This window comes from Falco biarmicus, chromosome W (assembly GCF_023638135.1).
Source record: "Falco biarmicus isolate bFalBia1 chromosome W, bFalBia1.pri, whole genome shotgun sequence".
NCBI lineage: Eukaryota > Metazoa > Chordata > Aves > Falconiformes > Falconidae > Falco > Falco biarmicus.
This window is the reverse complement of record NC_079310.1, coordinates 9,956,651-10,093,783: the sequence shown is the minus strand read 5'-3', so window position 1 is coordinate 10,093,783 and position 137,133 is coordinate 9,956,651. Positions and strand designations below refer to the sequence as shown.

Genomic DNA, 137,133 nt, shown 5'->3' with positions numbered 1-137,133 from the left:
GGAAAACCAGAATTGTATTGTGTGATTCTCCATTATCTAGTAGCTGGGATGTTTATTCTTGCTTAACGTTGGTGGATCTGTCAGAGTGCTAGAGTTATTTTGTTCCCTAGACAAGAAATGACTGAGAAAAAGAAACCTAGCAAAAATGAGAAAACTGAGAGAACATTGCTGTCCTAAAAAGGGAAAGGAAGGATGGCAGGACAGATGTCTCAGCACTATCAAAACTAGCCAGCTGCAACAAGGCTTTCACCATCACATACCAGGTTAACTCCAATAAGTAGTTCCCACACCTCGCCCTGGAACAGCCACCAAACCCCCACAAGGTTTCAAAAGCTCATCTACTGTCCGTGCTGTTTCTTCAGCCTCTTCAGGCCAGTCCTGAAGTAGAGAGCCTGGACGAGGGCCAAGATAAACCTGCCTCAGTCATCCAGGTGGCCCCTCCTTTTCCCTGTGAGCAGTCAGTTAGTGCTTGGTTTACTGATGCTTCTGCCAAAAGAGAAGGAAATGTGTGGAAATACCAAGCAGTAGCGCTCCATACCTCTTCCGATGAGCAAATTATAACAGAGGGAGAGGGTAGTGCACAAGTTGGTGAATTAATTGCAGTATGGAGCTTTTTTCAACATGAAGCACAAACTACTTCTCCTGTTTACATTTATACTGATTCTTATGCTGTGTTTAAGGGATGCACCGAATGGCTTCCTTTCTGGGAGCAAAATGAATGGCAGGTTAATAGGATTCCAGTGTGGCAAAAGGAAAAATGGCAAGACATCTTAAGTATTGCTAGCCGAGGGAACTTTGCTGTAGGTTGGGTAGCTTCCCATCAGATAGATGGGGGGTCAGCGGGAGAATGGAATAACTGGGCTGATGAGTTAGCAAGGCTAGCTCCTGTACGGGAGGGCCAGATTTCAGAAGACTGGGAACGCCTGTTAGAATGGTTGCATGTAAAATGAAAACACACAGGAGCTAAAGATCTGTACCATGAAGCCCTTGCCCGAGGCTGGCCCATCACCAGAGAAATGTGTAAAACCTGTATATCAGCCTGTGAACAATGTCGAGGACGACTTGAAAGGCACCCTTTAGAGGATGACCCTTTGCATTTGAGGGAGGGCAAAGGCTTGTGGGATGCCTGGCAGGTGGATTATATTGTCCCCTTTAAGAGATCGGGAGGAAAACATTTTGTGCTGGTGGGAGTGGAAATAACATCAGGACTTGTCCAAGCAGAAGCCTTTAACAGGGCTACGGGGGAGAACACTGTGAAAGCGCTGCATGAATGGTTTGGAACTTTTCCAAAGCCACGAGAAATACAATCTGATAATGGTTCCCACTTTACCGCCAGAATTGCACAGGATTGGGCATGAAGTGAAGGGATTAAATGGGTTTTTCAAACCCCATATTATCCGCAAGCTAATGGAATTGTAGAAAGGACCAATGGTCTCTTAAAACGACTTTTGAAACCTCATGAGGGAAATTGGGATGTCTGCTTGTGGGAAGCTGTTAAAGGTGTAAATGATAGATGGGGGGTAAACGGATGCCCCAAAATAACTGCTTTTTGCCCAACAGCTCCTTCCTTGACTCCCTCATTAAAGGGACCAAATGATTTAAAGAACCCAGCTCACTTCCCAGGACAACCCATTCTGGTGGCACTTCCTACTGTGGGAAACGTACCACTGGTACTGAAAACCCCACTGAATGCATGTGCTTGGGAAGCCTCTGATGCCCTGGGAAAGGAACATATGATAAATACCCGCTGGATAATCCCATCATTTTAACTCTTTTTGCCTCAGGGAGGCAAGCTCTGTTGTTTTATTTTTACAGGAGAACTCCGAGGGACACTGAGAACATGAGCTATAAATAGATGAAAATTCATAGCCCTAAATTTTTAAATGATAATAGTAAAATTGGACTGGTACTACTTTTTTGTATTTTCCCACTTACGCATAACCAAAAGGGTGCTGAATGGCCTTGGTCTAAAGCTATTGTCGGGTATACCAGTTTTACTGGGCAGTATCCCAAGAATCTCTTTCCAAATTTGGCCACTGTAGTACTGCATGATGATAAGGCCTATTCCCCACTTGAATGGGAGTGGGATAGGAAAGATTGGATCAGAACCTTGACTGGAATAATTGGAGAAAAGATTAAGGTAGGATGCAGAAAAGTGGAAGGACTTCTCTATGAAAAGGCCTCTTTAATTACCGTCTCTGGGAATCTTTTGGATCCAAATTTAACAACCAGAATTCACCCCAGTATTTCAGCAAAACTTTGTCATACTGCTGAGTGGGAATGTGATAAGCAAGAATCCCTTATTGTTACCGAAATCTCGGAATGAAGAACTTATCGACGCCAATGTGATGTAGATAAGCAGACACTTCTTTATTAACGGCCGGGTGCATGAGTGAGTCCTCTCACGATCAACGCACACCAAGTTTCAAAATCATACACCATATATAAAACTTATTCATGCATATTCATTAAGTATTCATGCATGATCATGCTATTTCCCCAAAATCATTAACATATTCTCCTCCCATATCCAATTCTGCACAGTAAAGGTTAGAAAGGTCTAGAAATGGGTCTGGGGTACGATTTGGGTAGGTGGTATATGAGTCGGTGATCGCGATCTCCCCCTGACGGAATTACCTTTTACTAAAGTTCACAATTTCTTGGCAGGTAACTACAAGCTGTTCCAGTCGACTCTTCCCAGTTCCCATTAATCCTATATTCTGACATTTCAATACACTTTCTACATACGGAAGACTAGTTAACTACAAAAAAACCTTTCAAACCCTAAATTTATTACCTAAGTTTTAACACTGATTCTAGCCCATTCTTCTGGCCTTGGTACGGGACTATACAAAGGATTTCATAACAGCTTTTACATATCATTTGTTTCAGCATATTTTGGTGGTGGACTATGTCTTGATGGAATAGTTGGTACTTCTCTCATACGATTGACTGAAATTCTATTGGTAAACTGTTTCTTCAAACATGCATATACTAGCATGATCATCAAAAAGACAATTAATAACAGAAACAAAGTTTTGATTATGGATTGTATCCAAGAGCTCAAATTCCATCCCAGTTTGTTAAAAATTTTCCCCAGCCAATCTTCTGACATATCTTCTTGAATTGATTCTGTATCTTTTCTCAATTTCACCTAATAGGTCCAGATCATGTTCCACATCTTGAGAGACATTTGGAATGTGAATGCAACTGTGGTCCATTCTATCCTTAAGATATCCACATACTCCATGTTCTTTAAGTAGGAGCATATCTAATGCCTTACTATTTTGTAAAGTCATCCTGGAAGTCGCCTGTAATGTATGTTCAATTCCTTAAACCTCTTTTTGGTGACATTTGTTATTTTTTTACTTGACCTGTTAACTGATAAAGCCATTCTCTATTTCTATATGATGCTATAGGATTCAAAAGTGATTCAAGTGCCCAGCCAATTTTCACTCCTGTTGAGGGTTCATTCCAAGTATCATCATTTGTCTCAGATCTCTTTGTTTCAATTTTAAATTCTCTAGGGATCCTCTAAATGGTGATTTCTTCCAAATTGGACACAATGTTGGCATGCCTAAAGTAATTTGTTTCACCTTACCATCTAATGGTAAATGTGTTGTCCAGGTTCCATTACTCAATGCCCAAATTAAATGTCATGGACTTTGAATAGTAGATTTTCTGCAACTAAACAGAATTCCTTTCCCGAGTGTAAAAGTACTGGTTAAATTGAGAGTATTCTTAAGACCTCGACAGAAGCAACCATATTTCAAAACAGCAGCCAAAAGAAGAATTCTTTGAATTATTAAGTCTGCATTGCTGCAGTCATACACTTTTTCACATTTCCACCATGGTACTATTTTATTTTCCTTTTCTCTCAATAAAGTTGTTTTATCGTTAACTAAGGGTAACACTGCAAAAACTTTTCCATCCCAGGTGAAACACCAAGGAGTTCTGGCCATGTACTGAAATTGGGAAAATATGGACGTAGACCATATAGAGTCCCATTGCTCTACTAATTGTGTACCTTGGCCAGTTTTGTTACACTTCCATTCCATGATATTTTTGCTTACATTGGTTTTAAGTTGTTCATCATAGGAACACCATCCCACAGTCTTAAATCTTCCTATTTTGGTAAAAACATAATTTAACAATTTTTCACAATCCGCCAGACGACCTGGAGATTTCCACTGTTTTCTAATGATTTTCACTTGTTCATACCATTGAGTCACTGGCCTTTGTTCACAATAGGTGGTTTCATTTTTATGTTCCAGATTGTTCAAATTCATAGTTAAAATTCCCCATGGAATAGGTTCACCTACTGCCCTCGGTATTGGCAAACAAACAGTGATCTGCATGACATTTTGTAAATTGGCAAATCCTTTAATCAATCCTACCATCAAATTTTCCTCAGCCATTTGTTTGGGAATGTCAATCACTTGTTCTGTTTCTACTTGTCTTTTGTTCCTGTCCACCAAGTCAGCCCATGATCCCACCAACACTACTGACCAAAATAAAATCCAATGTGAGAAATTAGACATGTTTCGGTGTCAATTTTAAAGTCTCTGGGTCACGATTGACAATCTTCCAAGGAGTAGGTGTTTTCTTCACTCGAGTATAATGTATCCAAACATCTGATTCTGCAATCTTGATAGCTATAAAAGTGGTTAACAGTATCTGGAAAGGTCTTCTCCAACGTTCCTATAAATGTTCGGAGGTCCAAGTCTTCACATAGACATAGTCTCCCAGTTGGAAATCATGCTCTGAATTCTCCCAGGGGTAAAGGTCTATTCCAAATTACTGCACTCCGAATTGCAGCCAAAGTTTTCCCTAGAGAAAGCAAATAGTTATACACATCTTGTTTTCCTTTTACATGTATGTTTAGATTTGGTTCTGGAGACTCATATGTTTTTCCATATAATAATTCATAAGGACTGGCTGAGGTTCTGCTCTTTGGCTGTACCCTGATTCATAATAATGCCAATGGAAGTGCCTGAGGCCACTTTAGACTGGTTTCTTGACAAATTTTACTTACTTGTCTTTTCAAAGTTTGATTCATCCTTTCCACTTTCCCACTAGACTGTGGTCTCCAAGAGGCATGTAAATCCCAATTAATACCCAATACTTTGCTAACACTTTGGACTACTTCAGCAACAAAGTGTGGACCTCTGTCAGAAGAAATTCCAATAGGTACTCCAAATCTCGGAATTATTTCTTCTAATAACCACTTCACTTCTTCTTTTGCTTGTGTGGTGCGACAGGGAAGGGCTTCTGGCCATCCTGTAAAAGTATCAACCCCTACCAGGATGTACTGATACCCATTTTGTCTAGGTAACTCTGAAAAATCTACTTGCTAATAATCTCCAGGTTCTGTACCAGATTTTAACCTACCCATTTGAACCTTTTCCTTAATTACTGGGTTATTTTTCAAACATACTTCACACTTTGCAGTTACCATTTTAGCTATTCCCAACATATTAACTGATATTACTTGTTTTTGTAAATAAGTTACTAAAGCTTCTGCTCCCCAGTGACATTCCTGATGTTTTGAATTATCTCTCTCACCAAAAGAGGTGGAATTACTACTTGTCCATTAGGAGTTATCCACCACCCAGCTAGGTTTTTCTTAGCATTTAATAACTGACCCAATTTGTCATCTTCTTCTGAATATTTGGTTTTTCCCCGGGAAGGGTTACTGTTTTAAAAAAGAATTATTGCCATCTGTAATGCTTGTTTCTTTGCTACCTTTCTTGCCATTTTATCAGCCAAATTATTTCCAGCTATTATTTTTGTATTCCCAATTTGATGTGCCTTACAGTGCATGATTGCTACTTGATCTGGCTTTTTAACTGCTTGCAATAATTGTATCACTGGATGTGACTTCTCCTATTTAACCCCAGTCACATCTCACCAGGTCTTGAAATCTAATTATACACTGATTCACAAATTGCAGCCTGTACCCATTGGGATGAATCTCACCTTGGTAAAACGGCTGTTACAGCATCAAGACTTGATCAAGATTCTGGAAAAGGTTAGAGAAAATGGACAGAAAACCTTGATAACTGTCCATCACAATGTGGAAGAAATACACCGTGTCTTGAGAAGAGTGAGAAAAGATGCAGAACGTGGATGGTGGCACACACTTTTCGGATGGTCACCGACTGCTACTGGCATCTTGAACAAGTTGTGTCACCCTATTGTTGTCCTTTTGATATTGGTCTTGATTGGTCTTGTTTTGTCAATGATATTGTATGTCTTAAATTGGAGAATGGTAAAGCAATTGACATATCTGACATCTGTAATCAATGCACATAACTTGCTGAATATCCCCTCCAATGTGGACATCCCTAAATCTACTGACACAAGGAAAATTGTATAAAACCTAAACAGATTTCTGTTTAGTCATTTTTATGAATACCATTTGATTATTGTAAATTGTTTGAGATAAAGATGATTATTTCCCCCTTCTTTTCCTGTCTGTCATTTTCCTTTCCCCTTTTACTTTCCCTATCCTCTTTTACCCCTCTTAGAGGATTATATCGCTGCCACGTGGTCCTGATAACAATGTTGAGCCACGGGGTGGTATGAGAGTTGGTCTAAAGAGAACAATATTGTCTCAACATTGCCAACAGAGACCTGGAGATGGAATGTGGTCCTCATGGACACCAAGACACAAAGACTCTGGGAAAGAGGACTGCACGGTACGAGGAGTACTATGCCGCTCCCTGCCACCTGGGATTGAAAGGAACAACTACAATAAGGCCGCATAACAGCTGTCCAGAAGATGGATCACAACCGTGGTCATAACAACGAACCATAAACAATACAAAACCATGCCTCCTGGTCTGAAGCTACCCGCCTCTAAGGCAAACCACGCCTCGGGCACTTTTCTTTGGACATGCATGATAACCTGGCTCGAGAAGGTGGAGACTGGCAACAATCCATGGACCAGAGGAGGATCAAGGTGTGTTGCTTGGCATAAAAAGATGTCTTCTTAGCAACTGAACTTTGGAGATCTTCCCCACCAAGGATCGCGACGATCGGAAGGACCGGCGGGACGCTGCCTGGACCTGGGACCATAGGGACGCCTTGGACCCGTGGTGGTAGCTATAATCCTCTTTCCTTTTCTTTTTACTTTACCTTTTATTCACTTTCTGTCTTTCTACCTATTGCACGCTGCTTTACGGGCAAACAATAAAATTGTGCTGTTTAATTGAAGCATAACCCCTTGGCGTGGTCGCCTTGATTTTTGCGCTTTGAGATCATAGTTAACAAACCATCACGAGTCCACTGAGTGGACCGTGACAATTGGTAGCTAGAAAGGTGGTGATAACACACCAGTGTTTTGGCTACTGCTGAACATCGCTCCCACAGCATCAAGGCTGTCTCTCCATCCTTCCCCCCACCTCACCAGCAGGCTGGGGGTTGGCAAGACCTTGGGAGGGGACATAGCCAGGACAGCTGCCCCAAAGTGACCAATGGGATATTCCATACCATATGATGTCTTCTCAGCAATAAAAGCTAAGAGAAAGGAGGAGGAGGGGGTGCATTTGTCATTAAGACTTTTGTTTTCCAAAGTACTGAGGCCCTACTTCCCAGAAAGTGGCTGGACATCACCTGCTGATGGGAAGTAGAGAATAAATATTTTTTGTTTTCCTTTGTTTCCACGCATGCAACTTTTGCTATTGCTTCATTAAACTGCCTTTAGCTTGACCCACAAGGTTTTATTCATCTTATTTTCTCCCCTCCTATTCTGCTGAGAAGGGGAGTGATAGAGGAGCTTGGTGGGCACCTGGCATCCAGCCAAGGTCAATCCACCACAAAGCTAAAACAAACTAAATATACAACATTAAGGATATAGTTTCACTGTGCAGGTTGAAGGTCAGGAATGATAAAAGGTGGTATGTTAAATAAATGGACAGGGAAAAGGTGTGAAGCAGGCCATCAACATGTAAACCAAGACTGGTGGCAGTTGCAGACATAATAATAAACAATTTCATCATCTGTCCAGGTACTGGTTTTAACAGAAAATTTTTCATAAACCTTTCCCATCATTTTCATATTGTTCTTGGTTGGCCAGCCAAGTTTCAATAGAACACTGGATCCTGTTGGATTCCTGTTTCATAAAGCCACTGGTTGCCTACCAGCAAAAATTTATTATGCAGGAATGACAAAATTTACAAAAAGTAGGGTAGAGACACAAGGCTGAGACCCCTTCTGTCTTTACAGTGAGTGAAGGCAACAGCAGCAAAGGAGTTTTGAAAACTCCTCTTCTTGTTTTTCAGGAGCAGTGCTAGTGACTACATTAACCAGAGAAGCAACTGCTGAAGGTCTGTATGTAGGTTATCTCCCAGATAGCAGTGCGGGAGGAAATCAAAATAAAAGAAATACTGTGAGAAGTTAGAGACTGGGTGACTTGAGAAAGATAAAAAAATCCTGGTGAAGAAGAACTATAGAAAGAAAATGTACTAGAAAAAAAAGAGAAGGGTTATAAAAGAGAGAAAAAAACATAGTGGAGACATCAGGTAGATCCAAGATATAGAAGCTGTGGAACTGGGAATAAAAAGGACTCAGAGAAAAGAAAGAAAGAAAAGGAGGACTGTCAGTTTTCTCCTCTTCCTTTTAACTTTGTTCTTTCTTAGAATAAATTTTCTTTGTTGCTCCTTGGTTTCAATTATTATAAAATGCTATATCCTAAAGCACCAACTTCTTAATAGTGAGGTGTAAACCCAGGTGAGATGCAGAGCATACCTGGTGAAGCTGTCTTGGCCCTGAAGAAGCAGCCAGGGTGTCACTGTGCAGTGCTCCTGGGACTAGTGTGCTGGGGAGTCAGGTCAGAGCTGGCTGCAATGCTGATGCGGGGTCTTGCCTGCCTGGTGAGCCCGGTTGGGTGAGAGTCCTGCCAGCACCAGCACCAGCACCAGCACCAGCGCCAGCACCAGCACCAGCAGCACAGCTGTCAGGGCAAGGGAGAGGTGGTGACAGGTCTGGGAGGCTGAGCACAGTGATTTGTGGAATACCACTAATTTTTCAGAGTTTTTTAAGCTAAAAAGACTTTGGGAAAGGCTGCATAGAATTTTCAGAGGTTATTATTGGTTTGTGCGATAGCTGGAGGTCTCAAACACAAAGAATGCACTGTCTGTTGGGTCTGGAGTGATTACCAAGTCCTTTAAAAAGAGATCAGGAAGGGGGTCTGGATACAAAGGAGATCCAAGGACACACCTGTATGCGCCCCAGAATGTTCTGATAAAAATACACATTGCAGTATTCTGCCCACATTACAGAATTATTTTTCTTTCTCACAGCTCTGTTCAAAGAGATGACAATGCTCCTCATGTAGGGAATGAAAAAACACCAAATTCTATTTGTAATCAGGTTGGCTAGATTTATACTAATTTTGACACAGCTGTGATTTCTGTGTGCCCTCTTATACTCTATTGTTAAGAAGAAATACAATTACTGATGCATTAGCATACACGGTCCCAAAGTGCTCAGCCATGATGACATAAAAATAGAGAAACTGATTACTTACATTCCAGCAAGTCATATTTGTAAATAGCTCAATACTAAAAGCCGAAACGATGACATGACAAATGTAAATTGCACAAAGTATAACAACTATATTATGAAACATCTCAGTATTACAAATGAGATTAGGTTGCTTTTCTCCTGTTTTTAATCTTTTTGTTATGCTTACAGATTTAAAAAAAGTTGCATGTGTTTTACAATTACAGCTTAAAATATATAACAACATCCAAGTTATATTCAGGTCTAGATAGCCAGGAAAGATGTATAGTAAATATAAAGCTATGACATCATCCCTAACTAACTCTGGCGTCATCAAAAGCACTGGCAACATTCCCACATTTTATATGGTGCTAGGATTTCACTTATTGCCCAGTGGAGAGCAAAAGGCACCAACTTAATTAATAAGGGAATATCCAATTAGATATAATCATGAGCTCAAATATTTAGTAAAATGCTTATGCTTAACTTCAACAAATTATTCCAGAGGAACTCTAGGTGATTACAGTACTGCTGTGACAGCTACCTTTGAAAAATCTAATAGCTTCTCTTGAGCAAGGCATCATCAGTATAATTGAAAAAGCATCACACTTCTCTCCAATAAAAATGGCTATTGAACACAGCAAATTTGAAGCTGATTTCAAAACAGAAAATAGAATGATGAACATGTTAGGCATGAGAGAAAAAATATATTCTCTCTCCCCCCAAAAGAAAGAATGAGTAATTGGACTTGTGTTTACTTACATCAGGGGTCCTCAAACTTTTTAACCAAGGGGCCGGCGCACGAATGAAGTGGCTGGAAGTCATCTGCGGCTGCTTGGTTTCCCCCCCCAACCCCCGGCGGGGTGTGTGTGTGTGTGTTCTGTAAATACCAGGGGCTGGGTTGAGGACCCTGGGGGGCTGTATCTGGCCCGTGGGCCGTAGTTTGAGGACCCCTGACTTACATATTGCAAATTTATCAAAGGACAAATGCCCCTGGAAAGTGTTCCAGTACGGACTGTAAACATTTTTGGTATGGAAACATGTTTGTTTAGAAAGACATTAATTGACCTTTCCTGGACAAAATATCCCCCTGAACTTCTTTAAGAAGTGTAAATAGAGATAAGCTTGAAAAATCCTCACAGTTCAAAACTTAATTAATTTACAGCATTTGAGGCACTGAGTTTGGCTGAATTGCAGCAGAGCTCTTGCTTTGGCACATATTTCTTCATTATCCCCAGAGGCATTCTGACTGCTGGCCAGAATCATCCTGGAGATTTTTAAAGGCATTTATTGCACAACCTTTCTTACACTCTCTGTTGAAGTTTGAAAGCAATAATAATTTCACTGCTTGGGACCAAATTGTGTCTGATCTTATTGCAGATGTAAAAGGAGGAATGGAGACTACATGATGTCTTATTCCTTTTGTGTATCTTTGGGCGTGGAAAATTGTTAGTTCTCACCTCCATCTCAAAGGTGGAGGAGTGGGGAGGATGTGGTAGCTGTGGTCCTCTCCCTTCTATATCTGCAAGCCTGGGCATTGGGAAGGATACATCTAGAAAGGCACACAGAGGCTCTCAGAGAGGTACTTTGTGCTGCACCAGGCACACTTCCCTTGGAGATGTGGGAGCTGAGAAAAGGAATATGCCCCGTAAAGGATGGAAGTCAGTTGTTCATTTCTTTCAATTTTAACAGCACTGTCTTATTAGATAATGTTTTCAATCACAAAGAGAAAGTCTATACTCTGAATCTATTTCTGTACAATGCCTGTGGCGCTCTTTCATTGGCCTACAATAAAAAGCTCCCATCGTCTTCATCCAGTGCTATTTTCTAGTGTTGGTTGTTGAAAGGAAAAACAAACAGCCACAGTGGGCAGAATTTTATAGTTCTGGAACATATTTTTTTAATAAAAAAATAACACAAGCAAGAAAAGCTTAGACATGGAAATGTCTAGTTTCACTTCTTTCAAGGCTGTGAAACCCTATTTCTCTTCTCCAAGTTCTTAACAGATAGTCTACAGTCTCAAGAGGTTCTACATGGAGAAATTCTTCACGTCCCCCCATGCCCTGTCATATTCAGATTGTGTGTTAGTTTATATATTGAATATGACTTTGGAGCTTATTACTAATTTTGCAGACCTCAGAGTTTATATCAATTTCCTGGCATTACTGCAAACTCTTTTTCCCACAGCCTTTTGAATTAACAGACTTCTGCCAACACTCAAACTTTCTTGCAGCCTGTTTTGTACAGTTCAACATTAAATTTTTAAACACAACAGTTTGTTTTTTGATGTTTTACATTGCTCCCTATATGTCTATGACCAATTATCATGACCACATGGATCATCGGTGGTTTCAGTTTGGAAATCGTTTCCCTCAGCTAGTAGCAGAGCTTGAGAGCCAACATGCCTATTCTGTAAGAAATGTTGCTTATCAGTGAACATAGTTTTTTTCCAACTGTATTGGGTTTTGGTGGTGGTGGTGGCACAGCAGCTGGGAGAGAGGAGTGAGAATATGTGAGAGAAACAACTCTGCAGACACCAAGGTCGGGGAAGAAGGAGGGGGAGGAGGTGCTCCAGGTGCTGGAGCAGAGATTCCCCTGCAGGCCATGGTGAAGACCATGGTGAGGCAGGCTGTGCCCCTGCAGCCCATGGAGGTCCATGGTGGAGCAGATACCCACCTGCAGCCCAGGGAGGGCCCCACAGTGGAACAGGTGGATGTGCCCTGAAGGAAGCTGTGACCCTGTGGAGACCCCATGCCGGAGCAGGTTTGCTGGCAGAACTTGTGATCCTGTGGGGGACCCACACTGGAGCAGTCTGTTTCTGAGGGGCTGCACCCTGTGGAAGGGACCCATGCTGGAGCAGGGGAAGAGTGTGAGGAGGAAGGAGCAGCAGAGACAACATGTGATGAACTGACTGTAACCCCCATTCCCCGTCCCCCTGCGCCACTTGGGGGGAGGAGGGAGAGAATTCAGGAGTGAATTTGAGCCTGGGAAGAAGGGAGGGGTGGGGGGAAGGTGTTTTTAAGATTTATTCATATTTCTCATTATCCTACTGTGTTTTGACCATCAATAAATTAAATCAGTTTTCCCAAGCTGAGTCTGTTTTGCCCATGATGGTAATTGGTAAGTGATCTCCCTGTTCTTATCTCAAACCACAAGCTTTTTATTGTATGATCTTCCCCTCATCCTGTTGAGGAGGGAGAACGATAGAGCAGTTTGGTGGGAACCTGGCAGCCAGCCAAAGTCAACCTACCACACCAACTCTGCACAAAGAGAAGAGCATTCTTTCTGCCTGTCATCTTTAAATAACATTTATATTGATTAAAAATTTTCACTTCCCTTGCAATTAAAAAAGAAATAATTTTGGAAGTCTCTTCCTGCAAAAGAAAGTTACACATTACTTTCTGATTATTTTACTGCCCAATTGGAAAATAATTTCTTTTTGTTTCTTTAAGAGCTATGCTATTGATTTCTTTATAGATATAATTCTTCAAGATTGATTTACTATGTTTGTCACTGTGCTATATCCCTTCTGAAAAATTAAAAGAATGACATATAAATTAGAAAAAAAATATTTTATGAACCAGAAAATTTGTTTAGGTCAATTTAATATTTGTTTTGTTCATTCCTTTGGTATGCTGAATTTTAGAACCGATGGACAGATCATTTGCTATCAATGGAAGTTCTAGGTGAGAAAAGTAATTTCTGAATGCATAATAGAATATAATTCCATATAAACTTCAGAAATTGCTTTATTTCAACATGGAGATCTGTCATCATTTAATCCCAGCTGGCAACTAAGCACCACACAGCCACTCACTCCCTCTCCCCGTGTCAGGATGGGGGAGAGAATTGGAAAAGTGAGAAAAATTGTATGTTGAGATAAAGACAGTTTAATAGGGAAAGCAAAAGCTGCACATGCAAGCAAAGCAAACCAAGGAATTTATTCACTGCTGCCCATTGGCAGGCAGGTGTTCTGTTCAGCCATCTCCAGGAAAGCAGGACTCAACATGTGTAACAGTTACTGAAAAAGACAAATGCCATCACTCCAAATGTCCCTCTTTTCCTCCTTTTTCCCCAGGTTTGTATGCTGAGCATGACATTTTATGTATGGAATATCCTTTTGGCTAGTTTAGGTCACCTGTCCTGGCTGTGCCCCCTCCTAATTCCTTGTGCCCCTCCAGCCTTCCTGCTGGCAGGGCCTGAGAAACTGAAAACTCCTTGACTTAGTATAAACATTACTTAGCAACAACTAAAAACATCAGTGTGTTATCAATATTATTCTCATGCTAAATCCAAAACACAGCACTGTACCAGCTACTAGGAAGAAAATGAACTCTCTCTCAGCAGAAACCAGGACAAGATATTTTTTTTTTCAAATCATGCTATATGGCATACACATAATGGCTGGGGTTGGAAGGGACCTCTGGAGGTCATCTGGTCCAACTCCCCTGCTCAATCAGGACCACCTAGAGCTGGATGCCCAGGACCACGTCCAGACATCTTTTGAAGATCTCCAGGGATGGGGACTCCACCACCTCTCTGGGAAATCTGTTCCAGTGCTCAGTCACTCTCAATGTAAAAATAGTGTTTCCTGATGTTCAGGAGGATCCTCCTGCGTTTCAGTTTGTGCCCATTGCCTCTGGTCCTGTCACTGGGCACCACAGAAAAAAGCCTGGCTCGGTCTTCTTCGCACTCTCCCTTCATGTTTTTATATACATTAATGAGAACCCCCCGAGCCTTCTCTTCTCTAGGCTGAACAGTCTCAGCTCTCTCAGCCTTTCCTCATAGGTGAGATGCTCCAGTCTCTTCATCATCTTGGTGGCCCTTCTCTGGACTGTTTCTACTATGTCTATGTCTCTCTCATACTGGAGAGCACAGAACTGGCCACAGTACTCCAGATGTAGCCTCACCAGTGCTGGACAGAGGGGAAGGAACACCTCCCTTTACCTGTTGGCAGCACTCCTCCTAATGCAGCCCAGGATACCATTATCTTCTTTTGCTGAAAGGGCACATTGCTGGCTCTACATGACCAATTGCTTTCTTGCATTATTTTTATTATTGATCTGTTTGTAGAAAAATAACTTTTTTTCAACATTTAAGATATTCCTTTTGCTGTTCCTGTGATTTTTTTCAGTGACAATGTGATGGGAATAATTATTTTTTTTTAAAATAATTACCTTTCTAAAATCAACCATAACAGGATTTACTTCATTATTTAACCTGAAGTACATAATTTAATATAATTTCCAAATAATATTCCACCTCTAGTGCATCAGTTTTGTAGTTCAGCACAACTAGTAATTTCCCAGAATAGAATCCATAAATGAATGACCATTGACATGCACATTGTAATGTTGCCTTAATGCTCATACAGTGTTTTGGAAATCTGTGCCATGGTAAAACATGTTACGTCACCCATGTAAGGGGGTCAAAGAAAACAGAAATGGAACTCATGGAGTAGTATGCTCTTGGGTGTTCATATGGGTAGTGGATTTTTAAGGGCTCAGTCTTGAATATTCTCACTCCTGTGGGTGATTTTTACAAATGCAAGTTGTTCTTTTAGTTGCAATTCTATCAATTAGGACTGCCTGTGGCAGTCGGATTAGAAATTGGCACAGAAAGTGAAGAGATTGCATGACCATAGTAGACCAAGAGGAGCATCAGTTCTCTGTGCTTTTCATCCATCACCCTCTATGGTGAAGTTGCAAGAAGGGAGGAGTGCAGGAGTGAAATCATGGACTCAACAACATATCAATATGATCCTAGTTGAAGACACTTTACCTAAGTTTCTGCAAGCTTATATACAATTTTCATATTTGTACACATGTCACATCTTAATTCTATTGGTTACATACACTGTTCACACGCTGCTACACAGATACTAAAAAGGTTAAAAGCATACAAGTGGTTAGTCGCATCTTTAAAATTGTTGACATTCCTGCGGTCATCAGCTCCCAACTCAGCTCCTGTTTTTCTGCCTGCTTAACTACTAAAGATCCTGTTTTCTTTATTCTCGGTGTCTTTCTCACAACCTTGCGGCCTTGCTGAGCAGGCAAAGCTTTTAATCATATCAAGCTGCTAAAGCAAGAGCAACTTTTGATAGGCCACGTGTCCCTTTTCTTCCAAATACATTGCCACAGAGGAGAGGTTACAAAGGAAGGATGGCCACCAAAATCTGTCTGGGGTTTTAATAAATGTTTCTAAGGCAGGCAGGCAATATAAGGTGAGATGGTGCAGATCAAGTAGAATAATGCTACAGTAAGAGAAGATGAAGACGGTCCCAGTAATGTCTGATGACTCATGTTTGTTAACCTAAAGCTGCATTCATTTTGCAGGTGGGGAACCTCAAGTAATAGGGATTCTACTTGATGCCCATTTAATTGGACCTTTAATGCATTAGAGACTACCTGTTTTGGGAGCCTTATTTGAGTGGATTAGAGCAAGATATTCTGAGCTGCTGATCACTTCTATCTCCTGTTTGTTTCAAGCTTGTCTAAATGAAGAATTTTGAAAATAGATGCCTTGGTGACTTGGCAGCATCACTCAGGAAGTCTTTGGGAGAGCTACCAACCTCACTTAAATCTATCGGTTCTGAGCCCTGCACTTTATAACCACAAAATTTAGGACTTCTCATTCTTATCTGTCACCAGTGTTCAGCCTTTGTCTTTTCTTGTTCCAGTGCTGTCCATTATTTAATAAACACCTTGCAGATGCTATTTGTGTTTACATTTTTGTTCTTCCCTCTCATCACTGAGAGCAGTAAGAGCCATAACACTTGCATGCCATTATTCCTTCAATGAAGGCAGTTGATGTACATTCTTCCCCCACATAAAGAGCAGTTTAATGAGATTTGAGTGCTGTTTTTGGTAAGAGGCCAGTGGATGATTAGTGAACTAGCAGTATACTGACCTCTTCCTCTAACCTCCTTTTCACTACATGTTGACATGTGTAAAGCTTAGACCCAAATATTTAATGATGTTTCCATGGTTCTGCACCCAAATTTTCACTCACAAGTATCTTTATGCATACAGCAGGCTTACCAAATGTTATTTGATTTCCACAGTTCATCACTGAAACTGAATATGTAGACATAGATGCACAGCTGTGTACAGGTCCTATGCCTCACCTTGTAGAACAGGGCTCATCAAACTTTTTAAACAGGGGGCCGGTTCACTGTTCCTCAGACACTTTCGGGGCCGGATTATAGTTTGGAAAAAAATGAACGAATTCCTATGCACACTGCACATATCTTATTTGTAGTAGTGCACAAAAACCAGGAAAAAGAATGCAATATTTAAAATGAAGAACAATTGTAATCAACAAAAACAAATAATATTTCAATGTGAACTATGGGCCTGCTTTTGGCTAATGAGATGGTCATTGTTAGGTTCCATATTTGTCACTGCCAGTCGTAGCAAGTGATGCAAGTGTTCATCAGTTAGTCTGGATCTGATTGGAGATTTCAGATGTTTCATTTGGGAAAAAGTCTGCTCACAGACATAGGTGCTGCCAAAGATGGTTGCAATTTGGAGTGCATGGTTCCTGAGATTATGATATGTCTCTGAGGGGAGAGATGCATAGAAATTAGTAAGGCTGCTTGATTTGAATGCATCTTTCAGCGAGTCACAAGTCTTTAGTTCGGCCAATTCCATTTGGTAAATTGGATCAACAGTTTCAATGTCAACAGAAAATGGGTTCCGGAAAAAGCTGTATGTCCTGTTCATGGAGACAAAGCTCTTTAAATCTAATTTGAAACTCCTTTTGCAACATTTCTAGTACATCCATACATGTTTTGTTCGGGAATGCAACTGCTGGTTTTTCTGCAGACAGGTTTTGAGTTGTGGGGAGATGGCAGAAGTTTTCCTCCTTTACTTGATTAATGAGCAGGTCTAATTTGACTTGAAATGCTTTCACATGTGAATATGTATCACAGATGAGCTTCCCCTTTCCTTGAAACTGGACGTTGAAATTGTTGAGTAGCTCTGTTACATCTGTCAGAAACGCAATGTGCCATTTCCTTTCTGCATCTTTGAGCTCTGGTACTTCTTTGCTTTTAGAAAGCACAAAATCATAAACCTGTGGAAGTCAGTCGTAAAATCGTTTTAAAACTGTCCCTCGACTCAGCCAACGGACTTCTGTGTGGTACAGAATATCTTCATAGGCAACATTTAGCTCAGACAGAAATTCCTGACACTGTCTGTGGTTTAGTGCACGAGCTCTAATGAAGTTAACACAAGAAACCACAATTTTCATGACAGAGTCCAGCTTCAGTGATTTACAACACAGGGCTTGTTGGTGGATGATGCGGTGTATGGCTATTGGATGTGAATGGTTGTGTTTGTCCATCTCTTTGTTAATGTGTGCAACCACTCCTTTCACGGACCCCACCATGCTAGGAGCACCATCAGTTGTCACACTGAATAGTTTAACCCAGTCCATCTCCAAATCGTTCATAGTTTGGCAAACTTTCTCATAGATATCCTCTCCTGTAGTTGTTCCTTTGATGCTTTTCAGTGCAGCAAGCTCCTCTATGACTTCAAAAGAATCATTTGTCCACTAATGAAAATTAGAAGTTGTGCAGAATCACGAACATCATTGCTTTCGTTGAGTGCCAATGAGAAATAGCAAAGGGGTTTTTTTTCAGGAGTTTTGCAACTGCCGATTCAAATTTTCCCCCATTTCTTCAATCCTTCGTGTAATTGTAGGTCCTGAAAGGCTCACTGTACTAAATAAATCCGCTTTCTCTGGACACATCTCTTTGGCCGCAGAAAGAAGGCATTCTTTAACAAATTCTCCCTCTGTGAATGCTCTGCCAGTGCGCGCTATGAGCTTGGCAACTTGATAGCTTGCTCGAAGTGATGATATATTGAGCTGCTTTTGCTTCACAGAAGTATTTTGCTGAGTTGCCAATCCATGTTTCAGTCTTAATATTTTATCTTTTCTCACTTGTCCAACCAAAGAATCATATTTATGTTGAGTTTCGTAGTGTCGACACAAATTGTATTCCTTGAACACAGACACTGAATTCTGGCATATCAGACAAACAGCTCCTTCTTTGTACTCCATGAAAAAATAATCAGAAGTCCATTTTTCTTGGAATACCCCGCACTCGGAGTCAATTGTTCTTTTTTTTGACATGATGGTGCGTGCGCTTCCCACTGGTGCTGGCTTGCTTGTCCTGCCTGGGAGCTGGAGGGAGGGAGAGACCCCTCCACCGCCCCCCCCTCAGCCCTGCCGTGCAGTCCGGACAGGGTGGCCAGAAGGGATGCATGGATGAAGTGGCAGGCAGTCATCTGCGGCTGCTTGGTTTCCCCCACCAACCCCCAGCGGGGGGTGGGGGGGTGGGGGTTGGGGTGGCAGGGGGGTTCTGTAAATACCGGGGGCCGGATTGAGGACCTTGGGGGGGGGCATAGTTTGAGGACTCCTGAGTAAGATCTTAAATACAGAGTTATTCTGGTGGGTTTGTAATGCAGTGGCATTCAGGGTTTGCATTGAGCAAATACAGAAAGTTAATAAGGTACCTATTAATGCATCAGTATTAAAAATTATTCTGAGCTTCCAACTGGTTAGATAGGACTGAAATTGTTTACTTTTTGCATTTGCAGTTATCTTATTTTTAATAAAAGTGGATCTGGCTTCCTCAAACCTATTTTGCTAGTTATTAGGTCTTAATTGCATTTCTAATGCACAAAGTGTTTAAAAAAAGTGTTTGTATAGCCTCGTATTTGTTATTAACTACTTCAAACAGTTTATTGAACTGTTGTGATTAGACTTGTACTTGACTATATTTTAAAAAAACCCAAACATTTCCTACTATTTGGTGGTTTTATCCTTTTATTTTTCAAACATAAAAGCCATGCTCTGTAAATAGTCCTTTTAAAGTTTGCTGTATTTTGGTATATTCAACTTAGTTCTGCCCGTACTTTTTACAGACCTTCCTGTAATTGCACTTATGTTAAACTGATCTGCATTTTGATGAACTTTTTCAGGTTACAGCTTACTGCAGTCTTAGGAACAGTCATTTTATAGGTGTCTGACTTTTTGTTTGTTTGGGTTTTTTTTCCCTGATGCTTGGAAGAAGTAAAGCAAATCTTAGTGCACTTAATGCTTCACAGAAGTGGGCCTACTACTGTGGCTACTGTGAGGTTCCTCCATCCACCTGTGGCTTCTTCCACTTAAGTTGGCAGATCCCTGCCTGCTGTCTCCTCCTTGCTCCCATCTCTTTTGATGAGCAATACAGCTGTTCATGTACTCACAGTGATCTAGATTACTGATCTTTATTTTTATTTGCTAGCTTTATTTTTCAGTTGTGTAATTTCCCTGATTTGGTATGCCTTACAAACCTGTACAAACATTTTTGCAGAACAAAAAGGACAGAAATGGTTGGAGTGGTGTCTGACCAAATCCTCAGGCTTCTTTCACTGCAGATGTAGAGCTGCTGTTGTGAAAAGTCCAGGATTCTGCTTCCCACCCCTCTTTCCCTTCCAACATGAACATGCATGTGATTTTCCTGAGGGCGTGCTTCTGTGTCTTTAGTAGCGGCAGCGTTATGCATCTGAAGCTTTTGGAAGGCAGGAGAATGGATAGTTTGACAGGAAAACTCTTATTGTAGCAGTGAGTGTTGTTACACTATGCCTTGCCTCACCTTCCTTTCATTTATTGTTGCTTTTCTCCTGTTTGGTGGAAGTTCACCATGGTGCCACAGGTGATAAGCCTGCTGAGTTTATTAATCAGTTTTTAGGGCACTGTTTCAGTTTTAATGGTGAGATATACCTTACTGAAAAGGGTTGTTAAGCATTGGAACAGGCTGCCCAGGGGAGTGGTGGAGTCACCATCCCTGGAGGTATTTAAAAAAATGCATAGATTTGGTGCTTAGGGACATGGTTTAGTGGTGGGCTTGGCAGTCCTGAGTTAATGGTTGGACTTGTTCTCAAAGGTCTTTTCCAACCTAAATGATTCTATGATTCTAAGTTTTAAAACTAAAGAATAAACAAAGGGGAGTTAATGATTTATACAAATTTTACAAAAAACAGCTATCAATGAAGTATGAAGAACTGGGGAGGTGGAATATGCAGTGATCCCAAAGTATGAATTTTAGTTCATGGGAAATGAAGGAATGCAGTATGAAGCATGTGTAAAATGGGAAGTGAAAGAATACAAGACCTGTAGAAATCTAGAAAATAAATGGCTTTAAAAATATGTAATAGAAGAGTTGTCATTCAAAGGGTAATAGTGGCTGCTGAGGTGATTTTAGGTTTTGCATATAAGGGATTGAAGGGATCTAATAGCAACTGGTAAAAAGCTGAAGCATTAGAAATCATTCACTTAATGAAACTTGATCAGTTATTAAAATGCATAGGTTCTATACTTTGTTCTGTAATTGGTTTAGCATGTTGTTTCATAGTTCTTTATTATTAATCTCTAGAGGGAAAGGAACAACGGCTTTGATGTCCTCTATCACAACATGAAACATGGGCATTTGTCAACAAAAGACTTAACAGACTTTACAAGAGAAAGGTAAGTATTCATCCTTACTAATCCTGGCTCTTAAATGAAACCCAGAAATAGTATATTAAAGTTTGTGTTACAGTAAAATGCAAAATACATAAAAATCAACAAGCATTTTAAAATATACCTCATATTCTACAAGAACGTTTAGGCTCACCCCAATTACCTAGAACTGAATACTGACTCTTAAGCATTAATAACAAGATTCTAATTTTTAGGTTTGAATTAAAAAAACAAGAGTAAAAAGCTAGAAATGTCACATTAGATGTCTACCAGTTTATTTAAATTAATTTCAATTTTTTGTTATGTTTGGAAGAAAAGCAATAACTTAAGTAGCAAAAATTACCAGTTTTTCAAAGCTTTTGGCCATAGATGTAGATTTAGGGTATCAGCAAGTTCTAGTATGATCTTAAATTATACTTTTAGATTACAATGTTGAGAAACTAGGTTGGTTAAAGAAAAGGGAATTATAAGTATGGACAAGAAAATAATATGCAGAAAATAACCTGGGTTGTTGTTTATGGGATGGACGGTGTTGTCCCAGAACTGAAATCTACAAATGTGACAACTTCCTAAACAGGTGTTCCGAAGAGGGTCCCCCGTGGAGAGTCGACCAAGTCACGACAATCACACCAATATGGCTACATGCCGTGCTCCCTTTATTAAACAAACAGGTCATATTTATAACAAACCGACCGCTCACACGACTTTACACACAGGTGACTGGATAAAAGTTTCTGGTCACGTGGGCGTCCCTGTCGCTGATTGGTGAGCATGCTGCAGGCGCCTGATCAGAGTGTGCCGATGAGAGTGTTGATTTCGTGGTTCCCAGGACTTGCTCTGCACCTGGCTTCTTGTTTGGGCATAGCTTGTTTTCTTTCTCCCACTGCTTGTTCCCAGGACAATTTAAAGCTGCACTGCAGCTTCAACTAACAGGCCTGGGTTGTCCAACCCAGACAATGGTAACATATGTCCTCGGTCCTTTAAAAATCCCTCTACATATCCCCCTTTATCTTTTTGGACAACCCATGTGTGTTTCACAATAGATGTTAAACGTTTCTTCACACAAGAAAACAAACAGCTAAAACCTAAAAACATTACAACAATGAATATAACAAAGCATATTCCTTCCATCAATAACGTCTTTAACCAACCTGTTATCCCCAATCCTCTCAACCATTCATCAAAGGGATTATCATCAGCAAGAATATGCTTCATGTTTCCCTGCAGTTGTGACAACTTCTTGTGCATCGATATGGAATGATCGGAAAGGTTCATACAACACATCCCTTCAAAATCCTCACAACTGTGTCCATGTGCTAATAGAAAAAATCTATTGCAGCTCTCTTTTGTAACATAGCATGCCTAACACTATGTACATCAAGCAATAACAAACTTAAAATCTGTGATGTAAGATTAAATTATTTCTCTCCCCAGCCCGCTAACCTTCGTATATTCTTAGCATTTAATGCTGCCATTGCCCCGTGATAAATATGGAGGCTAGGACATTTGCTGTTACGGAATGTAGATTGACTCGGTCATTACATATTTCATCAAAGGTGCACAGTGCCCTCCGTGATCTGTGACACTGTTGAGTCATTTTCAATAAGTCTTTCATATGTGGAGCAAACAAAGTCAAACGCCCTAAATAACATGGTCCACCGACAGGGTACAAAGGAATCCCTGGCCACGCTCTGTCCCCACATATCAAAAAGACTCCCGGTGGACACTGATACATCTATATGGAAACCCCCGGTTTTCAATTCACCCCAAATAGGTGAACCGGTTAGATTTTGAAACCCTGTATAAAACCCCCATTCACCTTGATGTGTTAGCCATAACTGCCACGGGTCACCAAACCAAATTACTCCAATGCCATTCACAGCTTGAAGTGGTGATGACATGTGGGTACAGTCTGCCATACCAGTTGCAGTAACATTAACATATTCAACAGGTACAATGCTAGCCAATAGGTCTAACTCCTGCCAAGGTAAATGATGTGGCTGATTTAAATTCTCAATAACCGTCTTCTGCCACTCTGCATTACGCATAGAAGGCCAAACATATTGCCCATTGGGACTCATAAATGTACCATTCTGATTGGAAGTCAGACCCACTGTTTTAACATTCCAAAAACCATCAAAAATTGTTTCATTCTCTTGCAGGGGAATACCAATTAAACAAATTCTAAAAGGGGTTGTCTGCTTGTTGCAGACAAACAAAAGTCTGTTACTCCCGTGATATTTGCCCATGTCACCCATATGTTTGTCCTAGGCAAGATGTCAAAAATATTTTGGCCAATGGGAAAAAAATTCATCAAGACCGTAAACCAAGTCCACCACTCAAACATGTTTACTCTTGCAATTTCCACAATTTTTTCTCTCTCTCTTTTTTTTTTTTTTTTTTTTTTTACATTCCACCCCACAAATCTGTGCTTTCACAGATTCTGATGATGTATACTGTCTCCAATCAGCATGGTATTACACTAGTCGTATGCTTTCTCTTGCTTCATGCCCGGTTACTAATCAAACACATACACTCTTTACACCATTTACATTTAAGCTTTGGCTTACAGAACCGTTTTACCCCACATAGCATACATTGGCATAATACCCGCGGGTTACATCCCTTACAACATAGACAGTTTATTCTGTCTGCTCGCTCTGAGTCTTCTCTTCCGTCTTCTGATCTTGACATACAGGTCGCACAAACTTGCTAGGGACCCATATAGGTCCTTTATCTGTGGAGATACAAAAATAGCCTCTACCAATAAAGAACACCGGATTAGGTCCTTCCCATACACCTGAAGCCATATTTTTATACAGAACATTCAAACCAGGAACTGTAATTGTTTGGTTCCCTTGCGCTGTTTGGTGATGTATAACAACAGGTGGTCCCTCTCTATCCTCCGTAAGGGAAAGATAGTTTAAGGTAAACAACACCTTAGTCAACCCTTTAGTTACATCTATGTCCTGCGATACTTTCTGTCTCTGAAGATAATCCTTCAGGGTACGGTTTGCCCTTTCAACAACTGCTTGCCCCGTTGGGGAGTGAGGAATCCCTTTAACGTTTTTAATTCCCCAAGTTGTCATAGACCGAGCGACTCGTTGATTACTATACGCTGGACCATTGTCTGTTTTTATTTCTACAGGTACTCCCATGACAGCAAAACAAGACATTAAGCATCTCTCCACATGTAATGCCTTTTCACCGGTTTGTGCAGTGGCCCATATAAAATGAGAATAGGTGTCAATTGTGACATGCACATACTTAAGCTTCCCAAAGTCAGGTACATGTGTTACATCCATTTGCCAAACCTGAAGTACCTTCAGACCTTTTGGGTTAGTGCCCACCCCTAAACCAGGTCCATGATGACTACATTGAGGACAGGAGCGGACAATACCCTTTGCATCTGCTATAGGTATTTGATACTGTTAATGTAAAGACTTTACATTCTGATGAAACGTCTCATGGCTGTTACGAGCTTCTTCAAACTTATTTGTTGGAGGAGTTATTGCCAGACAGCTGACTGCTTCACCAGCTCTAGCATTACCTTCGCCAAAACCAATGGTCCACTGATGACTTCTAATATGCAATAATACAAAATTCATGTTTTCTCTATCGAAGAGTACTATGCAGTCGTATAAGCATTTCACCAAGATGTTGGTTCTTTGTCTCTCTCAACAAGGCATCTTCAATGTGCTGTACTACACCAACTACGTACAATGAGTCTGATACTATGTTTACAGGTGTATTGTTCCAGCTTCCCAATGCCCAACACACTGCTTTCAGTTCTAAGGTTTGAAGGTTGTCCCGTGGTTCACCGGTGATCACGTGTTTCTGCCACTGATTATCGGATTGCCAAACACACGCAGCCTTCTTTTTCTTTTGCCCTGCATCTGTAAACACCGTTGGCCCGTCAACTGGTCTTTTTGAGTATAACGGTCTCGCAATCCACTGATAATGTTCTAACATCTTCCAGAGAGGTCCTTTCGGCCAGTTGTTGTGTACAACACCTGTATAGCCCATCAAGGCTTCCTGTATGGCTGTTGAATGTCTCAGAAGACATTCATAATCATCACCACGGACTGGAATACTGATATCTGCCGGTTCAGTCCCATCAATTTCAACAGTCCTGTCTCTTCCTTTTCTCACCAAGGCCGCTATTGCTTCAGATCAACTTAAAATACGATGTCTGGGTTGCAATGGCAAAAACAACCACTCTAAAATGATTGCCGTATTTTCCCCCTTTTTCTTTTGCCGTTGCAAAATAAGGGCAAAAGGTGAAGTGGCAACATCACAAACCAAAAAAGATAACAGATGATTTGCCATTCGGCGACCACACCAGCCAGTCTGAATCTTGCGGGACACAACTTCCAGGGCAGCCCACTGTTCTGGTGAATAAGTTAGAGGACTGTTGGCTTCGGTGCCATGCAACCAGTATCGGAACGGTTGTAAATCATCATTAGTGAGGCTCTTTGTGTGTCATCAAGGTGTAAGGGAATCGTGAAAAAGACAGAACAGTCTTACAAGTCCATCACAACAATTTGACAAATCTGAAGGATCATCATAAAAGGTGGAAGAGCAGGTTGCAACACTCCCATCGCTAAAATCTGATCGTTAACCTTCCATAAATCATGTCCCAGTTATGTGCATCAAGATTATTAATCAGTACTGGACAAGCTAATGAGCTGGTCACCTGCCAATCACCCTCCAAAACAGCATCACGAATAACACCAGACCAACGCTGTAGAATTGGATCTTTTCTTGAGTTCAGCATTGGAGGGGTAGTTGGGCTAACTGGAGGAACTGCAGGTATTTAAGTAATAGGCAGGTTCATTTCAACTCACTTTTCCATTTTTCTTAATTTACCTATTACCTCCTGTAAGGATTTCTCTGTATTGTTATCACAAAGTTTCTCCCCACCTTCTTCCTTAAATTCATCCGATGATGTTTCAGGAAGAGGAGGATATGACATCAGACGTTGCTTTTGCCCCGCCCTGACGTGATCTACGAGCTGTAGCCACCCTCCGTTTTGGTTTTGCTCCACCCACAGCTCCGATTGGTGCAGCAGGACTCGCTGCCCCGCCCTCCTGGGGAGGCTCAGCCGCCTTTTCCGGGTTCGGCTCAGTTACCGCAGGCTCCCGAGGAGTAATTTCCGGTTTGTCCGCTGTCTTATCGAAAAGCTCCTGCGCTATTGAACACGCAGGGGCGGACATACCCTTCATAGGACGAGTATGCCCAACTCCGAAAAGTGTAGCCAAGAGAGAAGGCTTAGGTGAATCACCCTTCTGCTCTATTGGCTTTTCTACCACATTTCTCCCCAACGCTTCTATGGCCGCTGCCGCTACATTTTTTTTCGCCTTCATAGTTTCCAGAGTGTTAACTATTGACCGCCACGTAGCTCCTAACACTTTAGCTTCTTTTCCTTCTTTGCCTCCCTCGACCGTAGTATCCCAAAGGCAATTTCCCACTTCTCTCCATTCCGCAATACTAAACAATAACGCAGTCTTGGGGATCTTATTCCTTTTTTCATGCCCAGCAAACTAAGGCCTCCACTTCTGTCTCTTTAAGGCCCCCCCCCTCTTAAGGAGGATGCTAGTTAACAGTTTAATTGCCGCGTCTAATTCCATCGCGGTCTTCTCAGAGCTCTCCCCTCTCACACACAGAAAGGGTATCAGCGGAGAAGCCCCGCCGCACTCGTTGCAGCCTTCCGTAGTGCCCCCCCCCCCCCCCGAGGAAATCAGCGGGGAGCCCCGCCGCGATTTACTCTCCGCGGTTTTACCACTGGCGGGGGTGCGATCTGCAGCTCTACACCGAACTCCGGACTCCGCTTTTCGCCTTCCAGGCTACCTCCAGCTCCGATCTCCAGCTCCCTAATCAGATAGCTTCCCTTCGGGTCCGATGCACGGGGACTTTAGCATTTAAGCGAACAGCATTTAAGCTAAACCGCGTTTAAGTGAAGAAATGGGTCCCTGTTTAGGTACCAGATGAGGAGGGTCCCCCTTGGAGAATCGACCAAGTCACGACAATCACACCAATATGGCTACATGCCGTGCTCCCTTTATTAAACAAACAGGTCATATTTATAACTTAAACCGACCGCTCACACGACTTTACACACAGGTGATTGGATAAAAGTCTCTGGGCCACATGGGTGTCCCTGTCGCTGATTGGTGGGCATGCTGCAGGTGCCTGATCAGAGTGTGCCGATGAGAGTGTTGATTTCGTGGTTCCCAGGACTTGCTCTGCACCTGGCTTCTTGTTTGGGCATAGCTTGTTTTCTTTCTCCCACCGCTTGTTCCCAGGACAATTTAAAGCTGCACTGCAGCTTCAACTAACAGGCCTGGGTTGTCCAACCCAGACAATGGTAACATATGTCTTCGGTCCTTTAAAAATCCCTCTACAGTGTTCTTTATAAAAGAAGACTGCTGCTGCTACTTTGAACATAAGAATTTCCATTCTGGATGAACTTAGTGATATGTCTGCTTCAGAAATTTGTCTTATTTGATTACTGACGTCATATAATGTATCGGAAAGATACTTGTAAGAAGCTAATTGAGGACCTGTTTCAGGGAAAGTTTCTTGCAGTAAAAGCTGTCTAAAAAACCCAGCCTTTGTTTTTTGGAATTTTTTTTATCAGAATTTCAGGTTTGGCCTGAAATAGATCTCAACAACGAATTTTTTTAATAATTTACACAAATTTCATTATGGATCTGGCAGGTTCTCAGTAATACTGACATTTACAGAGTTTCAAAATGAGTTGAAGTGGAGAAAATGACACAAATCTTTCTAATAAGTGAAACAGGTGAATTCCAGAGCCCATGTGTGATGGGCAGTCTTCTGTTGGAAGGACTGCACAAAGCAATGAATGTTGTGTTTCAAGAATCCCTTATTCCAGAAGACATATTATGAAGTCAGACAGAGTTCCAGATTTAGTGGATGGATATCACACTGTTGATGTTTAGTATGAAATGTTTAGGGCTTCACAAGCTGCTAAAAAACTATTTTTTTAAAAATTTCAAAACTGCTTAACTGCTTTTAATATTGACTTATAAAAATTTGCATTCTTGTGAGTGCCTGGATCTTTCCTTTGAAACCTGCTTTAATTCTTAGAATCAGTCTTTTTTTTTATAGTAGTAAGTCATAGAATTAAGTGGTACTTCACCTGGACACACATTTAATTTTATTAGTTTTACATATGTTGTGTTTTGATTTATCGCCATACTTAGATAAGAAGCAGAGTGAGTGAGCAAGCTTCTGATCTTCTCTATGTTGTGTTCTTTGGGCATACTCCGTTTTATTCATACTGATGATCCTAAGGTGTGAATGGGTAAAAATAATTTGATGCTATATCTGTCTTGGATTCTTTTCTTTATTATGGTGACATAAATAAAACTTGACAGTTCATTCTACACAAAATTACTGGTAAAAATAATGTGGTGGTCTAGTTTTTTTCACTCTGTCAGCTCCCTCAAATGAGATTTTAAATGCGGTGTGCCTTTGCAATCAATAAATAAAATACTTGGACCTTTATCCACATTAAAAGTGTTTTAGCTGAAGTTTCTCCTAATTAATGTAGTGATTTGGCAAGGAGGCAGCAATAATTTTTTCCCCCAAGTAAACAAGCTTAAGTAATATTTAAGACTAAAGATTAATGACCATCTAGGAACACATGAGGATCCATGTGGGCACTTTATCCTCAATGAGAGATCAAGAAATGTAGTTTCTCTTCTTGTGAATAGACCAGGGCGTACCAAAGAGATGTGTAGCCATCTTATCTACAGCATTTTGGTAAATTATATGAAAAATTTCAGTTCTAGTTAACATACTGAGATTCACTAGAATCTTAGCACTGCATTTTAATTTATTTGACAAGGCTTCAGTATACTTCCTTGAGAACAACTTGCTCTGAGATTGGAAAATATCTGTCAGTGATGTAGACCAGCAGCAATAAGTTCAGTCTTTTCCAGTGATCTTTTCCCTGTCAGATATTAAACCTGGTATCCTATCTGTTCCATTGTGTTTTCTTTAGCTCTGCTTTATTGATCCATCTTGGTATGTCAGGCTGCCATTTAAAAAAAAAAAAAAAGTTGAATGCCAAATAGATGCTTCTTTTCAAGTCAAGGGTGCATCTCTAATCAATCAGTCTAAGCTAGTAGTAGTTTGTGGCATATAGTTTGTAATGTCAAAGACATAGATGGACTTTAAATATTTGGTGTCCTCACTTTAGTAAAAATGTTTGAGTGTGTCAGTCTATTTCCCATGAAATAAATACGGTTCAGTAGCACACATTTTTCTCATGTGAATCAAATTCTTGATCTCAAAAGAAATTGTATTGGGCAGTACTTCAACAGTATTTTACAACAGTCTGATTGTCTTGACCATATCCTATTTTGCATCTTTATTGCAAATAAATTAAGATGTTGCACACAATTATTTGTTCCCTTCCTGTAGTCTGAATATTATTTTGTAGTGCTCTTTTTTTTGCTAGAAATATGTAAATGGATGAGCAAGATTCATTGAGTCTCCTAGGTCTAGTGTTTTTATGCCCTATTTACACCTGATTTTCTCAGCAGTTTCCTATGAAAACTAAACTTACGTATATTTACAATTTCTTCACATCTGCTGTTCCATTCCTTCTGAATGTATTGGCCAGTTTTATTCAGATGTGGAGATATAGGAGAGTGAAAACTGAAAATTGCTGGCTAGGTAGAGGAGGCACATCTGAGTTGGTGATATTACTTACAAGAAGTTAGAGTACTTTACTGTCAAACAGTACATACAGTTGACAGCTAATCAGACAGTATTGCTGGAGTCTCCAGACTAGCCAGAATATTTGCTTTTTTATGGGAGTGGCATAAAAAGAGAAAAGATGGTTGAGTGTGGATGTACAGACTGCTTAGGGCACAAAGGACATGTCTGTATGAAGTCAGTCTCCATTAGTTGTGCTGTTCAGAATAGTGTTTTGGTCATGTACAGCTTTATCAGGGAAGAGTGTTGTTCCCTTTTCTCCAGCCTTAGAAACAGTAATAATTAAAAAAGAAAATTTGTCTAGGACATGGAAAAATGTTGGTTTTATTATAGTCAGCTTAAGCATTTTAATGAAAATCTTTCTTTCAAAATTTCTGTAAGAACCTTCTGAAATTTCAAAGTTTCCTCTGAAAAAATGAAACTGAATATCCCTAGAAGGAGCCAGAAGGTTTCCCCTTTGACTGTGTTCAATTAGTCAATACCAATTAAACTTTCAACTGTGGTGTTTCACTTTTTTATTTTTGAGTATTTGTTAATGGTCAAGTACTAAAAGAACTGAGGCTGTTGGATCTATGGTTCTTTATTGCCTTTTGTCCAGATATTCTGCTACTGTGAATGGGAAAGACTTGTTCAGTCAGTAGCTGTTACTTTCTGGGAGGTTCAGATAAATCTCCTGAAAGAGTGAATTTTGTGACAGGCAATCTGTTTGATATTAGTAAATCTTGGGTGTGAGACAGGATATCTATTTGCTGAAAGATAGGTATATTAGTTCTATTCTTGATAAAGCATGTAGAAGTTATGTTTTTTAATTATGGTTTTGTGTGTTTTGTCTTTAAATACTAGGAAGATTTTTTGTAGGTGAACTGTCTTGTGTTGGCGTGCATTTTAACACCTAAAATCTTTACATGTAAAACCACTGTGGTCAGCTAGGAACTGAATAGGTATTGTTGGCTTTTCTCCAGAAGTCTTTCAAACACTTTTCTGCACTGGTTGTCTGTAAGTGTCATAAAAAAGAAACTCCTTGATCAGAAGAAACTGGCAATGCACACATTACTGTTTCAGTTTAAATATTTAACAGATTCTAATCAAAGACAGATTTTTAAATCAGTGAAAATTAATTTACTCAGGTGTTCATAGTGTGCTACAGTACATCAGAATGCTCTGTGAAGTCAGTTGATAAAACAAATATAGATATACATGCACAACTGATCACCAACAGCATATTTCAGTTGTTGGTGTTCATAACTATTGTATGTTGATATGTAGTAACTTGGAGAATTCCAGTTTTGTGGAGATTGCTCATCTAAGTATTTTGTAAATTGCTGCAGGGAGAGGTGTGGGTTTTGGTCAGAAATCTTGTGTTTAAAAAAAAAAAAAAAGCATTGACCTCTCAAATCTAGAAAACTTTGATAAAAGCTACTGATAATTAATCAAAATACATTGTTCATCATGGTAATTAAAAAAAAAATAATCAGTGTCTCTTCTCTGTGTCTGTATGTATGTGCTTGTTGCTGGGCAGTGAGCAAGAATTCCAAACCTTGAGTCTTAAACTTTTTCAGATCATCAGGAATACTTGTATATGGGGAAGGAGGAGAAAATTTTGAATTTATTTATTTCATGATGAATAACTAGTTGCTTGTAGGTGAGATTTAAAATGTAATTGAATTACTGCATTTTACAACTTAATCCCCTTCTCCAAATGTATTGTCTGGATTGTTATTTTGAAGTTCAGTAGGTTTAAATACATGTTCCTCTGTCAAAGTTCCAGGTGACTGCTACTACTTTATTTCATATTTTCATAAGAAAATGCTTTTTGCTTGGAACGTGTTGCTGTAAAGGAGGAATAAAAACATCTGCCTCAGCAATAAGTGGTTATAGTAATAGTAACTTAAGAGAACAGTGAATTTGTTATCTCCCTTTTTCCCTCTTCTGCCCCTGAATAAAGGCATTACAAAGAAGAAAAGAAATTGCTTCAAGCTTTTGGATTTTCAAGAAAGATAATTACATTATTTTCTCAAATCCAGGATGTTTCTAAATCTAAGTTGATGCTACATATTGAGTATTGATTTAGGGTGGAAAATTAGTGTGTATCTTAACCTTAATAATAGGAGGGTGAGGAAGACTGATGAGGGAAGGACTTCCAGGGGAGTCACTGCCATGATATTTTGTGTGTGACTGCTGTTCCATGCCAATTGCCCCAGCATGGGTTCTAAGGAGGAAATCTGTGTGGACCCTTGGATTTTGATTCTCCAAAAGACAAATAAATATGTGGGTTTGAATGCAGGAAAACATAACAAAACTTTATGTAGGTAAGAATTTATCCAAAAGAAATCAGAATGTATTGAGGGAAACTTTTAAAAATATAATTACAAGCAGTAGAACACATTTCATTATACATGATTTAACTGTGTTTTCCAAACTCAAACATCACTATGCAAATGTTACCGAAATCTCGGAATAAAGAATTTATCAACACCAATGTGATGCAGATAAGCAGACACTTCTTTATTAACGGCCGGGTGTGCAAGTGAGTCCTCTCACGATCAACGCACACCAAGCTTCAAAATCATACACCATATATAGAACTTATTCATACATATTCATTAAGTATTCTTGCATAAACATAGTATTTCCCGAAAATCATTAACATACTCTTCTCCCATATCCGATTCTGTGCAGTAAAGGTTAGAAAGGTCTAGAAATGGGTGTGGGGTACTATTTGGGTAGGTGGTACATTGGTCGGTGGTCGTGATACCCCCTGCCAGAATTACCTTTTACCTACATTCACTGTTTCTTGGCAGGTAACTATGATTTGCTTCATTCAACTCTCCCCAGTTCCCATTAATTCTACATTCTGACATCTCAATACATTCTCCTAGGCTACACGTAAACACTGTATCCAATCATGCATTCAATCGTGAAACTGTTATCTAAGTTCTAAACATTCCTACTAGGTGATTCTGACCCTTGGTATGGGCTGTACAGAGGATTTCATAGTAGCTGTCGGTTGCTATGCAAACACAAATTCCACTAAAATATTTCTTATAACTCTATATTCCTAATCAAATGTGGTTAATTAATTCTAACTAATAGCAGATATGTAACACAAAGAACTTTTTTTTTTTTAAAAAAAATATTACTAGACAGGACCCCACTTTAATGTGAACAAATGTGATTCCTCAGTAAGCAATCACTTTGGGTTTTTTTAATGTTTTAATTGCAAATATATTTGATCTCTGTTATTTAGACAGGTGTGTGATTGTGTCATTAAAGAATGTTAAAGGCAGAGGGGAACAGCAGAGAGTATAGGAAGGAATAGTCTTTTGCAAGTCTTGAGCCCTTATGTTTTATTTGTTTCTATTCCCTGCAACATTCTGTCACAGCATTATTAGATTGTTTTTTTAATATACTTCTGTGTTTTTGCATATAGTTTTTGAGGGGCCATTAAAACAGAGATATTTTCTGTTAAAGTAAAAAGTCCTGTGCTTTGTGCTTTTAGAATGCATATTCATTTGTCTTCAAATATCTTCAAAATTTTGATTACACTTTTGATTGCTTTCTTTGACAGGGCTATGATAGAAGAGACTTATTCAAGGTCAATGACAAAACTAGCCAAATCAGCTAGTAATTACACACAACTTGGGTAAGTGTGAATGAGAGAATTAACTGCATACATGTTAAGAATCAAGTTAGATTCTGAGTATTTTATTGATGATGTTGAAGGTAGCATAACTTTGCCACTTTATAAAAATGATTGATAGTTCTTCAGTTACCATGCAGCTATAACAAAAACAAGATAGTTGTCATGGTTTAACTCCAGCCAGCAACCAAGCACCACGCAGCTGCTGGCTTGCTCCCCCCACCCAGAGGGATGGGGAGGAGTATCAGAAAGGAATGTAAACCTCGAGGGTTGAGATAAGAACAGTTTAATAGGTAAAGCAAAAGCCATGCATGCAAGCAAAGCAAAGGAAAGGAAGGGATTCATTCACTACTTCCCATGGGCAGGCAGGTGTTCAGCCATCCCCAGGAAAACAGGGCTCCATCACGTGTAACGGTTACTCGGGAAGACAAACACCATAATGCCAAATATCCCCCCCTTCCTTCTTCTTCCCCCAGTTTATATACTCAGCATGACGTCATATGGTATGGAATACCTCTTTGGCTAGTTTGGGTCACCTGTCCTGGCTGTGTCCCCTCCCAATTTCCTGTGCTGCTCCAGCCCTCTCACTGGCAGGGCCCAAGGAACTGAAAAGTCCTTGACTTAGTATAAACATTACCCAGCAACAACTAAAACCATCAGTGCCTTATCAACATTGTTTTTACACCAAATCCAAAACACAGCAACTGCACCAGCTACTAATAAGAAAATTAACTCTATCTCAGCCGAAACCAGGACAATAGTACAGTTCTTTATTCACAGTTTTAAGAAAACACACCAACAAAGCATCCAACCCCCCCAAACCAACAGCAAAACCTCTGTGTTTAAGGTTGAGTTCTTTTCAGACACAATAAAGAATGTGACTTTATATTTTGTGCTCCCAAGCCTATGATAATTATTTTGAAGAGAGAGCATATGGCCTGCAAATGTGGCAGTGAATTTTTTATTTTTACTTTCTCAAGTGTTATCTCTGTCTTCTGACATGTTAAGAATGAGACTTCAATAGATTTATTCCATAGTTTATTTAAAACTTTATACATGGGATATATTTTAAAAAATTGAATTAGTAATGGATGGTGTTTTCATTAGAAACATTATGCCAACAACTCAGATTTCTTAGATGGGCTAAAGGTTATTTTTATTTGTAGTAATTACAGCTGGTAATATGGAGAGCTTTCATCAGCGGATAATTTGTTACCAGTTGCTGCTCTTCAAAGGTTATGTATCTGCATGTTAGTTTGAACATCAGTGTTCAAGGGGTATGCATGGTATTGATTTTTCAGCAGCATTGACCTGGAAACTGAGGTGGGAGTGTATTTTTAATATAGCTGGAGAAATCCTTTCAGTATAGAAATCTGAATCTGAGGAATGACTTGTCTCCCACTTTACCATATGGTTAATCTTGTGACTGTAATGATGTAAGACAACTGAAAACTTAACTAGCCAGGTAATTTATGGTTTCTTTTCACTATTCAAGTATGCACATAAAAATACTTGTACACATTAATTTTTTTTAACTGCTCTTGCATCATCTTTAGGAATATCTTTTGTCATTATTATGTGTTGATGATGGAGAAGAATAATTTTGCTGCATTTTACTCATTAGAGTCAATACAAGTAAAACATAAACCACAGAAAAGTTAGGTAGGATTCCAAGTATACTTGAAATGTTTAATAAGAACATAATTTATAGCAGTTGTTGAGGTTTTTGTTTGCTTCAGTTTTAGGAATGGAGCTGAAATTCTGTAAGCATGTCAGTTATACTTCAGCACTATTTAAAAAAAAATGTAGTCAACTGAAAGGAAAAACTACAGGTGAGCATTATTTTTTATTTTTATTTTCCCCTCAATCTAGGACATTTGCACCAGTTTGGGATGTTTTCAAAACCTTGACAGAAAAACTAGCAAACTGTCACTTGGATCTTGTGCAGAGATTACAAGAGCTAATAAAAGAAGTTCACAAGTATGGAGATGAACAAATCAAAACTTATAAAAAGGTTATTAACTTTTTTCTTATGTGAGACCAATGATTTGTTAATGTTAAAAGTAAAATGGTTTCGTTTTGACAACTATGTGATATTTGGCAGACTAAAGAAGATGTTTCAGGAACATTGGAAGCAGTGCAAAATATTCAAAGTATCACTCAGGCCTTACAGAAATCAAAGGAAAACTATAATGCAAAGTGTGCCGAACAAGAACGTCTGAAAAAGGAAGGAGCAAAACACAGAGAAGTTGATAAGGTAGTTCTATGACATCTTACAGATCAACAGCACAGTGCATTTAACACATTCGCCTTGCATTAGTAAGTGAAATGCTCAAAAAGGGCTGAAAGTATTGTGGCTATTTGATAACGTGCATGATACTTTGTCTAGTTATGTTTTGTTTATACCTCTTTATCTGGTCTAACTGCACAGCACTTCTAATTCTTTATTATGTAATTACCTGCATCATGATAATTTTGTTCAGTGGCTTTTACAGAAGTTGCATATAATCATTTCAGCTTCTATTATGGTTTTGGATGAATTTTCTTAAGTAAATATGCAAACACTCAAAGCCTTTGTAATTGAATTGAGGAGTAGGAAGTTTTGTATTGTCCCCTCAAGTGAGACAAAGTAGCTAATTATAGGAGTATTTGCAGTCTATTCCATTGAGATAAAAAGCAATTAACATTACTTTCAATGCTAATTCCAATAACATGGACCAAAATCCCAAGGAATGAGTAATTTGATGTTGCATTTAGTACTGTCCTTGGGTCATGGGGGAGTTTGATCCATTCACAGACTCTACAGATGGCACATTGGCAGGGACCTCTGGTCCTTGCTCAGGAAGGATCACCTAGAGCCAGTTGCCCTGGACTGTGACCAGATGGCTTTTGAAGATCTTCAGGGGTAGAGATTCCACAATCTCTCTGGACAGCCTGTTCTAGTGCTTGGTCACCCTCACAGTAAAAATGTTTCCTGATGTTCAGAGGGAACCTCCTGCGTCTGAGTCTGTTGCTTCTGGTTGTGTCACCAGGCACAACTGGAAAGAGCCTGGCTCAGTCTTCTTTGCAACATCCCTTCAGGTATTTACATGCATTGACAAGTGTTGCAGAATGGCTGTGTGATCATGGCCATGACTCCCTTAAAGATCTTTGTGAAACAAAGTTAGCGTAAGTTAGCTGAAGCAGGCCTTGCAGCTATGCTGAGGCATGCTGATAAGGAAGCTGAGAAAAACACTGACCTTGTGCCTAATGTTGTAAATAACTTAGAGGAATTCGCGTAGACAAGAGAGGAAAAAAAAATATGTAGCTAGCTATCCGCAGAAACCGCAAGTAGGAGGACGTATGAAAATGTAACCCTTTAGAGCTTAGCCAATCAGCAGATGACTAGTAGGCATAATTAACTGGAACTGTATATAAGACATAATCGCGCCGTAATAAATCGAAGCTTGCTTTATCACTCACATTGAGTTGGCTGCTTGCTTTCCCTCGCTCGTCAAAGTGGCGCCCGAACAAGGGACCCCTAACCTTGTTCTTCACCGGACAGCGAGGACGGAGAAGCACTGGTAGCAGCGACCAGAGAGCAGAAGATCGGCTGATGCTGGCATCGTACCCGATCCGTGCTTGAGCCCAGGATAATTCAAGAAGGGGTTCGCCGTCCGTGAGCTGCTACCCAAGGGAAAAGGCTGCAACAAAGAGGACTTTAACGAGTGCACAATGGAAAAAGAGGTAGCGCTAGCACTTTTACAATGCTTTTTAGAAAAGCGGGGAGTAGGCCCTTTAAAAGATCTGTCCGGATTAATTACTATGGGTAAAGCAAAAGGATATTTTGCAGATCCTGAGCATATGTTTGAAGTAGAAGAATGGCGTAATTATGGGGATTGTTTATGGGATTTAGTAATAGATGATGATAAGGCAGCAAAAGAATTGATGAAATCATGGCATGAAGTAACTAATTGTATAAAAAGATATCAAGCAGAAAAGCGCCTTGCTGCAGCAGTAACAAGCCGACTTGCAAGCGCAGATCCTAATGCAGGAAAAATTATGCCATGTGAAAATTACATTCCAATACCCCCTTTATCACAAACAGTGCCCTCTGTACCACCTATAGAGCCCACTGCACCACCTCCAGACCCTTCGTGTCCTCTGCCACCCCCTCCGGCAAAGTAGCCTCGGGGGGGCCAGAGGGTGGGGACACATCTGACGAAAGTGCTGCTGAGGAAGAAAATAGCAGTGGGCAGTCAATACAAAATTCAAAAAAAAAAAAAAAAAAAAAAGAACAAAAAATACAGTAAACAAACTGGTGTGTTCTACGTGCATTAATTGGCAAAAAATAGCACAAGAAGCAGCTGCTCAGGGAATATTTGATATTGCTGAGCAAGTCAACCCCCCACAAGCTTTCCCTGTAACGTATCAGATAAATGCCGCTAACCAAAGACAGGGAACCTGGGAGGCTTTGATTGGAAAATATTGTCAGTTACATAGTACAGTGAATGAGTCAGGCCTCCACAGTGAGCCCATCAGATATACCTAACTTTATGAAAGGGCCGTTATTGTGCCAGTGTATTCTGGAGAATAGTAACAGTTACACCAAAGGCATTTTAGTAACCCTGCCCTTAGATTCTTCTGTAGAAACAATGCTAGAGCGAATGAGTTGGGTGCCAGTAGGTCAGCAAGCCTTGCTAGTGGAAGCAATCCAAGCAGTAGGGAGAGATTTAGTGCAAGCCCAAAGTCAGGCTTTTGCAGCGCTTGCGCCTCTGCGCCCCCCTGGGGCTACCGCGCCCCCAAAGCCAGCGACCACCACACACCGAGACTTCCCCTGCTATCGATGCGGGAAGCCAGGACATACCCATGACCGATGTCGACAACGTCAAGTGTGGTGCCAAAATTGTCAGCGAGGGACCCACAGCACCAACGTCTGTCGGCAGACGGGAAACGAGAAACCGAGCGCGAGGAGCCGCAGTGCGTCGACCCCAATCGCGACTCCTGTCACCTTCACGACACCCCCTCCAGGAGACATGACCAACTCTTATCGGCAGACACCGTGTTACAACCCGCCACCCGAAGGAGCCTCGGCCTGGACCTGGCAACAGCAGTAGATACAACATTAATTGACAACCGACCACAAAAAATCGCAACTCGTGTCCGAGGACCTCTGATAATTAATGGACAAAGTTATGGTGCTCTATTATTAGGGCGGTCTTCTGGTAGTTTGAAAGGGCTGTTGTAAAGTGTGTTGCTTATAGTAATAATTGTTATCATTGCACTCGTATGTTTAAGCTGTGCTCTCTCTTGTATTCAAAAATTACTCGAGCATGTAACTGCACAAGTTTTGCTTGCGCAAAGAGAAAAAGGGGGAAATGTTGCAGAATGGCTGTGTGATCATGGCCATGACTCCCTTAAAGATCTTTGTGAAACAAAGTTAGCGTAAGTTAGCTGAAGCAGGCCTTGCAGCTATGCTGAGGCATGCTGATAAGGAAGCTGAGAAAAACACTGACCTTGTGCCTAATGTTGTAAATAACTTAGAGGAATTCGCGTAGACAAGAGAGGAAAAAAAATATGTAGCTAGCTATCCGCAGAAACCGCAAGTAGGAGGACGTATGAAAATGTAACCCTTTAGAGCTTAGCCAATCAGCAGATGACTAGTAGGCATAATTAACTGGAACTGTATATAAGACATAATCGCGCCGTAATAAATCGAAGCTTGCTTTATCACTCACATTGAGTCGGCTGCTTGCTTTCCCTCGCTCGTCGCAGACAAGATCTCCCCTAAGCCTTTAATTCAGGCTGAACAGTCCCAGCATTCTCAGCCTTTCCTCCTAGGATAGATGCTCCAGTCCCTTCGTCTTTGTGGCCTGTTGCTGGACACTCTCTAGTATGTTCGTACATTAATAGCAAGGGGAGGTCCAAGGAAAACATTGGACCAATACTTGTTGAAGATGGTCATCTGACTAATAGGGATGAAGAAAGAGCAGAGGCATTCAGTGGTTTTTTTGACTCTGTCTTTAATATTGATAGGGAGATAGGCAGCCCAAGGTACGAGTTGGAGGACCATGAGTGTGGGAACAGTGACTTTCCATTTGTGGACACTGAAATTGTAAAGGATTGGCTGTATCAGCTGAACGTTCACAAGTCCATGGGGCCTGATGGGAGTCAGGAGCTGAAGGATACTGAGGGAGCTAGCAGATGTTATAGTAAGACCCCTCTTGATCATCTACCAAAGGTCTTGGGAGTCTGAGGAGGTCCCCACTGACTGGAAGCCAGCCAACGTTATTCCAATCTACAAGAAGGGCGTGCAGGAAGACCCAGGAAACTACAGACCTGTTAGTCTAACCTCTGTACCTGGAGAAATTATGGAAAATGTTATAATGGGTGCTATTGAAAAGCATTTAAAGAACAATGCAATCATCAGGCACAGTCAACATGGGTTCACAAAGGGAAAGTCCTGTTTAGCTAATTTGATATCCTTCTACAATCAGGTCACCTGCCTGGTGGATGAGGTTTTGCTGGATTTAGTAAGGCTTTTGATACTGTCCCTCACAGCATCCTTCTGGACAAGTTGTCCAACTGTGGGATGAGCAGGTACATGCTGTGCTGGGTGGAAAACTGGCCAAACAGCAGGGCTCAAAGGGTTGTAGTGAATGGGGCTACACCTGGCTGGTGACAGGTTACCAGCAGAGTTCCTCAGGGCTCAATTCTAGGGCCAGTCCTGTTCAATATACTTCTCAATGATTTGGATGCAGGAGTTGAATGCACCTTTAGTAAATTTGCTGATGATACCAAACTGGGAGGTGCTATTGACTCATGGGATGAGAGGCCTTGCAGAGAGATCTAGATAGATTTGAGCATTGGGCAATCAATAATGGCATGAAATGTAACAAGAACAAATGCTGGATTCTGCACCTGTGACAGAGTAATGCTGGGCACAAGTCTAAATTGGGAGAGGAGTGGCTGGAGAGCAGCCCTGCACAAAGGGATCTGGGGTGCTGGTTGGCAGCAGGCTCAAAGTAGTAGAGAAAAGAGGTTATGTTTCCTTGTCTCTACTGATGTTGTCTCTTTTTAGATCTTGATAACTGAAATGGAAATAGGCAGAGATATCTGTGTAGGGTTCTTGTTAGAATGGCCTTAGTGCCTGTTGTACTGCTGGCTTGGTGGAGCAGATAAAAGTTGGTTATTATCTTGTCACTGATGACAAAAGTGATCCTGTTGACTGTGTTCTGATTGTTTTATCATTAATATAAATTTAGCTTTTTTCCTAGCTTCTGCCTGGACAGTCAGTGTTGGGTTCTAGACACGAATTGGAAATGTGTGGGATGGCAGATGTTTTCCTGCAAGTTTATTAAAAATACAGTTTTTCTGAATTCTTGTAAATAGATTGAAATTTTTCAGTACGAAAAGTTGACTTGATGGAAGGCTTGCTTTTAAGATGTAACTTTGCAGTCCCTTGTCTAGTTGGAAAGAAAAAAATGTTCAGTTTGACTAATGTTTAGATGGAGAAGGGAGAAAGAAAAATGGCCTTTAGCCTGTACTGCTTTACTGTTTTATGCATCTTTCCTAGGTAATTTTTGTTTGAACAATTAGGACATAGTTTAATGCTTAGCTAATGCTTCAAAAATGTTTCCAGTAGGAGCCGGCAACTGTGACTTGTCACATCTCTTCAGTCATGTTTTTATTCAAATTTACATTTGTAATTTCAGAAACATAGTGACAAATATTATGTTAATTTAATTTTCCTTTGGCAGAGAATAGGTTTATTACTTCTAGCATAACATGAAAAAGTTTTTTTTTATCAAAATCTGAATAGTTGCTTTATCAGAAAGCAGGGGATTTGCATCAATATGTTAAGAACCAAATATTTGGCGAAATACTTTATTGAAAAATTTGAGGAGGTATCTGAGAGCTTACAGCTTTCATTGCAGCTGAAAGTTAGTGTAATTTCCTGTGTTTCTCTGATATGTTAACTTCTCTATAATGACTTCACAAAAAACCCCTGTTGATTGATATTTATTCTTTCAGTTACTGTAAAACTTGCTAAATAGAGTTCTAACAATTACTGCACCTGAGAATAGACATATAGTGTTTTCAGAAGAGATTACTAGTTAATCATACAGTGTTAGTGTGCTTTATCATTTTGTCTTGCTCAGGAGTTTTTTGTAGATGTTTCAGCATGTAACAGTTCTGCTCATGGTTAAACATGATTACAAGAGACAACGTTTTGTTTGTGTCAAAATCCCATGTGTATGGGGTTTAATTACATAATGCTTTACAAAAAGACTCATTTTTTATGTCTTTTAACTTGGTGTTTCCTTCCTTTTCAATAATTGTTTGCTTTGCAATAAGATGATTCCAAACTTAATTCTTTTTAAACAATTCTTTTTAAAACCAGGTGTTAGTCGAGTACCTTTTACTTTTGGTAAATGGTGTTTGGGAATCAAGATAGGACTGTGTTTTTCTTGGGAACTCCCCTATGTGAATGTGCAAGAGTGAGAATAGTGAAGTGAAATTCAGAGCAAGTAGCTGATGGGTTTGATACATCCTGTCATGCCATCCTTAATGCCTGAAGGATCCATATTCTTAATACAGTGAAGTATTTTTCAGGCTCTGTTATGCTGGGTTTAGAGGACTACATGAGCAAGATCTGCTTAAGCTTTTTCTGTAACTGGAAAAATGGAACTATAGCTTTGGTTCTTCTTCCTTTGAAGTCCTGGTTGATGTTTCCCCCAGGTGGACAAGTGCTAACACTATACTGTTACTCATGATTTTCAGTTATTTTTCTCTTGGAAATCATAGAATATAACTATTTTTCCAGAGGGCATCTTTATATTAATTCATCTGAAAGTTGTAAAGCTGACCACTATCTATTAGTTGCTGCAAGTGAGAAATAGTTGCTGTTTTTACTGTGGGACAGATGACATTCTTTTGAAAGAGGGGAGGAAAGCTATTTGGAACTAGAAAAAATAGTAAATATACAACTGTCTTTACTGATGTCATTAATTCAGAAATCTCAATGGGATAAAGTAGGCAGGTTGAACACAAGCTAGAAAAAAGCTGAATTTCAAGGCAGGTCACTTATTTTAATTGTCTTTTAACTTGGAAATAGAATCAGTTTTGAAAAACTTAATCTCATGTTTGTCATGCTGTAAACTTTGAAAATAATTTTTTCATTACCAAAACAAATCGCCTAATTCAGTTTTTTTTTTGTCCATGTAATATTAGGATTATCCTTTATTTCTTTTTGTCTTTTAAGAATATTAAGCTCGCAAAGAATGTTTTGGTTTATTAGCAACAATTAATGAAACAAATCAATAAATTATAAAGCCAAAAAGGACTATTATAAACAACTGAGCTGCATTAATCTTGCCATCAGTATGTTCTGCATTAACTTCACTTTTAGATATCTCTTAATCTTAATTTCCATTGATGTGCCACCTCTAATTTTGAATGTCTTTTCCTTTATATTTCTTCCTTCACTTCTAACAGAACTGTGCCACCTTGTGGTTTTTACCATTAACTCTTTCAGAATTTCACTAACTCATCTTTGCTCTGTATTCTAACTCTGCTTTCTTCCTGCTTTCTCTTGCAGGTCTAAATATTTGACGTGAGCTAATTAGTAAACTTCAGCAATACAATTTTTGAAATATTTATTTCAAAACAAGTATAATTTAGTCATTGCTGATAAGGGGAAGGGATTTAAATGAGGTAATTGCTTTCTTACCTTTTTCTGTGGTCTATGTATAGCTTTAAATAGAAATATTTAATGGCTTGAATCAGAGTTGTTTGGTGGTGAAATTTTGTTATGACAATTCACTGTTTTGATAGGCCGCTGAATATTTTTATAGGTCATCCTAGGGTTTCTTTTATTAGTGACTTTAAAAGCCTTGGATCAGATTGGATGTGTGACATTTAACACTTTTTTTGTATTAATTATAGGCAGCAGTGAAATTGAAAAAAGCTACAGATACCTATAAACTATATGTGGAGAAATATGCTGTGGTTAAATCTGTTTTTGAACAGAAAATGACAGAAACTGCACAGGTAAGTGTTATATTAACAGTTAACTTTAAAATAAGTGAATATGTTCTATTTTACCTCTGTGAAGATATCTGAAATCAAAGCTTTTGAAAAATTGGTTCAAGATAGAATGATCTCCATTGAAAATTGATATGAATGGTAATGTCAGATGTAGTATGTTTGAAGGGCAAACGTTGGCTATGTATGTTGTGATGTCAGTGTCCTTGAATGACACAGTTGAACACTAGTACTCTAGAAAGACTTTTAGAAGAAATTTTTAGGAAGAAAACAAGACGAACTTTTGGAAGTATTGTAGATGCATTGTGATCATGTGGGAAATACTATGAATTGCTGGTGAGCCAGAATTCATTCATAGGAGGTTTAAAACTGGGATCCATCTTCTTTTATTATCATTTTGGCAAAACACTTCAGTAATAGCTTGTTAAATTCTTTACAGGGTTTATTTTAGGTTGTCAAAAGCCCCTACATATATTAAAATTTTTGGGTTTTTTTAAGCTGTTTTAATCTGTATTTCAGAGGATATCAAGTTATCTGTATGATTTCATATTCTGCTGCTTGTTATGTTTTAAAGTTTCTTTTTCAAATTTGTTGACAGCAGACTTCTTTCTGCTCTCAGTTCTCAAAAAGCAAACCTTACTGTTTCTGCTTTTAGTAGTAATATTTAGTTGAGGACTAGTTGCCATATGTATTTGTATATGTTTCTTGGTTTAATAAAGCTTTTACAAGATAAAAATATTTTTTTTAGTTGAAGATTCTTTGTTCTCTTTGTTAGTTTCAAAGATTAGTTTTTAGGCATAGATGGAATTATTAGAGAGATTCAGTCATACATTCCACATAGAAGTGGAAAAGTGTTAGGGTTTTCCTTAACTCCTTGGAAATTACGATTTTGCTGTATGGGGATTATGTAGGCTGACATGTAAAAAGCTGCCCTGTCCTAAACTATAAACTGCTTTCCTACTTTAAAAACTTCATTAGAACTTTATCTACTTCATCTCTGGATAGATACTCAACACAGCTGTTACAGAAAGGGTATCAAATACATCATGTACCAGAAGTCTTCCCTCCCACCAACACCTCCAGTTCAGGCACTTGTGACAAAGTGCTCAAGCATGTTACTGCAAAATTCTGCCTTTGTGACTGTTACATTAAGAGTCTTAACATCCTTTCATTGAAGAATGTGCGGTAAGCATCTTTTTGTGCAGTATCCTAACTAGGTTCTGGTTGGAAGAGTTGTACTCCCTATGCTTTTCTTTTCAGTTTGGGTTAAATTTGGTTAAGTACATTATTTTTTTCTAATTTTAAAAATATATGTGACTCAAACTTTTTTATTGTGTAGTGTAAGACAGTGATGATTGCTGTTATTCAGTGGTATAAAAAAAGCTTTATTTAAAAAAAAATCGCCAAGAAAATTAATGGGTACCATGGTCTGGGTTATAAGGGCTGCTGTACTTCTCTGCTATGTGAAGCTGTGTTTTAAATTGGTATTGTCAAAACTAGAAGTTGTCCTCTTTCCATGCGTCTTCCTTTGTCAAGTGTTTGTGCAAGGTATTACCTTGTAGAATTAATTCAACTAAAACTAATGTATTAAGTCTGGCTTTAACCCAGAAGAGACATGAGGTATGGTTTGTTGAGAGATCACACAAGCATTTGTGTTGGCGCAAAGGAAGATGTAATGTGGTACTAAGGGTAGAGACTTGAATCTTTAAGATGGCTTAATCCAGGCCATGTGGCACACTTACTTGAATGTATGTCCACCTTAACATTTATGTCTGTTGCCTTAGCGTTTTGTCTAACTTAAAATATTTATGTATCAGTTACCTCTAGGCAGTTTGATTGGGATTAGCATTGGCATGTGTGATTCCAATCACTTGAGAATTTTGGGACTAGGCAACATTTTTAAATTTAAATGTATCTGTCCTGTTTCTGGCTTGGATAGAGTTAATTTTCTTCCTAGTAGCTGGTGCAGTGCTGTGTTTTGGATTTGGTGTGAGAACAATGTTGATAGCACACTGATGTTTTTAGTTGTTGCTGGGTGATGTTTATACTAAATCAAGGACTTTCCAGTTTCTTGGGCCCTGCCAGTGAGAGGGCTGGAGGGGCATGGGAAATTGGGAGGGGGCACAGCCAGGACAGGTGACCCAAACTGGCCAAAGGGATAATCCAGACCGTAGAATGTCATGCTCCGTATATAAATGGGGGGCAGGGCAGGGCAATTGCTGCTCAGGGACTGGCTGGGCATCAGTCAGTGGGTGGTGAGCAATTGTATTGTACATCACTTGGTTTTTTGAGGTTGGGGTTTTTTTCCCCTTGAGTTTTAATTCCCTCTTTGTTATCTCCCTTTAATTACTATTATTATTATGTTTTACTTCAATTATTAAACTGTTCTTATATCAATCTGCTTGTTTTACCTTTTTTTTGGTTCTCCTTCCCATCCCTCGTGGGGGTGGGGGGTGATGAGCAAGCAGCTGCATGGTACTTGGTTTAACCCCAGTCAGCAACTATGACAGTATCTTAAAACAATTCCTAGAAATGAGCATAATATAATATTAACAAAAGAATCTTTACCATTGAAGTGTAACATTGCTCCTGGAGAGCTTCCACAAATAAGGTGGAAGCAAATTGACATGTGAACACATACTCCTGTTACTCAATATAGTAACTTTTTGCAGTGTTCCTGTTAATGTCACTATTGTAGTTGTTCAGTAAGTGTTCCAGTAATTCCATTATTATGTGGTATGGATAAATTGTAGTGCAGCCTGACTCTTGCCGCAGACCCTGCCTTTGATACAAAGAAATCAAGTAATACCAGAAAAACACTGAACTCTTCCACATATTTGTTTCAACCTGTATACAAGCGTGGCTCTTCTGGATCTATCTAGAATAACTGAAGAAGTTCCTGCCCTGTTTGTTATTTACTTTGCTCTGGAAGTTACTGAACCCCTACTGAAATAGATCCTGTGAATGCTTCTGATCCACTTAAGAGCAAGTTGTCAGGTTGCTTTAAATCTTTAGTTTTACAAAAGCTGTCTGCTGTTTATTCCTTACCTTACAAGAGACTGTGTTTATAGCAGTTGACTTAATGCTCTCTGAAACAACATTACGAAAAAAAAATAACAAATATTACTTTAATAAACTGACCTTGCTAAAACTATACTGCAAACTTTTCTCCAACAAGCAAGAAAGCTGTGAGTAATGAAAAGGAGTTCTTGTTTAGAACTCACAGAAGATAAACATGAAGAGTAATTGAAATGGACTTTATTGTCAGTGAATTAGTGAAGGAAAACATAGGGGCTTTCAGCAAGCAAATTAGCTGGGCTTTTCATAATGTCTTAAAAATTCATTTGAACAATTCACTACCACAAAAGAATGAAAAAAGGTAACAGCTTATTTTGTATCTAGAGACAGAATATGAAGATGCTTTTTGTTCAACTTTGTGTTATTAGGTAGGCATTAGGTATTTAAGCTGAGATGTAGAGAGAGGAAAAAAAAATCATCTTTTTACTATACCAGGTGTTATGACTGGGAAAATGTGACCATACTTTTTGGGCTATTTTTGTTTTGCAATACAAAACTGATACAAAGTTATCTCTCTCTACAAACCACACTTGTGTAAATAACCTTGGTTCCTTAACTGCAACAACTCTTTTACTCAAAATTTAAATTTTCACTTAATGGACACCCTGAAACTCTTAATATCTTCCATAGCTATCCATATTGGAAATGAAAATTGTAATTCTGCCAGTATAAGTCCTATCAGTGTAATTTGTTTGACATATAATGGTGTAGCTGCATCTACAGTTTGATTGGGGGGGGCTACTTTAGAGATGATGCAGTAGGAAAAATAACACTTGTGAATATGTGGAAGTCCACTTCTGATTCAGTCACACCTTATATTATCATCATTTGGAGTACATTTCACTTGAAATATACTAATTCTGGGAAAAAATAAACGAACAGCCTTAATATTCTCAGCTGTTTCAGTGCAAAAACAGTTGGCTTGGCTTAAATCTGTCTTAGGCTGTTCAGATAAAATTTTTCTCAGGATGTGAACACCTTGAATTGCTGTGACTTTATTCTAGGTAATCATGTAATAATGCCCTCACTTAACTGTCCTCTTAGTTAAACTCCACCAGTCCTGTTGCATAAATTTTACATATTTTTCCATTTTTGTCATTTATTGTCTTACCTGCAATTATCAAGTGATGTGGCTTGTGATATGTGATTTTGAGAGGTTGGATTTAAAAACATTATCTTCCAAATCTTCAATTGCAAATCGTGTTTTGGGTGGTTTTTTTCTGCAATAAACATGGAAGGGTTTTTTGTGATTAAAGATGTAGGAAAATATAATTCACTTTGTTGTGTAGATATTGGATTTGGCGGAAATTCTTCATGTTGAAAGATTTTTGAGTGAGACTATAGTTGTATTATACAATTGCTATGCACTTGTTAAGAAAAGACATCTCATTTACCAGTTATTCCACCTTCTTGGAAGCTTTTTTTATAATCACATAGCACTGTTATTGGAACGGATTAAATAGCTGAAAGTGCCAAGTTATTTGAAAGTCAGTCCTGTCTTAACGAGAAGTGCAGTTGACTGGATAACTTTGCTGTTGAGCAGTCTGCATATAAGTAAAGTTCAAGAATGAGTAATAATTCTTCACATTTTAAAACTTACAGGAAAATGTACATATCTATAGAAAGGAATAATACTTATTTAAACTGTGTATACAGAGTTAGATAGATAAAGATTCTGTTGATGATTTTCCGTTTTTATTGTAGCTTAAAATGCTAAGAATTGACTTGCATTTATTGGGTCATTAATATTACAGATTCATTTCAGTATGTATTTTCAAAATGGACTGATCTTTCAAACGTGAAAGTAAACAATTTGGTTGATGATTATATCTACGATATGAATGATGTGGTTGTATTATAGTACCTAGATAGCTTTAGTCTGATCTTTGTGTTATGTACTGTACAAGGTCAAGGTGGCTTTACTTCTAAGACTGAATCTTAAGTATAAAACAACAAGAAATAAGGAAACAAGAGAAGGGGGTTGCTGTCCACTGACATAAGGCAAAAAATAATTTAAAAAAATCTCTGAATGGCCAACTGTTTTGATATGCATTATAGAGAAGAGTTTAAAGGAGAATGTTTTGCGGAGTTTTATGGGGAGCTCAAACCAAACACAAAGGAAGTGGCATTGGCATAAGCTCAAAAGTTGACTTTGAGTTTAGGTAAAAATTAGGTAGTGAAAACAGGCTGGTAGAAGAACTTGTTGTGTACAGGTGTTGATACCCTGATAGTGATTGAGAGCAGGTATTATAGAGATGGACCATAGACTGCTTTGAAAGCAAATTAATATAGTTTCTGTAATCAGGTAGTCAGTAAAAGAAGTAATGTCATAGAATAGGCTACAGAGGATGACCATCTCCCCTGTAATTAAGAGGAAGGCTGCTTGAGAACAAAATCATTTAATCTGCTTGATTGATTGGCTAGAGAGGCATACAAGTATGGCAAAAGAAAGATTGACAGTTTAGAAGTTGAGATATTTGACTTGTCTGTATGGAGTTGTACTTGTTTGTGAATCAGAGTACCAGGAGGTGTGAAATGTGGAGAGATGGTCTTCAAAGAACCCTGGAAAAAATTGGAGAGAGGATTAAGTGGTGCTCCAAAGTTTGGACAGTTACAGAAGTCAGAAGAGAACTAGGACAGAGCAGTTGTAACCACAGATTTCAAGATTATTATGGTTGACTATTGGGAGGGTGGGGATAGTTTTACTTCTGATCTTTGGCTAGAAAGGGGTCATTAGAGATGTTGGAAAGGGTTTTAAAATGGATAATGGGTGTCAGGTGGAAGCCTGGGTAAGATGGAACAGGAGCACAAATTCCAGACTGCAAAGCTTTTATACAGTGAGTTTAAAGATAAAACAAATTAATCTCATTTAAAGAAGCAAAGGATATAGATTTAACTGAAGAAAGAGAAAGCATGTGTATATTGTGAGCAGGAAGAGAGGGTGATAAGGAGGAGGTGCAAAACAGATCCAGAAATAGGATTTCTGGGGTTAGATGAAACAGAGACTCTTCAGTTATGGAAAATTTATTTTTTAAAAAACATCCTCAAACCCTATTTTCTTTTGGTAGAAATAGGTCAGGCTTGTTAGAAAAAAACAAACCAAACCAAAACCCAAAAACCCCACCATCAAGACAGATGAAGGTTTAAAGAGTAAGTAAAAAAAGTTGGATAATGGTTCTAAAAAGGTAAAGTACATTATTTATAACTGTGAATTATGCACCTTCCTTTCTTAAAAATTGTAATTACCATGATCAAGATCTGAAAAAAAATATTGCTTTTCTGCTTAGTATATTTAATTATTAAAATTTAAGATTTAGTGTTTCAAGAATTATTTTGATTATGAATAATTGCTTGTGTTGGTTTACAGAAATTTCAAGACATTGAAGAAACACACCTTCTTCATATGAAAAAGATTATAGAATCATTGTCAAATACCATAAATAAATTAATTTATAAATAGGAGAGGTAACTTTTATATTATTATTTGGATCATGCTACATATTTTCTTAACTATTAAATGAAGCATTTCTTACTGTTTGTGGTAATTAAAGATCACATCTTTCAAATAATGATAACTTTAAACCCATGTGAGTAGGAGGAGATAAACAGAAATGATCCACAGAATTCAAAAGATATTCAAGCAGATGTGGGTTTTTTTTGCCACAGGTTTCAAACATTATGTGAGTACTGCACTTGTTTGAGATGTTTGAAGGAGATTTGAACATCTAATTAATTGCTGATTTGGTCTTTTGTGATGTCTCTATATGTGTATTCTCTTTTGTTATTCAAGCCTCTGAAAATTTTTTTATTAAATGGATCATCCTCTAATTTTTTTCATTGTATTAGAAATCTTTTTAATATTTAAATTCTACATAAGCTGAATTCTTTACTGCTTCCTTCCTGGTTTATTTATAAGTTCAGTATCACAAATTTTACAGAATAAGGCTGAATAATCGTTAAATTTTTTGTTAACCAAAACCAAAATATTTTGACAGTTCGGAGAATTGTTAGTGTATTTCAAAGCTCTGTTCCCTAGATATTAATTAGCATGTTTCACACATTCCAGGATACTTGTGCTTTTCTTTAACTAAAACTTGAAATTATATCAGTCTGAAAAGCTTCCAAATTTTTGATACACTAGTTTTTGAGCAAAAGACCTTCAGTAAGTCTTGAAAGAAGCTTTTATAGTATCTTTTCTTTAGATGCTAGTTGGTTTAATAACCCTTACAAGTAGTCCTTAATTTTTTATGTTCTAAAATGTAATTTTATTTATATACACTTCATTTGAGTCACTGTTTTTCTCCAGTTTTGAGGTTTTCTGCTAACGAATGGTGGTAAACAAGGGTCATGCTATTTGTTTCTAAAGTGTATACATACTGCCTTGTTGGAAAAAACTTATTAACAATATGTGGTTGTTCCTTTGTCAGACCAAAAAATATTACAATAGTGTTTTTACACAAGCATTTGGGAACTATGATAATACAGTGGTAACAGTTCACACCCTTAACCTGGTGCTGGCTTAAAAGACTCTTCCTGATATTATAGTGGGATATGTTACTGAAAAATTCAGAAAATTATGGATTACAAAAAGTAGTTTAGATGGAAGAAATAGAAGTAAATCCTAGACCCATCATCAAGCTGTATTCTTTCATTCCTCATTTGCATCTATCGTACACACACTTGCTAATACTGAAGCAAAAAGATTTCCTTGGTGAAACGCCTATTGATTTTTTTGGAAGCACTGTATTATATTTTAGAGGCAAGTATTTTGAACCTTAACTAGAGAAAAACACTTTTTAAAGCTAATAACATTATTTCAATTACTGGTTTTAAAAATTCCTTTTGTGTGGTGTGATTGTGGTATTTTTGTGTTTGGGTTTTTTTTTTGAAGGTGCATGAAGAGTTTATTAATAACATGACAAATACTACAGTTGAGAGTGTAATACAGAAATTTGCTGAGTCAAAAGGAACTGGCAAGGAAAGACCTGATAAGAGATTAAAAATAACAGAGTAGGAAATGTTAATTTTAAAACTGTATATTTCCCCTCCTGATAAAAGGTCAAACCCTATTTGTTAATGTGTTATAGAGGTAATGTACTTAAAATTTCAAATTCTCAGAATCCATTAGCTTTGATATTAAATTATTCATAGAAATTTAACAACACAGTTTATTATGTAAGTGTAGTATTTGTGGTCGCAAAGCATAGAATTTTATAGCTCTGAGTCCCTCTATGTAGACCTTTGAGGAAGCTCTTAAACTACACTCCTTCTTGGTTACATCAGTGAAATTCATCAAGAAACTGAAGTTCCTTGTAAAAACTTACCGCTGCTATGTGCTTCTGTGTAAATTATATTTCCAAAGTTTATTTAATATAATTATGGATATATTCAGAACAAATGTCTATAAAGCTGCTTACAGAACTGTTGGAATAGTTGCATCAGTTTATTTGATAGCTTACAAAATTATCCATTTTAATAGATTAAAGGAAGCAATCTACATATAATAAGCAGCAGATTGAATAGTATTTTCTGCAAGTACTGCTTGTTGGGTATGGTATATAAGACTTACCTGGACTGGCATAAAAAGACAGACTGACAGTACTGTGTATCTAACATTATAGGAAAAATATAGAGTTCACTTTATTTGGGCTTGAGTACATGGTCACTAGGGGTGTGAGTACAGAAATTCAGTAGTACTGTTTTTCTCTGAGAATTAGGAGTCCTGGCTAGCATCTCTGCTACAGAAGCACAAAGGTGGGGTTTTTTTTCAGATCAAGGATGTACATAGTAGAGTAGATCTTGATAATTTATATTAAATTGCTAAATATGGTTACTAGGTGTCTTACAATGCCTCTGTGAGGTGTTTTTAACATAATGTTGTTTCATATTCTCTTTGTGATCCGCTAATGCTGATACCAGAGTGGGCTGAGATAAGATTGTATATGGAACAATTTTCAAATGTTTCCTGTTGTCATGGTTTAACCACAGCCAGCAACCAAGCACCACGCAGCCGCTTGCTCACTCCCCCTCACCCAGAGGGATGGGGAGGAGAATCTGAAAGCAATGTAAAACTCAAGGGTTGAGATAAGAACTATTTAATAGGTAAAGCAAAAGCCACGCATGCAAGCAAAGCAAAAAAGGAATTCATTCACTACTTCCCATGGGCAGGCAGGTGTTCGGCCATCCCCAGGAAAGCAGGGCTCCATCATGCATAATGGTTACTCGGGAAAACAAATGCCATAATGCAGGAGCGGTCTGGAAACTAGGACCATGCGTGGCAATCAGTTAGCTGAGGGGAATGTACTCGAGCTTGTCTAGACAACAATTAACATGATGAGACATGTTTACAGAGCACAGGGGAGTGGGAGACGGATGGCGCCAAGGATGGCGCCAAGGAAAGGTAACACCTTGCTGTTAATTGCTGGTAGTTAACCACCAATCAGGGATTGCCTAGTATGCAATGCTTAGCTTCAAGAACCAATCTGTTTAAAACGCACAGCTTCTGAAAGTGTATAAAAACGCGTGCTTCTGAACAATAAATTGACATTTGCTTGCATCAAGCTGCGTCCCGTCTCTTCATTCGCCGCACCATAATGCCAAATGTCCCCACCTTCCTCCTCCTTCCCCCAGTTTATATACTCAGCATGACATCCCATGGTATGGAATACCTCTTTGGCTAGTTTGGGTCACCTGTCCTGGCTGTGTCCACTCCCAATTTTCCCATGCCCCTCCAAGCACTCTTGTTGGCATGGCCCAAGGAACTGAAAAGTCCTTGACTTAGTATAAGCATCACCCAGCAATAACTAAATCCGTCAGTGCCTTATCAACATTGTTCTCACACCAAATCCCAAACACAGCGCTGCACCAGCTACTAAGAAGAAAATTTACCCTATCCCAGCTGAAACCAGGACACCTGCATATTCTACAATTTTTCAATAAAGAGTAAAAAAGGAAAAGTATCAACTTAGGGGTTCAAGTTCAGTTGATCTGAAGTTGGGTAAAGGCATGTGAAAATTAAGTGTTCAGACTTCTTTGATTAGCTGTTGCTGAGATGTCATGGCTAGGGATCTCCATCTTGCATTCAGGATCCTGATTCCCTGGGTTACAAAGACCCTCGCTAATATATCCTAGAGTAGTGTGCACTTCAGGTCATCTACATTATTAGTGTGGGGTTTTTTGCTAGACAACATAGTATTCATAAGAAAAATAACACTTTTTAATTTAGTGGGAGAAGTTATATACACTGTGTATTTATTTGCTGCTTTACAGCGTTCTTCAAATATCATTTGCGTTCTCTGGGGTCAAATAAATGCTTTTGCAATACTAAATTTCATTTATTCAATCCTACAACTATTTTAACAGCAAAATATTTTAAGGAAAGTTTGTGGTCTTAGTATGGAAGTATATGCATCTTGAATTTTATTTTACAGAGTGAAATTACTGTATTGATATCAACTTTTGTAAAGCAGTCATGGTGCAGAGAAGCAGACAAATTGAGCAGCAAAAGAATACAAATTCACAAGAAGTGTCGAAGATAGGAGATTAGAAACAGACTGTTAGTGATGTTAATTATGGTTACTTCTTCTATTATATTCATTTTATTAACTTTAAATCATATACCTTTGACAATTACAAAGATTTGGAAGGCCAAGTGAAATGTCAGTCTTCTAAGAATGAAATGGAAACATCCCGTGTGGGAGGGGAAAAAATACTTTTCTGCAATTGAAAACTGTTCTTGATAGAAATGTATTTTAACTAAGGGAGCAAATGTGAGAAGTCTGTGGTATGAATTTAGTAAATGGAGTGGAGAAGGAAATGGCTTCTTGGATAAATCTAAGTATTCAGCATATAAAAATTATAATGACTTAGTGTACAAGACTGTCATGGTTTAACCTTGGCTGGTAATTAAGTACCATGCAGCTGCTTGCTCACTCCCCCCTCACCCAGAGAGATGGGGAGGAGAGTTGGAAAAGAATGTAAAACTCAAGGGTTGAGATAAGAAAAAATTAATAAATGAAATAGAATAAAAATGAACGAACAATAATAACAGTGATGATAATAACAGAATGAAAAGTGGAAGGGAAAGAATAAAATCCAGAGAGAAAGGAAGAAAGGAACACATGGTGCACAATGCAACTGCTCACCACCTGCCCCACCAATGCCCAGCCAGTCCCCCAGAAACTATATGCCCACCCCGGCCACCCCCCCAGGTAGATATACCAGGCACGAATGCCCATGGTATGGAATACCTTTTTGGCTGGTTCAGGTCAGCTGACCTGGCTGTATCCCCTCCCAGCTCCTTGTGCCCCTCCAGCCTTTTTGCTAGCAAGGCCTGAAGAACTGCAAAGTTTCACATCAAAGCCAAAACACAGCACCACACTAGCCCCTAAGAAGGTAATTAACTCCATCCCAGCTGAAACCAGGACAAAGACAAATGTAGAATGAATGTTGTGCAGCTGCCACTGTTGCTTAAGATTCCAGTCCTAAATCTATTTGAAGAAAATACTTTAAAAATCTCCAGGACCATATAGGCCTTCTTCCTCTCATATAATTCGTGGGCTAATCTATTGAATTAGTTGGTGGGTTGCATTCTGGAATATTGAATTCTGAGAACAAAATAAACTAATAATAATGCATAACAAAGTATTTTAGATTATTTCAGTATATTCTAGCTATAGTTATAGTACTTCATAGTGGAGTTTACTTTTATTTAATCTGTAAAAATAAGAACAAATCTGAAAGGAAGTACTGAGAAAGGCTGTCTTATTGCATAAATTATAAGTAATTTACTGTAAAGGTTTCTAGATATAGGTTATTAATCTCTCATCTACATGTCTGCAAATTCTTTGTATCTGTGATGTCATTTATACCAGATTGTACGGGCTCCCTCTGGTGGCTAATTTGTCATCTGAAGTCTTAATATACAGGGGCTTCTCGAGTTTAACACACTGTTTTTGTAGTACAAATAATATGTCTTTCAATCAGTAATGCTTTGTGAGTTTAACTTCATTTATTGACTTCCTTACAATGGCTTTTTTAACTGTTACCTAAATAACTTTAGTCAGCTTTAGCACTTAATTCTTAGTGAATTTACTTTATTTTGAATGTTTAGTATTAATACAATATTTGAAGAAGCTTTATTCATTATTTTTTTCTATTCAGCATAAAAAAAATAGCCACATTCAGTTGCAAATCTTTTAATTTTAACTGGGGGGAAAATCACTTAAATGTAAAACACTGAAAAACAGAAAGAGAGGTGGCATGGCATACAATAACCAGTCAGGCTTCAGGTCAGAATTTAATTTGTTCTCTGAACTGTTTTCTAAAGCTTACATGTTCCTGTTACTAGGTTTAATAGCAGGTGTAATACCATCAATTGGAAGATGCTTCTGTCACTCATGGTCCTGCAGTGTTGATCAAAACTATTGTTGTCCACTTCTGATGAATCAATTTTCTGTTTCTGATAGGCTTCTGCTCCATGTTCCCTGGAAAATTCATTTATAGCATGGCAGAAAAGGTCTACTTTTTACCCAAAGTATATGTTAAATCAGTAGTGGAGATGATATGTATTCCAGTTCAGTGACATATCAATGACTTCTAGCTTTATTTACTTAATCTAATAATAATCTATAAACAAATATTGGTTTGTTCCAGTATGAAAAGTTGATGCCACATGAAATAGAAACTGCTAGGAAGTATGAGCTCATGTTCTTCTAAGATCTTATGTCTGAAATTGGCAGGATAATATATAATATGTTTAAAGATATTTGTGAATGTCTATATAGTTGTAGTTGGTCATGAATGATTTTCCATTTTTAGCTACTGAATTACCGTGCCCTCTTCTTGTATGTGGGAAACTGTGTTTGTCCCTGTATTAGGTTTTTTCCACTACACAGTTTACCCAGAAAAGGTACCTTTGAAGGCCAAATGAGAAGACTCAGCTGCATTTTCAAAAAAATCAGGAGCAAAAGTAAAATTTAATTATTTATTTTCATTAACTTGTTCTGGTGTTATTGTTAGTGGTTGTTGGTAATGCTGTGCCATTATTCAGTGTGAAAGGGGTGTTGGGTCATCTTTTAACTATAATAAATATTTCTTCATTGCTTTTGCACTAGCTTGATCCATCTTTCACAATTGGAATCAGCCAGAATGTGATTTACACTGCAACCCTGTATTCTTAACCACACAAGTAGGCAGAGAAAATCTGGCAAAGAGGAGTAGTCACATGCAAATTGTCCAAGTGTATCAGTAAAAGCATCTAGACTTTGGGCTGTGAAAAACACAAGCCCATAAAAATGCTTCTTGTATTCACTATCCATCCAATAAACTTGAACTTTATGGAGGGGCTAGAAGTTTGCATTTGTTAAAATATCATAAAATTAGTCAAGCAGGACCTGCCCTTCATAAACCCATGCTGGCTGGGCCTGATCCCCCGGTTGCCCTGCACATGCTGCATGATGGCACTCAGGGTGATCTGCTCCATAACCTTTCCTGGCACTGTGGTCAGGCTGACAGGCCTGTAGTTCCCTGGATCCTCCTCCTGGCCCTTCTTGTAGATGGGCGTCACACTGGCTAACCTCCAGTCTTCTGGGACCTCTCCAGTTTGCCAGGACTGCTGATAAATGATGGAGAACAGCTTGGCGAGCTCCTCCACCAGCTCCCTCGGTGCCCTCAGGTGTATCCCATCCGGCCCCATAGACTTGTGTGTTTCTAAGTGGGGCAGCAGGTCACTGACAGTTTCCTCCTGGACCGTGGGGACTTCATTCCGTTCCTCATCCCTGTCTTCCAGTTTGGGGGCTGAGTACCCAGAGGGAAGCTGGTCTTTCTATTACAGACTGAGGCAATGAAAGCATTAAGTCCCTCAGCCTATTTATTCCTCATCCTTTGCAACAGCGTTCCCTGACACATCTAATAAAGGATGATTATCCTTGGCCCTCCTTTTGTCATTAACGTATTTGTAAAAACATTTTTTGTTATCTTTTATGGCAGTGGTCAGCTTGAGCTCTAGCTAGGCTTTTGCCTCTCTAATCTTCTCCCTGCATAACCCTGTAACATCCTTATAGTCCTCCATTTAGGTATGGCATTCCTAGTAAAAGCAATGTGGCATTTTCACAGGCTGCAAAATTGTTAATAAACAATTGTTTGCCATCCAAATAGTAATCAGAACTGTTTAATCTGAATTCTATACAAGGTCATTAATGCTGCCAGCATTGCCTGAATCCTTGATGCTTTATGGTTCTGATAACATATGGTTCGATGTGGCTGGCTGTTGGTGGCAACAGGGAGTTAATGCAAAGTTCAGTCTAAATTTGACATGCCATCAGGTCTTTTCTAATTGTTTTTATATGCATTTTAGTCCTAAATGCCTATGGGGCACTGCTTATGCATTGGGTTTGTTTTGGGTTCCCCCCCCCAAAGCAAATGCAAGAGCACTGATGCAAGCTGCACCACTACTAGGAAGCTAGTGCAAAGTAACTAGCATACTGTAAATGCACAGTTGTGCTCACTCCATGTTAATATTCCTTTTTACATTAGCGTGTTGTGTTAAACTACATGTTTTCTATCTAATGAAGAAACATGCAAGATTAACAAGATCAAGTAGATGAAAAAGGGTTTAAGGACACCTGCATTCCTCCAAGAAATTTTAGCAACAAGTTAGTTCTTCCCCAGAGATTGAGATGCAAAGCAAGGGCCACGGAATACTGAAACTTGCTTTGATTAAAGCTACTAGTTTTTTTTTTAATGCACTTGAATAATAAACTCTGCTTTGAGAGAAAGACTTAAGATAGTGCTGCATATGGCTCTTTTTTTTTTCCTCCATGGGTTGGTTAGATAACATAATTTGTCATAGCACTATCAAAACTAGCCAGCTGCAACAAGGCTTTTACTATCCCATACCAGATTAACTTCAATAGGTAGCTCCCACACCTTGCCCCAGCACAGCCACCAACCCCCCACAAGGTTTCAACAGTTCATCTACTGTCCACACTGTTTCTTCAGCCTCTTCAGGCCAGTCCACCCTGCTGCTTGCCTCCACTGCATCCAGAATCTTTCTTCTCCATACTCTTCTTCCAGCCAGCCTCCCCTCATACAGGCCTTTCTCTTCTCTCAGGGCCTCTCCTACATTCAAAGACTCCAAGTCCCTCTTCATCCAGCTTCATGTGGTCCTTAGAGCTATTTAACTACTTAGCAGGAACCAGCCACAGCTGCACATCATCCACATCAGCCAACTCACCACCCCTGAATCCAGCCCACAGCTGTATATTATCAATGTTAATTAACCTGCCTTCATTCCTTTACAATTTGTCTACAATAATTCATAGAATTGATATAAATGCTTTTCTAGGAAGCTAAACAGCAACAAAATAGATGGCAATAAACAATAAAAATGGTTAATACTTTTTTTTTTAACAGCTCTGCATATCTTAGAGTTCCTTTTCTACAAAGAAGTATAACAAAGCAAGCGTTTATGTTCTTATAAATTATTTTCTTTATATTTTCTGTAAATATTATGAATATTTTAATGTGGTCAACACTTGTGACTAGATGCATAAATAGCCAGAAGTGTTTCAGTTTCTCAAAGCCTGTGCCCATACATAATTCTACACAGATGGTTGACCAAGGAATGAGTTTAGTTCAATACTGACAGTGCCCAAGAGATTCAGTAAAGTATCCTTTGTAAAAGAAGGCAGTCCATTGCTATATTTCAGAAGATAATGGGAGAAATTAAGTGTGGATATTTTTGAGGATTTTTATAAAAAGCTGGGCTTGAGGCAAATCTTTAAGGGTGCTGTGCTGTTACAGCTCTGTTTTCAAAGAGGAGATGTAAGCTCAAGATCTGTACCAACAAATATGTCTTGGTTCCTGTCCTAGATATATATTTGATTTTGCCTGCAAAAGTTGAGTTCCTTCAAAGACAAGAAACCTGCCAAAGCTGGTGTAGGCTTTAGGAAGTTTCATTTACCAGCATAGATTTAAAAAAAATAAAAAATTACATATACCTAATTTGAAAACTTGTTTTAATTTACAAGTTATTTATTTTTAATTGTCTGGAAAATTAGAACTGTACAGGTTTTGCTCTAAAAGTCTCTTAATCCAAGTGGAAAACTGATAGTATTGCATTGCCAATATTAGCTGAATATACCAACCAACTAGGAATTTAACATTATTTGGCAGGCAGGACTACTGTTTTGCTGATTGACTGGATACCAAGCAAAAATGGACTCCAAATCAAATATAAGAATAAATGCAGTTTATTATATTACACTATAATAAATAAAAAAATATCATGCAATATGATAAAAGGAAACAGTACTAGTTATTATGCACAATATGATAAAAGAGCAATAGGAGCAAAGCATCAAATTATTACTGCAAAGCATTACAGAGACTAAGAAAAGGATACATCACCAATTACCACCTTAACATCATCCAGGCCCACCCTTTGGCTGGGAAGCCCCGTTGCAGCCAGTGCCAGGAGTCTCTCGGTAACTGGGAAAATTCTTATGTGGTGCATCCACCCGTAGGTGAGGCTTCTGGCCCAGTCCCGAAGCCTGCCCACCTTTATACTTGGTGAAAAACAAAAATAGTTTACACAGCGTATGCAAACTATTAAGTTTAGGCTAAGTGCAGGCGTGCACTATCTCATGATTCATAAGGTTCACACATGCCAGGGTCATTGGCCAGACACCCGAGCATGTTGGGGTTACTGTCATGACACAGCTGCACACAATATTGATTGTCTGGATGGTCCTGCTCATATCTTGCTTGTTCAGGGGGCTCAGGACAAAGACCACCTGCTCATTAAAGTTGTCCTTGAGCTCCCTGAGCTCCCTGTCCAAGTTAAGCAATCCCTAATTAAAGACAAAGGCTTTTTCATAAGCAGTAATCAATTAATTAAATTTTCACCACAGCTACAGATGTGATTCTCTGAGGAAGCCAGTTAAGCTTTTCCTTTTAGTGTGATTGTATTTTAAGCAGTAGCAAGAAAAATTCATATTGAATACAAAAGTTATTTTTGCTGTAGCATCTTCATTGAATATATAGTGTTGGAAAGGAAGTTCTTGACATGTATGTATACATACACACACACAAATCCACACCTGAACTTGAAAGCTTGGTGATCTTTTCCTAGTGTGTGAAAAAATGTTCGGACTCATATTTGAGAAAGAAGAGCTGTCATGAATGAGTGGTTTAGGTTGCTTAAAGAATCACCATCAAAGGTATGAACAAAATAGTTTTAATAGGAATTTGTGGGAGTGCAACTTCACAAAGTTTGATGGCAAGGTTCATTCTATTGCTTATTGCATGCATGAAACACACAAAGGAAAAATCAAGTTAAAATCAAGCTAGAATGATTTACATGGAGACCAAAGATGCAGAGGGGTAAGGGAGACCCTCCTGTTGAGTTGCAAGGTTTAGAGTGGGCGCCCTTGCTTTCTAAACTCCTGATGGAGCTTAGGTGTGGCTAGTCTCAGACTTGGTCAATGGTTTATGTCTAAATGTTGTCTAAGATTTATTCACAGTTTTAAGGTGGATCACAAGATCTTGGAAGCACTTCAATTACAACAGTGATTTAACTACAGATCAAAAATGGTAACACATACTATACTTGCTATGAGGTCCCTAAATCAATTCACACACACATGCACATAGACACAAAGAAATAGATGTATAGATATATATATAAATGTACAAAGGTATACCTTTTAAAAGTTCCCCTTGAGTTCAGTGAAATATGTCGAATGCCTTTGCATTTCTCAACGGGCGAAGCTTTGAGCCTTGAGGAGCAGGGTTATCAACCCAGGCCCCATCATCAGCTTTTGACAATGGTTTTCATAACTTTGTAAACTTGGGAGTTCGCAACCTCTGAGTGGTGTCCCGCTCAGAGGGAGATGCTGGTCACAGCCCCCTGCAATCCAGGAGAGCAAAAAGGGTCTCGCTTAGGACCACTGTTTGTAATGTTGCGAGATTATTTACTTTAGTAATCTGTAAATTTTCATCCCGGCCTAACCTGAGCCAGTAATTTTTCAAAATTCCAAGAACAAGGGTACCGTTCCACTCAGGCTACAATTTGAGTTGGGACTGTTCCAGGGCTGTCAGGGGATGACTGATTATCCCCCCTCTCATTCCCTACCTTGGCCAGGCAACAGGAGTTCCTGGTAAGACAGTGCCGTTCCCCACATCAGCCATGCAAGAGTTTCTGGTACAGTCAAGGGGCACTTAACTGCCCAACTCATTACACAAATGCCAAGGCCTAATGGGGATTCCTGAGGTCATAGAGCAACCCAGAGAAGGGGGCAAAGTGCACCACCACGAGAGCCCATCCAATTCACAGAATGAATTGGATGAACATCCACTTCCCCTGAAGTACTCTGAGAAATCAAAAGCGGTCTGTGATGTCTAGCAAGAATTTTTTTAAAATTACAATCCCAAACTCAACTGCATTCAACTGTTCAACAAAAGGAGATAACAGCAAAAAAGAAAATAGTGTATGTTGTTGATGTGTAAAAAAAAATATCAATAAAAGGTCACATCAACATAATATTTAAGAATGCTTTTGCCATGCCTTCTGGGAACATACAGTTGTTACAGTTTTTTTGGACTTTGTTATGATTCTGCAGTATATTGGTATGATTTCTTCCACAGAGCTAGCTAAAACACTAAAGTAAGAGTATAAATATATTCAGCAGCAAGTGAGAGATGGGGCAAAAATGGAAAAATAATAAAAAAAACCCTTTAGAGATTTGTAGATGCAACAGGGCAAAAGCTGGGTTTTGTGTGATTTTTGGACTCAAATGAAGTACTGTCAGGTTCTCTTGAATTTTCCTGCTTACAAAAGAAACAGTTGCAGCCTGAGGCAAATAATCTTTCTGGGCTGTGGGAGCAAAGAAATATTCATTTCAATAACTTAAGTAGTAAAAAGATATTAATTAAATGATAGTCATCAGAAAATGCAGTAGTATGTAGGATGGGTACTACTATGATAATAAAATTGTGGATGAATAGCTTTTAAACATCTGAGAATAGAAATAACGTCCTGAGACATGTTTTATGCTAATACAATAAATAAGACCTATAGTTTACTTTTATAAAATGGCATAACCTTATATGGAATTAATATTGAGGGGAAAGGGGTTTTGGTTAGGTTTTTTTATTTGTTGGAGGCATATTTTATTTTAAGACAGAAAACATTCTTTGGACAGAATAAATGTTAACTAAATGGCCTTCTCAAACATGAAATTGTCACAGGAAGCATACATAGCAAAATTGGAAGGAAGAAGTGTATTTTTTTTCTTCTTTCAGAAGATAAAGCATAAAAAATGAAACTTTCTGAAGTCTGAAAATATTTGGAAACCTGTTTATAAACATCTGTACTGTAGTTCATTTTTAGTAGACTGCAATGTTAGAGAAGAGCAATGGCTTGAATATTGTAACAAGCTTATTGAGGAAAAGTGTGGTTTTAAACTAGGGAAAGCAAAACAGAAAACTAAAGTTTGACTTAAAAACAGACTCAAAACCTTCTATCTTGTTGCATATTCTGCTTTTCTAATAAAATTGAAATACATCCTAACCTGCATATATAGTATTCTTACATTGATCCCTAAGTTGTGCTGCACAGGGTCCCATTTCTAATTAACTCATAATTTCATTGGCCATAATACTGTAGTGTGGTAGTACTTTATACCAGGGCAAACTACTATTGGACAACTTCTGCACTGAATTGACTGTCTGGGTCAACTGGGTCTGTATGTCATACTCTTTCTTGAACAAGAATATTTACTTCAGCATTTGAAAATGAATTCTCACTTGACTTACATTGGACTTGGTGTGTCCATAATAGTTCTCAGGAACTGCAGGATCTTGTCTGCTTTTTCTTCAATGTGTTTTTATTGTTGTCTTAGTTGTCATAGATCACCTGGATGGCCTTCTGCGTCAGATATTCCGTTTTAAATGATGGATATCAATTTGTATGCATTTTGACAATGGAAGGTACAGTGGAGTACCCCTTGACCTGTTGCCTAAATAGTATGGGTGCAGGAAAAGAGGAAAATGTCAAAGCACTAGCTAATTGAGCTAGCTACACAGACATTTTCCATCTTGTTTAGCTATCAATCTAACTTCATATGTGTGAAATTGTTCAATATTAGCAAAAAGCCTAAAATGGAAAATTCTTGATGCTTTCTTACAGGTATGTGTTTAACACATACACTTGCCTATCTGGCAATTGGCTTAAATGATTCTTAGACTTGCATTCTTTGTACCTAAGCCCAAGTTTAACCATAACAATAAAATTTCAAATTCCTATCTTTTATTAATAGAGCCTGTAATTTAAATGCTTTCTGTGTAATGTTGAAATGGATTTGTTTTGAAGAATTTGTCTCTATTGGTTGCCCTTTTTGAGGGAAGGAGGGGTTTCTACAAAAACAGTATAAGAAATACTGTTACTAGCATTAAACTTCTTCCTAAGCCTTGGGAGTTTAATTCACAGAGTGCCTCTCTGTTTTACTGTCATAGCTGATATAAACCAAAGGATGGTGTAGTTCTATATCATTTTTGATAGTGTGGTTCAGAAAGATCAAACAGGAGTGGAAAATTGGGGTCGTCACCTATGTTTGACCTTTTTGCAACTATTGACTTGGATACTGGCACATTTACCTGATGTTGCTTAGATGTTTTTAATGTCAAATACTAGGATCAAAAAATTAATATTATGCATATTTTGTGTCTTAAATGGTGAGACATTTTTCAGGGTCAAACTTATACTGCCTTGGACTCCAAGTAGCTGTGTGATGTCACTGAAGATGACCTGCTCTATAACTTTCCCCAGCACCGAGGTCAGACTGACAGTCCTATAGTTCCCCAGATCCTCCTTCTGGCCCTTCTTGCAGATGGGTATCACATTTGCCCCAGTTAACCAGGACTGCTGATATATGATGGAAAGTGGCTTGGTGAGCTCTTCCGCCAGCTCCTTTAGTACCCTCAGGTGGATCCCATTTGACCCCAGAGACTTGTGTGTCTGAGTCACTAACCATGTCCCCTTGGATTATGGGGTCTTCATTCTGCTCCCCATCCCTGTCTGTAGCAGCTCAGGGGGCTGGGTACCCAGAGAACAACTAGTTTTACTATTAAAGAGTGAGGCAAAGAAGGCATTAAGTACCTCAGCCTTTTCCTCATCCTTTGTCACTATGTTTCCCCCTGCATGCAATAAAGGGTGGAGATTCTTCTTCATTCTCCTTTAGTTGTTAATGTATTTATAGAAACATTTTTTATTTTCTTTTACGGCAGTAGCCAGGTTAAGTTCTAGTTGGGCTTTGGCCCTTCTAATTTTTTCCCTGCATAACCTCATGACATTGACATTCTTGTAGTAGTCCTCCTGAGTTGCCTGCCCCTTCTTCCAAAGGTCATAAACTCTCTTCCCCTCCCCAGTTCCAGGCAAAGCTCTCTGTTCAGCCAGGTCGGTCATCTTCCTTGCCAGCTTGTCTTTTGGCACATGTGGATGGCAAGAATTGAAAATTCTATCATTTCATGATATTTGTGCCCAAGATGGCCTCCAACTATCGCATCACCCACCAATCCTTCCCTGTTTGCAAACAAGAGGTCTAGCACGGCTCCTTCCCTTGTTGGCTCCCTCACCAGCTGTGGCAGGAAGGTCTCTTCCACACACTCCAGGAACCTCCTAGACTGTTTCCCCTCTGCTGTATTGTATTTCCAGCAGTCATCTGGTAAGTTGAAGTCCCCCATGAGAACAAGGGCTAGCAATCATGAGACTTCTCCCAGCTGCTTATAGAATATTTCATCTGTGTCTTCATCCTGGTTGGGTGGTCTGTAACAGACTCCCACCATGATATCTGCCTTGTTGGCCTTTCCCCTGATTCTTACCCATAAACACTGAACCCTTTCATCATCATCATCAAGCTCTAGGCAGTAAAAACACTCCCTCGCATACAGGGCTACCCCACTGCCTCTCCTTTCTTGCCCATCCCTTCTGAAGAGTTTGTAGCTATCCACTGCAGCACTGCAGTTGTGTGTCATCCCACTAGGTTTCTGTGATGGCCACTATATCATAGTTTTCCTGCTGCACAACAGCTTCCAGCTCCTCCTGTTTGTTGCCCATGCTGCAGGCATTGGTGTAGATGCACTTCAGTTGGGCTATTCATCCTGTCACCTTTTTGGGGGGGAGAAGCCCTAATTCCTATGTGACTGTTCTCAGGTGCTTCTGTGGTTTCTAACTCATCAACAACCCTTGTGTCTTTGCTGCCGCGTGGATCTCCATCCCCTACCCCCACTGATATGGCAGACTGAAGGACCTCACTGGCACACTGTCCCTCAAACACTGGCATGCCATGCCCAGGCTTATCTCTAGTGGGCCTGGCTTTATCCCTTTCTCCCTTCAAATGTAGTTTAAAGCTCTTTTGATGAGCCCTGCTAACTCCTGCGCAAAGATCCTTTTCCCTCTTTGAGACAGGCGTACCCCATCTGTTGCCAGCAGGCCTGGTGGTGTGTAGACCGACCCATGATCAAAAAACCCAAAATTCTGCCGGTGACACCAGGCTCGGAGCCAGGTATTGATCTGCTGGCTCTTTCTGTTTCTTCCCTCATCATTCCCTGCAACTGGAAGGACAGAGTAGAATACTACCTGTGCTCCTGATCCTTTAACCAGTCGTTCCAAGGCCCTGAAGTCTCTCTTGATTGCCCTTGAACTTCTTATTGCAACTTTATTCTCCTACATGAAAAAGCAATAATGGATAATAATCCTTGGGCCGTACCAGGGTAGAAAGTTTTCTTGTCACATCTTTAACCCAGGCCCCAGGGAAACAGCATACTTCCCTAAGAAGTGGGTCTGGTCAGTATGTTGGACCTCTGTTCCCCTCAGGAGAGTCTCCTATTACAGTGACCCATCTTTTTTTTCTTTATGGAAGCATTTTTTCTTGCAACAATTTGTTGTAAGAGAATGCTGTTTTCATGGTTGATATTTATCTTTCTTGTAGTAAAGCAGCTAGTAGATGCAAGGGAAGGAGAGAGAGTGTGTGGGGAGAAGGGATTTTTCTATTAACACTAATAAGGTATTAGGTATCATTAAGAAGGAAGAGTATTTAAAATTTCCAAGTTAACTTCATAGTGAAAAGTAGAACCTTCTTACTGAATTTTTTTGTGCAGCTTCCATCTCATTACTATCTATGCCAATTCTTCAGTAACTGAGTTTTTCAGATTGTGTTTTAGTCTTCCCTATGAGAAAAGAATACATTGTTGCCAGAGCAAGATAAATTTTGGGGGGATAAGTCGGCTTCTGTTAAATGAAATTAAAAATACTAATCTGATCATCATATCTGTTTATGTTTCAGCTAAGCGTGAGTGTTTGTCTCTTATCAAGCTGTAAAAAAAACACCCTCAAAGACAAGTGTTAGGCAAGTGTAATGGACAAAATACAGAAACTTTGAGTTGTTAACAAAAATCTTTGCTTTCTGCTTGTGGTAGAAGTGATGGTTAAAGATACTGATCTGAAATAAGGATGAGTTTTACTTGAGCCTTGAATTTTTATATATTTTATTCATTAGTGTAAAAGTCTTAAAAAGTCTGGGGATCAGTCATAATAGCTGGGAAGGGTAAAGAAAAAGATGCTATTCTGAAAAAGCTTAAGTTTTGTTTTTCTCTTAAAATATGTTTAAATCTCTGTTGTTTACAGGTTTTTCCTTCTGTTTTTATTTTGGGGATGAGTATGTTTACTTTGGTTTTTGTTTTTCTCCTGGCCAAATGGGAATATGTGTGGAAGTAAGAAACTGGAGTAGCTGAATCCTTAGCAAACTGATGAAAAATGTATTGTCTGAAGTGTAGTGCTGAACAAGTAATTGATTTGTTCTTCAGCTTCTATGTTTTATGGTATTTTTCTTAGTTTTTAGAGTTTAAATACTTAAAATGTTGATTAAATCAGTGTGAGGATGTTGAGATCTACAGTTCCCTGAATCAGGTTTTCTGGTGGGTTTTTTTTAATTATTTTGTAAGACACCCAGTTTTGCTGACTTGTGGAGAACACTGACTTTATTTTACTGTGAATTTAATGGAGAGCAAAGAAGAAGGGATTGGAAGAGCAGCTTATAATATCCATCTATTTACAATGTGTAGTAGTAGAATGGGAGCGCTGTTAGGAATTTGTATTTCATCTTGTCATATTGAATAATTAGACTTGCATTTGAAGTTATTTAATAATTGAAACTTAAAAGTGCATTTAAGACTGCCATTTGAGATTAGCCTTTTGATATTCTGTTCTCAAGAGCTTCATTTGGAAGCCAAACAATTACATTATACAGAAATGAGATATTGATGGGTTCTATTTCCAGATTCTCATCCTGCTGTTGGTTTTACAAGCACCCAGGGTTTTTTTAATGGCAGGGAAAGTTTTGCAGACTCAGTCTTAATTACAGTAATATAAATCATTACCTTGAGCACACCTTTAAAAAAATATCATTAGATCTCTGCAAATTTTCAAAGAAAATATTTGGTACATTTTATCTAATGACTAAAATAAAGTTGTTTAACATCAGTGAGTATCAAGTTACATTGTGAGATTCTCAATTGTCTTTCTATTTGACATAAGCATAATTTTTTTCATTTGCAGTTTGAGAAATGCTATCAAAATGTAGTGTTTATACTGAATGAAACATATTTACACTGCAAGATTTAAATATACATTTTGAGGGTTACATTACAAATAGAACCATTTGAGGTACTTAATTTGTATTTGATTCATGTAGTTAATCCCAGTTGTGTAATTCGCAATGCTAATTCACAGCTAAATTATTTTTTACTTTCATTGTGGTATCTCTAATTGCAGCACAATGATTTGCTGTGTTGTACTATTTAAAAATAAACTGAAGCTTGTAGTCTCCATTTTTCTTGTATCTAAGATCTGTTTATATCAGCGACTTATTTTAAGACATTCATTTTGAAAAGAATACAAGTGAAAAAACTGGAAAATGCTTGCAAGTACAGCTTTTATTTTACGTGAAAACACCCTGAAAATTGCACAGCTTTTGAGTTTATGGTAGATGCTCTACAATAATTGTAATTTCATAATAAAGATAAATAAATCAGAGTACTTACTAACACGTGTGTTTTGGGGCAGGAGTGAAAGTAGTTTCTGTATTTGAGGTTTCCACAATCTATTTACTTCCAGTTGTTTGTAATTGAAGTTTTCAAGATTTCAGTCTCTCACTTGAAGTAGTTGCATAAGGTGCAAAGGGAGGGGAAGTTTGACTACATTAGAGTATAGAATTGGGAACAGTTTTGTGGGGTTTTTTTCCTCTGTCTTATCTGTAATGTGTATACTCCATCAAAATGATTACAGAAAGAAAAGTAATAACCCCTGTGTCACAGTGCTAAAATGATAAACTTTGGTTTTACTTTTGTTGGTTCAGTTGTAAGTTACCGTTTCAAATACGGGCCAAGGGGCTAATTCTTAGTAGGGGCTGAAAGTAATGGTGCCAGTTTGCATGTGCTCTCTGCTTTCTTTGCACTTGCATAAGTGCTGGCGTGATTCTGCCATTTTAACTCCCTGAACAAGGTCTTATGGAAAATCACTGTTTTTTCTGCAAGTTTGCTCCCTGAAGTGGCTCATAGTAGGGTTAAATAGTCAGATTGAAAGAATGAGGGTTAGGACTGCCCTTTGCAATGGCTGTTACCTTGTGTCAACTTGTTGTGAATGCTGAATTAGGATCCTGCTGACTATGCCAATTTGTCACGAATGGGTGATTTAGACCACTTAACCACTGTCAAAGGTATCAACAAAAGTGGTTTTATTGAAATATGATGATGTAAAAGTGTGATATAACAAAGTTTGATGACAAGGTTCACTCTATTACTGTACTGCACAAAGGATATAGCAATGATTCAAAGTTACCAAGACAGAATCAAAGTTACCAAGACAAAACCTTAGTGCACTATAATGCAAGGTTATTGCATGATATTGGCCACTTACCAAAGATCTGTTGTTGGTAAAAGGTCTCTCTGCCTTGAGGAGCAACCTTGAGGGGCATCCCAGCTCAAGAGGAGATCACCACCATGCAGCCACGCTGCCTAGCAGGGAGAGCTCAAAGGTGGCTCACTCAGGCTGCCACATTTGTAGGATAAAGTGGTGTAGTCAAATTGCATACAATAGGAAAAGTATGCATGAGACTTCTTGTACCCGCAACTTTCTTTGTTCCTTGATAAATGAGTCTTGGAAAAACCACCCACTATTCATGTGTTAATCTCATGATCGGTGTTCCAAGCTTATATGTATCAATGCTCACTGTGTCACTGTTCCTTTGTGGGGTTCCTGGAGGAGTTCTTGGCCCAGCTATGGCTCAGGCCTTTACCTCCTTTGGAGCCTGTACCAAACTACTGCTAGTTTGGTTAAGGGGTTAAGTGCATCTGTCACAATTATAAAGGGAAGCCACAATACTGAATTTATTTAGATATGGCACTTAACCAGTGCTCTCTATTTTTTTGTCCTGTTTAGTCTTAATGATTTTTTTAAAACTTTTTTATCTTCTTTATTGCTATGTTTAAGATTCTGCACATCACTTTTAACTGTCCAGGTAACTGACTATGAAGTCAGAGGAACTAACAATGCAGAGTTAGAAAAAGTGTGAATATAAAAATTAGTGCTATAGCTATGTTTTTTTCCTTTTTGATTTTTCTTTACATAGATCTTGTTCATTAAAAGAAGATAAATTGAAAGCCTTACACTATATTATAGATGCAATTTTGAACGAGAAGAGGAAACAAATTAGAAACGTTTCATGTGCTTTTAATAACATAGGCAATTCAATTTTATTTAGACAGTGTGCACTAGTATTTTAATTTTTCAGTATGAAAGAGTGAAAAAAATGATTTGCTGTACATGTATGATTTTGCAATCTGTTTGACCATTGGCAGAGTAATTGTGGTTTTTCATTACCACCTACATTTGTAATTGAATTATTTAGTATTTTCAGGAAATATTAATAGTTGTTAAAATATCTTAGGATTTGACCTTCATTTGAGGTTAAACTTAACCTAACATTTATCTTCATTGTCATTTCTTTAAGGCCCTATTGAATTTGAAGAATGTAACACATCCAGTGCAGTTGAAGGTGAGCTGTAGCATAATTATTTGCCTAACAGTCTTGTTGATAGGGCCTGAAGCTGAGGAGAGAAGGATATTCACATGTGAATATGTATAACTTTAACGTATTTCAGTAGACCAGAAACCTGTTTTTCTCTTGAGAAACAAACTTCTATGAAAATGAGACCTACAATACTTTATAAGCCTAATGCACAATGGTTAAAGAATTTTAATATTTCTTGGGCCTTGTCAGCCAGAGGGCTGGAGGGACACAGGAAACTGGGAGGGGACACAGCCAGGTCAGTTGACCTGAACCAGACAAAGAGGTATTCCATACCATGGGATGTCATGCTTGGTATATAAACTGGGGTGGAGGGGGTTGGCCAGGGCTGGAAGATAGTTTCTCAAGGACTGGCTGGGCATCAGTCAGCAGGTGGTGAGCAGTTGTACTGTGCATCACTAGTTTTCTTTTCTTCCTTCCCTTTCGATTTCATTCTTCTCCCCTTCTCCCTCCTTTTCATTATAACTGTTATTGTTATCATTACTATTGTTATTTTGTTTTTATTTTATTTCAATTATTAAATTGTTCTTATATACTTATCAAGATGTAAATTCTTTTCCGATTTTCCTCCCCATGCCTCTGGGTGAGGGGGGAGTGAGCAAGCGGCTGCGTGGTACTTAATTACCAGCTGGGGTTAAACCACGACAACCAGTGTTTGACATTGCTAAATATATACTCATCTCTTTGATACTCATCTCTTTGATCTTTAAATGAAAAGTGTTTGTTTCATAGGGATAAAACCACGGAAGAGGAAGCCTTTTGGTTTATCAGGAATAATGAAAAAAGAAAAAGATACTGAGCTTGTGTAAGTATATTTCTAACTTAAAGCCTTGTCTTGTGTGAAAACTAGTAAATGTATAGAGATAAACATTAGCTGATGTTTAACAACAAATGGTTTTATAACAAGTTTAGAGGAATGCTATGAATATGAAAACATCACAGCTATTTAAGATTTTTGTAACTAAGGATTTTAGGGAAATAATATAAATGTATTCAGAGTAGTCTACTCATGCTTCATTCTTTCCTTGGCATGGGTAACTAGTTCTCCCTTTTTCTATATTTAAACATTGTAGATAGCATGATTCTCATGTGTACTCCTAATGAAATAGTAGCTCTGTTATGTGGAAAAAGTACTGTATGTCTGTGTTTGCAGAACTGAAGCTTCACTTATTCTTTTGTTAGAAAAACTTTTGTGTACTGTATAGAACAGAAAAAAAAAAATTTTTTTTCCAGTAAATCATGTGCACATTCATTTCTGAAAGACCATTATTCTAACTCATGATTGATGTCCCAGTGTGGTGGGTTGACCTTGGAAGGACACCAGGTGCCCACCAAAGCCATTCTATCGCTCCCCTACTCAACTGGACAGAGGAGAGAAAATATAACGAAAGGCTCGTGGGTCAAGATAAGGACAGGGAGATCACTTAGCAATTACCATCACAGGCAAAACAGACTCAGCTTGGGGAAATTAGTTTAATTTATTGCCAATCAAATCGCAGTAGGGTAATGAGAAATAAAAACAAATCTTAAACACCTTCCCCCCCACCCCTCCCTTCTTCCCAGGCTCAACTTTACTCCCAATTTCTCTACCTCCTCCTTCCCAGTGGTGCAGGGGGATGGGGAATGGGGGATGTGGTCAGTTCATCACACCTTGTCTCTGCCGCTCCTTCCTCTTCAGGCGGAGGGCTCCTCACACTCTGCCCCTGCTCCAGTGTGGGTCCCTTCCAGGGGGTGCAGTCCTTCAGGAACAGACTGCTTCAACGTGGGTCCCCCGTGGGGTCACAAGTCCTGCCAGCAGCCTGCTCCAGTGCAGGTTTCCCACAGGGGCACAGCCTCCTTCAGGTCACATCCCTGTGTGGCCTAGGGTCCTCCACAGGCTGCAGGTGGGTATCTGCTCCACTGTGGACCTCCATGGGCTGCAGGGGCACAGCCTGCATCACCATGGTCTTCACCATGGGCTGCAGGGGAATCTCTGCTCCAGTGCCTGGAGCACCTCCTCCCCCTCCTTCTTCCCTGACCTGGGTGACTGCAGAGTTGTTGCTCTCACATATTCTCACTCCTCTCTCCTACTGGCACAGATTTTGTTTTTTTCCCCCTTCTTAATATGCTATCCCAGAGGTACTACCAGCATCACTGATGGGCTTGGCCTTGGCCAGCAGCAGGTCCATCTTGAAGCTTGCTGGCATGGGCTCTATCAGGCATAGGGGCAGCTTCTGGCATCTTCTCACAGAAGCCACCTCTGTAGCCGCCGCCGCCGCCGCCCCCCCCCCCCCCCCCAACCTTGCCACATAAACCTGTTACACCTATTTATACCCTTTGTCACATTTACTGCACGCTTTCTGTCTTAGATGGATTGGTAGCATTCTATATATTAGTAATTATGGTTACTATATTTCATTGTATTTTGTTCATAATTTCTAAATGTGTTTTCTCAGTGGAAGTATTTTGATTTAACAGAAAATAGCTTTCAATTTAACAGAAACTTAGAAATATAGATATATATAGATATATTATCTGGCAACATATGTATACATTCTTTTTTTTTTCTTTAACCAGCTTTGTTGTTTTAATATTGTGCTGAAAAATTAATGACCTAAGAACTGCAGATGCTAGTTATTTGCACATACAAAGTGTCATAGCTATTTTTCTTTTGGTGTTTGTTTTTAATAGTGATATGCTTCTAAACAATACTTTTTCTTCTCTCTGTCATGATGTCATTAGTGCTCCAAGGTGTTCAGTTTTTTTTTAAGCCATTCCTCTCTATTTCTGTTTTTTCTGTGATTTAATCTTTCCTCCACCCTCTCTTCATTACTTTTTTATGTTGTAGTGTGATTTTGGTGAGCAGTAATCTGAGAATACTGCTCTGTTACACAGAATTATTTTTTCTGATTATTTAGTTTAAAATATTTAAATTAAAATGTTATAAATATTTGATTATATTAATATTTTAAATAATTTTAGTCCCCTTTTAAAAGTAATCCATTACCTTTGGAAAGTTATGTACTACACTTTCTTTTTTTTGTGATGCAAAACTGTTGCAGTATCAAATAGCTGCAAAAAAGTATGTTCAATCATTTGCCTTTTGTTTCTTGCATTTACATAATTGCAAAGTGGTGATTTTGATAGTATTGAGTACTGTTGTTTGATTGAGTTCTGTAGCTGTTGGCTTTTCTTGTCCAACAAAAATTATTTTGCCACCACATGAACTATTACTCAAGCTAATCTCATGTAATGCTATTAGCCTGCTTGCAAAACAGGCATCTCCTTCCATCCATTATTTGGCAGATGATCTGGCCCCAGCAAAGTTAGAGGGCTCTTAATAGTAGCTTTCTGGAGACAGCAAAGGCAGGAAGCTCCAAATTAACTCTTCTTGGGTATATCACTCAATGTATCATTAATCAGAGATCATGTTTTTCCTTGACCTGTCACAGAAAGAAAATTTTCTCGGGCACTGAGGGCTTAAAACTGGCTTCTGTACTGTGTGAAACACTTTATACCTTTGTATGCTTGTCCATTGGATCTGAATACTTTTCTAAATGCTATCTTTTCCCAAAGATATTTTATTTAATGTTGAAAGATAATATGGATATCTCTTTCTAAGAGAAATTCTGTTTTTCATGGCACAGTGATGCCATCAGAAAATATAAATCAATGCAGCCACTCTGAAATGTTAAAATAATTTCACTTGCTTTCAATAAATTGGACTGAAAGTTGATTTATATTACATTATTTATTTCTATATTTATACACAGTACAAAAATGAATAGATGCTAAGGTCAGAAAGAATGAAGTATGACTGCATGCTATTGACCTTCTATGTAATACATGCTATAGGCTTTTACAGAGATTCTTGCATTAATCCAAATTAATCTAAATTAACTAAAACATCACATTTTAATGTAGGATTTTCAAATGATACAGGGTCCATTATGTCCTTAAGTAAAATATTGTAAGTTATTTATGACCTCTTTTAAAAATGTTATTGTTAGTCTAAATTTTTTCTGATTTCATCTTCAGCTAATGATCTTGTTATAGGCTGTACATGATAGAACTCCATATCATAGAATCATAAAATCATTTAGTTTGGGAAAAACCTTTGAGATCATCAGATCCAACCGTTAACCCAGGACTGCCAAGTCCAGCACTAAACCATGTCCCTAAGCACCACATCTACATGTCTTTTAAACACCTCCAGAGATGGGGATTCAGCCACCTCCCTGGGCAGCCCGTTCTAATGCTTGACCACCCTTTCAGTGAAGACATTATTCCTAATATCCAATCTAAACCTCCCCTGTCACAATTTGAGGCCTTTTCCTCTTGTCCTCTCACTAGTTATCTGGAAGAAGAGACCTACCCCCACCTGCCTACAACCTCCTGTCAGGTAGTTGGAGAGAGCGATAAGGTCCCCCAAGTCCTTTTCTTCAGACTAAACAATCCCAGTTCCCTCAGACACTCCTCAGAAGACCTGTGCTCCAGACCCTTCACCAGCATCGTTGCCATTCTCTACACACGCTCCAGCACCTCAACGCCTTTCTTGTAGTGAGGGGCCCAAACCTGAACACAGCATTCTAGGTGCAGCCCCACCAGTACCGAGTACGGGGGGATAATCACTTCCCTAGTCCTGCTGGCCACACTATTTCTGATACAAGCCAGGATGCTGTTGGCCTTCTTGGCCACATGGGCACACTGCTGGCTCATGTTCAGCCTGCTGTCAACCAGCACCCCCAAGTCCTTTTCTGCAAGGCAGCTTTCCAGACACCCTTCCCCAAGCCTGTATTGTTGCATGGGGTTGTTGTGACCCAAGTGCAGGACCCAGCACTGAGCCTTGTTGAACCTCATACACTTGGCTTCAGCCCATCAATCCAGCCTGTCCAGATCCCTCTGCAGAACCTTCCTACCTTCAAGCAGATCAACACTCTCCCTCCCAACGTGGTGTCATCTGCAAACTTACTGAAGGTGCATTCGATCTCCTCATCCGGATCATGATTAAAGATATTAAAACTGGCCTCTGAAAACAGAACTAGCCCCAAAGTTTGATCAGAAGTTTCATCAGAAAGTTCTCTCCACTTAAAGGTCAAGTTTTTTCTTAATATCCTGTTAAATTAGGCTGTAAGCTCGTTTAGTTTGTGTAGGGCAGGCTTTCCACACCTAGAAAAACTCATGTTCAGTAGGCTTTTCAGTTTATCAATACAGGGTTTTAATGTGTTGACATCTAAACTGGATATTGTGTCTAGTAATGGTTATACACAGGGAAATACCATGCACAATGTATTCTATTGCATATTGTTATACAGGTTCAGTCAGGGATTTAACTTCTTTTTCTAATCACTGCTTTGCATGATCTGTTTGGTTTAGTTTTTAGCTACAATCCTTAAATTCCCTTACAGAGTCCTCATTTGCTGAAATATGTTACCTTATAGTAGAAGCATGACCTAGTTCTTTAATCTTAGAAAGATCATGCATCTAGCAATGTAAAAGCATATCCATCTAAAACCTGATGTCCTCATTTTCCATTTCACCAGCATTTGCAGACTATTGAGTTTTGCTTTATATCATGAGAATGAATCCTGTGAGGTGTTGTCAATCCTCTGAATGATACTAGATCTGCCATTAGTTTTTTAGATGTATTAGCTTTCTAATTTTGAAAATCTTCATTATGAGCTGAATTGCTTTCATTGTAGTTTGCCTCACATCTTTCACTTTTCTTACCTTTTATGGACTTCAGGCTGTCTTGTTTGAGTACAGATGCTTTTTAAAAGAAGATGTCATAACAACTGTTTGTTATACCTTTTGAGAGAAATCTAATACATTGTCCCTTTGCTCTGTAAAATAGCTTTTAAAGTAGCTGTTTCTATTGCTGTGAATTCAGCTTAGCTAGCAGAGGGAGATAAGTCAATAAGAAACTTGGTCACGTGTGGTTTTTTTGTGTGGGGCCTTTCAGAGGAGATGGGATCCTTCATCTCACTGTCAATTTAACAGCCTGTACTGAATTCTACATTAATGCCTCCATGTTAGCAAGTTTTCATATCTGTTTTTAAAGTCACTGTAGTTTTTACATTTAACCCATTTAGCATTTCAGAAAATATGGTTTAGTTTGCTACAAATTTGATTTTTTTCTCTTTTTTTAATAAGCACACATTTAAGATGTTCAGTTTGACTATATAAAACCACTGTTCAGTTACACTGGTACTTATGGCTTTATTTGGCAGGGTGCAGATTAGAGAGGACCTGTATGCTACTCAAGTAATTCCACATGCTGTAAATATAATTGTTTCTGCTTTTTGCATAAATCAGTGAGAGAGATTCAGCGTCGATAAATTTTTAAAATAATACTGCTTAAATTCAAGCAGAAAGATATAATACTTGTGAATAATGTGCTTGCAATCACTGCCTTTCTGCTGACAACTTTTTTTTTTTTAAAAAAAGTGTTTCTTAAGAGGTTATTCTATTATTTTTTCCAGCATCTTCTGGTGCTTGACTACAACTGTGCTTGACAAACTCAAACTAAGAATGAAATTCCAAAAGACAGAAGCTCTGAATTCCTTTAAGAATAGTCTTAATTGCTTTAAGAACTAGTTATTGTCCAAAATGTTTTGCAATTGCATGTGGACTATTTCATTAGGATTGGTGACTTTTATTTATTATGCACATCATCCATAGAGACCTGACTCTTAAAGTATATTCATCCAAAATACAGCATGGTACTCTGGACTTCCCTTGATTTTTTTAATTTTTTTTTTTGCACTATGATGTGAGTTTGGTTTTTCAGCATTTACTCTGAATATTTCTTCTGCAGTGTTTTTAGCATAAACTTTCAGTTTCTTTTATTTAAATCTCATTCAGTTGAATGTGGATTATTTATAATGAAAATTTTAACACAGTTTGAAAGAGAAATGGGTCAAGTGCAATGTTTCAAATTAATTGAAAATATTAAAGGAAGTACCAGAACTGTGTGAATAAAATCATTTGTGCATTTTATAATTGTATAAATTTTTTCTTTACTTTTTTATAGGGAGTGTCCAGATACAGACTCAGTTGTAAGTAGACTTATTTCCAACACAAATGCATATGCTAACATTGTCAAGCACTACAATTTGATGAAACTTAAATATTATTTATGTGATAAAGGATTTAATATTTTGATAACATAGTTGAAGTGTTAATTTTGCTCAGAACATAATCTTAATGCATCATGGTCATAATGTGTCAGTAATACATTTATATTTCCTAACAATCTTAGGTGTTAAACAAGGTGGGTTTACTGCAATTATTTGCTACTTTGTTTTGCAAGTTAATAATTTAAATTGCTTGACTAATACATTCTAACTAAGAAAAAGGTTCAGAGGACATCATCATGTTCCTCTGCTTACTACTGTTTCTTTGGAGAACCTTTCTAATAATAATAGTGTTCTGCATGTTCACTGACAGCAGTGTGTAGGAATATACCTTTTAAAATATGGCTTTAAATGCAGTATCTTGATGTACTTTTTATTTAAGCATGTATGTTGTCTTGAATTATATGTAACAGAGATTGCAGCTCCCTATAGCTATAGTAGGGAATGACTTACAGAATGATTTAAGTGACTTTCTGTAGACTGATTTGCTTTTCAGTTCATTTATTTAGAAGGCAACTATATTAAACAATTTAAGTTTCCAAGCTCACTTTTGTGGATTTTCTTCTTTACATTTAATATCTGGGAGTTTTAGTACCTAATATTAAAACTTATTTTGAGAAACATGGTTTAAAAAATTGAGTAGAACTTCTAAATAAGGAAAATTAAGTTTTGCAACATAATAGAACTATATATGCATGAACAGCCTTATAAGCATCATTTGAGACAGTTATTTTATCCTGTACAAAGTCATCTTGATTTAGAGCACATTTCTTGGGTACATTAAAATAAAGTAACTTTAGAATCATCCCTGTAATTATCAGGCTTTTCATGGAAATAATGTCTTTTGACTGTTCAGGTTGAGTCACTGGAGTAAAACACAACTGGGTTTGACATGCAGTGTTTATTTTCTTACTTGCTTATTTTGGTCTCTACATTAAAAAAAAAATCAACAAATTCAACGGTAAATGTGTCTGACATTCTTTATGGCTGCATGAAGCACACCATATGATCATTTAATTGTTCTGTCTAGATGTAATTTATATATGATTTTTAAAAAAAGACCTAACTTTCATAGTGTTCAACAACAAAACTAATACTTTTGTTGCATTCTCTTTTTTTATGCCCAACATTTTATGAATGCATTTGGAATTTAAATTGCGGTCTGTCATTTCTTCCTGCTTTTCACAAACAACAGTATTATTCCAAATGGTAGAATGCTTTAATAGCAGAAGCTATTACTGTCCTTCTCATGAAAAATGATACAGCATACCATAGATGAGATTAATTTCATCCCTTACAAACAAGCACCCCAGAGTGCTTTTACATTTTAAGGCTGGTATTCTCTTCTAGAAGGTCACATTTCAAATGGTTTTAATTTTTCTTGTCTTTTACTTTAAGACTTCCTGTTTCATTTTTCAAATTTGATCTAAATAGTTATAGCCATCTATATTGTTATCTCTATGAGGGTTTATTTTCTATGCATCTTTGCAATAAATTACACATTTCAAGAAATTGAACTCTGAAAAGTATTATTGAAAAAAAATTAAAACAGCTATCATTTTTGTTTGATTGCTAGAAAATACCAAGGACCAGCCCTCAGAAAATTCAGCTTATTTAAGGTGTCCCATTATGATTTTGGTGAGCTTTGGTCACTCACAAAAAATCTCTATGTCTGGCTTTTATATTATTGACATAATCTTTTTAAAAAATGTACCTTTTGTTTATTTATCAAGTATTTTAATTGTTATCTTGTGTGAAAGGAATGTAAAAGAAAACCACTCTACAATCTTTTATGGCTATAAGCACTGAGGTAAAGATATTGACATTTTAGAAATTAAGGATCTGGTAAGAACTGAATTCAATACTTTATCTACCAGTTCTATGTGATATTGTGGATCTTTCAACATACAGTATGTAGCCAATACAATTAGGGCCTTCTCACTAGTCTAAAATGTATAATGCAGCGTGTTCTAACTTGTATTCTCTGTTTTCAGAAAACAAAGCAGTGAGATGGTCCTAAGAAATGTCTTTTGTACCAAAATGGAAGTTCTCAAATTTATCTTTGGCAAGCTATCTGCTTATGCTCATCCTTTTTTTGCAGCCACCAGATTATATATATTGGAAAATATAGTTTTAATGCATATGAAGAAATTGCTGTTTCCTGTCAAGAATTTTTTTTAACTGCTATAAGGAGGTTTTATGTGATCATGAGTAGGAAGGCAGCTGTGAACTGAGAACTGATATTTGTTAAAAAGGTTGACCGCTTCAATAAGCAGTCTGTGTTTAAATATAGATTACAGTGTCGTGAGATTCAAAATTCCTGTGCTGTTATGTCTATCTACACATGTAACTACCATTAAGTTAAGCCTTGAAAATTAAGAAAAATAGAAAGTTAACTGTGTGTACATTAGAAAGAGACAGAAAATGGAATTTGGCTGTGTATGTGTTTATTACCTAGCAAGTTGATCTATGGGCAGAACTAATTGTCTTGTTTCCCATGGATTTGCAATATCTCTAGGGATGGTCTATAGCAGGGGCCTCAAACTTTTTAACCAGGGGGCCGGCGCGCAGATGAAGTGGCAGGCATTCATCTGCGGCTGCTTGGTTTCCCCCCAAACCCCGGCGGGGGGGGGGGGGGCGCGGGGGGTTCTGTAAATACCGGTGACGTGCGGAAAGCAGACTCCACAATCTGTAAGATTGTAAAGTAGGTATGTTTATTCAGCGCTGGGCAGCACGGGGGGTAGTCCTGCCGAAAACCGTGCGCGCCTGACGCGAAAACTTGCTCTATTTTATAAGGCAACTCATTACATATTCATAATATGTTGCAATACGCCTATACATATGCATTACCTATCCCCGCTTCGTATTAAAATTAGTTCTGCAAGTCATTTCCATATTTTTCTCTCGACTGAGTTTGCGCAGTGTCTCCTGGTGGTGGTCGTCAGGGATCCTGAGGATGAAGGCAGGCGAGTCTTCCTCGTGACCGCTAGTTGCCCCCACATCTGGCGCAGGCTCAGTAACGTCCTGGTCTTTGTCCAAACCGCAGAACCGGCTTTGGCTTGTTCTTGCAAGGTTGTAATTGTTCTTTGGACTTATATGGTCATAAAGCTGGACTTATATGGTCATAAAGCTCTCTACTCCCGTATACCTTATCACAGCACCCAAGCAAACCATGTAAGATTTGGCAAACAGCTAAGCAGACTATCATAATTGTTAAACTTTACCCTATCTCTTAACCCCCCTCTCTCTCAGTCCCCCCTTTTCAAAGAAATTAGTAAATTCTTTTACTCAGACTCGAAGTATTGATTAGATTCTAATTTTTGTCGCAGTTGATTTCTCTTCCATTCGCTATAGGAATTTCCAGTTCCCTTAAGACACCAAAATCCACAATGGATAGCTATACTAATAATTAAAAATAGAAAGACAATTACAATGATCATTACAAATAGTTGTTTTAACCATGTTAGATTGGGCAACCAGGATGTCAATTTCTCCCATAATTCAGAAAAGCCCCAAGAAGTGTTATCTTGTGTCACTTTATGTAGAATATTTACTTGTTTCCTAATTTCTTGGAGGTCCTTGGTGATTCGCCCGCTCTGATCTGCATACATGCAACAATCTACATTGATCACAGTGCATACCCCCCCTTGGGAGGCTAATAGCAAATCTAAAGCCATACGATTCTGTGATACTATTTTCGATAAGTCAGTAACTTCCTCCTGGAGTGCCAGGAGGGCATCAACTGTCCTATTTTCCACTGTTTCTATTACAGCTGAGATGTTTATTATTGCCTTTTCCAACTCACTAACCCCTAAAAACGGAATGAACCATCGTGCAAAACTGTGGAAACTCGTTGGTCTGTTTATGAGGGGGTTATTTACGACGTTCCGTTTTTTCCTTATGGGGGGTCGCGTTAACCCGTCAATGATAGTAATATTGGGGACCAGACCTCCCAGAGTGCATGCTCCTTGCCATCCTATGGGCAAGACTTTATGAGCCGTTGTGCCACACAACCAATACCACCCTGTCCCTTGTGGGGTCGGGAGACCGGTATAGTTCAATTTTAAAAATCCCAAGTCTCTACCTGTCATATTTAATGTACGACTTCTGTTACAATTTGGGTGTTCTCCCATAAACAGCCCTTTTCCCGAACTTACCAGGCAGTTATCCCCTAATGTGCTGGTCTCTTCAACAGTTATTTTTAATTCTCGTCCCCACATTAACCTGAGGGTCTGTGCTCCAGATTGTATTTCCCCAAAAGGAGCCGTCTTGGCGGTTCGTCAGGGAAACTGGCAGTGGGATGCCTATTAACAGTATCTCATAACCAGAGTGTCTTGGCATTTGGGTACAGATCCAACAATCTGTTTTATTTAAAATTTTGGTGATGTTTTGAATCGCCTGAACATACCAGTTCTCTCGCCAGGCCGCTGTGTCTATCACCTGTGAAATTATCAGAATCATGTTAAATTTAACCCACATCCTATCTTTTTAGCTTGAGCTTTAACGGCCCTTGAATTTCTGATGTCCAAAGCTTTTGTGGCGACTTCTTCACACGGGTATGATGAATCCAGGCATTCTGTTCTTTAATTTTGATTGCTGTGAAGGAGGTGAGGAGTACTTGGTATGGTCCTTCCCACTGTGGTTTCAAGGTTTTCTCTGCAAGAGACTTTACATATACATAATCTCCAGGTTGGATGTCATGTACAGGCCCATCCAGACCCCTTCCTCGGGTCCCAATTACATGTTTTCCAATTTTATTGAGCTGCTTACTCAATGCCACCATATAGGAAGTCATAATTTCATCCCCAATTTGCATTGATGTCCCCTTTTGTATTCCATAGGGGCGTCCATACAGAATTTCAAAAGGGCTCAGTCCTTCCCTCGCCCTCGGTCTTGTCCGTATACGCAAAAGGGCTAAAGGGAGAGACTGAGGCCATGGCAAGTTTGCTTCTTGTCCCAACTTTACAATTTGCTCTTTGATTAAGTGGTTCATTTTCTCCACTTGGCCACTCGACTGAGGGCGATATGGGGTGTGAAGTTGCCAATCTATACCTAAATGGTGGCTGGTTTGTTGCACTATTTTTGAAACAAAGTGTGGTCCTCTGTCAGAGGATATGGTTGCTGGAACCCCAAAACGCGGTATTATTTCTTGTATTAGTATTTTAGTTACCTCCCGAGCCTTGGCAGTTCTGGTTGGGAACGCTTCTGGCCAACCTGAAAAGGCATCAGTTAATACCAGCAAATATCGGTACCCCCCTTTTCTTGGAAGTTCCGTGAAATCAACCTGCCATTGTTGTCCAGGCCCATTACCCTTTCCAATCTGGCCCATTTCTAGTTTGGGAGTATTCTTTGGATTAGTCTGGAGGCAAAGGTCACACTGTTGAGTCACCTGTCTCACTGTGGTATATAAGTTTCTAGCCACAATATCTTTTATCAGATGCTTATACAGAGCCTCCATTCCCCAATGTCTCTTCCTATGTTCTTCCCGTATTAAGTGCCACAGTAAATATGAGGGGACAATTAATCTTCCCTGTGGGGTATAAGCCCATCCCTCTTCATTATATGACCCTTCTAAGTCTGAAATAAGTTTCTGGTCTTCCCTAGTGTATTTTGGTTTATCTTGTAGGGAAATATGCCTATCGGGGATTAAAGCCCCTGCTACTTTTATTTTCGTTTTGGCCACTTGTTTTGCCTCTCTGTCCGCCAGTTCATTCCCTTTTTCCAAATCTGAGCTCACTTTCTGGTGTGCCTTAATATGCATAATTGCCACTTTCTCAGGGAGTTGGACAGCTTCTAGTAACTTCAGAATTTCTTCTGCATGTTTGATATTTTTCCCTTGGGAGTTCAATAAACCTCTTTCTTTCCAAATTGCTCCATGTGCGTGTACAACTCCAAAGGCATATTTTGAGTCTGTGTAAATGTTTACAGTTTTGCTCTGAGCCAACTCCAGGGCTCGAGTTAGGGCAATTATTTCTGCCTTTTGTGCGGAGGTGTTCATGGGCAAAGGTCCTGACTCTATTACCTCTTGACTGGTGGTGATGGCGTATCCTGCATGTCGATTGCCATTCAGGACATAGCTGCTCCCGTCTGTGAACCAGTTTTCTCCGTTTTCTATGGGGCTATCCTTTAAAACTGGGCGACTTGCGTATGTCGCTTCAATAGTTTCTAAGCAGTCATGATGCACTGGTTCTCCTGTGTTTCCGCTGAGAAAAGAAGCTGGGTTGACAATGTTAGTAACTACGATTTCCACATCATCCTGTTCCACTATTACAGCTTGGTATCGCAGGAATCTTTGTGGAGATAGCCAGTGTCCACCCTTTGCTTCCAATACTGCCGACACTGCATGGGATACAAAAACAGTCATTTTCTGGCCCAGTGTGAATTTTTGAGCTTCCTGTATATTTAGTATCACAGCCGCAACTGCCCTTAGGCATCCAGGCCAGCCCTTTGCAGTCGCGTCTAACTGTTTAGAGAGGTAGCCAACTGCCCGACGGTATGGACCTAGCTCCTGTGCCAATATTCCTAGGGCAATGCCCTGTTTCTCGTGAGAAAAAAGGAGAAACGGCTTACCCACATCCGGGAGTCCTAAGGCCGGGGCTGACATCAGGGCCTTCTTTAGTTGTTCAAAAGCTTGTTCAGCCTCTTTATTCCATTCGAGGTGTTTCTGCTCAGTCGCTGTCAGTGCATATAATGGTTTAACAAGCAGTCCATAATTGTAGATCCACAATCGACACCACCCTGTCATTCCCAGAAAGGTTCGCAATTCCTTTACCGTCTGGGGTTTTTTAGTTTGGCATATCACCTCTTTGCGGGCCTGCCCCAAAGTTCTCTGTCCCGCGCTGATCTCATAGCCCAAATAATTCACTTTACGCTGCATTACCTGGGCCTTCTTCTTGGACACCCTATATCCTTGAAGCCCTAAGAAATTCAACAGACTCACCGTCCACGCCATACAATCTTCCTCTGTGTTGGTAGCGATCAGGATGTCATCCACGTACTGTAACAATTTTCCTTTCTCGGACGGGGCTTCCCAGGATTCCAGGTCTCTCGCAAGCTGATTGCCGAAAATGGTAGGACTATTCTTAAACCCTTGCGGCAACACCGTCCAAGTGAGCTGGGTCCTTCGACCACTTTTAGGATTTTCCCACTCGAATGCAAACAACTTTTGACTGGCTTCGTGGAGAGGGAGGCAAAAGAAAGCATCCTTTAAATCTAGAACAGTAAACCAGATTAATTCAGGTGCCAATACAGTCAGTAGGGTATACGGGTTTGCCACGACTGGGTAGAGATCCTCAGTAATCCTGTTCACTGCGCGCAAGTCTTGAACCACCCTATATGACCCATCGGACTTCCGAATAGGTAATATAGGAGTGTTGAATTCAGACTCACATTCCTTTAATAGTCCTAGCTGCAAAAATTTTTCTATCACCGGTCGGATTCCTTCCCTGTCCTCTTTCTTTAGAGGATATTGTTTAATTCTCACCGGTCGTTGACCTTCCTTTATCTTAACTTCAACAGGTGGAGCATTTTTCGCTCTTCCAGGCACATCAGTAGCCCAGACTCCTGGATACACTTGGTTCAGAATTTCCTCATCAATTTTCCCTTCTGAGGGGAGACTAGTTAGGACTAGACTTAATGCCTGTGTATATTGCCGATCCTTTACCTCCAGAGTAATTTCCCCTTTTTCAAACGTGATCTTTGCTCCTAATTGTTCCAACAGATCTCTCCCCAAAAGTGCCTTTGGGGAGTTGGGCATATATAAGAACTTGTGGATACCCCATTGTTTTCCCAATTTATACTTTAAAGGTTCGCAAAAATACGCCTTTTCACTTTGGCCAGTTGCTCCCTGTACTACAACGTAATCATCTCCTAAAGGCATTAAGGCTTGATTCAAAACCGAATATGTCGCTCCTGTATCTATCAAAAACTCCACTTGTTGCTGCTTTTCCCCTAGCTTAATTATAACCAGTGGATCCGCTAGGGTAGATTCCCCAGGTTCCCGTCAGTCTTCTATTACATTGGCTATCTTCACGTTCGCCGAGGTTTTCCGACCCCCTTCCCTGTTTCTAGGACATTCCCTTTTCCAATGACCAAAGCCCCTGCATATAGCGCACTGATCCCTTTCCAATCGAGACGAATCTCGCCTACCGCCTCTCCGTTCCCCTTTTTCTTGAATGGCAGCTATCAATTTCCTTTGTCCCCGCCGATATTCTTCTCTATTACTAAACACCCTCCACGCTTCATCCAACAATATTTCCAAGTTTCTACCTTCTGTAGAACGCAGCTTTTGAAGTTTTCGCCTTATGTCCCCTGTAGATTGACCCAGGAATAAAGAAACTAATTGCTGGATCCCTACCTCAGACCCAGGGTCCAGCGGCGTGTTACGGCGCATCACATCCCTCAGCCGATCCAGGAACTCAGACGGGGACTCAGAAGGAGTTTGCTTAACTGCATATAAAGCTGACCAGTTTATAGTTTTGGGAATTGCTCTCTCCATTCCCTTCGAAATCCATTCCTGATATTCCTGTAATCTTTGCATATGTGCCGATCTATTAGCATCCCACTTTGGGTCTTGGAGGGGGAAATGTTCCTTAACATCCCCTCCTGTAATTTTATAATAGTCTTCGGCCAGATTTCCTGCTGTTTTCAAAACTAGCTGTTTTTCAGTTTCAGTCAAATATTCCAATAATAATTGTATATCATTCCAATCGGGATTGTGTTGTTTCACGATAAATTGGAACTGCCTGGTTACACTTATCGGGTCTCTTCTATAATCCTTTGCAATCTTTCTCCACTCTCCCAAATCAGCAGTGGAGAAAGGCACTTTAATTAGCATTGTTCCACCATCTGGCCCCACCGCCTCTTGGAGGGGTGCTTGTAAAATAGTCAGGGCAGACTTCTGCCGAGTGCGGGAAGATACAGGGCTATCAGGAGGATTTGAGGCTCCTTCCGAGTCCGCATCCTGGTCCCGTGCCCGGGGGGGAGGTTTAAACAAGTCATTTAAGTCCTGTTCTGGGGCTTGGTGAACTTTGTCTGCCTTTGTACACCTCTGCCCAATGCTGCAGGAAGAACAGCATCTTTTCAGTTTACTTCTACCCTCTTTATTTTCCCGCTCGAATGCGAGTACCATAGGGTCCTGTGGGGGTATTATCCCACAGTCCCTTTGCCACTCCAGATGGTTTCGCAGAGTGAAAAACATATCTGCATATGACACTTCATCCCATTTCCCTTCTCTTCTCAAGAACAGCATAAGCTGTAACAAAGTATTATAATCCAATGTTCCATTAAACGGCCACTTAACTTCGCCCTCTAACTTATACAATGGCCACCACTGATTACAATATTTAATGAGGGTCTTTTTACTTTCTGTGCTTCCCTTCCCAACAATATCCTTCCAATGGGCGAGTATACAACCCAGAGGACTCTTTTTTAGTATCCCTCCTTGGGTGTTACCCATTTTCAATATACTCTTAAGGAATTTAAACTGACTTTTAAATTCTCTTTTTACGCCTGTCAGCCACACTCTCACTTATTCTCACTCAATTCCACTCTCACGGACGGACGTCCATGCACTCAGAGAAAATCACACACACATCACTTCACACAAACACTATGGTTCGACAAATTCAAATCGGTAGTCTATTCCAAATGCCTTATTGCCATAACCAAAATCAATACCAAGAGAAATTTAACACAGCATCGCTCCAGTTAACAACCTTTTAGCAGCTGCAAATATCTTGTGAATTACAAGAGGCCCGCTTACCCCTCTCCTGCTTCTCCTGGCTCCCAACAACGGGATACAGCGGTTACCTCAAACTCAGTCGATCTATCCCCGAGATCGCTACCGGCCGCTCTATCGGCCAGCGAGTTTCCCAATTGCAGTCCCAAACCCAATAGGTACCCAACCAACGGGCACTATGCTGCACGCCAGACGTCTCTGCGTGATTTATCAGCAGTCCCGAATGTGCGTACGCTCAAGTCCCTTCGTTAAACATACCGTTAAATCCGCAGCTTCAAGAGGCTGTTGTCCACTCCCGCGGTGATCGGCCGGCAGCGGAGACTCCTCCGAGTAAAATGCTCGGGGCGCGCCTAGGAGCGTCCGCTCCGCAGTCGGTCCCGCAGCCGAGTGGAGATCCTCCTGGCTGGCTCGCCAAAAACTGATGTGCGGAAAGCAGACTCCACAATCTGTAAGATTGTAAAGTAGGTATGTTTATTCAGCGCTGGGCAGCACGGGGGGTAGTCCCGCCGAAAACCGTGCGCGCCTGACGCGAAAACTTGCTCTATTTTATAAGGCAACTCATTACATATTCATAATATGTTGCAATACGCCTATACATATGCATTACCTATCCCCGCTTCGTATTAAAATTAGTTCTGCAAGTCATTTCCATATTTTTCTCTCGACTGAGTTTGCGCAGTGTCTCCTGGTGGTGGTCGTCAGGGGTCCTGAGGATGAAGGCAGGCGAGTCTTCCTCGTGACCGCTAGTTGCCCCCACATCTGGCGCAGGCTCAGTAACGTCCTGGTCTTTGTCCAAACCGCAGAACCGGCTTTGGCTTGTTCTTGCAAGGTTGTAATTGTTCTTTGGACTTATATGGTCATAAAGCTGGACTTATATGGTCATAAAGCTCTCTACTCCCGTATACCTTATCACAGCACCCAAGCAAACCATGTAAGATTTGGCAAACAGCTAAGCAGACTATCATAATCGTTAAACTTTACCCTAAACAGCTAAGCAGACTATCATAATTGTTAAACTTTACCCTATTTCTTAACCCCCCTCTCTCTCACCGGGGGCCGGATTGAGGACCCTGGGGAGCCGTATCCGGCCCGTGGGCCGTAGTTTGAGGACACCTGGTCTATAGGAAGATATGAGCTCTAGTAGAAACTTTTCTTCTGGGGAAGCATTTACAAGGTTCCACTTGTGTCCATTAAGATCTGAGTTTGGATTGCAGTCCTTCCCTTGGTTGGGATACCTGCAGATCTCTCTTCTACTTGACTGCCTATTTTCATGAAGACTGTAGTAATGTTATCTCCGAGTCCTCTGTTCTGTCTGTCAAATCCATTTGATTTGTCCATAATTTCAAAAGTAATTAAGAAGGGAGCCACAGATGCATAGAAAATAATGCCAAACCTTTTTTCATAGGAAACTAGAATGCAAACAAATATATCAAGGCATCCAAAACTTTTCATTAACCTCTTTACATATGAGTGTAGCATAATTAAGTTTATATAGAATTATATACCATTTTTATTGTTAGGGACTGATTTGAATTTTTAACTTTCAAACTCTAATTTGTGGAACACAAGTGTAACATTAGTGAAATTAAATATTTTTTTTATTTGCATTTTGTAATGTTTAGTTCTGACATATCTTGAATAGCTTCTGTTGATACAGGGTACAAGGCTTTGTAGTCAGTCACAATACAAGACAGAAGCACTTTGAATACCTGATTTTCTTTCTGCATCTCTGACAATGGAAGAAAATGACTGGCTGCTCTTTGGTTTTGTGTGTTTTGGGTTAATAAGCACCCTAAGGAATGAAAGCTGAGAATATGTTATACCTCTGTCTTAACCTAATGGTACACTTGAGTCAAATTTACATCTCAAATATGTTGAAAGTGAAGAGGCTCTTTTTTTCTCCTGTTAAGATTATGAGCTTCATCTGCTTGCTTTGAGTTTGCTTTGGTCCTCATCTGGATGTATAGGAAAGGAAGTCAGTCCAGTTCAGTAAAATGGTAGAAAGTTCATCTGGCAAAAAGAGTGAACTGTTCAGCTCAGCAGTATCTTGAAGCATACTCCGAGGAAAACTTGATAAGGAGCTCTCATAACCACTGTAGATATCTCCAGGAGAAGAGAAAACAGGCAGAAATCAAACTGAAGTTCAGTTAAGGTTCTTTGCTTCTTGACCTGCTGACCAACCTGTGAGCAGTGTTAACATTGCTGAGGAAGAGCTAAATGAAGTAGCTAAACTGCAGTATGCTCCACATGTTCCTCTCTTGTCCTTTATATGTGCCTCAGAGGAACCAATGACATGGTTATGGTGTGGCTTCTTCCATTGCTTGTTGGATGCCAGATGGGACAGAGCAAGGAAACTGAGTCAAAGTATTGACTGAAACTCTAAAAATAAGTTTTGGGAATAAAATTCTCAGTCCTCGTGCTTTCTGAATAGGCAGTTTACTTTATTATGTCCTTATGTTTTATTTCTTTAAAAAATTATTCACCCCAGAAAGTTTGTAGAACATACTAATGCAAAGGTAGAGTTATAAATCCTACATATTTAATGTATATTTTAAACTATATAATACCTTAATCAATAATGTGTTGTGAACACAGGGGAAGCCGTGGGTTTTTTTTGTTATATCTTTTACTGCTTGATAGAACCTCTGAGAATGTGAAACTTTCTTCCAAGGAAGTCCACCTTTCCAGTGACTTCCAGAGAGTTCAAGTCACATCCATATTGAGCTTATTTTTATTGCAAATGCTACAAATAACATTTTTGGGTAAGAGGCTAGAGCAGGGGTCCTCAAACTACAGCCCGCAGGCCGGATACGGCCCCCCCGGGTCCTCAATCCGGCCCCCGGTATTTGCAGAACCCCCACCCCCCCACCCCCCCCCCCCCACCGGGATTTGGGGGGGAAACCAAGCAGCCGCAGATGACTGCCTGCCACTTCATCCGCACGCCGGCCCCCTGGTTAAAAAGTTTGAGGACCCCTGGGCTAGAACTTCGTTCCCAATCATATTAATAACTACTTCTTATGGAAACAAAATTTGCCCGGATCTTCTTCCTCTGTGTTGAAGTTCAAAAATGGCATGTGTATACAGGAAGGTTGTGGGGTTTTCCTCCGTTCAGTGTGGTAGGCAAATCAGGTCTTGTCTGCATTGTATGCCTGGTATTTAAATGATGCACTGTGATCCACCACATAACATATAGTTCTGTCTGTGTAGGAGTGTGGAGAAGGGAGTAAGAATTAGTCAAGTAAATGTAAATGCCTTCATTAACGAGATTTGTGATTATTTATCTCACCCAAAGGGCTGTGTCTTCTGCCACTGTTACAAAATGTAGATTAGTAAATAAAATTCTGATGTTTCAAAAAGCAGAACTGTCTAACTGTTCAAAATATTGAAAACAATATTTTGAGATTACTACTGAACTTGTGTAGAGGAATTATAGAGGAATGAAGGCAGGTTAATTAACATTGATAATATACAGCTGTGGGCTTGCATGGCCAGATGTGGCAGCAGCCCATGGCAGTGGTGGGTCCAGAGCAGGTCCGGCTAGACAGCGGTGATGGCTGTGCCGGGGGAAGGCTCGGAAGCAGTGCGGTGCCATGGGCGGCTCCTGCTGCTGCTATTGTTCAGCCTGGCAGTATTCTTGCTGGTGTTTATGTGCTTGTTGAAGGTGTCTCCACTCGTAGAAGAAATCGGTGACCACAAGGATGTTAAGAAACTTTTCAGGACATGGAACGATGTGTTAGTGCTGTATTCTAGATCTGCTGCTGAAAGCTCACTCAGGTTACTGTTCGGTGTGACCCAGGAGGTGAAAGGACAAGGTACTATAAGCTCATCAGAACCCCCCTCTGAAGAAAACAAAATCCCAGATGTCAAGAAAGCAGATGAGAAGAAAGGTGATCAGCCCCCAGAAGCTGAAAAGCCCAAGATAAAAGTGAAGAATGTGGAAGAAGCAGAGAGAGAGAGAGAGAGAGTGAGTGAGTGAGTGAGAGAGAGAGTGAGTGAGTGAGTGAGTGAGTGAGTGAGTGCACCCTGGATGAAGGAGAGGCCCTGGGAGAAGAAAGAGGCCTGTATGAGGAGAGGCTGGCTGGAAGAGGAGCACGGAGAAGAAAGAATCTGGATGCAGTGGAGGCAAGAAGCAGGGTGGACTGGCCTGAAGAGGCTGAAGAAACAGTGTGGACAATAGATGAACTGTTGAAACCTTGTGGGGGGTTGGTGGCTGTGCTGGGGCAAGGTGTGGGAGCTACCTATTGAAGTAAACCTGGTATGGGATGGTAAAAGCCTTGTTTCAGCTGGCTAGTTTTGATAGTGCTGTGACAAACTTGTAAGTAAGGTTTCTGAGGTACCATTTTGCTTGTATGGGATGCAATTTTTCTTTGTCAATACAAAGGTATATTAAGTATCTCTTCCACCCTTTGTAATTTTTATAAGAAGTTTATAACTGGTGAAATATTGAAAACATCTGGGTTGTGTTTTTTGTAGTAAGCTTGCTGTAGCATCTCAGCAGTTCACATAGACTAATTATGCATGCAAAGACACAAGTGAGATTTTTTGAATGGGAAAATCATCTGTGTATCCAAGTCTATCCCTTTATATACAATATATGTGAGTGGTTTTTTGCACATTTTTAAAACTTAGATTACAATATTAGAGACTTGTTTATCTCTCTCCCAAAGCATTTTATGAAATGAAGTGCTTGGGTAAGAATTCTAATTAATTAATAATGATAAGCTATGAAATAATGGAGTTGATTCCCATAGAAAATTTGGGTTCTCTGTTTTACACTAATAGGATAGGTAAAGCATTAAAAGAAATATGTTGAGAAACACAGTGAAATTTATTGGGGAATGAAATTAAGAACTCTTCTATTTACAGTCTTTTTTTTCATCTTTTTAAAAACACTTTCTATCTCTGTAATATTTTTGTGATCTCTTGTGTTTAGCCTAGGCCATTCAGCCCTTCATTGACCTCTAACTCAAGTCCACCACCTGCAGCTCCCTTGGCACATGCAGAGAGTATTTTCTCAATATCCTCTTCTGCTTCCCTCAGTGCAGCAAACATACCTACAGTTGGTAAGTTAAATTAACCATTTTAACTCATTTTAGAAATGGTGTAATTCTGCCACTGAGTTCCACCTGGCAGGAGAACCATTCCTTGAAGTTGTTCCATATGTGAGTCTAGTCTAGGTACTTCAAGCATCCTTTGCAATACCTGCTTCTAAATGACACTGAGAAACAGGACAGTGGATTTGACTAGATTAGACCATAGATCCAATTATGGCATGTTCTTTAGTGACATATTTTTCAAAATTAAAATATTCCATGAATTTATATTTAGTGTACTTGTATATCTATTCATCAAGCACAACATTATCACATATTTTTTCAGATGATGTTATTGTATATGTACAGAAATATTTTGGGATGCTGATAAATTTGAATTAATATAAATGTTCACAAAATTTAGTTCTCTTTATGTTATTTTTATTGTTTGTTATCCTGTAATTGCAGTTTGCAAAAAAAAAGAAACTTTTTCAAGTTAATGAAGTATATAAGCTAAACAGAGGTGTTTAGTAAAAGCAAAACAACCAACCGACCAATAAATATGAAGATGAAAAGCAAATCAGTCTTTCTGTGCTGCCACTAATTTCAGAAGGTTTTCTTGTGTTTTTAAAGTCCTTCCTTTATGATATTTGATTATAACAAATAACAAGGAGACTTGTGGGAGGAGGGGGAGGGGGTATTTGTGAGGCTTTTTTAAAGACATTTTATTTCTGTAGCAGAATTGATGTATTTCATTCCTGAACACTATTAACACTTTAGTCCCAATTTAAATCAGACTCTTGAGTTAATACTCAGTTATCTATGAATGTTACTGATGCCAGGGATTCCTCACCCAGGTTCAGCACCTCAGAAGAGCATCTGCACAGCTTCTAGCAGGAGTTCTGCATTGAAAGCAATGCAACTGTTTCCACCCTGTGCAAGACCAAAGCTTGTAGGGTCTGCCTAGCCTTAGCTGCTGCAGTGCTGGCACAGTTCACTGTCCACCAGTTTCCCAAATTCTGAGGAGCATCATAGAAAGATAACTGATATTTTGGTTGCCAGAGTCCATCCATCAGGCCTTAGCACTGGTGCCAAGGAACCAGAAGTTGGTGACAGCAGCAGCATCAGTAGCCCCAGGGGGTGGTGGGGGGGTGGGGTGTTGACTGTAATTATCTTGTTCCAAGTAAACTTGTAGGCATGCATAATTGAATTTCTTTTATGCTTTAGCCTTGTTTTAATTTGAAAAGTATTTTTTATATATTAAATTGTTTAACATCCATTTTTGCTTGAAATATTTTTTCTTGCAATGTTTTGTTTCATTTAAATGTAATGGAGGACGATCATTTGAACAGAACACTTCCTACAATTGAAAAGCTTTGTGAGACACCACCAGGTGTTGTACTAGAAGCAGATTTACATGTTAACTAATCATCCTAATTGACTACAGCTAATAACATCATATTTCTTTTGAAACAAATTTCTCCAGCTATTTCTGATGTCTGGCAGATACAAGTAGCTTGAAAACTCAACTACTTAACAAGTTATATGTTGCTGAAGTCACCAAAACTTGATATAACCACTTTTATACAACATAGTTTTCCATCTATTCCCCCCCAAAAGAAGCTGAAAATTGGTCTTGTTTCTTCAGTTTATCATTACTACTTTCTCGGAAGAAAAGGGAATGTATTTTTAGTGTGACAATCCTTATTCTCATAAGACAAATAAAACCATTTCTATATTTCTGAATAACACAAAGCTTTGAAGATACAGATAATAAAGATAACAATTTCTTACTACATTTTATTTTTACAACAGCAGCTTAGCCAATATTAAAATTACCTGAATTGTTGTTCTTAAACTGAACTAAACCCATTTGATCAGATTGATTTATTTGCCCTTTTTATGGCCAACAATGCAGTCTTTTATTCTGCAGTTTGGCGTGGTTGTGTCATTAGCTCTTGAGTCAGCACAGCTGAAGGGCTGTTAGTGGTTGGGGCTGAGGCAGGTGGCAGGGCACCAAAGCCAGATGTGCTGGTGCTGCCAAAGGTCCTAGAACTGGACTCATGAGCTGTACTGCAGCCTGAGTGAGATACGGTGAGTCTGTCTTGACACAGCTGTGACATCCCATCCCTCTGAGAGCTCACAGCAGGCATGTGATACAAGCTGTTTCAGCAGTGGTACAAAAAATTAGTAAGATGCTCTCCACTATGCTACTGCACTAATAAAAAGATAGAACTTTCAGTATTCTGTTTTATGTTCAGTACACATATAAAACACTACTGAAAAGTAAAATCCCATGACAACCAGTTTTGTCAATTATACACATACATTTCAAAAAACCTTAGCTGAGGTCTGAGTTGATTTTTATAGCTATGCATTAGAACTTTGTTGTGTAGACACAGGCATCTGTGAAGGCTGATGTAGGCCTAGTAATTATTTTTCTTGTAAACTGCTATGTATTTCCAGGTACCTCCAAGGTACTCCAAGAATCTTTACTACATAAACATTAGAAAACTTTGCAAAATACTTCTCCAGCAATTTCTACTTGGGAATTTTAATCTTTTTTGGCTGAAATAGTTAAAAGAATGTTCAACAGTTTGCTTATGTGGGGTAATATTAATGTATGTGCATTTATTTTCATATATACCATTACTGAATTATTTGCATTTCTGTTACTATTTTATCATACTCTAAGTATACAATATCCATACTCTAAGTATATGATAGGGGCATTTTTTTAAAGTACTGTAGTTAACATCTAATTTCCTTTGGATCTGTTGACTTCAGTTTCATCAGTAGCCATTTTAATGCAGTGTTCCTCTGTCTCATATGTATTCCCTTGTGTCTGTCCATTTACAAAATATCATACTGATAGTCCTGTTTTTTCAGACTGCTAAGCAGTGTTTTGATGGTGTGATTGTACTGTACTATGTTTATATTTTTCTACGTGCTTTTCAGGTAATGCTTCAGACTGCTGTGATCTTGATAGTAGTAACCTCTTGTAAAAATGACATATGTAGTCAACTATTCTGACATCTATTGCTAAGCTTTTCGAAAATTAAACCTGTACACTGTATGTATTCTAGGTGTTTCATGTGGTCCCGGCCCTGTCAGATTTGGAAACCAGGACACCTTGCCTGTTGCAGTAGCCCTTACTGAATCTGTTAACGCCTATTTTAAAGCAGCAGATCCCACAAAGTTAGTTTAATAGTTACTTGTTTTGAATGTAATAAGTTACAATAAGAAAACACACTGGTTTTACTTTTAATATTTTGGGGGAAAATGTATATACATTAGAAGGGGGATTTACAGGGGGGTTTCCCCTGATATAAGTGTCAGCAGTGGCTTATCACACTCTATTGGCCTGCATCCTGCTAAGAGTTCATATATCCCTGCTTTACAAAAATGTGTTCAATGAGAACACTGAAAATGAGAAGTCAGGTAGGTGCTACATGTAAATTTGGGCAGCTTAAAAGCACCTCATTCCCTCTGTCACATTGCTTGCTATGCTACTTAGGTCTTGCCTAAGCATAGTTGTGCCATTTTTCAAAACCTGAAAAATATCCACCCATACCTCTGTATGCTTAACCAGCTAAACTTTTTTTCTTATTTCATCTGAAATCCAAGTTAAAAGTGATAGTACATTGTCATAGTGCCACATTACTCTCATTTGAAATTGATTTTCTGTTTTGAATTCAGCTCAGAATTCAGATTGTACAAGTACAATGATTGCTTTAAAATTAGTATTAACACTAGGCAGTTAATGAGTTGCAATAAAACTGATGTTTTCATTCTCTTCTAGATGTATTGTGAAGATCACTGGTGATATGACAGTATCATTCCCAAGTGGGATTATTAAAGTCTTCACCAGCAACCCATCTCCAGCTGTGCTCTGCTTCAGGGTAAAAAAACACAAGTAAACTAGAGCAGATTCTTCCAAATGCACGACTTGTGTACAGGTTTTGTATTTTATTTTTTTTGTAATATAATAGTAAACTGCATTATTTTTAAAATGTGAATTGTTGTATATGTAAATCAGAATTCTCTATAGTTTTGTTGATTTGCTTATACATAATTTAATTTCCTGAACTAATCTTGTTTAGCTCAGTTTTGTTCCAATGCCACCATTAAAAATTTCAGTGATTGAAACTTATGCTGAATATAATAGAAGCCATAAAAAGTAGTTTGCAAATGTAGCTGTGTTTTGTACACACATTTTATAAATAAAATGGTTTAATAAACTATTTTTTAAAGAAAAAAACAAAACATTTTTTCTAAACAAATTACATGAACAATATAACTAATTACAGATACAGAGAAAAATTATATGTCAAAAATAGGATGCTCTTATATTGTCATATGTATTTCTTTATACAGTAGTAACAATGGTAAGATTAAATTATGAAACAGTAGTCTTAAATAGGAAACAAGCAGTAGGAGCTACACCTAATCTCATTTGTCAGTTATTAGTGTATTCTTAAGCTGTGTCATTTTTATGGTAGAACAGATCCATTACATAACTGTATCTCTCAACTGTATAGCAACATACTTAGGAGAATTTTTAAGAAAAAAAAAAAGCTGCTGGTTGAGTAGGATAATTGTTGAAATCACAGCATTTGGACACCTTTAAAAAAAAAGAAAACAGTTGTAAAAGCAGATATCTTTTTTAGCTGAGCAGTTTCTATTTCATTTATTGGATAAATTATTTGAAAACCAGTTAAAAGCTTCTAGATGCTACATTTTTTAAATTACTGAAATAACTTGAAACAATGAAACCACATGCATCCATTCTTTTGTATTTAATTTGATTTTGATCCTTCATACTTAATGTAATAAATGATTCATACAAAATTAGATTTATCATTCTTTGACATGACAGTTTATAACTGAAATGTTAGCAGAGCCATATCTGACTGAGTTATACTGAAAAAATATATTTTGGAAAAAAGTGAAAATGTCTAGTATTGTTGTCTGAGTGCTGTAATACTTCACCTGTAATTAGAAAGGATTGATGTACTGGATATTCATGAAGTTAAACCTCTATGGTAATAATTTGACCTTTTATCATATACTGCAACGACTATCATTTGCTTAGTATTTATAGAGATGGAACTTTTTAACGTGAGTGATATTTATTGAGACATCAGAATTTCTGTTTTGAATTACACTTGGTTGTGTAGCAAGAGAAGGATTTTACTACTGGTTTCATTTGTTTAAATTTTGGAAGGCCTCTGTGATAAGTATTTATCTATATATTTTACTGAAAATGGAAATTGCATGAATGATACACTGTATTGAGAACCAAATTCTAAGTAAATTGGACAGGCTACTGGTATGTAAGTGACTGTTCTAGGACATTCAACCCATTGCAGTCATATTTACTATGTTCCAGGTGCTTGTTTTCAGCTTTCACTCTGCACACACACTGCATTCCTCCTTAGGGATGGATGCAGTTTCTCTCTATGTATCCACAGATGATCCGTCAAACATTTTGATTCTTAAGTGATTTGAATTTTGTTTCTGAATCAGTTTTCTTAAAAGCTTCATCCTTATTAAAAAATAAACCTGATGCAACCGGAGCTGAAAATATTCTTGATCTGCAAAACACCTTTTTGTGCTCCAGTAGCTTCCAACCAGGATTTTGCTTCTGCAGTCATGTGCTCTCTTACCTACATATAGAAATGATATAATAAATTGTTAAGAAATTATATAATAAATTGTTACTAAGATTGAATATGACTATAAGTATCTGAGAAAAAATTGTTTATAATAATTTGAAAATCACTTTTAATTGAAAAAATTTTGAAAGCCTACGTTATAAATATGTTAAAGTGTGGTAACACATACAGCACAAATCTTAATTCAGTGCATTAGTGAAGCTATGTCATAACGAAAACTAATTATGATTTTACGATTTATTTCAAACTGGATAGCATTCCTTTTCAAAGGCCACTTTCATCCCACCTCCCACACATTCTCATGGCAACTGTTTGTATTAAAATTGTGTTTTATAAAATGTAAAATCCAAATTTGGCATTAACTCCATCTTGTGATGCAGATCATCAGTGGAGGAAACTCACTGCTCCATAACCTGGAAGGAGACTTTTTACCAGACACAACAAGCAGTTAATTTTTCTTAATATTTAGGAAGTTACAATTATGTTATAAAGCATTAGAACAAATTCTTGCTTGAAATAGTGAAGGGGAAAGATCTAGTCTTAATTTTTAGACATCCAAAATAATACAACTCAGTGTTGCCTTTTGATGCCTACCTTTCTTTTTCTTTTCTTTGTAGTGATCAGTCACAAAGTGACTCCAGTACTTGCATTGTGCCAAAAAGCATTACATTTCAAGTCTTGCATGTTTGAGAAAAGCTTAAGATCAGCATCTTAATATCTGTGTACCTTTTGTTTTCTTGGAATTGCTAGATAATTGGTTTCCATTTCAGTTGTCATGAAAGGGCAATTTTACTTTAGAGCATGCAAAAAAACCCAGGAATTCCTTCAAGGATAGAGTAAGCTAAAAACAGTTCAAGGTACTAAAGCAGCAAATAGCATATTTACTGTGCAGTGCCCTTTATTGGACTGATTACCAGGCCTCTTAATTGAAAACTCTCTGTTTATCTTCAACTCTGCATATTATTGCACTACTGAGTATTCCTTCTCAACTCAGTTTGACCTCCATGTTTACTGACATATTGATTTTTAAATTCTCATTTAGTTAACTCAATACCATTAGAAAGCATACAGTCTTTAAAGAGTAAAATAATCTTAGAAACACAAGAGGCCTATTCTGGATTGCTTATTAAACATTTAATACTCAAATTCTGCATTTTCTATAGCTGCTTTCACTTCATTTGGGATCCATTCTTTGTTTTTAAATCTGGGATAGCTATTTTAATTATTGTTTATAATATTTATAATTGTTATAATTATTAATTGCATAATAATTATTATATTAAACAGAAGGTGATGAGCCACTACAGCTATTCTCTTGCCTTTTGCAAAATAATTAAGGAGACCCTCAACCTTCTCCATAGCTGAAGTTGATATCTTCAGTACACTGTGGGAGAGCCTGCAGGATGTCTTCCCTTGTAAGAATTCCTGCTTTGTCCATGTAGCTATGAGCTAGGGCTTAACATTACTGCATTTGGTGCTGACTGAGTGTGGGGGTCATAGTTCACCTAAGCATCCTTCTTTGCTTCCAGGCAATAACGAGTTTCCTAGAGGGAGAAGTGGGGAACCTCTACCCCTGTTTCCCCGAGCTATAATATTTCTGGATTGCTCAAGGTGGCAGGTCTTTTGCCAGCTGATCCCCAAGCGATGCCACAAAAACATAAATTAGAATGCAGAGGGGTTTTTGGCAAATGGCTCCTTCTAGCCTTTCTTCTAAGGGATCATCCAACTTAAAACAGTCCTACAATAACCTGGTTTTGGTCAAAAAGAGTAAAACCATGATTTGTGTTTCAGGAAGCAGTTCATCCACTGTGTAAGCAGCAACAGTGCAGTTTCCTACTTTTCATGATACTGAGGGTTAAGAAAAGCCAATAGTTGTCACAAGTTGAGAAGTACTTTCAAAAAATATCACATCTTTCTTAAATTGGTGACTGTTACCCTGACACCAGTTTTTAAGCAAAAACCATGCTGAGTTTTACCCTTGAGTCATTCCCAGCCCAGGGGAACACAGACTCAGCTATATTCCTATTCAAGTCATCAATAAAGGTAAATGTGTTTGTACCAACACACAGCAAGAGTAATATCCAGCAGGCATGTTTCACTATTTCAACTATTCACAACAGTCTATGAGCTGTTATTTCAGCATCTGGATCTTAAGACCTTGTTCCTATGTCCAGCAGTACCAGTAACCAGCTATGTCCTCTTCACAGAAGCTGTGAAGTATGCACAGCATACTGTGCTATATACAATGCAGTTTGAAAGCAAGACAGATTTCTACATTGACCCTGTAAAAGTTAACTGGTAACAATTTGGAATCTCCTGCTACTATATTTGAAATCCCATGATGCCTTCTATTGTTTTTCTGGAATTAAGAAAACAGTAGAATATTTTTAAGAACTTTGTTAGTGTTCATAGTGGACAACAATATCTGCCATCACTCATCTGTCCAGTCCAATGACAGATTATCCAACCACATTAAAATTCTTGTTAAGGCTCTACTGGACATTTTTCTTTAGTTAAAGGACCTTCTAGTCTCTTAGACTTGTTAAAGTATTCTGTACTTGCCTCTGTATCTGCACTGTGAATGTTTAGTGAAGCCTTCTTCACCTCTCTTCCAGCAAGGCAGGAGGGTTTTTATTGTTATTGTTGCCATTAGCTATAAAGACAGACATGAAGTGTATGTTTACAATGGATACACAAGTAGATCTAACCAGATTTGCAAATAATGATTCAAATTAATGTTAGACCAAATCAGGTACATCTTTCAGTGTTCTTCCCAAACTTCACTGGCTCTACAGAGAATACTCTCAGCATCTCGTATGCACTCCACTGTCATCTCTGTAACCCAACTATAGTAATTGTAGCAATTGGATTGAGGCAAGGAATATGTTAAAAGTAATGTGGGAATATTTATGTAGTGAATAAACTAGTGCCATCTTTCCAGAATAAAGCAAAATGCATTAAGATTCAAGAGACCTCCTTGCTATACTCAAGCAAGTATATACTATACTTTTAAATCAGAAACACACAGGGCTGCTTGTAAGGACTGTATTGCAACTACTTACACCTTTACTTAGAGAGCTACTGTTAGCATTCAAGTGATCTGCTCTTGGCCAAAGCTTATCTTGGAGATTCCCTTTGGCCTGTCACTTTCCTGAGTTAAGAAATACTGTGCTCTAATAAGTTTGTATAGCAGCTGCTTTCCTCTAGGAGGGGCTTAAACTCTGCAGAAGCCCCCACACCTACTGACTGTGAGCAGATTATGGGCAATTCATTTATAGTGCTACAAATTGGGCTCTGAACTGGAGGTTGGAATATAGAGGTTGTGCAAAAGAAATAAACATTAATGAAATGCTTTCTGATGTGGTCATCAAACAAAAAATTCATAAATTATACCTCATCTAAAGCTATTTGGCTGGATTGCACAACCAAATATTAGTGATAACCAAGTCAACATTACTTGATTAGATTTATTGTTTATAAACAAATTCAAACTAATAGTTGGGGCAGATGGTACTTCAAAAGGTCAGCTTTTAGATTTTTCTAGATGCTCATAAAGCAATAATCCCATGATTGAGAAAAACACCCAAACTGGCTTAAGCTACAGCTACATGATGGGTCAGTTGACCAGCCCAATATTGCCAAAAGACATAGGCCGCACTCTTCCTCTTCACCCACCTGTACTGATTTTGGCTGGGATGGAGTTAATTTTCTTCACAGTAGCTAGTATGGGGTTATGTTTTGTATTTGTGCTGGAAACAGTGTTGATAACACAGGGATGTTTCAGTTACTGCTGAGCAGTGCTTACACACAGTCAAGGCCTTTTCTGCTTCTCACCCCATCCCACCAGTGAGTAGGCTGGGGGTGCAAAAGAAGTTGGGAGGGGACACAGCCGGGATAGATGACCCCAACTGACCAAAGGGATATTCCAGACCATAGATCATCATGTTCAGCATATAAATTGGGGGGAAGAAGAGGAAGGGGGGACGTTTGGACTGATGGCATTTGTCTTCCCAAGTCACCGTTACGCATGATGGAGCCCTGCTTTCCTGGCAATGGCTGAACACCTGCCTGCCCATGGGGAGCGGTGAATTAATTCCTTGGTTTTGCTTTGCTTGCACATGTGGCTTTTGCTTTCCCTATTAAACTGTCTTTATGTCAATCCATGAGTTTTCTCACTTTTACTCTTCTGATCCTCTTCCCCAACCCACTGTGGGGTAGTGAGCGAGTGGCTGTGTCAGGCTTAGCTGCCTACTGGTGTTAAACCACAACAGTCCTTTTTGGCAGCCAACATGGGGCTCAAAGGGTTTGAGATAACAACAGATTTAACCAGAAAGTATTAGAAGGAATTTATAATTTTTCTAGCTGTTTAACAGTTGCTGATTATGATATTGACTTATTGGTTCTTGACATTAGGTTCTATTTTTTGCTGTACGTTTTAAAGACTGATTTTGGCTTTTTTGGTTTGCTGTACTCTTATTGGTATTTTGCCTGGGAAATTTCTTATTAAAACACTGACCTTGAGCTTAATGTGGTATTTGGACTCTGCACTGGTATCATTACTATGCTTTGAGAACCATCTCATGGAAACAATTAACAATTACACTTTTTCCTCTGAGAGGTTTTTGGTGGTAGAAATACAGAATGGCACCTTCACCACCTTATTCTGTGATGCTTTCTCCCTCATTACAATAACTCTTCAGTATCCTGAACATCCTTGGGTAACCAAAATACTCCTATTGGTACTTCTTAGGAATGTTGTTTCAGCTTTTTCTAAGGTTAACCAGCTATTTAGGTTATCACTCAGGCCCCAAAGAAGTGTAGTTGTATTGGGTCTGGCTAGGATGGAGTCCATTTTCCCCATAGCAGCCCTCACAGTGCTGTGCTTTATATTGGTAGCTAGAAAGGTGGTGATAACACACCAGTGCTTTGGCTACTGCTGAGCATCGCTCCCTCAGCATCAAGGCTGTCTCTCCAACCTTTCCCCCACCTCACCAGTAGGCTGGGGGTGGGCAAGATCTTGGGAGGGGACGTAGCCAGGACAGCTGACCCAAAGTGACCAATGGAATCCAATGGGATATTCCATACCATATGATGTCATGCTCAGCAATAAAAGCGGGGGGTGGGGGGGTGGGGGGCATTTGTTATTAAAGCATTTGTCTTCCAGAGCAACTGCTACGAGTACCAAGGCCCTACTTCCCAGGAAGTAGCTGGACATTGCTTGCTGATGGGAAAGAGAGAATAAATATTTTTTGTTTCCTTTTTTGCCATGTGAGGCCTTTGCTTTTCTTTACTAAACTGACTTTAACTCAACCCATGATTTTTTTTCATCTTATTTTATGCCTACTGTCCTGCTGAGGAGGGGGAGTGATAGAGTGACTTGGTGGGAACCTGGTGTCTAGCCAAGGTCAACCCACCACAGTGGTTATGTATGGAAATGCATTGTGGGAGAATATGGACAGGTATCTAGAAAGGTTGTCACCTCTGATGGTCTGAGACTTCACTCCCAACCAAGTGCAGGATCCTGATGAAGTGATAGAATGTTTGAAAAAAGTATGTCCTAGCTATTCCAAAGAGGCACAACTTATTGCACTGTGCTGGAGACTGGCCTATGCCTACCAAGTACTGTTCAGCACTATTTAGCACCCTCAAGGAGAAGAGAGGGTCTCTGAATCTGAAGACATACAAGCAGACACAGGCTAAACCAGAGACCCACCCCTCAACTCTATCAGTTGCCCCTATAGTCACAAAGAAACAATGGAAGCAGAGGTCAGCTTCTCCTAAAAGGGAGCAGGAGGGAGAATCAGAAGAGGCAGCTTGTTCTGCAGCAGAGCAGTCACAAGAGCAGGAGGGGGAAGGGACTGAAATAATGAATGAGCCAGAAACCACATGATCCCTATCCCTAACTGAACTGTGAGATATGTGAAAAGATTTCAGCTGTCATCCAGGTGAGCTGGTTGCTCTGATGCTGGGATATTGGGTCCAGATCATTACTCAGGGACTGGCTGGGCATCAGTCAGTTGGTGGTGATCAGCTGTATTATGCATCACTTGTTTTCTTTCCTCCTTTCCCTTTGGATTTCATTCCTTCACACACACATACCACCTTTTCATTATAACTCTTAGTGTTATTATTATTATTATTGTTCTTCCATTTTTATTCTATTTCAATTATTAAATTGTTCTTATCTCAACTCTCGAGTTTTACATTCCTTTCCGATTCTCCTCCCCATCCCTCTGGGTGAGGAGGGAATGAGCAAGCGGCTGTGTGGTACTTAATTGCCATCTGGGGTTAAACCATGACAGCTGCATCAAAAGTAGTATGGCCAGCAGATCTAGGGAGGGGATTCTCCCCCTCTACTCCACCTGCAGTACTGCATCGAGCTCTGAGGCCCCCAACATAAGAAGGCCATGGATCTGTTGGAGAGGGTCCAGAGGAGGCCATGAAGATGATCAGAGGGCTGGAGCACCTCTCCTATGAGGACAGCCTGAGAGAATTGGAGTTGTTCAGCCTGGAGAAGAGAAGGTTCTGGGGAGACCTTATTGTGGCTTTCCAGTACCTAGAGGCCAACAGGAAAGCTGGAGAGGGACTCTTTATCAGCGAGTGTAGTGATAGGATGCTTGGTAACGTTTTTAAACTGAAAGAGGGTAGATTTAGATTAGATATTAGGAAGAAATTCTTCACTATGAGAGTGGTGAGGCACTGGCACAGGTTGCCCAGAGAAGTTGTGGATACCCTATCCCTGGAAGTATTCAAAGCCAGGTTGAATGGGGCTTTGAGAAATCTGGTCTAGCAGAAGGTGTCCCTTCCCATGGCAGGGGGGTTGGAACTAGATGATCTTTAAGGTCCCTTCCAACCCAAACCATTCTATGATTCTATGAAATAAATAAGGACAAAATGACCTTTCACTTTGGGATAACCAAGGACTCTTCTAAACTATTTTTAAAAGTCAACCAGTTTAACACACCTTGTCTCTGCTGCTCCTTCCTCCTCGGGGGAGGGCTCCTCACACTCTGCCCCTGCTCCAGCATGGGGTCCCTCCCATAGGAGACAGTCCTCCACAAACTTCTCCAACGTGAGTCCTTCCCATGGGCTGCAGTTCTTTACAAACTGCTCCAGCATGGGTCCATTCCATGGGAGACAGTCCTTCAGGAATGGACTGCTCCAGCGTAGGTCCCTCACAGGGTCACAAGCCCTGCCAGCAAACCTGCTCCAGCCTGGTCTTGTCTCCATGGGGCCTCAGGTCCCACCAGGAGCCAGCTCCAGTGCAGGTTTCCCATGGGCTCACAGCTTCCTTTGGGCATCCACCTGCTCCTGTGTGGGGTCCTCCCTGGTCTGCAGGTGGGTATCATCTGCTCTACCATGGACCTCCATGGGCCGCAGGGGCACAGCCTGCATCACGATGGTCTTCACCACAGGCTGCAGGGGAATCTCTGCTTCAGCACCTGGAGCATCTCCTCCCTCTCCTTCTGCACTGACCTTGGTGTCTGCGGAGTTGTTTTTCTCACATATTCTCACTCCTCTCTCTGGATGTAATTTGTTGTGTGAGTTTCCCCCCCCCCCCTTCTTAAATATGTTATCACAGAGGTGCTGCCACCATCACTAATGGGCTTGATGTTGGCCAGTGGCGGGTCCATCTTGGAGCCGGCTGGCATTGGCTCTATTGGACATAGAGGCAGCTTCTGACATTTTCTCACAGAAGCCACCACTGTAGCTCCCCCCCCCAAAAAAAAACAACAAACACCCAAACAACCCACAACCAAAACCACCTTGCCAAGCAAACGCAATATACACATGCTATACTTCTGGCAGCATCTAAATATTTTATCTGAATTACCTGGCTGTTATGATTGCTAGGCACCTAAATGGCACTTCAACTGTGGGGAGAGTGCAGGGGGTACAACTTCAACAGCAACAACAACCTGAATACCTTGCCTAACCACAGTTCAATGTTAGCCAGTTTCATCTTTTCCAATATATACAAGTCCCAGTCTTCAAGAGAAGTCAAACCAAATTCAAAGAGAATTCCCCCCCACCATATGAATGAAACTATCAAAATAAAGCTAAGTATCACCTAGGATGCTCAGAACACAAAAGTTGCTTAGAAAGTGAAAGAACTGATTAGACACTGAAATAATGAGAATCTAGATGGAAAATGTTCAAGCAACAATGGTAAAAGTAATAAAAGCTGATGATCTAATAGCCTGGTAACTTCCATCTAAAAAGAAATTAGATTTCATTAAATATTAAGAAAAAAAGACTGCTGAACTAATCACAATTCATTGACTTGTTATTCCCCCCTCTCCCCCCGGAAAATATTTTTACATTCCGAGAAGCTTGTCTTTCCTCAAGTTGCAGTATCACAACATCAAATTAAATGAACTAATTTTTTGTGTCCAATAGACGATTTATTCTTAGCTAGAGAAATGCATCAGATATGCAGAAAGCCTCCAATACATTATAAACAATGTCCTGCACTTTTCATACCACAACACAAAATTTTACCTTTGCAAATGGATTTCCAGCCAGATAGCTGTACAGGTATATGTTACAGAAGCAATTTTACCTAGTCAAAAGGTATAATTTCAGTGCTCTGACAGAAGAAGAAACAAAGTACAATATGACCAGCTATGCATCACCACTTGAATGTTTGAATGCAAAAAGTATTTTCCAAAGCTACCCAGAAATTAAGTTTGGTTAATATTAACCAAGTGTTGTGGTTTAACCAAGCACCACGCAGCCGCTCGCTCACTGCCCCTCACTCAGAGGGATGAGGAGGAGAATCGGAAAGGAATGTAAAACTCAAGGGTTGAGATAAGAACAATGTAATAATTTAAACAGAATAAAGAGGTAAGAACAACAATAATAACAGCAACAATAACAATAGTAATAATAATAACAAAATGGAAAGGTGGGGGAAAAGGGTAAAGCAAAAGCTGCACATGCAAGCAAAGCAAAGCAAGGAATTCATTCACTACTTCCCATGGGCAGGCAGGTGTTCAGCCATCCCCAGGAAAACAGGGCTCCATCATGTGTAACGGTTTCTTAGGAAGACAAATGCCATAATGCCAGATGTCCCCCCATTCCTTCTTCTTCCCCCAGTTTATATACTCAGCATGACGTCATATGGTATGGAATACCCCTTTGGCTAGCTTGGGTCACCTGTCTTGGCTGTGTCCCCTCCCAATTTCCTGTGCCCTTCCAGCTCTTTCTCTGGCAGGGCCCAAGGAACTGAAAAGTCCTTGGTTTAGTATAAACATTACCCAGCAACAACTAAAAACATCAGTGTCCTATCAACATTGTTCTCACATCATAACCAAAACACAGCACTGTACTAGCTACTAAGAAGAAAATCAACTCCATCCCAGCTGAAACCAGGACACCAAGGAAGATTAAAGGAGTGCTCAAAATATTTACCAAGCCAATATTTGGTGCATAACCTGGTAAAGTTTTTCTATATAACCTTAAAAGAGATGTAATTTCCCATTCAATGTGTTGATCCAAAAGGGCTAAGTATAGGATCCTTAGCTCTGATATCACACACTGATGATACAGTGTCACCATCTCTCTTGTATAAATATTGATCCCTTAACTAAGATAAATGTCAAACACCACATTCTGACCACCCAACTCAATTAGACTTTTTGGCAGTTCAAACCTCAAAATGGCAGATCTCATTGTATACTTCTAAATGCATCCTCATCTGCAAATAACTTCCCAGCTGGAACCTGTCCTCAGTCTGAAAAGTTCAAGGTTTCTCTTCTACTCAAACTCTGCTGTAATTCAGGTGAATACAAAACCAGCACCTACAGCTCTGTAGAATATAATAGGATAGAAGAACCAAACCACATGGATGCAGACCTCTGGCAAACCAAAATACAAGAATTCCAGGTCACAGAAAGCAAGCAGTCTGGCCTTGTAGCCTAGAAATGAACACTCAGCCCTTGGAGTCCTTTCTCCTGGACTGGAGCCACTTACTCATTTACATTTAAAAGTTAATTGAACTCAGTCAATGACACACCTTCAATGTGCATTTTCTCCTACCTACTGGCCTTGTGTTCTTTTTAAATAAGGGCATTGATGATGAACTCCTAAACAGAAAATTACAGGTCTTTTAAGACTGCTTTAGAAATGTGCAGCTTACATGAGGAAAGGTCTCTGTGTGCAATGGATGAGAAGAAATGGAAGATCATGCATGAGTGCTGTGCCGTAGACCCAGTCAGCTACTATTTTGGGAGGAGGATGTCAACGTCTAGCTCACCCTCCCTTCCAGTATAGCCATCGTGATACTCTTTTCTGTGGTCCTTTTGTAGCTATCTGCCAAACTGCAAAAGAACTATTTCAGGGTTGTCATAGTTTCAGCTGGGATAGAGTTAATTTTCTTCCCAGTAGCTGGTACAGTGCTGTGTTTTGGATTTAGGATGAGAACAACGTTGATAACACAGTGATGTTTTAGTTATTGCTAAGCAGTGGTCAAGGACTCTTCAACTTCTCATAGTGCCCTGCCAGTGAATAGGCTGGGGGGCTGTCACAAATGGAGTGGTTAGCTCGGGTTGCTTAAAGATTTATCACCAAAGAGTTCAAGTGAAATAGGTTTAATATGAATTTGTGGAAATGCAACTGCACAAGATTCAATGGCAAGGTTCACTCTATTACTTATTACATGGAGTAAATGCACAGAGATAAGTCAAGTTGATATCAAGTCAGAATAGAGTTGGAAACAGTTTATAAAGATCAAAGATATAAAAGGGTAAAGGAGATCCTCCCATTGAGTCATGAGGTTTAGAGTAGACCCCCTTGTTTTCTAAACTCTCACAGAGTTTAGGTGTGGCGGGATCCAAACTTAGTCTCAGACTTGGTCAGTGGTTTATATCTAAAGGGAAAGATATAGAAAGTGGGATAAAGAATAAGGGAGAGCCTTCCACTGAGTCACGAGGTTCAGAATAGACCTCCTTGCTTTCTAAACTCTCATAGAGTTTAGGTGCGGCCGGATCTATTCCTAGTCTCAGACTTGGACAACAGATTAGATCTAAAGGGTAGAAAGAAAAAAAAAAAAGAGAAAGTTTGTTCACAATTCAAGATTATTCATAAGATTTTAGCAGCAAAGCAAATCAATAAAATTTGTTTTAAATCACAAACATAATTAACCTACTTCAAGCTTATAATATATATTACAGTAAAGGTATACCTACTAAAAGTTCCCCTCCAGTTCAGTGAAATATTCACGTCTAATGCCTTTGCATTCCTCAACAGGTGAAAGGTTGAGCCTCAAGGAGCAAGGATATCAGCCCAGGCCCCATTGTCAACTTTCCACAACAGTCCCCCTAGTATTGCAAACTTAGTGGTTTGCAAGCTCTGAGCTGTGTCCTGCTTAGAGGAAGATGCTGGTTGCAGCCTGCTGCAGTCCAGGAAAGCTCAGAAGGGTCTTACTTTAGGACCACTGTTTATAAGGCTGTGAAATGATTGGCTTTAGTCATAAGCAAATTTCCATTCCGACTGCAACCCGAGTTGGTAATTTCTCAAAAATTCCAAGAACAATGTATTGTTCCACTCAGTTACCACTCGGGCTATGGTCCAGCAGGAACATTCTGGGATTGTCAGGGAGTATCTGTTTCCATTCTTCTTCCCTGTTCTGACCAGTCAACAGGAGTTCCAGTATGGACAATGCCATTCTCTGCCTTAGCCGAGTAAGTTATTGGTACAGTCAAGGGGTGCTTAACCGCCCAACTCATTACTCAAAGCACCAAAGCCTAGCCAGCAGCTCCCGAGGTTGTAGAACACCACCACAGGAGCACAAGAAGCTGGGAAGAGACACAGCCAGAACAGACATCCCAAATTGTCCAAAGGGATATTCCATACCATATGACATCATGCCCAGCATATAAAATAGGGAGAAAGCCAGCTGGGGGCCACTGCTCGGGAACTGGGTAGGTATCAATCGTTGGGTGGTGAACAATTGCATTGTCCATCACTTGTTTTGTATATTTTAATTCTTGTATTGTAGTTGTTGTTAATATTATTATCATCATTATTATTATTATCATCATTATTATTATTATTTCCCCTTCCTTTTCTGTCCTATCAAACAGTCTTTATCTCAAATCATGAATTTTACTTTTTTTTCCTTCTTTCTTTTTTTTTCTTCCCAATCTTTTTTTTCTTCCCAGTTCTCTCCCCCATCCTACTGGGGTGGGTGGGGAGTGAGCTAAATGGCTGTGTGGTGTTTAACTGCCTGCTGGGTTAAACCATGACAAAGGTTAATTAAGTTTGGTTCAAAAGCTTACCAACTGTTGGCACCAATGCTTTTGTCATTTCTGAGCCTATGAATTGACAATTCTAATAAAACAAATATTTTTATATCCTCATATTTCTAAGTATAGATCTTTTGGGCCTGCCAGAACTTAAATAAAATGAAACACAGTTCTTAGCTATTCAACTGAGCTTTGCATTTACTATGCACACCAACTGCTTGCTGTGACTTGGCTTTATAGAACTCAATGGGAGTTGGAGAACTGGGTCAATTTTGACTTCTGTGTCATCATATCATTTGGTCTGCACCATCACAGCAAGCAAATTACAATTTATAAAGTAAAATTTACTATGTGTTACCTCCAAACATTCTTCAGCAGCTCTTGCTTCAAAGCATACTAATAAAAGATCATCTCTTACCGAAACAAAGCAAGTAGCATGAGCCTTGATTCAAGGATCTTGTATGAATCCAGAAAAACAAACTGAAAATCTTCCAGGTGTGCTGTGAATTATAAACACTAGATGTTTCTCTAGTGGCTACATTCTTGTTAGGACAAATTGGGACAGCCTGGATTCTCTCATTGTGTTTTAAAACACCTAAAGAGGTTCTGCAGATCATATTTAGTGTTTTGAACTGAAGCACAATCTCAGCATATCCAGCATTTCACATTTCTAATCTAAAAAGAGAAAAAAATACTCCAACAGCTGTGATTTTATTTACTAGTTTCATATTGCCCATAACAGATTAACATCTCTTCTGCACAGTGGAATGTTATTCTAGAAGTGACCAGCTTTTGGTCTACTGGAGATGAAGTTGTCTTGCTTACTGCATTTGTGCCGTCATCTCTAGAGACCATCATCATTAAGCAAACAGTCCAAACCACATAAATGGTTTTCCCATTTATAAGAATGTTTGATAATTAAAACAAAAACAAAAAAAACACAACAAAAAACACCCCAACCAAACGCATAGTAATTTTTATGTTTCATCAGATTATTGCTTTAATAGTAGCCTCCATCACAACAGCCTTGACTAATTTCCAACCAAAAAAATATCAACAACTATATTTCTCTGCTCATCATTCCAAATGGCAACATGTCTTGTCAGTGTCTTCACAGTCTTATTGACTGTGAAACCAGAAATAATTTCAAGAGCAGTGACTTTCTGGTAGTTCTGAGTTCTCTGTCATGCTCCAGCTACAAATGCACTGTAGCTTTCCATAGCTCTAGGACCGCTTTCTATGCCAGTCCAAAATACTTTATTTTCTCCATTAGCATCAACATCCAAAAACATTGTCTTATGACTATATCCAGACGTAACACAAACAACTCTTTCAGTACTTTCCTGTATGGGGAAAACCACTTCAGCTCAATTTTTGCCAAATATTACCACTTAGGGTCTGGAATTAAAATATGCATAACTCATAGTTAAACAGTTATTATGTTAAAAGTTTTTTTTAAAAGAATCTTATCTTTAAATCACAAGATAGGGCTCAAGACTACAGCTTTATGACTGTAGTGTGGTGGATTGACCTTGACTGGATGCCAGGTGCCCACCAAGCTGCTCTCTCACTCCCTATCCTCAACAGGACAGGGGGAGAAAATATGATGAAAGGCTTGTGGGTCGAGATAAGGACAGAGAAATCACTCAGCAATTACCATCATGGTACTGGAACAGGCTACCCAGAGAGGCTGTGGAGTCTCCTTCCCTGGAGACATTAATAACCTGCCTGTATGCAATGCTGTGCAATCTGCTCTAGGTAAACCTGCTTTATCAGGGGGTTGGACTAAATCTCCAGAACTCCCTTCTAACCCCAACTATACTGTGATTCTGTAATGGGCAAAGCAGAATCAACTTGGAGAAATTAATTTATTGCCAATCAAATCAGAGTAAGATAATGAGAAATAAGAACAAATCTAAAAACACCTTCCCCCCACCCTTCCCTTCTGCTCAGGCTCAACTTCACTCCCAACTTCTCTGCCTCCTCTCCTCAAGCTGCACAGAGTGACAGGAAATGGGGGTTGCGGTTAGTTCCTAATGCTTTGTCTCTGCTGCTCCTTCCTCCTCACACTCTGCCCCTGCTCCAGCATGGGGTCCCTCCCATGGGAGACAGTCCTCCACAAACTGCCCCAATGCAGGTCCTTCTCATGGGCTGCAGCTCATGAAGTGCTCCAGCATGGGTCCTTCCCACAGGGAACAGACAGCTCCAGCGTGGGTCCCCCGCAGGGTCACAAGCCCTGCCAGCAAACCTGCTCCAGCCTGGTCTTGTCTCCATGGGGCTACAGGTCCCACCAGGAGCCAGCTCCAGTGCAGGTTTCCCATGGGCTTCACAGCCTCCTTTGGGCATCCACCTGCTCCTGTGTGGGGTCCTCCCTGGTCTGCAGGTGGGTATCATCTGCTCCACCATGGACTTCCATGGGCTGCAGGAGGACAGCCTGCATCACGATGGTCTTCACCAAAGGCTGCAGGGGAATCTCTGCTTCAGCACCTGGAGCATCTCCTCCCTCTCCTTCTGCACTGACCTTGGTGTCTGCGGAGTTGTTTTTCTCACATATTCTCACTCCTCTCTCCCTGCTGCTGTTGTGCAGCAGTTTCTTTGCGCCCTTCTTAAATATCACAGAGGCACTACCGCCATTGCTGACGGGCTCGGCCTTGGCCAGCAGCAGGTCCATCTTGGAGCCGGCTGGCATTGGTTCTATTGGACACAGAGGCAGCTTCTGGTAGCTTCTCACAGAAGTCACCCCTGTAGCCCCCCTGCTACCAAAACCTTGCCACATAAACGTATGATAGGAATCAACATCCACTTAATGCACTGAAAACTCAAATCAGATTGAGTCGGAATCTCACAAACTGAAGAATGATATTCCTGCAATCCTTTCTTCCATCATTAGTGTCAAATCCTGATGCTCAACAATACAAGAAACTCAAGTGGTATATGGAGAGGAAAAGCTAATGACAAGCTTTGGAGAGACAAATCATTTGTATGTAGAGGCTAACCAACAAATTTGTTAACTTTTATCAAGAAGACTGACTTTTTTTTTTTAATTAAAGAAAAAAAAGTGACATTATTCTATGTGTTAAATTTTGTGCAAGAAGTATTTGTATAAAAAGAAAAGGCATTTACATAACAGGAAAAGAGAGAGAATATATGGAATCATGGAAGGGACCCATAAGGATTATCAAGTCCAACTCCCTGCTCCTCACAGGACTATCTAACACTAAACCATATGGCTAAGACCATCATCCAGATGCTCCTTTGTAGAGGAATTTTTAAAGGACTGAGGACATATGTTACCATTGTCCTGGTTGGACAACCCAGGCCTGTTAGTTGAAGCTGCAGAGCAGTTTTAAATTGTCCTGGGAACAAGCAGGGTGAGAAAGAAAACAAGCTATGCACAAAAAAGTCCTGGGAACTGTGAAATCAACACACTCTTATTGGCACACTCTGATCAGGCGCCCGCAGCATGCTCAGCAATCAGCAACACGGATGCCTGCGTGGCCAGAGACTTTTATCCAATCACCTGTGTGTAAAGTCATGTGAGCGGTCGGTTTAAGTTATAAATATGACCTGTTTGTTTAATAAAGTGAGCACGGCATGTAGCCATATTGGTGTGATTGTCGTGACTTGGCCGACTCTCCACGGGGGACCTTCTTCGCTCCTTGAACTCTGACAGGCTAGGTGCCATAACCACTTCCCTGGGGAGCCTGTTCCAGTTACCAACCACCCTCTCAGTGAAGAACCTTTTCCTAATGTCCAGTCTGTCACGGTTTAAGTCTGACCAGCAACTAAGCCCCACACGACCTCTCGCTCACTCCCCTCCAATGCACTGGGGGAGAGAATCAGAAGAGTAAAAGTGAGAAAACTCATGGGTCAAAATAAAGTCAGTTTAACAGGGAAAGAAAAAGCCATGCATGCAAGCAAAGCAAACCAAGGAATTCATTCACCACTTCCCAACAGCAGGCAGGTGTTCAGCCGTTGCCAGGAAAGCAGGGCTCCATCATGCGTAACGGTGACTTGGGAAGACAAATGCCATTAGTTCAAACGTCCCCCCTTCCTTCTTCTTCCCCCAGCATTATATGCTGAGCATGACGTTCTATAGTCTGGAATATCCCTTTGGTCATTTGGGGTCATCTATCCCGGCTGTGTCCCCTCCCAACTTCTTGTGCATCCCCAGCCTACTCACTAGTAGTGTGTGGTGAGGATCAGAAAAGGCCTTGACTGTGTGTAAGCACTGCTCAGCAGTAACTGAAACATCCCTGTGTTATCAACGCTGTTTCCAGCACAAATACAAAACATAATCTCATACCAGCTACTGTGAAGAAAATTAACTCTATCCCAGCCAAAACCAGCATACCAATCTGAACTTCCCCTAATGCAGTTTCATTCCATTTCCTTGTGTCCTGTCACTGCTCACCAGAGAGAGATCAGCACCTCCCCTTCTGCTGTCCTCTTGAGGAAGTTGTAGACTGCAATGAGGTTACCTCTAAGTCTTCTGTTCTCCAAGCTGAACAAGCCAAGTGACCTCAGCCACTTGTCCTAGGTCTTGCCCTCAAGACCTTTCACCATCTTGGTCACCTTCCTCTGGATACACTCTAGTAGTTTGATGTCCTTCATATATTAAGGTGCCCAAGACTGCACACAGTACTCAAGGTGGGGCCACACCAGTGCAGTGTAGAGTGGGACAATCGCCTCCCTTGCCCGGCTAGCTATGCTGTGCTTGATTCACCCCAGGACACAGTTGGCCCTTTTGGCTGCCAGGGCACACAGTTGACTCATATGCAACTTGCCATCATCCCAAACCCCCAGAGCACTTTCCGCCGGGCTGCTCTCCAGCCTCTCATGCCCCAACTTGTACATATATCAAGGATTACCCCATCCCAGGTGCAGAATCCAGCACTTGTTCTTGTTAAATTTCATACTGTTGGTGACTGCCCAGCTCTCTAGTCTATCCAGATCTCTCTGTAAGGCCTCTCTACCCTCAAGGGACTCCACAGCTCCTCCTAGTTTAGTATCATCAGCAAACTTCCTTAATGTACATTCAGTTCCTGCTTCCAGATCATTTGTAAAAACATTAAAGATCACTGGCCCTAGAATTGAGCCATGGGGAACCCTACTGGTGACTGGTCACCAGCCTGTTGTAACCCCATTTACTACAACTCTTTGAGCCGATTGGTCACCCAATGTATTATGGACTTGTCTAACTGTGTGCTGGACCTCTTGTCCGGAAGGATACTGTGAAAGACAGTATCAAAAGCTTTGCTAAAATCCCAAACCCCCTACATCTACTGGCTTCCCTTGGCCAACTAGATGGGTGACCTTGTCACAAAAGGAAATTAAGTTGGTCAAGCAGGACTTTCCCCTTGTGAACCCATGCTGGCTATGACCAATGACTGCATTGTCTCTTGAGTATTTTTCAATAACTCCCAGGATAACCTTCTCCCTAATTTTACCAGGCATTGAAGTGGGACTGACAGGCCCATAATTACCAGGGTCTTCCTTCTTACCCTTCTTGAAAATTGGGACAGCATTTGCCAGCTTTCAGTCTACTGGGACTTCTCCAGACTCCCATGATCATTGAAAAATAATGGAGAGAGGTCCCATGATAACATCAGCCAGCTCTTTCAGTACCCTTTATATTCTGATAACTTTCTAGCTCTCAGAAAAAATTGAATCAAACATAGTACTGCAAGACCAGTCAGTAATGCACAACTTTCACCCTTCTGTCTGTCAAACCAATGTACAGACCTGTAACTTGGTGATCCTCAGAAAAGTTGAAGGTTTAATGTCAGTTTTCTAGTGGCCAGGATAAATCAAAGGGGCATAGAAAGGAATTCAGATTGTTATTACGCCAACCAGGCCTCAACCTTCAGCCTTTCAGTTTTATTCTTCCTGACAGAAGTATAAAAGGAATCCACTCATTTTGTTTTCTTGCCTTTAAAGACATTCTGGCACAGTGGTGACTCAGCTAGATAACACCCCTGCCTCACTCAACATCTCTAATGCTCCCTGACCTGTTCCTGCACCCAAGTTGCAAAGGAAAAAAAGTGCCAGGCAGCAGTGAATGTTAATATAAATTATGCAAGCCCAGTGACTGATATGAACTTTCATTAAAAAAAACCCAAACCCTCCTCAAGCACAAAATTTAAATTGGCAGATATGCTACATAGTACATTTAATAGTGAATTGTGTATCAATAGTTTTGTGGTGCTAATGTTAGTGGTGTGTCTTTAGCTGTGAGTAATTTGGTAGGGAAACTATCAAGACACTCAAAATCAACATGAATTGGTAATCAGAACCATTAATGACTTGAATACTTTTGTTCTAGCACTGAAATAGACGCAGACAAACTTAAAAAAAACCTATTTTAAATATGTGAGGAAAAGTAAATACTTGCTTACCCTTAAAGTGAGCCAACAGTAACTGTGCTTTGCGCTTCCAGTTTCTGAAGACAGTCAACAGTGAAGTTTGTGTCTCTTAGCTAGATGGAATGTTATACCACCACCCCCGCCTTGATGTATTTTCTAATATTCCATTTATGAATATGCCACATCTTTATTTGGGGTAATTTTGGGTTTGAATGTTTCTCCAATGTACTCTTGCAGCCCAGAATATAACAGTTCTGTACGTGGAATCATTGCATTTTATCTTAAAAGGTAGACAAGTACAAATACTATAATTCCAAAGACAATAAATATTCTAGGATACAGTTAGAATAAACAGTGATACTCAGTTCTTCAGAGGTAGTAACTGGTGGGTTTTTTTCCTAGGTGATGCTGTAATGGCATTCCCACCTCCACCACCTCCTTATTTTGCTGACCCCTTGTCACCAACTGTGACATATTGTCTTATGATATCAGTACTCCATTGGCATGATAACCACACTGTCAGATTTTAGGAAGCTTCTGTAGTGCAGAACCAATGCAGTGGACCCTTTGTGACACCTATCCACAGGCCCTGTGACACAGGGAGTGTCCTGTTCTCCCTTATCTCACTGTCTTAAGGAAGTGAGACCTGCCTTGCTGATCTACCCTGTTCTTTATGTGGCAGTATGTCAAGATAAAAGGATACCTTGATACTGTGGAAGAAGAGCAGGAGGCTCCAGAGAGCTTAAAAGGGAGGTTGCAATGTGTCGCAGCACTCTCCAAACTAGCCGGCTGCAACAAGATCTTTTACCATCACATACCAACATACTCTTCATGCCAGTCCCTCTGCTGCCTTCTCCTAATCTCTCCTCATCCAGGGCACTCTCTCTCTCTTCTCTTGCTTCTTCCCCCTCTCTCTTCCTTGGCTGCTCTCTCTTCAGTGGCTGCCCATCCACTTCTAGAAGGCAGCCTTGTAGTCACTCGTAGATTAGTCCTAGTATAAGTAAAATAATGATTAAGAGGGCTCAGGTTAAGGTAGTAGTAAGGGACCGTAATTGGGTGGCTCATGGTAGGGGAAGGAGGAATGCGATTTCTAGGTTGAATAGAAGGAATAGGATTGCTACTGAGGAAGAATTGGATGGAGAATGGTAGTCGAGCTGACCCTAGGGGGTCAAATCTGCATTCATATGGGGATAATTTTTCTGGGGTTATTTGAGCGAGTCAAAAGTTTAGAGTGAGAGGAAGGAGGATCCGATGATTACTTGGAGGCCGTGGAATCCTGTGGCAATGAAGAAGGTTGAGCCGTATACGCTGTTGGTGATTGAGAATGGGGCTTCATAGTATTCTATGGCTTGGAGGGCTGTGAAGTAGGCTCCTAGGAGAACGGTTAGGCTGAGGGCTTGAATTCCTTGTTTGCGGTTTCCTTCAGTGATACTGTGGTGGGCTCATGTGACGGTAAATCCGGTTGCTAAGAGAATGGCTGTGTTAAGTAGGGGTACTTCTATGGGGTTTATGGGTTTGATTACTGTTGGGGGTCATTGTCCTCCTAGTTCTGGTGTAGGGGCAAGGCTGGAGTGGAAGAAGGCTCAGAAGAAGCCTAAGAAGAAGAATACTTCTGATGTGATGAATAGGATTATTCCGTATCATAGACCTTTTTGTACTGTGAGTGTGTGGTGGCCTTGGAATGTGCTTTCTTGAATGATGTCTCATCATCATTGTAGTATGAAGAGGATTATGGAGAGTAGTCCTAGGGCTAGGAGTTGGAAGGAATTGTAATGGAATCATATGGCTAGTCCTGAGGTGGTGAGGAGAGCGGCGGCAGCTCTGGAGATTGGTCATGGGCTAGGATCTACTATGTGAAAGGAGTGTGCTTGGTGGGCCATTAGATGTTTTCTTGTAAGTATAGGCTTAGTAGGAGGACAAAGATGTATGCTTGGATTATGGCTATTGCTACTTCTAATATGGTGAGTAGTAGTAGGATTAGTGCAGTTAAGATGGAGATTGTTGGCATGATGGGGAGTAGAGTGGTGGTGGCTGTAGAGATGAGTTGGATAAGTAGATGTCCTGCTGTGAGGTTTGCTGTGAGGCGGACTCCAAGGGCTAGTGGGCAGATGAGTAGGCTTGTAGTTTTGATTATAATTAGAGCAGGGATTAGTGGAGTGGGGGTGCCTTCGGGCAGTAGATGTCCTAGGGAGATTGTGGGTTGATTTCTTAGTCTTGTGAGGAGAGTAGCAAGTCAGAGTGGGAAGGCTAGTGCTATGTTTGTGGATAGTTGGGTGGTAGGGGTGAATGTGTATGGTAGTAGGCCTAGTAGGTTGACTGTAAGAAGTAGCATTATTAGGGATGTGAGGATTAGTGCTCATTTATGGCCTTTTTTGTTTAGAGGTATTGTTACTTGTTTTGTGATTAGGTGAATGAGTCATGATTGAAGGGTAGAGAAGAGGTTGTTGACTCATCAGGTGTTAGGAGAGGGGAATAGAAGGGTGGGGAAGAGTATAGAGAGAAGGGCTAGTGGTATGCCTATGAGGTAGGGGCTTGAGAATTGATCAAAAAAGCTTAGGTTCATGGTCAGGATCAAGGGGTAGATTTGTCAAGGGTTTTGGTTTTGTTGAGGGGATGGTTGGTGGGGGTAAATGGTAGGAGTTTAGGTTGGATGATTAGTGAGAAGATTATTCAGGTAGTTAGCATTGTTAAGAGTCATGGGTTTGGGTTGAGTTGGGGCATATCATTAAGGAGGAGTGGGCCTTCCTCTTTCTCTAGCTTAAAAGGCTAGTGCTGATGCATAGCTTCTTAATGATTAGGATGATAGGAGTGAAGATCAGTGCTCGAAATGGGTTAGGGGAATAGATTCTACTACGATTGGTATGTAGCTGTGGTTAGCTCTGCAGATTTCTGAGCACTGGCCATAGAAGATACCTGGTCGGGTTGTGATGAAGGATGTTTGGTTAAGTTGTCCTGGGATTGCGTCAGTTTTTACTCCTAGGGATGGGACAGCTCATGAATGGAGTACGTCGTTGGCAGTGATGATGATGAGGATAGGGGATTCTATGGGGAATACAACGCGATGGTCGACTTCTAGTAGTCGAAAGTGTCCTGGTGGGAGTTCTGTTGTTGGGATTATGTAAGAGTCAAATGTTAGGTCTTTGAAGTCTGTGTATTCATAGGCTCAATATCATTGGTGTCCGATGGCTTTTAGGGTCAGGTCAGGTTCATCAATTTCATCTATTATGTAGAGGATTTGTAGGGATGGTAGGGCAAGTAGGATGAGGACAATAGCAGGTAGGATTGTTCAGATGAGTTCTACTTCTTGTGTGTCTACAGTGTTGGAAGATAATTTTTCTGCTAATATGAGTGCTAATAGATAGAGGACTAGGCTGCAGATTGTGAGTGCGACCATTAGGGCGTGGTCGTGAAATTCTACAAGTTCTTCTATAATTGGTGAGGAGGCGCCTTGGAATCTGAATTGGGATTGGTTGGCCATGGTGGAGGGGTGTACAGGGGTTTCACCTGTGATTTAGCTTTGAAAAAGCTGCGTAATGGGTTTACTAACATCCCATAAGAAAGAAGCATAAGTGGTTTGACGCAGTTAGCTTGAAACCAGCGTGTGAGGGTTCGACTCCTTCCTTTCTTGTACTTGGACAAAGGTTGGTTCTTTGAAAGTGTGGTAGGGGGCTGGGCAGCTGTGGATTCACTTGATGTTAGTGGTGGTTAGTTCTGGTTGTAGGACTTTTCGTTTTGCTGCAAATGCCTCTCAGATAATGAATATTAGTATGATTACGGCTGTTATTGAGATTAGAGAGCCGATAGAGTATAAGATGTTTCATAGGGTGTAAGCATCAGGGTAATCTGAGTAGCGTTGTGGCACGCCAGCTAAACCTAAGAAGTGTTGGGGGAAGAATGTTAGGTTTACACCTGTGAATATGACTCCGAAGTGGGCTTTTGCTCATGTGGGGTGTAGAGTGTACCCGGTGAATAGGGGGAATCAAGGGGTAAATCCAGCTAGGATGGCATATACGGCTCCTATTGAGAGGACGTAGTGGAAGTGGGCAACTATGTAGTATGTGTCGTGTAGGGCAATGTCTAGTGAACAGTTTGCTAGTACGATTACTGTTAGGCCTCCAATTGTGAAGAGGAAAATAAAGCCTAGGGCTCATAGTATTGGTGGGTTTCACTTGATGGTGCCTCTGTGTAGTGTGGCTAATCAGCTGAAGACTTTGGTGCCAGTTGGGATGGCAATGATTATGGTGGCGGAGGTGAAGTATGCTCGGGTGTCTATGTCTATTCCTACTGTGAATATGTGATGGGCTCATACGATGAAGCCTAGGAATCCAATTGAGAGCATGGCTCAGACTATTCCTATGTAACCGAACAGTTCCTTTTTACCCGCATAATATGCTACTACATGCAAGATGATTCCAAAGCCGGGGAGGATTAGGATGTAAACTTCTGGGTGGCCAAAGAATCAGAAGAGGTGTTGGTAGAGAATGGGATCTCCTCCTCCAGCAGGGTCGAAGAGTGTGGTATTTAGGTTTCAGTCGGTTAGTAGCATGGTAATGCCAGCGGCAAGAACTGGGAGTGAAAGTAGAAGGAGGACGGCGGTGATAAGGACGGATCATACGAATAGGGGAGTTTGGTATTGTGACAGGGCTGGAGGTTTTATGTTAATGGCTGTTGTGATAAAGTTGATGGCCCCTAAGATAGAGGATACACCTGCCAAGTGGAGGGAGAAGATGGCCAGGTCTACTGAGGCGCCAGCATGTGCTAGGTTGCCTGCTAAAGGGGGGTACACGGTCCATCCTGTGCCAGCTCCGGCTTCTACTGTGGAGGAGGCTAGTAGTAGGAGGAAGGATGGGGGCAGTAGTCAGAAGCTTATGTTGTTTATGTGGGGGAATGCTATGTCTGGGGCCCTGATTATAAGGGGAACTAGTCAGTTTCCGAATCCACCAATCATGATAGGTATAACTATAAAGAAAATTATTAAGAAGGCATGGGCGGTGACGATTACGTTGTAGATTTGGTCATCTCCTAGGAGAGTTCCCGGCTGGCCAAGTTCTGTGCAAATGAGAAGGTACAGGGTGCCAATGTCTTTATGGTTTGCTGAGAATAATCATCGGTTGATGAACGTCACAAGTAAGATGGCTGAGTGTTTAGGTGTTAGGCTGTAGTCCTTTTTACAGAGGTTTGATACCTCTTCTTATTGGCTCTGTGGTGAAGTTCATGTTGAGTTGCAAGCTCATTGATGTACACTATAATGTGTACAGGAGTCTGGTAGACAGAAGCTTGTTGGTTTAAGCGCCTAGCTGTTAATCAGGAGTTTATGGGATTGAGGCCCATCTGTCTAGGTTTTTGGAGAAGGCCCTAGCTTAATTAGAGCATCTGGGTTGCATTCAGAGGGTGCAGGTTTATGTCCTGCTGGTCTTAGTAGCATGGGCAAAAACTAAGAGAGTTTAACTCTTATTTATGGCTTTGAAGGCCTTCGGTTTAAAGTTGGTTATCCTAAGTTTCTAGGCTATGGTTGAAATTATGGGGGATAGGGGGAGAAGGAGGGTTGATAGGGAAGTTAGGGTGGCAATTGGTGTGCTTGTGGGTTTGTTAGTATACCATTGTTTTATGTAGTTTATAGTGTTTGGTGGGAGTGTAATTGTAGAACAGTATGTGAGGTGTAGATAGAAGAATAGGCCCAGTAGAGAGAGTATAGCGATGATTACAGCTGTAGTGGATATTTCTTGTTTAGTTAGTTCCTGGATAATAAGTCATTTAGGTAAGAAACAAGTTAGTGGAGGTAAGCCATCTAAGGATAATAATGCTAGCATTAGGGATGCGTTTAGTGTTGGTATTTTTGTTCAAGAGGTTATTATTGTGGATAGTTTTGATGAATTGGTTGTGTTGAAGGTGAAAAAGATGGTAGTAGTTATTAGGGAGTAAAGGTAGAAGGTCATTATTGTTAGTTTGGGGTTATATATGAGAATGGTGGTTATTCAGCCTAAGTGAGCAATTGATGAGGCTAGGATTTTTCGGACTTGCGTTTGATTGAGTCCTATTCATCCTCCAACAGCAGCAGATGCGATAGCTATGGTTGTTAATAAGGTTGGGTTTAATGAGGGAGCAGTTAGGAAGAGAATGGTGATGGGGGGGAGTTTTATTGCTGTAGAGAGGAGTAGGGCGGTGGTTATGGGTGAGCCTTGTAGGACTTCTGGGAATCAGAAGTGGAAGGGTACTAGGCCTAGTTTTATTGTGATTGCTGTTGTTAGTAGTAGACAAGCTACTGGGTGGGTTAGTTGAGTGATGTCTCACTGTCCAGTGAATTATGCATTGATTGTGCTTGAAAAAAGGACTAGTGTGGAGGCGGTTGCTTGGACTAGGAAATATTTGATTGTAGCCTCAATGGCTCGAGGGTGGTGTGATTTTGAGATGAAGGAGATTATGGTGAGGGTATTGATTTCTAGTCTGGTTCAGGCTATTACTCAATGGTTGCTTGAGATTGTGATGGTTGTCCCTAGTAGGAGACTTAAGGAGGAGATTAGTTTTGTGAGGGGCCTCATTTAGTAGGAGAAGGGGTTAAACCATCATTTTTAGGGTATGGGCCCAATAGCTTTTGCTTAGCTGACCCTACTAGGAAGTAATATAAAGGGAGTATGAAAGGTTTTGATCTCTTTTGTGTAGGTTCGATTCCTACTTTCCTAAAATTTTCAGGAAATGACAGAGTTGGTGCACTTCTATGTTCACTTTATCATAGTGACCCTTGGGTGTTCAGGCACATTTCCTTATGTTTGGGTGTGTTTTTAGGCAGGAGGGAGGCCTGCGTAGCAGATTGGTATGCTGGTGTGTCAAAGACATAGTGCTAGTGTTAGTGGTAGGAAGTTTTTTCAGAGAAGGTGTATAAGTTGTTCGTAGCAAAATCGTGGATATGAGGCACGAACTCATAGGAAGCCTGAGGAGAGTAGTAGGGTCTTTGTGGCGAGGATTATTGGGAATAGCTCTGAGGATGGGTTGAGGGAGCTAGGGTTAATGAATAAGATGGCAGTAAGTGTATTTATTAGTATAATGTTTGCGTATTCAGCTAGGAAAAATAAGGCAAATGGACCTGCGGCGTGTTCTACATTGAAGCCTGATATTAATTCGGATTATCCTTCTGCATGGTCAAATGGGGCGCGGTTAGTTTCAGCAAGAGTGGAGATGTACCATATTATTGTAAGGGGTCAGGTGGAGAAGATTAAGTATAGTGGCTCTTGGGTGGTGGCAAGGGTGTTAAGCGTGTAATTCCCACTTAGTACGATTAAAAGAGGAGGATGATGGCTAGTGTTACTTCATATGAGATGGTTTGTGCAACTGCTCATAGTGCGCCAATTAGGGCATATTTTAAGTTTGAGGTTCAGCCCGATCATAGGATTGAATATACTGCTAGGCTAGATATGGCTAGGAGGAATAGTAGGCCTAGGTTTAAATCTGTAAGGGAGGAGGGTAGGGGAAGGGGGATTCAAATAGAGATTGCAAGAAGAAGGGCTAATACTGGGGTCAGGGTGAAGAGTAGTGGGGAAGAAGTAGATGGTCGTATGGGTTCTTTGGTGAATAATTTTATTCCATCTGCTACGGGCTGTAGAAGTCCGAAGGGGCCTACAATGTTTGGACCTTTACGGGCTTGTATGTAGCTTAGAACCTTTTGTTCCACTAGTGTTAGGAAGGCTATGGCAATTAGGATTGGAAGAGCATAGGCTAAGAATATGGTGAGGTAGACTGGGAGTAGAGGTTGAGTCATGGTTGGGCGGGGAAAGCTAGGGAGAGGATTTGAACCTCTGATTAAAGGGCTTAAGCCTTTTGCATTTGCCAGGCTCTGCTATGCTAGCGACCCTTTTTTAGGGGTTAAAGGTGGGTGGCTACTTAGGCAATTTAGTTGAGGTCATTGCTTGAGGGGAGAGGCGTACTTGAAGCATTGGCCTCACTTTCCCGGTCCTTTCGTACTGGGGAGGGTCCATCATAGATAGAAACCGACCTGGATTGCTCCGGTCTGAACTCAGATCACGTAGGACTGTTAATTGTTGAGCAAACGAACCCTTAATAGCGGCTGCACCATTAGGATGTCCTGATCCAACATCGAGGTTATAAACCTCTCTGTCAATGGGGGCTCTTGGGAGAGATTGTGCTGTTATCCCTGGGGTAGTTTGGTCCATTGTTCACTTATATTGGGTCTGGTTGCTGTTTGCATGTGGATGGGTGGTTCTTGGTTAAGAGGGGTGGTCTTATTTTTGGAGGGTGCTTTTTACTCCAAGGTTGCCCCAACCAAAAAATTATAGGCCAGCGTTGTGGATGTGGTGTGCCTAGTAGGCTTGGATTTAGTGTGCAGTGGCTACTGTTTTTTAAGTTCCACAGGGTCTTCTCGTCTTATGGGTTTATTCCTGCTTTTGCACAAGAAGGTCAATTTCACTGATTATCTGTAAGAGACAGTTAAGACCTCGTTTAGCCATTCATACAAGTCTCGATTTATGGGACAATTGATTGCGCTACCTTTGCACGGTTAGGATACCACGGCCGTTGAACATGGTGTCACTAGGCAGGCATCACCTTCAATACTTGTTAGGCTGAAGGCTATGTTTTTGGTAAACAGTCGGGCCTTGTGCCTGCTAAGTTCCTTTTACAGATTTAAATCTTTCTAGTGGGTGCACCTGGGTTGGCTTAAGAGGGTATATTGGAATGTTTAGTCTTGTTGGAGTTGGGACATTAGTTTATCTCTTAATAATATTTAATGGTAAGTTTGTGCTTGAGAGGGAGTGGGCTACCTAGTTACTCATTTTAGCATTAATTCTTCTGTTGTTGGTAGATTAACCTGCTAGGCTGAAAGGGAATTGTGTTGGGTTTAGATTTTTTTGCACGGAGCTTTGACGCATTCTTTGTTGGTGGCTGCTTGAAGGCCTACAATATTGTAGGGGAAATTGAATTATCCACTAATGAAGGTTGTATCCTTTGTTAAAGGAGCTGTACCTCCTTTAAATTACTCTTAACTCACTTCATGTGGGTTGTTGTGAGTCCTTGAAGGAGAATTAAGGGCGAACTTAAATTCGTTTCACAGGTAACCAGCTATCACCCAGCTCGATTGGCTTTTCACCTCTACTAACAAGTCGTCCCACTCTTTTGCAACAGAGACGGGTTCGCTTGGGGGCAGCTGCTTGCAAGTAGCTCACTTGGGTTTCGGGGAGGCAAGCTAAAGCTCGCTTTGCTTGGTTGTTCTTGCTAAACCATGATGCAAGAGGTATAAGGGCATATCTTTGATATTCATTGCTTGGGGTTTCATTGTTATTTCGTCTTTCCCTTATGGTACAGAGCTCTATTGCACCAGTGGGTCTTTTCTATTGCCTATACTAAGTTGGAAAATGTTCTAGAGGCTGGCTCTCAAACAAAAAATTATCTTGTACATATCACCTAGGGAAGAAGACACTGGTTCTCACTGACTGAGGTCCAGCTTGAGGTTGATGATTTGTGCTAAGGGATGCAATGCTTAGTAAACTCTGACTAAAAACATATTTCATTCAGTCTGCTGGTTTTCCACTGAAATTGTTCCAGAGAGTGTAGTCTTTGTACAAAGCTGATGGAAATCTGATTATTCAGTTCCCTACAGATCTGCCAGTTCAGGGTAGATGTGGGGATGAGAGGATGTCAGGGTTGATCAAGCAAAAGTCCTTTCTAGAGGGCAGTAGTTCTCATGTCCAGGTGCAAATTGTTGTATGAAGAAACACTGTGTTTTATTAAGTATAAAAGTCTTTGCCTGTTCTCAGATTGCAAGTGAAATATATCAGATCTCAGAGTTATAGTACTACAATCGCAGGACACCCAGAACAAGCAGGAGAGAAAATAAACTCCTGCTGCCAAAAGAAGGAAATTACATAAAGTCTCTGTCTTCCTATTGGGCTGGGTCAAGGTGTCCACATCTGGAAGGTGTTTCTTACTAGCTGCTGCTGGTCCTGGAGTTAGGCACCACAGTGAGTCTGTCTGTGCTGCAACTCCAGTGTGCACTGTGCTCCCTTCTGGCATGTATATCCCAGATGTATGTATAAAGCAAATGGATTATGTGTGGAGGAATGACTTGCCCTGGGTGTGAAGCTGGATCTCTGGTGTCCCTTAATGTCATGGTTTAACCCCAACCAGAAACTAAGTACCACGCAGCCAGTTGCTCACTTCCCCCATCACCCATCCCACCCCTGAGGGAAGGGGAGGAAAATTGTAAAGGAATGTAAAACTTGAGGGTTGAGATACGAACAATTACATAATTAAAATAAAATAGGAGGAAGAAAAACAAATCAATAATAATAACAATTATAATGAAAAGGAGGGAGAAGGGGAGAGGAATAAAATCCAAATGGAAGGGATAAAAAGAAGTGATGTACAATATAACTGCTCACCACCCACTGACCGATGTCCAGCCAGTCCCTGAGCAGTGATCAACAGGCCCCAGCCAACTCCCCCCAGTTTATATACTCAGCATGATGTCCCATGGTATGGAATATCCCTTCGGCTAGTTCCAGTCAGCTGACCTGGCTGTGTCCCCTCCCAGTTTCCTGTGTCCCTCCAGCCCTCTGGCTGGCAAAGCTCAAGAAACTGAAAAGTCCTTGACTTAGTATAAACATCACCCAGCAACAACCAAAACCATCAGTGTGCTATCAACATTGTTCTCACACCAAATCCAAAACCCAGCACTGCACCAGCTGCTAAGAAGAAAATTAACTCTATCCCAGTTGAAACCAGGACACTGAGATAGCCAATTCAAGTATGGTCCAAGGGAACCCTCAAAAAACATTTCAGATTAAATACATTTAGAAGACCAGGCTGGTGTAGATCACTGGGGAAATAAGGGATCATACATGAAAGCTGTATTCTGTTGTAGCCTTACAAACAGCTGGGAGACAGAGTGCCTCTTGAATTGTACTTCTGCACACAGATGGTACAAAAAACTGAGGGCCACACGTTTTCTCTTCTCTATAATTTCAGGCCCTGAATTCAGATGTGTCCCGTGCTTGGTAAAATGCATTATCAAAGGCTGTGAAAGAATGCAAGCAGTACATTCTGCACTGAAAAAGGGAAAACAAAGGTGGTGGGGTGGCCAAAAAGCTAATTCCTCAGACTTCCTGTGGGGTCTCCCTGCTGGTGCCCATACCAGGTAGCCCCTCCTTCTTTCATCTGTTCTATAAAATCCCCTGCCTCAATCCACAAACAACCAATTCTGGTGCTCAGAACTTTGTGTGTGACCTCATTAACTCAATCACTGTTGATTGCCTGTCTGGACTTCTCTGTCCTATGAGCACATGTACCCAAAGAGGCAGTTTTCAGCCCAGCTTTTGGGGGGAATTTCTAGTGGGTTAGAAGTGGAATGGACAAAACACATTGACCTTGGATGCAGAAACCTTGGTCCTCCTGCTTTGGTGTTCTGCGGTGGGGGTTCTCCAGCTATCACCCTTTCCTGCTCCCCAGGCAGCTCACAGATCTTGTGAGCTGATACCACCTCCAGGAGTCTCACTTGATCATATTCCCATGGCTCAGCACTTGATAGCAGCTATGGCATCTTGAGTGCTGCAAGTTGGTTCCCTAGTTCTTTCTTGGAGAAGCAGCAGTGGCCTTGTTCCTCCTAACATAGTGCCATGGTTGAAGATCCCAGAGCTGGAAGGGAATATGAATTTCAAGTTGCCTTTCATGTAAGATCTCAAACTGCTAAGGACTGTGATTTTAGCAATGCAATTCTAAGTCTAGTAACTGTCTTTCATAAGAGAAGGGGAGAATATGGATGTGAAAGACTAGAAAAAGGAAGATACATTAGGAGCAAAGGATCAGAATATTTAATAAGATTGTGAGATAGTCCTGTCAGAAGCAGCTAATACCCATATGCCAGGCTATGACTGGTGATGTGAAAGGTTAGAAGGGAACTTGTTTGCCCTTCCCTTCTGAAGTAATAGAAATTTCATGAGAGTTATAATGTAGCCCATAGTATGAAATCCTAATGCTTATGCAAGTTCTTTGCTTCGAGCATTTTCAGGGAGTGTATGGAATTTCACTCACTATAGATAAATGAATTATTCTAATACGTAGGTTTGTGTTTTATAGAGCACAGCTTGCAGATGATGAAAGAATGATTGCTGTTAGAGATTATGAAATCATATATACAATTTCTGGAAGGAGCTTACCTTCAGATATTTTACTAATGCTGTATCTCTCATCTGAATCACCTCCAAAATATGAAGGAAAAGCATCAATAACAAATTATGAATATTCTCCATCTTCTTCATCCATTTCCTTAGCCATAATCTGACACCAGCTCATAGAGGAATGTCAGCTAGACTGCATTTTTAAATGAAATTTTACACTCAGATTTACAATTTTTTAATTTATGTACATTTTGTAATAAAAACAGTAATGATGACTGTGTCTAATTTTTCACCAGAAAGCATAAATAATGAATTTGGGTTTCAAGAAATATTAGAGAATGCTGGGCTTCTGAGCAAATAGTTTGAAGGGATTCAGTTAACTGTAAGAACATTAAATGTTCATCTTGTTCTGTTACAGCTTCAGTTTCTATTCTTAGTTGTTTATATAATGGAGATGTTAAGTAGAGACCAACTTTTTTGCTTATTTTAGTTAAATCTGTTTGGAGCTTCAAAAAAGAAATAAATAGGAAGTGGTTTTATTTCTATTTTTGTAGGACTTGTGGAAGATACTTGTTTGCAAAGTTATTGACTTTATATGTACTCTGAGAACATCACAAATAGGGTCTTTAAATGGGAAGCAAATGTTATGGAGAACTTAAATGGTTGCTTTTTTATCTGCCTGGTAACAAACACTCCATAGCTTAATTTAGACCCTCTCTTGTCCTTATGTAAGTATAAACCACATGAAAACCAGTTTTAGCCAGCAGTTGAGCTCTAAGGCAATGCTGAGGATAGTTAATAGGCTAACAGTTTAACTGTAGTAATGACTGATTTCAGGAGAATTATACTATTATATATCATCATTCATGGTTTATACAAGCAGTATTTATTCTGTGAGATTGAGCTCCACTTAACAACAGTATTTTCCAGGAGCAGACATTATTTATCAACAAATGCAAGAGAGGCAATTTCATGGAAACACATACAACAGATGTTTTTAACTGACACAGCACTTCCCAGACCTTTCAGAAATACAGCCCTCTTATCTCAGTGCAGCCCCCTAAGTGGTAGCTGCCTTCCTTCAGGATGGAGCGGCAACAGGTTCTAGTTCCATTTTGCGAAAGTTTGCATCTGATTTAAAGAATCACTTTACCAATATACAAGCGAGCAGAGGTTATCTTTATTCGGCATCGCTGGGTGCATGGGAGATCGCTCCACCAAAGTCATGCACACCTAGGGAACCTTTCAGCACCCTCTTTATACAAGTCACCCGTGTCTATTCATTAACTTTCCGGGAACTCATTAACATACCTTGTGCCTGGACAATTAGCACACTCCCTATGTCACCCATTTAAGGATTTAGTACATCCTCAAGTTAACAATAAGGGTCTCCTCAGACAAACATGAGCACATTGTTCTTTAAATAAATCGTATATGACCCATTATTCACATCCATTCCTGAATTGATGGATTTGCTTGTAGCGTAGTAGATAATTATCAGGAGATGAGTTGCTGCTGACCTTTGCCGCTTTACAATTTGCCTGAACCCTGTTGCAACCTCCCAATTTGAGAAAAACAGACCTGATTCAGTGCCCAGAAACAGAAGTTGGCAGAGCTACTGTTTGGGCTTGGTACAGTTTGGTGAATTTGCCAGCATTAAAACGTCCTGCAAGAGCAATCTCTGTCTTGTTCAACTGAGTCTCTGAACACTTGCATGCTCTGGGACCTCAACTACAGAAGGACTTGTCTTCTGCCATGCTGTTTCAGTGAACCTGACTGTAAAAATTTTACATATCTGATATTAGTTAGAATTTATTAACCATATTTCATTAGGAATATAGAGTTATAAGAAATATTTTAGTGGAGTTTGAGTTTGCATAGCAACCGACAGCTACTATGAAATCCTTTGTACAGCCCTGTACCAAGGACGAAAGAATAGGTCAGAATCACCTAGTAGAAATGATTAGAACTTAGATAACAGACTTAAGATTCAAGATGATTGGAGACAGTTTTTACGTGTAGACTAGGAGAATGCATTGAGATGTCAGAATGTAGAATTAACGGGAACTGGGGAGAGTAGACTGGAACAACCCGTAGATACCTGCCAAGAAACAGTTACCTTAAGTAAAAGGTAATTCTGGCAGGGGGAGATCGCGACCACCGACTCATGGACCACCTACCCAAATAGTACCCCAGACCCATTTCTAGATCTTTCTAATCTTTACTGTGCAGAATCGGATATGGGAGGAGAGTATGTTAATGATTTTCGAGAAATATTATGTTTATGCATGAATACTTAATGAATATGTATGAACAAGTTCTATATATGGTGTATGATTTTGAAGCTTGGTGTGCGTTGATTGTGATAGGACTCACTCATGCACCCGGCCATCAATAAAGAAGTGTCTGCTTATCTGCATCACATTGGTGTCAATAAGTTCTTCATTCTGAGATTTTTGTAACAACAATTCTAAACTTTGAATTAAGCACTCAAGTTCCCTCCTGTTCCAAGGCAAAGGTGATTGCCTTGTGTTACCTTTCTATGAATATGCATCTCACTAGCAGAGTTCTTTAGAGATATGTTCAGGAGCTCCTGCATTTGTTCATTTCCACCTCTGTGTTTTTCCCTCGGTCATGCTAGGACAGTTTGTTGTGTGGCCACATGAAAACAAACCAGCTAGTTAGGAAGGTATATTTAGCCAGCAATATTGGTGAGGGGCTTATTCATGCAAAGTAATAAGCAAACACCGCACAGAGTGGGATTTAGTATGTGGGAGCTGAAACTGGCATGACTCATCCATGGGAAATGTCTATGTGATGAAAGGGGTTCCACAAAAGCCATCAGGTTTTTTTCCTTTTTTTCCCCCTCAAGTTGTTTTTTTTTTTTAACTAGTGAGTTTTTAAAGATGCTGTTCCTTGAATGTCTTCTGTAATACAAGCTATAGTTTACCATTATATATTTTTAAAGCTTGTGTTTCTAACCTGATTTTTAACAGTGATGCTCACTGCCCTGTATGACTCATGCATACAAAGCCTTGCACATGTCAAAGGAGCTTCTCTCTCTCTGGATCTGTCATGCTATTATTGAAACAGAACAAGGTCTTAAAAAAAAAGATTAGTCAGGATGAGTTTGGTACAATGCTCTGGGTGATGCTCTGTTTGTGTTGAGAAAGGAATGTACTCTGAATAATTAGAAAAGATAAGGTGGGCACCTGAAGGAGATAAGGAGACCATCAAGTCAGGAAATCATTGAACAAAGTAAATTGAAAAGTCTACTCCACCTAGATCCCACCTATCCTGAATGGAATGATTAGGTGTCAAAATCAAATGAGTATGTATGTAAAGATGTGCAACCTCTCACAAAAACCGTATAAAATTGTCGCGACGGAGGGAAGACACAGTCACTCAATATGAGTGATCAGCAGACTTCATTTATTGTATCTTACAGTCATCTTTTATGCCTTGTTATAATTAGCTCATACATATTACAAAAGTTAAGCTCATTATTGGTTAGTTGCCTAAATATCAAGCCCGCCCCTAGTTTCTCTTCTGTAGTTACCTGTTCCCTCCTGCAACATTCTTTACCGACCGCAATCTTCCTGTTATTGTGTAACAAAGACGGCCAAGGACAGTGTATTTTTGCTTTACTTCAGATAAGCTGAGTGCGATGTGCATTTTTGTCCAGCCAGCTGGACTATGTCTATGTGACCTTTTTCAGCTAGCCAGTTATCCACATAAAATACCTAAATTTTCACTGAAAACTTTGGAGCTAGTTTGTCCAGTGCGAATCGGCTAGCTCCCCAACGTTGCACGAAATAAATACCTTTGCTGCTTAAAGACAAAATTCGTCTCTGAGCAGTAACTCTGTGCCATTTTGGCATCATTATATAGTGAGTAGAGAAGCTGAAGTATTTTACCTTAAAGATCCCATGCAAACAAAGACCTGTGTTAGCTTTGTTTTGTTGTTCAAATGACAAATGAACACTCATTTGCTGAAAAGGTTAAAAATAAAAGAGCACTCAAATCTAAATATAAATAAATCTTTAAATATGCCACCATCTTTTTTTTTCATTAAAAAAACCCAAACCAACAAACAAAACAGTCGCATCAGATTGCTAACTGTAAAGGTGTAGGAGTAAACATGTTTGAGCTGTGGACTTGGTTTACAGTCTTGAATTTTTTACCCATTGGCCAAAGTATTTTTGACACCTTGCCTAGGACAAATATATGGGTGATATGGGCAAATTTCACGGGAGTAACAGACTTTTGTTTATGTCTCCAACAGGCAGACAACCCTTTTAGAACTTGTTTAATTGGTATTCCCCTGCAAGAGAATGAAACAAATTTTGATGGTTTTTGGAATGTTAAAGCAGTGAATCTGACTTCCAATCAGAATGGTACATGTATGAGTCCAAATGGCAGCATTAAATGCTAAGAATATACAAAGGTTAATGTGTTGGGGAGAGACACAATTTAATCTTACATCACAGATTTTAAGTTTGTTATTGCTTGATGTAGATAGTGTTAGGCATGCTACATTACAAAATAGAGCTGCAATAGATTTTTTGTTATTAGCACATAGACACGGTTGTGAGGATTTTGAAGGGATGTGTTGTGTGAACCTTTCTGATCATTCCATACCTATCCACAAGAAGTTGTCACAACTGCAGAGAAACATGAAGCATATTCTTGCTGATGATAATCCCTTAGATGAATGGTTGAGAGGATTTGGGATAACAGGTTGGTTAAAGACGTTATTGATGGAAGGAATACTCTTTGTTATAATCATTGTTGTAATGTTTTTAATTTTTGGCTTTTTATTTTCTTGTTTGTGATTTGAAGATCCAGTCACCAATATTCGAGTGAGCGGAGGTTACCTTTATTTGGCAGCGCTGGGTGCCTGGGGGATCGCTCCTCCAAAGTCATGCACACCAAGAGAGCCTTTCAGCCCCCTCTTTAATACAAGTCACTCGTTTATTCATTAACTTTCTGGGAACTCATTAACATATCTTGCACCTGGACGATTAGCCCATTCCCATTCAAAGATTTAGTATATCTTCAAGTTAACAATATTAACATATCTTGTTCCTGGACGATTAGCACACTCCCTATGTCACCATTTGAGTATTTAGTGCATCAAGTTAACAATAAGGGTCTCCTCAGATAAACATGAGCACACTGTTCTTTAAATAAATCATATATGGCTCCTTATTAATTTGCAGAAAGGTTTAACATCTATTGTTGTTTAATTCCGTATGTCATTGTGAAACAGACATGGGTTGTCCAAGAAGAAAAAGGGGGATATGTAGAGGGATTTTTAAAGGACCAAGGACATATGTTACTATTGTCCATATCAAACCCAGGCCTGTTAGTTGAAGCTGCAGAGCAGTTTTAAATTGTCCTGGGAACAAGCAGGGTGAGAAAGAAAACAAGCTATGCACAAACAAGAAGCCAGGTGCAGAGCAAGTCCTGGGAACCGTGAAATCAACACACTCTTATTGGCACACTCTGATAAGGTGCCTGCAGCATGCTCACCAATCAGTGACACGGACGCCCGCCCGCGTGACCAGAAACTTTTATCCAATCACCTGTGTGTAAAGTCGTGTGAGCGGTCGGTTTAAGTTATAAATATGACCTGTTTGTTTAATAAAGTGAGCACGGCATGTAGCCATATGATATGGAGAAATAGTGTGAAATGGGGACAATGGACATCGATTGTGATTGTATAGGTCTGCTCAAGGAATGTGGGTATGGTGACTGGTCATGGGTGTAGTGTATGGTCACATAGGCACACAGCTTTGAGGAGACACGTACCCTTCTTCCTCTAACAAAGGGGATATTTATAAAAAGGATGAGAAAAGGATGAGAGACATTCCAATATTATCTAGAGGAAGGGAGTGCTAAGTCTTCTTGCTGGAGAAGATCAGATGGTCACAAGGACATGAATCACCTACAAACCTGCAAGACCACCACATTCCAGGCAAAGGACTGATAAGCTAATTAACATACGAAGCGAGAGTAAGTGGGTTTAGGTAAGGAATATGTATAGGCATTAATTGAATATTCATTTGTTTTATTGTATAAATGTGAGATGGTTCGTCACTTTGGGCATGCATGCTTGTGGAGGAGCGATCCCCCGTGCATCTGCGTGCAATAAACATGCCTACTTTAGAACTTTCGAGTTATAGAGTCTAATTCCGCACATCACATATTGGTGTGATTGTCGTGACTTGGCTGACTCTCCACGGGGGACCCTCTTCGTAAAGGTATTAACTTTTTGTGCTGCCTGCCATTTGCTCAGTTGTTCCCAAGATGTACCCAAGAAACCATACAAATAAGAGTAAAACATTGACTGAGTCCTCAGAAACTGAAACATGTTCTTACTATTTTTCTTCAAGGTTATTGTGTTTTGATCTTCTACTTCAGAGTCTCCAGAGTGGATCACTATTTCTAAAAAAGCTGCCTTTATGGAAAGCATGATTAGAAAATTGTTAGCCTGACTCTTTGTAGTCAGCTGAATTCACCTGAATTTACTTACCTCTGAAAACAAGGATTGAAAACAAAATTTCTCTCTGTATCTTTTTGAGAAGATGCTTAGGAAATAGATCGATATACAGCTGTGTTAGCATCTTCTATTTTTAACTTGAAAAATCATTCTTTTAAAACTCAGTGGGTCTGCTGGGTGCATCTCCATAACCTGCTCAACACTGAGAGAGCTAACATACCCAGGGCAACAGTATTTTCTTGTTGTGTTGTCAAAATCTATTTCGGATTCATGAATAAGAGGCTGGAAGATCTGCCTCCACCATTGAAGGCTACCACTGGGTGAACAGCATTAGTAGGAGGACTTTTTTATGTGGGGAGTAGGGGTGAAATGTCCACATTAGGAAGCAACACCTTGTAAAACTATAAAAGTAGCTTAAAATAATACCAAATAGCATTTTTATTGAGGAAGTGACATATTTTACTATCACACTAATGGTGCTATAACCCCCTTTCTGCGTTAAGGTTAGCTTAACCTAGGGGTCCTCAAACTTTTTAAACAGGGGGCTGGCACGCGGATGAAGTGGCAGGCAGTCATCTGCGACTGCTTGGTTTCCCCCCCCAACCCCCGACGCGGGGTGGTGGTGGTGTGTGTGTGTGTGTCTGTAAATACTGGGGGCCAGATAGAGGACCCTGGGGGGCCGTATCCAGCCCACGGGCCGTAGTTTGAGGACCCCTGGCTTAAGTGCTTGAAATACAAATGCTAAAGAGCAAATCAAGTTGGTTACTGATTCACATTTAAACTGGTGAAATGGGATTTAAGGACTGCTTATCCTCTGTAAGTGAAGTTAAGGTCTCTCTTCCTTGCTGCCTGCACTGACATTGCTTTGCTTCTAACTGCAACACTTCAATCATTCAGATATGAGAAGGATTTGTGAAAATATAAATGGATGTCTTTTGTCTAGAAGTCTTTCTTCCTGCATCACCAGCAGCTAGAAAATTTGAAAACTCACTCATCTGAAAAACTGAAATTGCACAGATCTCTGCAACAATGCTATGTTTTTAGGATAAGTGCACTTGCTGGATTGCATCCATTCCTTCCTTGTCCTTTGTGGTTGGTAGCACTGTATACCTTTACCCCTTTTCCATCCTAGCTCTTCAGAGTCATGGTTCGTGGGGCATTTCTGTGTCCAGGCAGACATTTCTGCCAATACCTCCATGTTTCTGCAGTGAATGTGTCAACCTTTGTCTAGGTCTGTGCTCCTTCCTCTATCACACATGCACATATCTGGACGGTTAGGTATGGAAATACCCTCAATTTGGTGTGCCTACTGACAAGGCAACATTCCCTTTGAGCATATAAAACCACCTTGCAGTTAGATACAGTTGTGGGCAGCTGTCTGAACCTGCTTCTCTCAGCATATTTATGCTTTGAGGCTGGCATTGGATTAGTACAGGGCCCCATGGTGTGAGGCCCACTCATGGTTGTTCTTTAGGTATTGGTCTAACACACATAATTCATATTTTTCACTAAAGATGCCAAGTACAGTTGCCTTTCTCTAGGAAAAAGTCTCTCTTAGTCAAATCATTGGTTCCTGAATCTCCCTACAATTAAATATCTCATTATGGAATTATATTTTGCACCTGCTCTTTTAAAAGCTGTTCATTGTGCAGTACCATGGCATAATTTA

The 137,133-nt window shown here is 39.8% G+C and overlaps 1 protein-coding gene, 1 long non-coding RNA gene and 2 pseudogenes across 5 annotated transcripts; 1 reads left to right on the top strand and 3 right to left on the bottom strand.

Annotated features, from left to right (window-relative positions):
• Window positions 1-20,200: 20,200 nt before the first annotated feature.
• LOC130141898 (F-BAR domain only protein 2-like) lies at window positions 20,201-98,914 on the top strand (annotated as a pseudogene).
• LOC130141955 (uncharacterized) lies at window positions 21,658-26,862 on the bottom strand. The gene is made up of 2 exons (XR_008819231.1): window positions 26,801-26,862; window positions 21,658-23,755 (listed from the first exon to the last, which is right to left on the bottom strand). It is a non-coding gene; the product is annotated as an uncharacterized LOC130141955 (long non-coding RNA).
• LOC130141950 (uncharacterized) lies at window positions 80,942-88,522 on the bottom strand. 4 transcript variants are annotated; one of them, XR_008819227.1, is made up of 5 exons: window positions 87,772-88,522; window positions 84,345-84,947; window positions 83,797-83,990; window positions 82,447-82,988; window positions 81,428-82,410 (listed from the first exon to the last, which is right to left on the bottom strand). XR_008819227.1 is itself a non-coding variant. In XM_056323256.1 (5 exons), exons 2-5 carry the CDS (start codon window positions 84,724-84,726, stop codon window positions 82,419-82,421), a joined length of 642 nt encoding a protein of 213 aa, XP_056179231.1. In that variant the 5' UTR covers window positions 84,727-84,947; window positions 87,772-88,522; the 3' UTR covers window positions 81,428-82,418. The 4 variants fall into 4 exon arrangements, 3 of the variants coding, with proteins under 3 accessions (XP_056179230.1, XP_056179229.1, XP_056179231.1); XM_056323256.1 differs by having other exon boundaries at window positions 81,428-82,440; window positions 82,945-82,988; XM_056323255.1 differs by lacking the exons at window positions 82,447-82,988; window positions 83,797-83,990; window positions 84,345-84,947 and having other exon boundaries at window positions 80,942-82,440; window positions 87,772-88,026.
• A 23,424-nt stretch (window positions 98,915-122,338) lies between the features above and the next one.
• LOC130141947 (NADH-ubiquinone oxidoreductase chain 2-like) lies at window positions 122,339-123,376 on the bottom strand (annotated as a pseudogene).
• Between the last annotated feature and the right edge of the window lie 13,757 nt (window positions 123,377-137,133).

Bases quoted from the DNA above. Each gene is read 5' to 3' on its own strand.
- LOC130141950 (XM_056323255.1), bottom strand. From the start codon at position 81,994: ATGTGGGGACGAGAATTAAAAATAACTGTTGAAGAGACCAGCACATTA.